Source organism: Aotus nancymaae, unplaced genomic scaffold (genome assembly GCF_030222135.1).
Source record: "Aotus nancymaae isolate 86718 unplaced genomic scaffold, 86718_ANA_hifiasm-v0.15.2.pri h1tg000014l, whole genome shotgun sequence".
Classification (NCBI taxonomy): Eukaryota; Metazoa; Chordata; class Mammalia; order Primates; family Aotidae; genus Aotus; species Aotus nancymaae.
In genome coordinates this window covers 122,205,127-122,327,022 of record NW_026988425.1, presented here as the reverse complement: position 1 = coordinate 122,327,022, position 121,896 = coordinate 122,205,127, and the positions used below count along the sequence as shown (strand labels likewise).

General features: G+C 44.0%; 2 protein-coding genes and 1 non-coding gene across 3 annotated transcripts; all 3 read left to right on the top strand.

Annotated features, from left to right (window-relative positions):
- Nucleotides 1-562: 562 nt before the first annotated feature.
- SELENOS (selenoprotein S) lies at nucleotides 563-7,136 on the top strand. The gene is made up of 6 exons (XM_012463888.3): nucleotides 563-679; nucleotides 1,348-1,482; nucleotides 3,661-3,767; nucleotides 4,336-4,425; nucleotides 4,524-4,602; nucleotides 6,475-7,136. The coding sequence occupies exons 1-6, from the start codon at nucleotides 604-606 to the stop codon at nucleotides 6,552-6,554; spliced, it is 567 nt and encodes a 188-aa protein (XP_012319311.1). The 5' UTR covers nucleotides 563-603; the 3' UTR covers nucleotides 6,555-7,136.
- A 21,408-nt stretch (nucleotides 7,137-28,544) lies between these two features.
- Nucleotides 28,545-101,945, top strand: CHSY1 (chondroitin sulfate synthase 1). Its single transcript, XM_012463887.3, has 3 exons — nucleotides 28,545-28,864; nucleotides 45,577-46,072; nucleotides 98,629-101,945. The coding sequence occupies exons 1-3, from the start codon at nucleotides 28,545-28,547 to the stop codon at nucleotides 100,222-100,224; spliced, it is 2,412 nt and encodes an 803-aa protein (XP_012319310.2). The 3' UTR covers nucleotides 100,225-101,945.
- Nucleotides 67,374-67,436, top strand: LOC135275004 (U7 small nuclear RNA). The gene has a single exon (XR_010342730.1). It is a non-coding gene; the product is annotated as a U7 small nuclear RNA (small nuclear RNA).
- Nucleotides 101,946-121,896: the final 19,951 nt, after the last annotated feature.

Below are 121,896 nucleotides of genomic sequence, written 5' to 3'. Positions count from 1 at the left end.
GTGTCTTGTGTTACAGTATAATTCAACATAGGTTAGAGCCGTTACTATGATCGTTTTTTCCTAAGAGGTTTTGATTTTGGAGAAAAGAATCTTGAGGATCAGTGGGGACTTTCTTGGTCTGAAAGGTATCACCGGCAGCAGGAGCAGGAGGCTGTCCACATTTCGTGTTTTCACTTGTGGGAGTGGACGCTGGCTGCAACCCTCAAATGTTGGGGGGAGTCAACGTACTGAGCCGTCGTCCAATGTGCCCAGGGCAAGGATGTGGGTGCAAATCCAGCCTCCGGGCGGCCCTGACCTCCTTGGCTTCGGTGTCCAATTAGGAAAAAGAAGGGAGAAATTCGGTAAGAAATCCGTGAAAGAGGTTGGTCCTCAGCCCCAACTCAGGCCAGGAGCTGGCACAGTCCCAGAGAAGATGGTCGGGATTCCCCCCACACCACGCCCCTTGGCCACGCCCCCCCTGCGTTTGGCCCACGTCAGGGCGGGGTCGACCTGCGATTGGCCGGGACCGTAATCGCGTCCCGGCGCGCCACGTGTGCGTAGAAGCGCACCGGAAGCGCCCTGCTGGAGGCGCAGCAGCCGGGCTCAGCGGCGGTGGCGACCGTCATGGAGCGGGAAGAGGAGCCTTTGTCCACGCGGCCGGCCCTGGAGACCGAGGGGCTGCGCTTCCTACACGTCACCGGTGAGTCGCTGCGGGGCAGTAGGGCGCTCGCCGCCACCTCTCCGGCGCGCCGCCATGATCGGTGGGTCGTCCTCCGCTGCTTGCGGCGCCGGGGCCTGGGAGCCCTGGGAACTGTCGGGCGTTGTCGCTGACGCGGACTCTGGGCAGCAGGCCCGGACCTTGCGCGGTGGCCTCTCGGGAGCCGCACTTCCCTTGGCGGCTCGGCTGGCCCTTGTTTGCGCAAGTCTTTTTTGCGAACCAGGCTCTTCCTGTTGCAGTTACTGGAGTCGCTCGGCCCTTGGCGTTTGCCTCTGGGACCTGCCCCACACAGCCCCATACACACTCCTAACTCCCCGCACTGTCACCCCATTTATATGTGGTTCCTTAGGTCTGAAAGGCCTTTGCCTTCCTGGTTCAGATTAGTTGCTCTTCATTTTTCAAAACCCAGTTGCTGTGCCCTCCACCCCCTAACTGCCCCCGACTCCCCAATTGGTTAAGAAGTCTCGCTTCTCGGAGATCCCTGAATTGTTGCACTTCTTGTTCATGTTTTAACGATCTACTTAGGAGGCTTTTTCCTCAGCTAGACCATGAAGGCTTTGAGGGCAGGAATTACACTTTGTTGAGTCTTACGGAAAAGTCAACTAGTAGTGCCATTTTTAGTTTTTTGAAAATTTTTTTTTTCTTTTCAGTGGGCTCCCTGCTGGCCACCTACGGCTGGTACATCGTCTTCAGCTGCATCCTTCTCTACGTGGTCTTTCAGAAGCTTTCCGCCCGGCTAAGAGCCTTGAGGCAGAGGCAGCTGGACGGAGCTGCGGCTGCTGTGGGTTAGTGCCTGATAACCGAAATGAAAGCGGTGGTTCTGCACCTCCTTCTTTTATTGTTAGTCTCTTACTAAAAGTAAGATGGGCCGCATAGCGAGACCCTGTCCCTCTTAAAAAAATAAAATAGCCAGGAGTGGCGTCATAAACCTGTAGTCGCAGCTGCTCAGGAGGCTGAGGCAGGAGAATCATTTCAGTCCAGGAAGTCAAAGCTGCGGTGAGCTATGATTGGGCCACACTACATCCAGCGTGGGCAATTGACTGAGACCCTGCCTTTAAAAAATAAGAAGAAGAAGTATATGGTTCTCGACTGGGCTCCGTATCTCACGCCTGTAATCCCAGCACTTTTGGGAGGCCAAAGCCAGCACATTGCCTGAGATCAAGAGTTCAAGACCAGCCTGGCTAACATGGTGAAACCCCACCTCTACTAAAAATACAAAAATCAATGGAGCGTGATGGTGGGCACCTGTAATCCCAGCTATTGGGGAGGCTGAGGCTGGAGAAATCACTTGAACCCAGGAGACGGAGGGTGCAGTGAGCTGAGATCCTGCCACTGCACCCTAGCCTGGGCAACAGAGTAAGGCTTTGTCTTTTTTTTTTTTTGAGACGGAGTCTCGCCCTGTTGCCCAGATTGGAATGCAGTGGCGTGATCTCAGCTCACTGCAACCTCCTCCTCCCAGGTTCAAACGATTCTCCTGCCTCAGCCTTCCAAGTAGCTGGGATTACAGGCGCATGCCACCACACCCAGTTTTTGTATTTTTAGTAGAGATGGCGTTTTACCATGTTGGTCAGGCTGGCCTCAAACTCCTAACCTTGTAATCTGCCCGCCTTGACCTCCCAAAAAAAAAGGGCTGGGTGCTGTGGCTCACACCTGTAATCCCAACACTTTGGGAGGCTGAGGCGGGCTGATCACCTGAGGTCAGGAGTTTGAGACCATCCTGGCTAACATGGTGAAATGCCATCTCTAGTAAAAATACAAAAATTAGCTGGGCGTGGTGGCGTGTGCCTGTAGTCCCAGCTACTCAGGAGGCTGAGGCAGGAAAATCGCTTGAACTCGGGAGGCAAAGGTTGCAGTGAGCTGAGATCGAGCCACTGCACTCCAGCCTGGGTGACAGAGCAAGACTCTGTCTCTGAAAAAAAAATTTTTTAAAAGTAGTAGTATATGGTTCTCATGTGTATAGGAGAAAAAAGAACATTTTTCTGCTTCTGAAGCTGATTTTGGTGCACGTGTAACGTTTTTTTTTGTTTCAGAGAGTTAATGAAATGGAGAACCTGCCTGATGGTGCACTGAGTGCATGTCTTGTTGGATGGCTTTTCATTTATAGGCTGGTTTAAAATGAAAACATATTTTCTCTGTACTTGTAGGTCTGCCTACTAACTCTGAGTTATCTCTAGAACATTTTGAGAGAATTAACAGGCAGCCTTATTTCTTCATGTCCACCTCATTTTGATTTTCACAAACTTATCCATCAGACCTGATTTCCAGTTACATTTACCTGTCTAAAAAACTCATTCTCTTTGAAAGGTAGCCTTTTCACTAGTTAGAAGATACAGTTTCTGTGGACATACCCGAAAGAAATGCTACATGTTTTTAGAATAGTGAAATAGTATAAATTGTCATTCATCTGAGTCACTGGTAATGAGATTGAGATGGTAAGCTTTGTTTTACAAACCAGATAAAAATACAGGTTAAGCTGGGGAGTTCATTTCTATTCATAATGCTATTTAGAAGGATTTTTCTTTCTTTTCTGTAGAAACAAATACCTAAGAATCTTACTCCTGGGCTAATTAATGGATGGATGATTTAGAAAACTTGATATTTTCTTGGTAGTCTTCCGGGATTCTGGTCAACCTAGAGACCGTGGGTGTCATTGAGGTACCCAAAATGTGCTCTGTGTGGCCACCATCCCAGGCTTTATGAATTGGTATTGCTCAGGAGAATTCAGAAATTGACATTTCTAACAGGTTTCTGGTGATGCAGATATTTGGAACTAAAATCCATGGCTCAGCAACAGACCCCTGCCCCTTGAAGCAGTAAAATATTTGCAGAGGGGTCAGGATTACTCATGTAAAAACATGTTTCATTGTCTGATGTCGATACCTCTTTGTACTTCTAATAATGCGGACACTCAGAAGTTTCTATTGTACAAAGTGCTTGATCTCAATTTTTTTCTGATGTTTTAGAACCTGATGTTGTTGTTAAACGACAAGAAGCTTTAGCAGCTGCTCGATTGAAAATGCAAGAAGAGCTAAATGCTCAAGTGGAAAAGCATAAAGAGAAACTAAAACAGGTAGCACCTAGTTTCAGTTTGAATATGTACGTAGAAATTGGCTGAGGCTCTGGATTACAGTGGCTGTCTGTGTTGTCTATAAGCTTCTAGGACCAGGTCCGATCCCATTAGATTTAATAAATATTTCAGTTCCTGCCATGTCAATATTGGCGATAGCAAGAAAATACACTATTGTTAGGCAACAGTAGATGTGTGAATATTTTACAATGAAAGATACAGAGCACAGGAGGAGGGACAGGTTGGAGCAGGGTACATGTGAGTGTGTATGCACATGCCTGTGTCTTCCACATTACCAAAAATGTCCTGATAGACATGAGTTTCAGAAGAACGTGGAGTCAGTCATTTTTTTCATGAAACATTTTGCTTTCTTTAATAGTGTACAAAAACCAAAGCTTCTCTTTGTGAGTTAAACTCATTCCACCAGATCACAACAGTTACATTAAGCAAAGAAAATGAGAGTGGCGTTTGTTCTGAAAGACATTTAAATTAGGAATTGTCAGAGTTACCGTTGTCTTTGAGAGCAGTGGCAGTCTCTGAATTCTTTCTGTACAATGTGATTGTTTCTCAGCTTGAAGAAGAAAAAAGGAGACAGAAGATTGAAATGTGGGACAGCATGCAAGAAGGAAAAAGTTACAAAGGAAATGCAAAGAAGCCTCAGGTGACTGGAGACTTCGGCCAGCTGGCATTTTGCAGTAGATGAAGATTGCCAAGTAGAATGTTTTCATTGTTTCTTAACACGTGTGTGTATTCAAACAGGAGGAAGACAGTCCTGGGCCTTCCACTTCATCTGCCATCCCAAAACGGAAATCGGACAGAAAGCCTTTGCGGGGAGGTGGTAAGCACCACTGATATCAAATGTTAACAAATTTTCAACACTTACAGAATATAGTTACCTTTTATAAACAAGACTGTTTCTTTGTGCGTAAATTAAGACTAATTCTTTAGGATTGTGAAGATTCAATAAAGGAAACAGATGCAAACCACCTCCTAGGCCCTCACTAAGTACTTGGAAGGATTGTACTTGTATTACAGTATTCGCACTTGATCCCTCTGCAGTCCCGTAGAGGGAGAGCTAATTAGGACGAGGAATTCTCTGCCAGTCTTCAGATGAATGTCAAGGAGCTGGAACACAGTGGTTTTGGCCTTTCTAGCCAGGACCACCATGTTTCTTGCAAATAACAAGGAGTGGCAGATATGCTCATTCAAAGCTTTTTCCTGTGTGCAACACTGCCCTGGGGACTCTGGGTGGTGCCGTAGCAGTCTGTCTTCATCCCATCCCCAAGAATTTCAAGTCTGGGAAGATGGGACTCACAAACAAAAATAAGCAATCTTTTGTGATTCTGGCTAAGAGTTGCAAGTTACTGCTGAGGAATGAGAGAGCAAAGACACTAGAACACTATAGAACACTTCCAGGGCGGAAGAGTGTATTCTCTATAGGAGGAGAGGGGGCACAGCAGAGGCCTGGAGACCTGATGGGTCTGTGAGGACTGAAGAAAGACTGGGACATGGGCCACAAACTTGGCTGACCTTAAATGCTGAGCTGTAATCTCCTTTATGTCAGGAGACTAACCTGGCTTGCTGTAGAGAAGGTGATACATCTGGAAAGAAAATGCTATTTTTAGATGGTCCTGCTAGAAGCTTATTTTTAGACACATAGAGGTGATATTTAGGATAGGAATGGAAATCGTAGAAGATGGAATGCGTGCATGGCCTCTTTCAGTGTCCCCAGCATTCCTGAGCTGGGGCTTTGACTAGCCTGGTTTTACAAATAGGGAAACCGAGGCACAGGATTTTATTGCCCAAAGATTCCACTGCAAGTAAGGAGTAAAACCAACATATTTAAGTTCTGGCTGACCCTAGAACCTGAGCACTCAACCAGGTCCCCAGTTGTCCATTGACTTTGGGAAGCTCACGAGGGAGTGGGGCAAGGGAAGCGGGGAAGCACACAGATGACCTGGCTCTGACTGGTAGAAGTGGCAAGTTTAATTCTGTTCTGATTTTTTTAAATCCATTTTCTGTAGCTTCAACAGCCCTTATTTGAATGTTTGAGTTTCAGTAATACATTCTCTGTGATAGGAGGCTTTATATACTTAAATCAGGCCATCTTGAGGAAGTTTTTGGTGACTCTTTTGCATGTGTTTTGGAGATTAGGACAAAGAAGTTGAATGACCTCGGCCGGGCCCGGTGGCTCACGCCTATAATCCCAGCACTTTGGGAGGCTGAGGCGGGTGGATCATGAGGTCAAGAGATCGAGACCATCCTGGTCAACATGGTGAAAACCCATCTCTACTAAAAATATAAAAAAAATTAGCTGGGCATGGTGGCGTGCCCCTGTAGTCCCAGCTACTCGGGAGGCTGAGGCAAGAGAATTGCTTGAACCCAGGAGGCGGAGGTTGCGGTGAGCCGAGATCGCGCCATTGCACTCCAGCCTAGGTAACAAGAGCGAAACTCCGACTCAAAAAAAAAAAAAGAAATAAGAAGTTGAATGACTTCTTTTTTCTCCACCAGAAAATCAATTCAAATGGCAATCACAATATAAAGGTTTTCTTTTTTTTAAATAGTAGCTAAAATTTTTTAAAATGTACCTTAGAATCCATATCTTTGCAGTGCTTAGCATGTCAGTCACATAATTTTATTTTGGATATAGAATGTTCCCAGATTTTCAGATTTTTATCCATACTGTTTTGCTTCCTTTCTGTCATCCCAGGTTATAACCCTTTGTCTGGTGAAGGAGGTGGATCCTGCTCCTGGAGACCTGGACGCAGAGGCCCATCATCTGGCGGATGAGGCTAAGAATCTTGTTAGTGTAGCTTTTGACATTAGCAAGATGAATCTTTAACCCTCGATTCAATTGCCTTACGCACACTTTTCACAGTGACTAGCCAGGGGGAGGTGGGGTTTGTTTCTGTTCATAACTACACCTGCATATGTAAGGGCTCCAGGCAGCAAAGGGTATAGATGTTGCCACTAGGCATTAGGTCACTGGTCATGTTCCATTTGGAGACAGTGATTGCGTTCATTGATTTCATGGTTAATTGCTAGTTGGTAGGTAAAGGCCTCTAGATGATTAGCAATCTTGATAAAAGAGTAATGATATTTTGAAGTTAGAAATCTTGCTGCCAGGACAGTCTCTGTGACAGGTTGCGTTGAATGATGTCTTCCTTAGCAATGGTGAGCCCACCAGTGAGGATTACTGATGCAGACAGTTGATGGGGTTTGTTTCTGTATATTTATTTTTATGTACAGAACTTTGTAAAAATGAAACTGTAAATTTAATTTAAAAAACGAGAACATTTTTAGCATCTTTCAAGGAAATTTATGGACTTGAATTTGTCTATCAAACATTAAATAGCTTTTTATTTCTCACAACCTCCAACTATTATTACTTATTTCTCCATTTATTACTGCTTACCCAAAATAAGTCTGGCAAGTGGCAGACAGCTGTGTTGATTTCAAAAGTTGACAGGCTCCTTGGGGTTCATCCAGAAAATCAGATGCTTCTAGTCGAGTCGCTGAATTACTGGGATGAAGAAGCATCACACCTCGAGGTTCCTCATAGGCTGCCCGGGTTTCTACCCATCCTCTCAGTTAGTCCCTTTTGCCACGACTCATCTGTTATGCCCTTGTCCAGAGGCACTATCAGGGGTTTTGGATAAAGAGCCAGATAGTAAATATCTTAGACTCCACAGGCCACATATGCTCTCTCTTAGGTTTTTATGTTTTTAAGGGAGTGTTTTTAAAATGATTATTTTGCTGATGGGCTGGATTTGGGCTTCATGTGGTAGTTTGTAGACCCTGCCATAGAGGCTAAATCATCAGAAGGAAAAACGTTAACCTTCAGAATAGGGGCAGTTCACTACAAAAGTATTCTAGAATGGTCTTATATACATAAATTATTCAACAAGTATTATCTCCTGCAGGTAGAATACTCTGTGATTGCTTCTTGACAAAGGGAAATACAGTCTGGCTGTGTGAGACTTAAAATCTCTTGGGGAGAGCTCCCGAGAGGGTTGAAAGAGAGGAAGCAGGATCCTTGAGCAGTATAATTACAAACCAATAGGTTGGCATAGTCAAGACTTAGTCTTTGAGTCTAGAGAGATTTGAGTTTCATTTTGCCTTTGGAGGAAATTGGGGGTTTCAGGCCAAAGAAAGGGTCAGTGGAAACAAGGGTGGGCCTTGTGAGGTGTGGGGAAGCCCTTGGACGCTCATTCCCCTTCAGGCATGTTAACTGGATTGGCTCCCCACCAGCACAGATTTACAATGTGGGAAATGGTATACTTGGATTACAATATTTCATCCAGATTTATTTACATCTAGAGAGAACCCCTTGTAGGATACAAGAAAACTTTTTAACATTCTTCCTTGAATATGTTTTCTGTAGCTGAAATGTCTGTGAAGTAGCTGTCAACTACACATTTCACAAGTAGAGGGGCTCTGGCTCAGGGTTTCGTATGCAGCAGAGTGGCTCCCTTACTGCAGTCGGTCAAGAGCCCTCAACACAAGAGTTTGTTATAAATATGAAAAGTAGAGGGGCATGTTTTAGTATATAGTATACTATTAGATGTGACTGACTACCTTGAAACCTGATTTTTTTTTTTCATAAATTGAGAAATTATCAAGTTATGAGCACATGGGAAGAAACAGTGCTTGAATTCCGCATTCCTCTGTTATATCTAGCACCTTTTGGTGCAGGGGGAGGGAGGGTGTCATGGAGAATTGATGAGATGATGGAAGGGAGAGGGAAACTTGCGTTTGTTTAATAGCATTTGAAGAGCGCTTACTGTGTGGCAGGACTGTCCATTTCTATTTGGTCCCCATAGAATCCTGTGAAGTGGATATGTTATTAACCTCAGTTTTCAGGAACTGAAGCTTAAATGGATTTTGTAACAGGTCCACAACCCTACTCACTATAGTCCTATTTGTCCTTGCATTCCTCTTAGCCAGAGGCCTCAGGTCATCAAGGTGTGGGGAGCTTCTTGTAGCTAATGAAACAGTTACAGGGCCGGGCACGGTGACTCACGCCTGTAATCCCACTAGGTGAGGTGGGTGGATCACCTGAGGTCAGGAGTTCGAGACCAGCCTGACCAACATAAGAGAAACCCCGTCTCTACTAAAAATACAAAAAATTAGCTGGGCATGGTGGTACATGCCTGTAATCCCAGCTACTCAGGAGGCTGAGGCAGGAGAATCGCTTGAACTCGGGAAGTTAAGGTTGCAGTGAGCCAAGGTCTCCTGATTGCACTCCAGCCTGGGCAACGAGCAAAACTCCAATCCAAAAAAAAAAAACAGTTATGAATAATTCAGTGAAGATCATGTTACAGATCTAGGGCATTAAGCATTTCAGAAAGGTAGACTGAGCTTGCTGGGGAAAGTGGGTCTTGGCCGTTTCTTGAAAAAATGAGAAATTGGGGGCAGAAGTGCAAATGCCAAAAGCTGAGGCCCCTGGGGCAGAAGGGACTGGGCCAGAGCCATAAAAACCATGTTTGAAACCTAAGTGATGCTCTTGCCTTGTCCAGCAGAGGCTGCTGCGGGGCTCGAGGTGTGTCCTGGCAATATGCGGGAGTTTGGGACTGATGTGGCAGACGCTGGGAGCTGTCAAGTTTTAGATGATGTGTAGCACACCCCATCCTAATCATGGAGCAATATGAACACACGTGAGTCTTGAACTGGAATGCTTAGGAGATAGAGTTGTGCCCTTGGCCACGTGTGAGGAGAAAAGACTTGAGCGGCCGTTTGGATCCCATTCCCACCCCGTACTCCACTCTGCACCCGCTTCCTTTCCTCTCCTTCATGCCATCTCCACTGGCTGCTCCTCATCAGACAGGTAACATGCCAAGTCTGTCTCTTCTTGGAAAGAGCAAGGCCCTGTCAAATGCACAGCCCCAGGTGCCTCGGTGGGCATTCCTCGCCCTACCCCTTACGAATGTGGAAGGTGCTCTTACTGGGTTTATCCCATTTCAAATGCCAGTGGAATTTGGTTTCGCTTTATTTGACTTGGTAGCACATTTTCTACATGCTCCTCCTTGCATCCCTCCCTTCTTCCTTCTAGAACACTACACACTGGGTTTTAGCCGCCATGATGGCCCATACCTCTCTCCTTTGCCAATTGTGCCATGGTCTCTAGTCTTGAAGAAGTGTTCGTAATTTCTCTTCCTGCATTTGCCATAAAATCCATTCTGCTGAAGCTGCACTTCTGGTTACCTGTGGTGGGGAGTGATGGGTCGCCTCGGTTCAAGCTGCACTTGAGGTCACCTGTGGCAGGGAGTGATGGGTCGCCTTGATTCAGGCTGCACTTGAGGTCACCTGTGGCAGGGAGTGACGGGTCGCCTCGGTTCTCACAGGTTAGCATCCTTTGCAATCATGGAGCACCCCTTAAGAAACACCTCACTTGGCTTCCCATACGCCGAGCTGGCCTGGTTTTCTCCTATGTTTCTGGCCGCTCCTCGTTCTCTTTTGCTGCTTTTTCTCACCTTCCTGAAATCCCTGGGGTGCCCAGAGTTGCCTTTGGACCTGTTATCTTGGCCACATTTGTCCCCAGTCTCATACAGTGGCTGAGGGGACCCCCCTCCCTCCACCTTTCTCCCCTGACTCTAAGGGAAGAAGGTCAGGTTGCGGTGACTGCTGGAGCATCCAGTCTTTCTCTGGTACAACTGCCGCATTTTGTTGTAATTGTTTCTTTTCTTCAGTCCAAGACAAAAGGAGTTATCTCTTTGGTGTGCGGATGCATCCCTGGCAACTAAAACAAGGCCTGATACAAGCGCCCACCTCATGGAGTTAGAAAAGGCAAGAAGGAAGCCATCACTCTAATACCACGTGGCAAATGTGGCATTGTGGATACCACATATGTACAAACGCATCTTCTAGTGATAGTGCAGTTGGGTAATTGTGGCTTACGATAGATAGCAGTGTTTCATACCCCAGTTGAAATGTCTGGTCACGAAGAACTCATGGAAAGTGATGATGGCTTTGGGAAACCAAAGGCTCAGAATGGGTTGGGGGTGCCGAGGATGCTGTGGACAGTGTAGACACTGGCCCTGCCCTGAGGGCCTTGAGATCTGTGGGGGACAGTGAGCACTGCCGATCATGAAAGTAGATGATGATAGCTGATGAAGGTCACAGATAGGAAATACACATTCCAGTAAGAAACGATCTGACTGTGAGAGACCTAACTTGAGGTTTATTTTGTAGCCGCAGATTCCACTTCTATGGAAGTAGGGATTGGAAGTTGTAGGAAATAATTTGGAGATGAAACAACCTTTTCCTCTGTCTTAGCTGCTGTAACAGTACCACAGACTGGGTGGTTTATAAACAGCAGGCATTTATTTCTGGAGGCTGGAATACAGGATCAGGGTGCAGGCTTGGCCATGTTCTGGTGAGGCCTTCTTCCAGGCTGCAGATGGCCAACTTTTCATTGTGTCTTCATGTGGTGGAGAGAGCTCTGGGGGCCCCGTTACAGGAGGACTAATTCCATCATGACCTAGTTATCTCCAAAGGCACCCCCTGAATACCATCACCTTGGGGGTAAGGATTTCAACATGCTAATTTGTGGGGGGACACATACATTCAATCCATAACAACCACAAACCGGGAGACGTGTTCAATATTAGTACCTGTTCCTAACACTCCTCAGTAGATGTGTCTGTCTTGGGGTCTGCATGGTCGTTGGCAGATTCCTCCAGCAAAGCCTGGAGGAAGGCACTGCCTCCTGGTGGGAGGAGCCGTTGAGTCACATTGCAAAGGCGTAGGCACAGGGAGGGGAAGCAACTGGCCATCTGCAATAGAACTGAGTCTTCCGGGTCGTACAGCCTTGATATACATCTTTCCACCTGTGAAACTTCTCCCTATCTGAGTCAAGACTGCCCCAACTTGATCTTTGAGGACTGTTCCCAAAATTGATAACCAAGAGAATTACCCAGCAAATGTGAAGACTCCTGCTCTGACCAATACACAACACCTCAATCCCAAAAGAGCGTAGAAAATGGCCTGTATCAGTCAGGGTCAGCTGGAAATGGCATGCCCACATGGGCTAGCTGAGGAGCATTCAGTAAAGGAGCTGTTTGCCAGGGTGCAAACAGGATTAGGCATAATAAATCAGGGCGACTAGCAATATTGGGGAGACTTTAATGCCCTCAAACCTGAGAGCAGTTACCAGAACATGGGGAGAGGGCTGCCTGACAGAGACCAGCCTTCAATAGAGACAGCCAGCTCCCAGTGACACAGCAAGAAGGACCATGACAAATGCCCTTAGTCTCCTCCCACCCACCAGCCTTCTGCCTATGCCTCCTGTTGGCTGTGCGCAGCTGAAGGCGTGAGCCTCTGAGGATGGCATTAATGTCTTTTTTTTTTTTTCGAGATGGAGTCCCGCTTTGTGTCCCAGGCTGGCATGCAGTGGTGCGGTCTCTGCTCACAGCAACCTCCACGTCCTGGATTCAAGCGATTCTCCTGCCTCAGCCTCCTGAGTAGCTGGGATTACAGGTGCACATCACCACACCTAGCTCATTTTTGTGTTTTATTTTTTAGACAGAGTCTCACACTCTTGCCTGGGCTAGAGTGCAGTGGCGTGATCTCAGCTCACTGCAACCTCAGCCTCCCAGGTTTTCAAGTGATTCTTGTGCCTCAGCCTCCCTAGTAGCTGAGATTACAAGCACCCACCACCACATCTGGCTAATTTTTTGTATTTTTAGTAGAGACAGGGTTTCACCTTGTTGGCCAGGCTGGTCTCAAACTCCTGACTTCAGGTGATCTGTCCGCCTCGGCCTCCCAAAGTGCTGGGATTACAGGCATGAGCCACTGCGCCTGGCCTTAATATCTGCTAAGCTAATTAACTGTTGCTTGCACTCAAGGTGACTATCAGGGGTTGAGTTGTGTTCCCCAAAAAGATGTGCTGAGGTCTTGCCCCCCCATACCTGTGAATATGCTCTTATTTGGAACTAGACTCCTAGCAGATGTAATCCAGTTAAGATGAGATCTACTGAGTTAAGGTGGGCTCTGAGCCAACGCATTAGTATATGAGAAAATGCCACAGACTGGGTGGCTTCAGCCATAGACATTTGTTCCCTCACAGTCCTGGAGGCTGGAAGCTGGAGCAGGTGCCTCAGGGCTTTCCTCCAAGGCCTCTCTTCTTGGCTTGCAGATGGCCACCCTCCAAAGTGCTGCCTCGTCACAGCGTCTTTTCTCTGTCACGACGGCCCCTCCTGCCTCTCTGTGTCCCGATCTCTTCTTTCAAGTACATCAGTCATATCAGATTAGGGCCCACCCTAATAGCCACTCCTTAATTACTTCTTTAAAGACTATCACCAAATATAGTCATATTCTGGGATACTGAGGGTTAAGGCTTCAGCATATGAATTTTAGGGGGGACAATTCAGCTCGTAACAATTGGTGTCCTTATAAAAGAAGAGAAGAAGCCAGGTGTGGTGGCTTAAGCCTGTAATTGCAGCAATTTGGGAGGCTGAGGCAGGCAGATCACGAGCTTAGGAGTTCAAGACCACCCTGACCAAAATGACAAAACCCTGTCTCTACTAAAAATACAAAAATTAGCCAGATGTGGTAGTGAGTACCTGTAATCCCAGTTACAGTCCCAGCCTCCCAACTGGGAGGCTGAGACAGGAGAATCACTTGAACCCAGGAGGTGGAGGTTGCAGTGAGCCGAGATCCTGCCACTGCACTCCAGCCTGGGTGACAGAGCAAGATTCTGTCTCAAAATAAATTAGTAAGTAAACAGGCCAGGCGTGGTGGCTCACGCCTGTAATCCCAGCACTATGAGAGGCTGAGGCGGGCAGATCACAAGGTCAGATGATTGAGACCATCCTGGCCAACATGGTGAAACCCCGTATCCACTAAAAATACAAAAATTAACTGGGCGTGGTGGTGCGTGCCTGTAATCCCAGGGCGTGGTGGTGCGTGCCTGTAATCCCAGCTACTTGGGAGGCTGAGGGAGGAGAATCACTTGAACCCAGGAGGTGGAGGTTGCAGCGAGCCGAGATTGTGCCACTGCACTCCAGCCTGGTGACAATGAGACTCCATCAAATAAATAAGACACAGACACTAAAAGAAAGTGACCACATGAAGCCCACGGCAGAGACTAGAGTGACACAGCCACAAGTCAAGGAGAGCCTGGGGCCACCAGAAGCTGAAAGAGGCAAGGAAGCATCCTCCCTTCGAGGCCAGGAGAGAGCATGGCCCTGCTGACACCTTAAGTTTGGCCTAAAAACTGTGAGAGAAGCAATGCCACCGAGTTTGTGGTCATTTGTTCTAGCAGCCACAGGAAGTGAATACAGCAGCCTCCGGCAAACACAGTTGAACTGTCGGAATTTCCCTCCCCTGTGACGAGGGATGTGGTCCTAAGGCTCAGGACACATGTAAGTTGCATGGATGTGCCACGTGTAGCTTGCTCAGCACCCCTCCCCAACCATACTCCCCAGAGATGGCCCAGAGGACACTCCTTCATCAGAGCGTAAAGCAAGTGCTGGTGGGGGAACCAGGATGCTTGAGCAGCACGGGAAGAAGGCTGGCTGGAGGGCAGTGGGGATGCGCCCTGCTGGATGAGGTCTGTTGCCCCTCCACATCTACTCCCCACCCGGTTCCCGCCCCGGGAGGCTGACCCATATGAGCTGCAGGGATCCCTTTTATGCAGCCTTTCAGGCCCGCTCCCGGGGTTCTGCCCTGAGGCCGCCTTGACTGCAGGCATAGGTAACTTGCTCAGTGGATAGGAGCACCACCCTATGTGCTCCGGCCAGCACAGTAAACTCTGATTTCCTTTTCCTGAAGTTGGGCTCCAGCAAGCTATAGGATCCATCCTCCTCCTGACACCCTTGGAGTCCGCAGCTGTGATTCTTCCCAGACTCCTGCCACAGGGACGGATGAAGTCATGCCACAGCGATGGCTGTGTACAGTGAGCCTTGTACTCTTCCATCTCGGATTTTCCGCAATCAGGCTCTTCCCATTGCCTGGAGGTTGTGAGGGGGGATGAGAGCGAGCCTGCAGGATCGACAGCAGGTAGAGAGACAATTGTCCCAGTGCCTTAAGTGAAAGCTGTTTCTGCAGGAAGCAGGCAGAGGGGCTGAGTTGAAGGGATGTGGAGACTGAGCGTTCTCAATTCTCAGCCTCCTTTGTGTCCACCCATATTTCAGGGTCCCTCTCCTTTCCCATCAAAGCGCTTGGCATTAGACACCTGTCAGGGGTCAGCATCTCATTGGCAATGCTGCTCTGGAGCCCTTAAAGCCAGGCCTGGGCTTGGCTTCAGCCATTTCTCTTCTGCAGCTACAGGGGATGGGGAAATTCCAGCAGGGCTGGAATTCACTGTATTCACTTCCTAACGCTGCTAGAACCAATGACCACAAACTGGGTGGCTTCTAACTAGACGTTGTTTCTCTCCAAGTTTTTGAAGCCAAACTTAAGGTGTCAGCAGGGCCATGCTCCCTCCTGGCCTCGAGGGGAGGATCCTTCCTTGCCTCTTTGAGCTTCTGGTGGCCCCAGGCTCTCCTTGACTTGTGGCTGCGTCACTCCAGTCTCTGCTGCGGGCTTCACGTAGTCACCTTTCAGTGTCCGTGTCTCTTCTCTTTTATTTATTTATTTCGAGTTGGAGTCTTGCTCTGTCACCCAGGCTGGAGTGCAGTGGTAGCATCTCAGCTCACTGCAACCTCCACTTCCTGGGTTCAAGTGATTCTCTTGCCTCAGCCTCCCACTCGGGAGGCTGGGACTGTAGCTGGGACTACAGGTGTACACCACCACGTCCGGCTAATTTTTGTATTTTAATAGAGGCAGGGTCTTGCCATGTTGGCCAGGCTGGTCTTGAACTCCTGACCTCAATTTTCTTCTGTGTTCCATGTCAGACCCTAAGTAACCTAGTAACTTGAGCTTGTCCTTTTCCCTGTACACACTCGAGACCCATCAGAAGCAGCCAGGCGACCCCACTCTCTCCATAGTCATCCTCATTGCCATTGTGCCTGCTTCACAGCTGTTTGGCCTCCACTACCTTGCTCTGCTCTCGTCCACTTTCCTAGGCCATGGCCATGGGTACTTTGAATGCCTGTGATGCCCCTGCCTGTCATAGAGTAAGTACCAGAGTTCTGTTGCTCATTCCTACATAATGATCCAGTCTCCAGTCCTGTTTTGAGAGTATGCCTCCCAGGACCACATTGTTAGTCAATAGGAAAATGCGGTGAGATACCACTACACACTTACTAGAAAGGCTAGGCTGGGCACAGTGGCTCACACCTGTAATCCCAGCACTTTGAAAGGCCGAGGTGGGCGGATCGCTTGAGGTCAGGAGTTTCTGAGACCAGCCTGGCCAACATGGCAAAACGCTGTCTTTACTAAAATTAGGGAAAAAATGAGCTGGGCATGATGGCGCCCACCTGTAATCCACTTGGGAGGCTGAGGCATGAGAATTGCTTGAACTGGAGAGGTGGAGGTTGCAATTAGCTGAGATCACGCCACTGACTCCAGCCTGAATGACGGAATAAGACTTTGTCTCAAAAAAAAAAGGCTAAAATTAGAAAGACTATTCCAAGTGTTAATGAAGTTGTGGCTGAAATAGAACTCACGTGCTCCTGGTAGCAACAGAAAATGGAAAACAGTGTGGAAGTACCATAAAAAGTGACATTACACCTGCCATATGATCCAGCCATTCCACCCATAAATACCTAAGGGAAGTAAAAACGTGTCCATACCAAGACTGGCACATACATGTTCCCAGCTACTTTACATGTAGTAGCCCAATCTGTAGGAGCAAACACCCACCAACAGGTGAATGGATGGATACGTTGTGGTAGGTTCATAGAATGGAGCGCTATTAAGCAACAAAATGAAATGAACAAAATAGAATGGAATGGATGCATGGCACGTGGATGGATTCCAAAATAGTTATGACATGTGAAAAAAGCCAGGCCAAAAAAAAAAAAAAAACCAAAACACATACCATATGATTCCATTTCTACAAAAATCTAGAAAACGCACATTCATCTATAGTGATGGAGTCCAGAACCGTGGTTGCCTGAGGTGGAGGTGGGGACAGGGAGGGAAGAATGAGAAGGTGGTTCCAGCAAACTTTTTGGGGCAGTAGACAAGTCTGCTGTCTTGGTGGTGATGGTGTCTGTGATACTGTGAAACATATTTGGTTTTCAAGTCTGCTGGGATACAACTCCTAGAATCTTCAAGTGATGTCCTCTCCTATGCTCATGAGTTGGCTAGTGGCTGGCAGCCCCATAGATAGCTTTTGGATGGGGCTGGTACCTGAAAGACCAAGACAGGATCACAGGGTTGAGACTTTCACTCGATTCCCCAGCCTCGAGGAGAGAGAGGCTGAAGGTTGAGTTAATCACCAATGGCCAACGTAATGAAGCTCCCATAAAAACCCAAGAGGACTGGATTTTGGGAGATTTCAGACAGCTGAACATGCGGAGGCTTATGGGGTCCTGAACAACACCTCATACATGTGCCAGGAGGGCGGTGCACCCCAATTCCACCAGGACAGAGGCTTCTGCACTCAAAACCCTTGCAGACCTCTCCCTATGTATCTCTTTATCTGGCTGTTCATCTGAGTCCTTCAAAAGAACCGGTAAACACAAATGTTTCCCTGAGTACTATGAGCCACTCTAGCAAATTAACTGAACCAAAAGGGGGATTATGGGAACCCCAGTTCAGAGTCAGTCACAAGGTCCAAAGGCCCAGACTTACACGTGCCTGAGTGGGGACAGGAGCCACCTTGGGCACTGAGCCCTCAACCTGTATCTGATGCTATTTCCAGGTAGATGGTATCAGAATTGAATTGGAGGACACCTAGCTGAGGCTGGCTGCAGAATTGACTGCTTGCTTCTTGGCGGGGAAAACACAACCCCCCAACACACTGGATCACAGAAGCCTTCTGTGTTGATTGTTGTGTGAAAGCAGAGGAAAAACACAGATGAGTTGCTTTTTTCACACATGGCATCACAGGTGTATATGTCAACACTTAAATTGTACGTTTTAAACATGAGCAGTTTATTGTATATCAATTATACTTTACAACAGGTTTTTTTTGTTTTTTTGTTTTTTGTTTTTTGTTTTTTTTGAGATGGAGTCTCGCTCTGTCTCCAGGCTGGAGTGCAGTGGCACGATCTCAGCTCACTGCAACTGTCACTTCCTGCATTCAAGCAATTCTCCTGCCTCGCCTCCTGAGTAGCTGGGACTACAGGCACACACCACCACGCCCAGCTAATTTTTGTATTTTTAGTAGAGACAGGGTTTCACCATATTGGCCAGGATGGTCTCGATCTCTTGACCTTGTGATCTGTTCACCTTGGACTCCCACAGTGCTGGGATTACAGGTGTGAGCCACCACACATGGCCAATTAAACCATTTTAAAAAAATCATCTCTGTTCAAATAAGTGGCAAGGTTTCTGTACCCTCGTGACACAGGTGGTTCTGGTTCAGGGTCAGAGCTCTCTGTACGATCTTGGAGTCTCTGTGAGCTTTGCTTTCTTTGACATCAAAGAAGTTGACCAAGAGTGAAGCAGAGGTGGTTTGGCCTGGAATACGTTTCAGGCAAGTGTCACGAGCGGTTCCAGTGCTCTAGCTGAAGTGACACAGTTTCTTACCCTTGTTTCTGATGTTTGCTGTCTCACAGGTGAGGCAGTTGGCCTTACCACTACTAAATAGTTTAAAATTTCATGTGTTTGTCAGTGGCACAAATTTTCGTTTCTGATTTAACAAATGTTAAGTGGCATACGTGTTTGTTTTTTAACCAAGCAAAGCATTGATTCAAAAATTTTCCATCTCTACAAAAAATTTTGCCGGGTGTGGTAGCTCAGGACTGTAATCCTAGCACTTTGGGAGGCCGAAGTGGGTGGATCACGAGGTCAGGAGTTTGAGACCAGCCTGGCCAATATGGTGAAACTCAGTCTCTGCTAAAAATACCAAAATTAGTTGGGTGTGGTGGCACGTGCCTATAATCCCAGCTGCTCAGGAGGCTGAGGCAGGAGAATTGCTTGAACCTGGGAGGCGGAGGTTGCAGTGAGCTGAGATTGCACCACTGCACTGCAGCCTGGTTGACAGAGCAAGACTCCGTCTCAAAAAAAAAAAATTCATGAAATCAAGAAAGTATAGAGAAGAAAACAAATTATGCCAGCCTAGTAGAATTTCCTCCTGTTGATTTCCACATCACTGAAGTGACATTGAACCACTCTTCCAGCAGCAGCTGAATACCAATGCTAATTGTTTCTTTTTTTTTTTTTTTTTTGAGACGGAGTCTTGCTCTGTCCCCAGGCTGGAGTGCAGTGGCACAATCTCAGCTCACTGAAACCTTCACTTTCCAGGTTCAAGTGATTCTCCTGCCTTAGCCTCCCGAGTAGCTGGGACTACAGGCGCACAACACCACACTCAGCTAATTTTTGTATTTTTAGTAGAGACGGGGTTTCACCGTGTTGGTCAGGATGGTCTCCATCTCTTGACTTCGTGATCCACTCACCTCGACCTCCCATAGTGCTGGGATTACAGACGAGAGCCACCGCGCCTGGCCCGCTAATTGTATCTTAATGCCACTTCTGGTTTATGATCATGAGACTTCCCTTCGATTCACTAGGCAGGAGGACACCTTTTCAGAGTACCCCTGAGTTCAGGTTTTGGTGGGGTCTAGGGCCTTTCCTGGGGGACATTAGCAAGGTAAACTGTGCAGAAGCCCATACCACCACCAGTTCATGTGTGGCATTTTCAGACTGGGTATCCATATGCAGAAGAATGAAGCTAGACCCCCATCTCTCACCATATACAAACATAAAATAAAAACGGATTAAAAACTTGAAGACTTGAAACTATGAGACAACTAGAAGAAAACACTGGGGAAACACTCCAGCACATTGGTCTGGACAAAGACTTCTTGAGCAAGACCTCAGAAGCTCAGGCAACCAAAGCAGACGTGAACGAGCGGGAGCACATTAAGCTCAAAAGCTTCTGCACAGCAAAAGAAACAACCAACAAAGTGAAGAGACAACCCACAGAATGGGAGAAAATCCTTGCAAACAATTCAACTGACAAGGAATTAATACCAGAGCATACAACGAGCTCAAACAACTCGACAACAACGGCAACAAAACCCAAGGAATCCAATTAAAAAATGGAAAAGATCTGAATAGACGCTTCTCAAATACCCAACAGGTATATGAAAAAAATGCTCAACGTTGGTGGGGCACAGTGGTTCACGCCTATAATCCCAGCACTTTGGGAGGCTGAGGCAGGCGGATCACTTGAGGTCGGGAGTTCGAAACCAGCCTGGCCAACATGGTGAAACCCTGTCTCTACTAAAAATACAAAAATTAGTTGGACTTGGTGGTGCACGCCTGTTGTCCCACTTACTCAGGAGGCTGAGGCAGGAGAATCACTTGAACCCGGGAGGCAGAGGTTACAGTGAGCCGAGATTGCACCACTGCACTCTAGCCTGGCAACAAAGTGAGACTCTGTCTCAAAAAAAAAAAAAAAAAAAAAAAGAAATGAAATCTCTACTAAAAATATAAAAATTAGCCAGATGTTGTGATGGGCATCTGTAATCTCAGCTACTCAGGAGGCTGAGGCGTGAGAATCGCTTGAACCTGGAAGGCAGAAGTTGCAGTGAGCTGAAATTGTACCACTGCACTCCAGCCTGGGTGACAGAGTGAGACCTTCTCAAAAATAAATAAATGAATAAATAAGTAAAAATAAAAAAAGAAAAGAAACGTGCCCTTCAATGGATGGATGGATTTTAAAATGTGGTACATATTCACAATCAAATATTATTCAGCCATAGAAAGAATAAAATCTTGTCATTTTCAATATAAATGTAACTGAAGGACAGTTTAAGTGAAATAAGTCTGGCACAGAAAGACAAATACTGCACTCATCTGTAGGACCTTTTTTCTCATGGAGATAGAGAATAGAATGGTGGTTGCCAGGGGGTCTGAAGAGGGAGTGATTAGTGGGTGCAAAGGTAGAGCTGGATTCGAAGGCATATGATGTAATGTTTAGTAGCACAATAGCGTGACTTTAGTTAATAATATATTGTGTATTTCAAAGTAACTAGAAGAGTAGAATTGGAGTGTTTGTAACACAAAGAAATGATAAATGCTTGATGTGACCAGTTACCATGATTTGATCATTACACATTGTAGGCTTGTATCAAATGATCACATGTACCCATAAATAAATATGACTATTATGTATCCACAAAAATTTTCAAAAAACAGAAAAAAAGGTGGCAGTTTTGGGAGAATTGCAAAGAAAAGAGAAGTCTCAAAGAGGTTGGCAGCCCCTCTGGGGAGGAAGAGGGGTTGACTCCCTTTGCACTGGTGTTGCGGGGCTGATGAAAGTCTGATGATATAAGCAACCTCTCTGACCTTTAACCCTGGCCCTTCCTCCCACCGCCCCCGGACTCCATGCCCAGCAGCCCCGAGGGGACATGAGGATTTTCCAGGCTTGAGGTAGCCACTTAGATGACCTTTTGCATCATGAGCATGTTGGATGCTGTTGGAGGCAGTGTGGCCAAGAGCGTCCCGGGCAACTCCGGATTTTGTACAGCCATGTAGTGCTTATTTAGCTCAGACTTCAGCAGCAAGGGCCTGCAGAAAAGCTGTCCTGGGTGACCTCCTCTGCAGCTTGAGATACCGGGCAGATGCAGGAAGACGAAAGCCTCTCGGCTAGCATCTATGACCATGTACTATAACTTAGGCTGGCTGATAGTTTGCATCCGTTGGGGGATAACTGGCTCATTTCTCACGTGAAAGCAGGGACCTGTGGCTGTCATACCACTCTGGTGTCAGAATCATCTAGGGTGCTTGCCGAACCTACCTACTTCTCTCAGAGTTGAGGGGGAGTTTCCAGGTGGCAGCTTTTAGTTCAGCTCCTCTCTTTTTACAGTGTCACAAGCTGGTGAACCACAAATCCAGAACCAGGATATCACCTTGGAAAATGCTAGAATCGGTGATAATTAGAAGTAGGTTATTATTAACCATAAAGTAAAATATCTGACCATTGTTTGCTAAATCCAAGATTAAAGAAATCCTCGCTTTGCAGGAATTAGCTGTATACCACAAGAGGGTGCCATTGTCCCAAAGTTGCAGCGCCGCCTTGACCCAGCCCTTTGTATTCAATACAATATCCAAGGAAATTTTGAAAAATTATTTTTCTGTGTTAAAAAGTTAAAAAAAAAAGACATGACACAAGGCTCTAATATTATGGAAGGTCTAAGAATAAAGTACAAGGAGGAACACATGAAAAACAGGTGAAATAAGGCTGGGTGCTGTGGCTCACAACTTTAATTCCAACACTCCGGGAGGCCAAGGCAGGAAGATCACTTGACCCAGCCTGGGCAACATAGTGAGACCCCGACTCAAAAAAAAAAAAATTAGGCTGTAGTCCTACCTACTTGGGAGGCTCAGGTGAGAGGATGGCTTGAGCCTGCTAGGTCAAGGTTGCAGTGAGCCAAGATTACCCCACTGCACTCCAGCCTGGGTGACAGAGTGAGACCCTGTCTTAAGAAAAAAAAAAAAAATTAATGCCCGGGCACAGTAGCTCATGCCTGTAGTCCTAGCACTGTGGGAAGCCAAGGTGGGTGGATCACCTGAGGTCAGAAGTTTGAGACGGTCCTGGACAACATGGTGATACCCCGTCTCTACTAAAAATACAAAATTTGGTGGGCATGGTGGCAGGCGCCTGTAATCCCAGCTACTTGGAAGGCTGAAGCAGGAGAATCGCTTGAATCCAGGAGGTGGAGGTTGCAGTGAGCTGAGATCACGTCTTTGCACTCCAGCCTGGGCAACAAGAGTGAAACTTAATCTCGAAAAAAAAAAAAAGGGGCTGGGCATGGTGGCTCATGCCTGTAAACCCAGCACGTTGGGAGGCTGAGGCAGGTGGATCACGAGGTAAGGAGATTGAGACCATCCTGGCCAACAGGGGGAAACCCCCGTCTCTATAAAAATACAAAAATTAGCCAGGTGTGGTGCTATGCACCTGTAGTCCCAGCTACTCGGGAGGCTGAGGCAGGAGGATCGCTTCAACATGGGAGGCAGTGGTTACAGTGAGCCAAGATTGAGCCACTGCACTCTAGCCTAGCAACAGAGCAAGACTCTGTCTCAAAAAAAAAAAATATATATATATATATATATCAGTGGTATCAATGATATTTATCAGTGCCCGATTGGGAAATCTCGTGCACACACTTCAACTGCCCTCATTTTCCCCATTCCCCATCAGGCTATCGCTTTTATTTCTTGTGCATCACTCTAGTTTTGTTATAAAAACACTAGCAAACTTCTTACTCTTTCTGCCTTCTGTCTTGTGCCATGTGGAGCTGTTTCCATTTCCGTAGAGAGAGCACCTCCTTGCTGTGGTTTACAGATGCGCAATAGTTCACCCTCTGACGGATGAGCCTTTGTGTCTTTATCCATTCCCCTATCCATGAACACTTGGGTCTCATCTTTTACTATCACAAACAATGTCACAAAGAATAACCTCATTCAAGTGTCATTTTGTACTGGTATGGTTGGAGGACAAATTCTCAGATGTAGGACTGCGGAGTCAAAAGTAAATGCACTTGTAATTTGGAACGTTGACAGTGAGCCACGATCACTCCACTGCACTCCAGCCTGGGTGACAGAGTGAGACCCTGTCTTTAAAAATTAAAAATTCACACTGATATTCAGACAAAAGTGCCCCCTCAATGGATTTCTATGACTTTGCTCTCCCACCAGCAAGTTGGGAAATCCTCTGTTTCCACAGACTCCTCCAAGAAAGACAAAAGCTTCTCCACTAGCATCTATGACCATGCACATTAACTTAGGCTGGCCGACAGTTTGCATCTGTTGGGGGATAACTGGCCCATTTGTCACATGAAAGCAGAGATCTGTAGCTCTCAAACCACTCTGGGTATCAGAATCATCTTGGGTGCTTGCTAAACCTACCTACTTCCCTCAGAGTTTAGGGGGAGTGATTATTCCTAGAGAGGCCTTAATTGCCAAGTTTGGATAACAGCATTGAGGCGTGCCTTAGGAGTATATATGACTTAGCACTGGATTTGATAGCATAACAACAGGGTGTGTAAAGGATCAATGACCTGGGGCCACTTAGCCACGGGTCTTATGGTAACTGTTTTCTCTTGCATTGCACTTTCAGATGTTTGTAGATCCCTATTTCTCCTGCGTCCATTTGTAGCTTAAACCTTCTTCTGCAGCTTGAATGTTTTTCCCAAGCAATTTTATGCTTCGTTAGGCCTTCAGAAGGAATAGAGTCTGAGCCGCACATCTGGCCCCAGCTGTGCGGAGCCCTCAGGTGGCCATGCTGCTGCCCAGCTGTCCAATGCCTGGGTCCGGACAGGAGTTTCCCTCCTGTGGATGGAAGCTTTGTCTTTGTGCAAACTCCCCAGCTGTGAAAACTCTGGCACTGCTTTTAAAGATAATGCATTTCTTGGCAAGGGATAGGAAAGGCAAATGTCTCCACCACACAAGGATTAATTCTTATACCAGCAGCCAACTGTCCTCAGTCTCTGCCGTGAGGTTATCTCCCAAAGGACATTCAGGCTGTTTCCCTATAGTGCCTGTACTGGCGGCACCCAACATGTTCTAGTTAGGAAGATCATATCCCATCCGGCCAGCCCACAGAGTTGTACTAAATTTAAATTTCTTCTGAGTCTTCTGTCACACACTCACACTCACACAGACACATACTTGTGTGAGAAGTACTCACACTGACTCAACGTCTGACGGAAACAGAGTACACTACTGATAAGCAGAATCTGGCAGCGCGAGGCACTGCAGGACATTCCAGAACACCCAGGGCTGGACAGGCCAGTGTCTGAAGCCCGCACATAAGCCCTGCTCACTTGCCCTTTCCTGCATCTGACTGGAAATGCTGCAAGCAGAAGAAAATATTGAGCGAAATTAATAACCTAATGAGGATCTTGCTTGTAAGTTAGTTTAATAGCAGCATTAATAATGGAGCAGCATTTTATTGGTTAACAGAGGTTAAGTGGCAATGTTAGTAAAGTGGTCACGGTAGATTTTCTTCTTTGCAGGCAGTGAGCAGAACCTTCTGAAAGGGTGGATTCTTAGAACTCCTCAGCATTCACTGTTTCTTAAAACAGGCATTTCTAAAAGTTTTTTTCAATAAAAATTACCACTTCTCCAAGGTCCCCTGTAAGGCGTGAGCGCAGAAGCCCTTACAGGGAACTCTGTCCGTTGTTTGAGGCTTGCTGCCAACAAATGATTGAGGTATTTACCGAGGGTTTCCAAGAAATTGCTGCAAATTATAAGAAATGTTATACTGGTAACAGGCCTTCAATGTATTAGCAGCAGAAAAAAATGTAAAGTGTGTGGGAAGAAAGTTGCGATCTGTGAGAAAATGTTCAGTAAGGTAGGTATCGATGAATTTTGATGATGTGTCATAAAGAGTCACACTCATGAATACAGAAGGGAAGTTAGGTGAGCTGGGATTTTTGAACACATTTCTAAATACTGGTATGGAATCACTACGGAGGACCCTTTAACGTGATCCAGCAGAAAAACTCATTTAGAGACAGAGCCAGCGTCCCAGAGCCCCTCTCAGTGGAACTCACTCCATGTGGAGCTCAGACTCGGTCCCACACTCCTGATCCCCGACACATCACAGTCCACCTCTTGGGCCAGTTGTGTGCCACTGGGAGTTTCATGGAATAACTACAGTCCAGGGCTTCCCTTAAAGTGTTCCTGATAACAGTTAACACCTCCTCTTCTCTTACGATGAGAAAAATGATCAATGACTTCCTCAACAGAGAAGGACATAGCACAGTGAAATCAAGAAGCCCGGAATCATGAAAAGTCTCTCCTCAGCTCACTGCAGTGAAATGCCTATAACTTTGATTCACCCTGCCTTCTCCTTACCTTTAAAAACAAATTAGGGTGAGGGGGGCTACGTAGGATGAGGAGCAGCCTTGGCCCCTAGGGCTTCGGGAAAGGAAGCATGTGTGTGCATTGGGGGCAGATGTTCCACACCCTCCTTGTCCTCCCTGGCTCCTTGCTGGTATTGACTAGTCGGGGTGTGCTTTGGACAGGCCTTCATACTGGGGGCACGGTCCTGTGCAACTATTTAGGCCTCTGGCCATCACTGAAGTTCTTGATTCCAGGTATTTGCTACTGGCTGTGAAATCCCCACTTAGGATGTCTCCTGATCCAGGCCCCCTGCTGGGACACTTTTGGATTCCTCCCCAGGAGAACGGCCTCAGCTCAACAATCCAGCTGCTCCTTCAAGCTGTGCAAAAGCTTCCCTCCCCTGCTCCTAGGCTGCAGGCCAAAATTGGTCCCTTGCCCTGGCAGACTTCTACAGGACCTCAGTTTGTCTCTTCTCCTTCCAACCCTGGCCTGGCCTGGCATTCCCCTCTTTTCCCAGAGGGGCGCCCCTTACGTGTTACTCTCCTTCTCCAGGAAACTGTAAGCCTTCAGGCTCAGCCTTTACGAAGAAAATGGTATCCTTTCCACATTATGAAAGACCCCCATTGAGCCTGCAGGTGAGACAGGTGAGGCTGTTGACCTAGGAAATGAGGGATAACTAGGAACCAGGATACTGAGGAGGACAAAATATTTGGCATCCTCAAAATATCATCCCCATCACATATTTATATACGTTTCATTGGATTCTAGTTTAGAAGAAAACTAGTAAGTCTAAAGCAGGTTAGAAAATAATGAAATCATTGAGTATGCCACAAAATTGAACATCTGCACCTTGCCAGATTTGTGCTTTATGTAAATCGCTGTGAATGACGGGGCTGCTGCTGAATGTGGGGGATCTGGTGACTCCTCAGCATTTGTGGTTTATGTCTTACTGGAAACCTCTTTCGATGGTTTTCGAGCCTGTAATTCATGGTTGTATGTTCTGTATTTTTCCCAAGACCACTGCTGGAATCCTGTATTCAAGGCATAATGAGTATTTTATTTTTAGATGTGGATCACCTCTTAGGGAGGGAGTCTGTGGGAAGGTGGGTAATGAACTATTTTTAACATAAATCACAAGTGTCAAAGAAAGTGGTACTATCCAAAGAATAAACAAGAGTGACCACCATTCAGGTGCCTATCTGAAGCTCCCACAGCTCGGCAATTTAAACTGCGTGATACTACTTCAACCATTTGGTCAACAATGAAGAAAAGGTCCAAGGATTGCCCCAAGCATGCTTACTTTCTGTCCTAATTCCTGTGTTTATTTGATTAAATGAAGACAACTTCTCAGGCCCAGGGAAATACTTTGTTCTTCAAAAGTTTCATTAGAAACCCCCAATATACTGGTGACTAAGTAACAAGACTGAAACTCTACACAAGCTTTTGTTACATGGATACCTCTGCTTTTGTTGCCTTAGCTGAAGTATTGTGGAGGAAAATGTATAAAACTTAAAATCCGTTTGCGCCCAGGGATGAGGTTTAAAAGAAAAAAAAAAACAAAAAAACTTAAAATCCGGAGTAGAGGATCTGGGACCCAAAATCTGTCTTTAGAAATCCACGGCACTTTTGCAGATAGACTATATTAAAATACTGACAAAGTCCCAGGCTAGGGGTACTAGCCGGCTATGCCCACACAGTATGCAAATAAAAGTAAGGTTTACCATGCAGCGCATTAACATCATTTTCCACGTCTAAAAAATCCATTAAATGCTAGTACTGTATGAGAAGCGTGGACCTTAAATATTAAAGATGCCTTTTTAAAATTTTTCTTATTTTGCGTAGAAACTAGAGACAGGAAACAAGGTAACTGAATTCACGGTCCACTCGCAGGCGCGCTCGTCCCCAGGGCTCCGGAACCGCTGATCCCTGCGTGCGGCCGCCGCCGGACGGCAGACAAAGCTGCAGTGTGGTCGGGAGCGCGGGGCCGGGAGCGGGAGGCCGGCCCGGCGGCAGGAAGGGCGTGGCCGTGGGGTGCAGCGAGGACGGTCTGTGCGGGACGAACGTGCGCAGCCTGGAGTCTGGGGGCCGAGAAGCCCCCGCTGCAAGGCTGGCTGCTGAGATTCGCGCCGCGGCGCCGCGGTGCAGGAACCGGCCGCCCTCGCGCCGAGTGCCGGGCGCCGAGCGCAGATAACAGGCAGCTCCGGCCCCGCGGGCGCCGAGCCGGAGCCCACGCCCCCTCCGCCCGGCCGCCCCCATCACAGACCGCGCGGGCGGGGCGTCCTAGAGGATTTTTTTTTTTTTTGGTCAAACTTCGGCCACGTGAACCGCCCCTCATTCACTTTTGCGCCAATCGCGCGGCGCGGACGGATCCCGAGAGGGGCCACGACGCGCCGCCGGCGGGGCCGCTTCATAACGCGCTGTGCGTGACGTGAGGGGCTCCTGTTGCAATGGCGAGCTAAGCCGGAGGATGTGCAGCTGCGGCGGCGGCGCCGGCCACGAAGAGGACGGGGGCAGGCGCCACGCGAGCCGAGCTGAGCCAGCCGGGGGACGCGGGCAGGGCGGGACGGGGGCTCGGACGCGGCTGCCACTGCCGTCGCGGTCGTGCCGGTCCCGCGCCTCCGCGCGCGAGCGGGAGGAGCCGCCGCCGCCTCGCGCCCGAGCCACCGCCGGCGCGCGTCGGGCATGGTCCCCTCTTAAAGGCGCAGGCCGCGGCGGCGGGGGCGGGCGTGCGGAACAAAGCGCCGGCGCGGGGCCTGCGGGCGGCTCGGGGGCCGCGATGGGCGCGGCGGGCCCGCGGCGGCCGCTGCGCTGCCCGGGCCGGGCCTCGCGGCGCTAGGGCGGGCTGGCCTCCGCGGGCGGGGGCGGCGGGCTGAGGGCGCGCGGAGCCTGCGGCGGCGGCGGCGGCCCGGCGGGCGGAGCGGCGCGGGCATGGCCGCGCGCGGCCGGCGCGCCTGGCTCAGTGTGCTGCTCGGGCTCGTCCTGGGCTTCGTGCTGGCCTCGCGGCTCGTCCTGCCCCGCGCCTCCGAGCTGAAGCGAGCGGGCCCACGGCGCCGTGCCAGCCCCGAGGGCTGCCGGTCCGGGCAGGCGGCGGCTTCTCAGGCCGGCGGGGCGCGCGGCGATGCGCGCGGGGCGCAGCTCTGGCCGCCCGGCTCTGCTCCAGATGGCGGCCAGCGCGACAGGAACTTTCTCTTCGTGGGAGTCATGACCGCCCAGAAATACCTGCAGACCCGCGCCGTGGCCGCCTACAGGTGAGCCCCTGCTCCCCGGGCGCCGCCTCCTGCGTTCGGCATCCGGCGGCTGGCTTTGCGGGTCCTCTCCTGGCTCTCGCCTCCGCCCGCTTCCTAGGCCCTTCCTGGGCTTCCGGCGGGAGCGGAGTACCTCTCGGGAGATGCCGGGCCGGGGGAGAAAAGATCAGAGGCGGGATGGCGAGCGCAACGCTCTAGAACGAGGTCTTTGGGGTCAAATTGACTAGTGTGACCTTATTGTGTGTGCCTCTCTCCCTGATTAAGGCACTTTAGCCTTTCCAAATCCAAGCCCCTCTTGTTAAAAGAGCCTGACAGATCGGGCCTCCCTCAATATTGGGAAACTCATAGTACAGTACCTATGATAGTGGAGGCAATTGAGTTATTGTTGGATTCCCTAAAATGAGTACCTTTGTCCTTGAAAACCTAGAGCCCTTGTAGATTAGTTCTAAAACGTTTCTACATCCTACTTTTACATTTCGCAGTTGGAGGCACTCGTATAAATGAAAGAGAATGCCCGCAGCACACTGGACCACACCAGTCTGATGAGTAAAGAGAGAGAACCTTGGGGAAAAGCAGTTCTTGGCCCTTGGTAGATTCAGTGGAAAATTGCATTCTGGTGTTAATTAGTTCAGCTTAGTGGTGCATGCCTGTTATCCAGTAACTGGGCCCTATTTGGCCAAATGAGTCATAAAAGCAGCTGGAATCGTGTTCAGGTTTAACAAAGGGATTGGCCAGTGTAGGCTTTAGAAGGGAGATGATTTTGGAATGGCTGGCATGGTTAGAATCAGATTTGTATTGGAGTGAATTTGAAGTTGGAGAGGATTGTAGACTCAATAAAGGGATTTGATGGAAACCCTGTATGTGTGAAGTATAGAAACACTTACTGTATGGATAAAGTTTGGGTCTTATCCAGCCACAGAACAAACCAATGTGGGGAATGGTTTTAGAGCATGAATGGTGTGGGAATGAAATTTCAGAGCAGCCAGTGCTGAGCCTGGCTAAGCTGGAGGCTGGCGCAATCTCAGCTCACTGTCACTTCCAACTCCCGGGTTCAAGCTATTCTCCTGCCTCAGCCTCCCCAGTAGCCCAGTAGCTGGGATTACAGGCATGCGCCACCACGCCTGGCTCATTTTGTATTTTTAGTAAAGACAGGGTTTCTCCATACTGGTCAGGCTGGCCTCAAACTCCTGACCTCAGGCAATCCGCCCGCCTCGGCCTCCCAAAGTGCTGGGATTACAGGCGTGAGCCACCGTTCCCGGCCGCTGTTTGTTCTTATAAACAGTACCTTTACGCTTCAGTTTTTAATGCAGTCTTGGTCAGATTTTTCAGGCAGTAGATGTTGTGAGGGGAAAAGCATATATGATCTCCCTTGCCTTTAAGGCAGGAAGTGAAGGACTGTGAAGGAAGGTGAAAGCGGTCTTCAGTGACTGCCCCTTGAATGGCTTGATCTCCGTTCCTGCACATTTCCATTAGGGTCCTCCTTAAATCCAGAGTCCACATCCCTCCATGAAGGGTCCTGAGCGGCTGAAAAGCTTAGAATGCAAGTAGCGTAAACATAGACTAATGCAGCAATTTGGGAACCGGACTATCAGGACTGTCTCCCGGATTTATCATGCATTACCTGAGGTTTTATGGGAATCATATTTTTTGACCAGAGAAACAGCTACATCAGTAATCGAGGATGAACCGTATAAATGATTTACAGCATGGTTTTTTTTTTTTTTTTTTTTTTTGGTGAGAGAAATGAATCTAGTTTCTTTTTTTAAAAAGGAAGAAAGAAAGAAAAAAAAATGAAGAAGAGGAAGGAAAAGGAAGAGAAAGAGGGAGAGAGAACAGGAATATTGCTTTATTGCCCAGGCTAGAATGCAGTCTAAAAATGGGAATTGAAAACCTCTTTTATGCCAATAATTGTGCTTAACAATGGAGACAGGAAGGAATAAGGGAAGAAAATAACAAACAAGCAGCCAACCAATATTTCATTTAAACCTATGAAATGCTATAAAATTATTGAGGAGTGATTTACTTGCAATTATGTAGTCACTTTTGAAATAGGTGTGATGTGGTACTGATAAGAATGTATGTTTTGTGTATTTGAAGTGGAGAGTTCTATAAATGTTTATTAAGTTTACTTGTTCCGGGTCTGAATTCAAGTCCTGGATATCCTTGTTAATTTTCTATCTCGTTGATCAGTCTAATATTGACAATGTGATGTTACAGTCTCCTACTATTATTGTGTGGGAGGCTAAGTCTCTTTATAAGTCATTAAGAACTTGTCTTATGTATCTGGGTGCTCCTGTATTGGGTGCGTGTATATATAGGATCGTCAGCTCTTCTTGTTGCATTGATCCTTTTACCATTATGTAATGTCCTTCTTTGCCTCTTTTGATCTTTGTGGCTTTAAGGTCTATTTTATCAGAGGTGAGAATTGCAACTCCTGCTTTTTATTTATTTATTTATGTTTGCTCTCTGTTTGGTTGGTAAATCTTCCTCTGTCCCTTTGAGTCTTTGTGTATCGTTGCATGTGAGATGGGTCTGGATACAGCGTACCGATGGGTTTTGGCTTTTTATCCAGTTAATAATATATATGAGTTTAATACTGCCATTTGATGCTAGCTGGATATATTTTTGGAAAGGCTGATACTGGTTGTTCGTTTATATGTGTAGTGCTTCTTTTAGAAACTTCTGCAAAGCAGGCCTGGTGATGGTAAAATCTCTAAGTACTTGCTTGTTTGCAAAAGATTTTATTTTTCCTTCGCTTTTGAAGCTCAGTTTGGCTGGATATGAAATTCTGGGTTGAAAGTTCTTTTCTTTAAGGATGTTGAATATCGGCCCCCACTCTTTTCTGGCTTGTAGGGTTTCTGCTGAGAGATCTGCTGTAAGTCTGATAGGCTTCCCTTTGTGGGTAACCTGACCTTTCTCTCTGGCTGCTCTTAGTATTTTATCCTTCATTTCAACCCTAATAAATCTGACAATTATGTGCCTTGGGGTTGGTCTTGAGGAATACCTTTGTGGTGTTCTCTGTATTACCTGGAGTTGAATATTGTCCTGTCTTACTAGGTTGGGAAAGTTTTCCTGAATAATCTCCCGAAGAGTATTTTCCAACTTGGATTCATTCTCTTCGTCACATTCAGGTACACCTATCAAATGTAGATTAGGTCTTTTCACATAGTCCCGTATTTCTTGGAGACTTTGCTCATTCTTTTTTATCCTTTTTTCTCTAATCTTGACTTCTCGTTTTATTTCATTAAGTTGGTCTTCGAACTCTGATACCCTTTTTTCTGCTTGATCAATTTGACTGTTAAAACTTGTGCATTCTTCGCGAAGTTCTCGTGTTGTGTTTTTCAGCTCCATTAATTCACGTATATTCCTCTCCAAATTGTCTATTCTTGTTAGCATTTCGTCAAACCTTTTTTTCAAAGTTCTTAGTTTCTTTGCATTGGGTTAGAACAAGTTCTTTTAATTCACAGAAGTTTCTTATCATCCACCTTCTGAAGCCTACTGCTGTTAATGGAACACACTTGTTCTCCATCAGGGCTTGTTCCATTGCTGATGAGGAACTGTGATCACCTGTAGAGGGAGAGGCATTCTGATTTTGGGTATTCTCAGCCTTTTTACGCTGGTTTCTTCCCATCATTGTAAATTTATCCACCTGTCGTCTTTGTGATTTCCGACTTTCAAATTAGGTTTCTCAGTGGACGTTGAACTTGTTGATTCCCAGCGCTGAAATCTGAGCAATCCACTGCGCCGGCTGAAACAGGGGTGTTAAGATTGATGGTGCTTTTCTGCCCGGGAATCGGCCAAAAGGGGACCCAGTCCCGCTCACTCTGCACCAAGAACTGCTGCGCCGGCCACAAGAATCGTGCTAGCGACCTGTGGGGCTCCTCCGCTGGGAATCTCCTGGTCCGTGAGCAACAAAAATTCGTCTGAAAGTGTGGCGTCCTCTCGTTCTCTGCACTTTAACTAGGAGCTACTATCCCGAGCTGCTAGTGGTCAGCCATCTTGGATCTCTCTCCAATTATGTGACTCCTTTATCTCCCCCCTGCCCTCTGAACAAATGCATTTTCATGGTTACAGTATCATCATATTCAAATCAGCGGGGAGCCTAAGGCACTATCAATATATTCAAATCCATGGGGGGCCTAATGCACCAGCAATACTCAGAAAATGTAATGCAAACTAGAACTACTATTTCACACTTGGAGATGATATCCCAATCTCGGGCTTGAGGCTCTTACTTTTGACCTCCTTTCCACATCTCCTCCCTCATCTTTTTTTGAAGGGAAGATTTAATCTCATTGTTTATTTTTTTTCCAGGTAGTTAGGGGAAAGCAGAAACGGTTTGCCCCTAGGCTGTGTTCTTCTTAGTAACACCTCTGCCTTTCTGAGAAAGGAAGACTCCTATCAGGAAGTGCTATGTCATGCCACTACAGCTTTCTCACATAAATTTCCATTTGTTTCTCAGATCTTAGGAAGTCAGAGTACTTGGAGCCTGGAGGTGGACTTGCCTTGCCAGTTAGGGTCCTTTGCCTCTCACCTGCCAACCCTCTGTTTAGACTGACGGCAGGAGATGGCACAAGATGATTTTAGCCTTAAGGCTAAAAGTTAAGGAACTTTTGGGGAAGGCCTTAATTGGGATGGAGGTTATAGGCTATAACATATGATTACAGTTTTACTGTGCTCTGCAGCCCAGGCGAAAAGTCCACACTGAGCCCTTAAATTGGAAATTCCATGCACAGTTCAGGATAAAAGCAAGCTTGACTCTTGCAGCACAAGATAGAACTCTAGTTAGGAAATGGATGTGCTGAGTTTTACATTTCTCCTGAAAGGTGAATTCATTCTTTATCTTAGAGAAAACTCTAGTTTGGGGTTTGTTTATTTTTAATAAAAAACAGCTGTTGTTTGGCTTGTGGATGAAGGAGATGCCAGCACTTTCAGTAAGATGGTACTGTGGTGTAGAATATGGACAATGTCAGAATTTAGGTCTAGGGACTAGTAGTTAGCAAGCTCTTCTTTCCAACAACTGTCTGAGATCCAGAAAGGATTTTGAAAATCCAAGGAGATAATGCCCGTCCACACTAAAGGCACTGCACTTTGATGATAGAACATCTCCGTCATTACACATTTTTACTTTCTAGACCTGCCATCTGCTTGAGGGGTGGATGGAGACCACGAAGACATAGTAGGGCAGTGACAGCTGACAGGAGACAAGAAACAGATTTTTCAAAGCAGGCAAGATAAAACTCAAAAGTGTAGCAGATGAGAGACCAGCCAGGGCTGACCTTTGGAGGCCCTGAGTGACACCATAGCGGTTAAGTTCATAGGAGTGATCCTGATTCATTACTTAGGATCCATTTCTTTGTAAAGCACATGTACGTGTGGTTCTTAGACCCTCAGTCCTGGGGGACACTATGGTACACGGAGACTTGCTCTCATGTTCTTTGGTCAGAGAAATGACAATAAAAAGAGAGTTTCTGCTTAGGTGCTGTAGAGAAAACAGAAGAGGGTTGGGACAGGGCAGGTGTGTCCTCTCTGTGTTAGGTGATTAGGGAAGGCTGCAGAGGAAGTGGCATTTGGGCTAAGGTCTAATCATGAAGAGCCAGTTGCGTGAATATCACTGATGAGCATCAAGGTCAAGGAAGCGCTGGGAACTCCCAAGGCAGGGACCAGCTTGGAAAGGAACACCAAGAAGGCCAATAAAAGAAATGGAAGGGGCTTGCTAGTGTTCAGTCTTGTGAAGCTTCATTCCAAATGAATTAGAAAGCCACTGGAGAGTTTATGCAGGAAAGGAGGTGGGTAGCTGGGGTTCTATAAATAAACATAAAATAATTTATTTTGATTCATCTGCAAATTATTTGTGTTCTAGGTAATTTCACTTTAAAATGGTACTGTGATTCCTCTGAAGTCATTTATTATGTGAATTAAGGACAGCTTGTCTGGACCTCTGGGTTTCTTGTGTCTTGCATTACTAGCTGCAATTCGTATTTTTTCCCATATTTAAAAATGTTCTTCTTAGTTATGTTCTGTGATATATGGGAGGTTAATGTTTATGTAGTTCAGTCTATGTTGTTCCCTTTCTGATTTTAGGTTCCCCTATCCCAGGTTCACAGTTACTGCCCTGGAGAGATTTTTAAAGGTAACATGTCTTTCCTAATTCTAGAAAGGATAGAAATCATCTCAACTTTATTTTTTCCCCAAATAGTATGTGGTCGCAGCACCACATACTGTTGACAAAGTTCTCATTTCCCTACCGATTTGAAATGCCATCTTCATCATACTCAGCATTCTTGGGTATGTTTCTGGACTTCATGTTTTGTTCCATTGATCTTTGTCTGTTCTTGTGCCAGTACCACCCAGTGAAATTATTGGAGGTTGAATAAGATTTTAATATCCGGTGGACAAGTTCCCCTTTGTTATTCATCTGCTTCAGACATTTCTTGGCTACACTTACCTGTTCTTGCTGAGCGAGTTTTTATGCTGTTAGATTTTTTTAATCAACATTTTGATAAAAAGAAAGAGGCACACGTATTTTGCTTGTTTGTCCATTTTTATGCCCACAATCTTGAGCTAATCCAGCACCTTTTATTTGTTTTGGTTCTTACTCTCTCTGGGCTGAAGATAGGGAATGATTTTATTCTTTTTTTAATGTGATCAGAAGAAAGAGGTGGATGGTTTCCCTTTGCCCCAGGAGTGATCAAGGGCACCATTAAAGATTAGCATCAGTCTGTAGGGGGCTGTGGGAAGAAAGTTTGAGAAGCATTAGCTTGAGATACATTAATCTTATTTCAAGATAATGTTATCAGTTAGTGATCTCTTCCTAATGCTTTAAAGGAAGGTGGACTGTTACTTTTACCAACCTTAATGAGATCCTCCTACCTTATAATTCTGAATTCATTTCCTTATTTCTTGAGCTAATAAATCATGTTTATCTTGAAGCTTTTCAGAGCAGTCTTCACTTTCTTAGATGGAACTGAATTTGGCAAATATTTATACAAAAGACTTTTGCATATAAAATGCAAAGTGAACTTTTGGAGCACCAAGTCATTTCAGATTATGGATTTCCTGTAGAAGACTAGTGAACGATGTGGCCCTGAAAATGAGTGTAGTTTTTTATGTCATGGTTCAAGATCTTGATGCCCCCAAACAGAATGTTCGAGGGATAGCTATGGTTGTCAATGGAGGATTGTACAGGACTGTTTCCATTGTACCGGGAGCTTCACTTTTCCCTGTCCATTAACTAAGCTGCTGTTTATTGAAAGTAGGTTGCTAATACTGGGCCCAGTCTCTGCAGAGTTCATAGTCTCATAAGGAAATGAGTGACGGTATTGGTTGATGAGGACGGTCAAGGTGCCTGAACTCACTGTGGGAGAACAGAAGAAAGAGGCTTACACTCGATGTCTGAATGGATCAAGAAATGTCTCGCCCACACTCCCACATTTTTTTTTTTTTGCCCCTACCTGAGTCTTGGAAGATGAAGAAGTGTTTTTGAAGCAGACAACTACAGGTTTCCTGAAACATGAAATGGCAGGAATTAGTGAAGGACCAATGAGAAAGGACAGCTGCTTGGGGCTGGGTGTAAGCTGCGGGTGGCAGACTGGTGGACAGGGCCATGGAGGGAAGGTCTGTGCGCCAGGCTTAGGAATTTAGGCCTTGTGTGATTGGTGTCCAGAGCTGTTGGTGACATTTCAGCAGGACAGTAGCCTGATGGGATGTGTGTTTTGGAAGATGAGCCCAGCAGTGTTGCTGCTGCAGAGGGTGTCTAGAGTTGGATAGGACCGGTACCTGTTGAGGGGTGCTTGGGTAGTATTTATGAAAAACTCTAAAATGCAGCTTTCCTGAGGTCTAGGAGTTCTAGAATTTTTTCCAAAGGAATTTTAAAGGTGTGCATATGAAGTGGAAATGTCAGATATCTTAGGCGTCCTGCTTTAGGAGATAAGGACCAAAAGTGACTTAACTGATTCATCCATACTGTGGTCTGCGTCTCTAACAAGTAAAACTGGTGTGACTGAAACATTTTTATTGACATGAAGAGAGGTTCAGAATATACTTAAGTGAAAGTAAGCTGTAAAACAGTATGGCCAGTCCAAGGCCCTTTGTGTTTAAAGTAAAACAAAGCATATGTTTGTGTAGCCTAGAAAAGGAAACATAAAAGAATGTACTCACTGTGATGCCAGATGATTGTTTAGATTCTTCTTAGCACTTTTCTATATATTCTAGTTTTTCTACAGTGAGCAGTTATTTTGTAATAAAGCTACAGTAAAACCACAAAAGATGCAGCTCTGAGAGGAACTGAGAGGAACTGTGCATTCTGTTTTGGGCATGTTAGGCTGTTGGCATGGAGGTCCACTAGGCACAGGGCTGCAGGCCATTCTTGTTTCAGTCAGTTACCATTAATTCTATCCTGAAGTGACAGGACAGGATTATTTTAGCACACATTTACTTGGTTAGTATAACGACTGTTTTCCTCTGTGACTGTAACTTCACGCTTGCAGGTGATACTGGGGAGGATCTGGTGGCAGCATTTTCAATGCAGGGGCCCCAGCTTTTGTGTCTTCAGTATACAGTGCTTCCATCTGTTGTTGATGCCTTTTTGGTTTCTGGTTCAGGATGGAATTGTGTGAACAAGAAAACCTAATTACAGTTTAGAAGCGTAAAAGCTGTCCATCTTCTCACCTGAATTCAGTGTCATTTCTGAAGCATTTATAGCTACAGCATTTATTCTGTAGACAAACACATTTTCTGGATGATTAAAAATAAGGTACAGTCTGCTCTGATTTGGTGTCAAGTTGGTGTTTGTAAACCAAACACCTGAGGTTTATTGACAGTGTAGTTGAGGCCCTTGCAGTTGTGGTTTTGTAGATGGACTGTAGGCACAGAGGCTGACTGTTAAACTTGGCTGTCGGTGTGTTTCCGATGGTAATGTCCGCAGATAATTGGGCAGGATTTAGAGTAGCACATGGATCCAGGCACAGAATGTGGCCTCAGAAGCTAACGTTGGAATCGAGTTTTCTGGCCTTCAGTTAAATCCAGCCCAGGGATTGCAAAGGTGTCCTTGACCGGCAGGTTCTGCCCAGGTTTTCATGTCGCCAGGCCATGCACACTGAGAGCGGGTCTGAGAGTGGTTGAAGTGTGTGGAAGGCTGTTCTCCTTACCCGTGATGACCGTTTCCCCAGCCTTATCAGTGTCCACGAGACTGGAAAAGGGATGTGGGGGATCACCTGGGAGTCGTGTGTGTGGGATGGAAAACCCAACGGGCTGGCCCGTAGAGGCTGTAGAGCCAGGGTGGCTGGTGACTGTTAGGTGGGCTTCATACAGGGTTAGTGCCTCAGTCCAGGAAGATGATGATTTGCAAAGTGGTCGGCCAGAATAAGTTCAGGGTGTTTTAATTGTTTGTGTTAAACAATACTCATTTTTGGCTCATGCAGATTATTAAGTATTGGTTGCATATTTATACTTTCAACTGTACAGCAGCGATATGCAAATTATATAAAGTAGCTCTGCAACTCTTTCAAGCTTTGGAAATGTCTCATGAGATCAGAATTTGCCTTCTGTTATTTATACTCCCAATTTTAATTCTTAGTTTCAAAAATGGCCTATTTGTGGTCTCTGTTCGCATTGTTTGCTGTGAACCTGGGCTCAAAGGGCACGGTCCTCTTAGCTCTTAATACCTTGGAATGCCCCCTGGACTTGTGCCCAGGCCACTATTGAGGTGGGGACCTGTAATCCACCCTGCCAACAGCTTAATTAAGAAGAAAAAAGGCTCTTTAATGCTTGCTTTCCCCTTAAGTCTATTTTTTAGGATGGACAGTACAGTATAATTTGGTTTTTCTTTTAAAATAATTTTCTCACCATTCACAACCTCTGTTGTGTTTTCCCACCTCCTTTTAAAACGAATTTGAGATTGTGCAGGTCATAAGGATGTGCATGATGAGACAGTTAAAGGTTTTGAAAGAGGAAACCACATACCCGGAAACCACATATACGGAAATGGGAAACTGCAACTGAATGTCTTTGCTGCAGAGCTCTTGGGACCAAGGCAGAAGATGCAGATGAGGGACTGAGCAGTATTGGCAGCATCCTGCCAGCGGGGATTCCTTTCAGCTGAAGAGAGGCCCGTGGCATCACTTGGTAGCCTTGAAAGACCTCTGCCTTTTCTCAAGGCGCATGGCTCTGACTGGCAGCATAGAGCCCTCCATGTACTTTTTTGGGAGGATGAACTTGGACTGCTGCTCCATCACACTGTGCTTCCTGTAAGGAAACGTATCGTGTTTGACCTGCTTTCTCCATCATTGACCTAGGGAGAAGTTTCCCTCAGGCATTGGTATCTGAAAGAGTTTTTACACTTAACCCTGAACAGTAGGACACAATCTTGTGACTTCTCGTGGCTGCCTGCTGGAAAGTTTGTAGCTGAATTTGGGCCCACCACTAGCAAATCCACAGGGCGCATGATGGCGGATAGGTCTCAGCACAGGAGCGCAGTGCAATTGGAGTGGTTACTCCTGAGAGTGCTCTCACTGATGATTCAGGGTTTCCTCTGGGCAGGGCAGCCCCAACCAGAATTTGCCTTTTGTTCCTTGCTTAGAGTTTTCTACTCTTATTTTTCATTGGCGTCATTTTCTTGCTGATTTTTCTCATCCTGTATACATTTTGGTTAAGATGTCTTAAATCTCTTCTGTAATGGGGAAGAATGTAAATACAGCTGGCCTTGCATATCTGCTACATCTGTGGATTCTACCATCCATGGATCGAAAAGATTTGGGGGGGAAAACAATAAAAAACAACAATATAATAATAATACAAATAAAGACAATATTTACATAGCATTTACATTGTATTGGATATTATAAATAATCTAGAGATGATTTAAAGTATATAGGAGGATATGTGAAGGTCTAAGCAAATACCGCACCATTTTATATCAGGAACTTTAGCATCTGTGGATTTTGGGGTCCAAAGATAATTTCCCCTTGGATACTAAGGAACAACTGTATGTACACGTAATTCCTATTATCCATCAGTTCTACAAAGGGAAAAACCCATATTCTCCCTTTTTTAACTTCCGAGATGATTTTTATCATGAGTACTTTCAAACTGACTGCTGTGTAACCATCAGACAGCACGTGTAATAGTGATTTTGGGAAACTCACAGAAAATCTTTCCACCTTTTTAATGGTAAATAATAGGATAACTATTAAAGTTTAAAAATTGCAATAGAAACTACTCAGTCTTACTCCATTTTTCTTTCAGTTTTTCCTGTTGGATAAAAAAATGTGGCTGGGTGCAGTGGCTCACGTCTGTAATCCCAGCACTTTGGGAGGCTGAGGTGGGTGGATCATGAGGTCAAGAGATCGAGACCATCCTGGCCAACATGGTGAAACCCTGTCTGTACTAAAAGTACAAAAATTACCTGGGCGTGGTGGTGCATGCCTGTAGTCCCAGCTACTCAGGAGGCTGAGGCAGGAGAATCTCTTGAACCTGGGAGGCGAAGGTTGCTGTGAACCGAGATCAGGCCACTGCATTCCAGCCTGGCAACACAGCAAGACGCAGTCTCAAAAAAAGTTTTTATTACAAAAGTAAAAATTCTCTGTTGTCACGTTTTTATTTCTTTGGTTGCTTGTTAGTTTCAAAGCTTTTGCCCAGTTAAAACTTTTTTTATAACTCTAAATATACCTGTTGCAGAAACTTAGAAAATGTAGAAAACTTAAAAAAGACTATTGGCTGGGTGTGGTGGCTCATGCCTGTAATCCCAGCACTTTGGGAGGCCGAGGTGGGTGGTCATATCATGAGGTCAGGAGTTCGAGACCAGCCTGACTTAGTGAAACGCTGTCTGTACTAAACATACAAAAATTTGCTGGGCGTGGTGGTGGGCACTTGTAATCCCAGCTACTCAGGAGGCTAAGGCAGGAGAATTATTTGAACCCAGGAGGCGGAAGTTGCAGTGAGCCGAGATTGCCCCATTGTACTCCAACCTGAGTGACAGGATGAGACTCCGTCTCAAAAAAAAAAAAAAAAAAAAAAAAAAATCATTAAATCCTTTCTGGTTTTCCCATCCAAAGATAACCACAGTGAATACTTTGGGGTGGAGTTGTACTATTTTATTTTTGTATATGTACTTTTGTTCCCTTGGTAAACCACATCACAAGTATATACTGTTGCCTGCTTTTTAAACTTACCCATATATTATGAATATTTACCGAGGACAAGTGTCATGCTATAGATTCAGTTTTGTATAGAAGTATATTTTATGTAGTTTTTCTTGACAACACTGAATAGAAATGGAGACTATGGTATTAACCCATTTATGCCTGGTGTTCCATTATTGGAATGCTAAGTTTGCAGGAGTTATTTATACCCTACTGCTCAAGGTCATCACCAAGGTCTGATTTTCCACACAAAAAAATTACAACCTCTGGTATAAATGGGTTAGGTCCTAACCAGCAAAGGCATTCCTTAGCTATTGGTCCAGCTGAATTACTTAACTGTGACTTAACTCAGTATAGGAATAGCGTTTAGAAACCTAGAGCAATGGAAGATTCACTTGGCACTCTCAAATTTCAGCTGTCTTATCTGGGCTTGAGCAAGAGTTGGATGTCAGTTCATTGAAAATGAGCTTTCTGGCAAGGCCTCTGCAAACGTTTTGTCGTTTTAATTAAGTGAGAGTTCTTTGCTCCCGGTAACAAATGTGTTGATGGCAAAGCTGATGTTTGCTTATGAAAATAAAGGAGCTGGACCTGTTGATATTGCAGAAGAGTGGCGCCTTTGCTTCTTCAGCAGCATTTCCTTCAGTTCTTTGAAATTATTAATGCATCCCTTCCTCCTTCCTCAGGATGGTGAGGAATCACGATTTATGTTCCAGACCTCGTTCACTTTGTGGAGCAAGCTAAAGGACCCTAATTGAAAAGATCATAATTTCTTAAGATTGGAGGGTTTACAGAGACTTGACATCGAGCGATTTCCCTCAAACCACCAGTCATTTAGAACAGAAAAGGACAACATGAGGTTTTTTTCCCCTGGGTTACCTAAAAAGGAACAGATAATAATTGGGTGGAGTTACCATAAAACTGTAGGGTTGAGGTTAGACTGTCTGTTTTTAAAATTAATTGGTTTCTCTTCTTGGGCAAATTACACCATTTCAAGTCATAGTTGAGCCATTAATTGCATACGTGCTGGTTGTACTACCAGGGCCTCCTTCACTGGATTCTGTCTGGTGGGGCACACGGGAAGCAGGGCCAAACTAAGATGAAGTTTCATCCTCAGTCTAATAGGAAAGTTTCTGGTGTTCTAAAGCAAAAACACATGTGAAATTTAAAGTCTTAGACTTCTATCCTGTAGCGTTGTCTAAAGTTGATAGTAAGAAAGGGTTTCAATACATAGCATGAGGCTCAGGTTTTTAGCCAGAAATGTAAGAAGCATTTTCCACATTACCTTTGCTCCATATACCCCTGAGACGGACTAGTCCATGTGGAGCCCACACTTTCCTGTCTTCCTTTTCTTTCACTACCTTATTGGATTTGCAAACTCTTGTCTTCACTAATAGTAAGTCATACTTATCTTGTGCCAGGCAGGCTTCTAAGCACTTTACAGAGAACTCATTTAACTATCACAGCAACCCCAGTTTACAGATAAGGAAACTGAGGCACAGAGTAACTCAGCCAAAGTGGAGCTGGGATTCTCACCCCCATGGCCTGATTCCAGAGCCAGCTCTTGACCATGATGCTGTAGATTGCCTCCTTAGTATGTTGTTCTTTGAAGGCAAGAATTTCTTACCCACCCCATCTCCCAAATAACATCATGGTGTTTTAGTATCTTCATGGCTTCCTAGCTTGAAAATTTCTCAAAGATACAAGATAGAAATGATTTCTGATCTTTTGAAACACATGTGGCACCATTAAGTCGCTTATTGTACACCAGTGGGCAGTATTCAGTCCACACATTTATTGACCTCTATTACGTGCCAAGCACTGAAATTATTTACATCTTCAAAGAATTGTTATGACTGCCAAATGAAAAACATTTCTCCATAAAGAGAGCATTATCAGGGGCTCCTTGATTGGAATGGGGGGTCATTGCCGTATAATTTGGTCCTTGCTGACTTCCCAAAGCTGAAGAAGTTCTGAGAAGTTCTCTCTCCTCCAGATGTCACTGCATCAGAAGACTGTGTAGCTTGTCACATTCTGTGCAGGTTGCAGTTCAGTCTCATTTGCAAAAGGACTTGTCCCTTTATAGGTGGGGTTGGCTTTTCTTTAAATTAATTGCCACATCTTTATCCTTTTTCTTCAGGAGCATATCCTTTGTGAAAATGAAGTGCAGTACCTAGTACAGTATCTCTCAATACCAGGGAATGAATGTATGGGCTGAATTTGTTTTTTTGTTCTTTGTTAATGAGTTCTTTAAGTGGCATAAGAATATGGGTCCATTTTAAATCCACTAACGAAGAGAAAACACTAACACCACCATTTTATGTCCACTCTGTGACTTTGACATCTCAGAAATTAGGATGCATTTTATCGTTACTGGCATCATGGGATTATGATTGGCAGTATTTTTAAAATTTGTTGTTGATAGATAAAACAATGCTGCATCTTGCAATCAACATCCTAAATTTGATGAAAAATGGCATATATTTCATCCTTGCACTTTCTGAGAGGCGTGTTGGCGGAAAGTTGAATTCCATTGAATTTTGCCTGTACTTGAAAGAGATACATTTGAAGTTGTTTTTATTTTTCATATTTGGGTTTGGAAGAGAAAAGCCAGTCATTTGTTTTCCAAGTACTTCATTGTAAGTTGTTTTCAAAGTTACAAAAGTAGTATCATGTTTAGAATCTCAGTTTCTAAGAAGATGAAAAAGTTCTGGAAATGGATGGTGGTGATGGCTGCACAACACTGAGTGCCGCTGAACTTCACATTTAGAAATGGTTACGATGATTCATTTTACGTTATGTATATTTTATCACAGTAATTTTTTTTCAAAAACAAGTAATACGATACTTACGCAGTGGTCCTTCGATAGAGAGATGCATAGAATAAAAAGTGAAAGTTGCCTTTGTCCATACGCATTCCACCTCCTCCCAGTTTCCCTCCTTGTGTACTTCTTCCCAGAGGTTTGCTGTGCATCTTTTCAGATATTTCTCTCCTAAGACTTTCCCTTAAAGATGTCTGTGGGTTTCATTAATCCTTCAAGTCATTTTTCGCTATAATAAATAGACTTGTGACAGTTAGGTAAAATAAAATTTGAGAGAACATCATCTGGTAACTATGCTCTTTTGATCTTAGGATTAAATTTACTATTTTATTCTCCATGATGTTTTTCTTGGAAGTAGTCTGTATAAATGAATTATTTTAGCTAAACAACTTTAGCTCTTAATACACAGTGAAAAGAAAGTATGAGGAAAAGCGTGACATGATAGCCTTAAATTAGCTGCCCAGCAGCAGCAGCCTTTACGTGGTTTCCTTGCAGTTGACCACTCATCTTCGCTCTGTTGGTGGGCAGCTGTTGTCTCTTAAACCCAGGTCTGGGCTGCTGCAGTGGTTTACTCAGTGGTCTTCCTGTGTCCGTTCTGGCTTCCTTCGGCCCTCTTCTCTCTTCCTGGGAGTTCAGAATGTGTGGGCCTTCATCTTGTCTTCTGCCACATTCCCTTAAGAGGCTTCCTGTGGCCGTTGCAACACAGAGGCCTGCATCTCTGGTGCACTCTGCCGGGCCCTGCACATTTGCCTGTGTATTACTCCATTCTCACACTGCTGATAAAGACATACCCAAAATAGGTAATTTATAAAGAAGCAGAGGTTTAATAGACTCATAGTTCTATGTAGCTGAGGAGGCGTCACAATCATGGTGGAAAGTGAAAGGCACGTCTTACATGGTGGCAGACGAGAGAATGAGAACCAAGCCAAAAGGGAAACTCCTTGTAAAACCATGAGATCTCATGAGACTTATTCACTACCATGAGAACATATGGGGAAACTGCCCCCATGATTCACTTATCTCCCACTGGGTCCCTCCCACAACCTGTGGGAATCATGGGATGTGTAATTCAAGAGGAGATTTGGGTGGGGACACAGCCAAACTGTATCAGCCTCCTTCCTCGCCTCACAACAGCCCTTTTGTGCCCTGAATTCCTTGATGTTTACCCTGTTTCAGGGGAAGTCTCCCTGTTCTGTTGGTCTAGCTAATGTCCTGTGCTCTGCCCTTTGGGAGAACTTCTCTTAGTTCATAGTAATGAATTAAGTCCCATTATTCTCATTTGTCTCATTATTCTGATAAGTGTCTTTCCTGATGTCCTCTCCATGAGATGGGGACCATGTTTTTGTTTACCACTGCATCCCTTTAGCTTAGTACATACTTGGCACTTGGTTCAAAGAAAAGTTTTTGAGTGAACCAGCTGATTTTTGTATTTTGTTTTACAGAACTGAGAAGTTTGTAGGTAGGGAGTTGATAATATCACAGAATTAATCTGTATACCTAGACCTTGGTGCCCTGGCAGTTTGGTTTTCAGCCATAACTAAACAGTTTTAACACTCATCATTTTTTGTTGGGGTTTTTTTGAAAATTAGACTTTGCAATACCCAGTAACCGGAGCTTTCATTAAGAGGAAGCAAGCAGGCTAAGTAGCCTTTTATCATCCCATTGAACATGGTGATAAAAAGTGAGCAGATACGTGAATTCCTGAAAATCAGCTTGGAATAAACTGTTCTCTAACTGATACTTATTTTAATTGCAGAACGTGGTCGAAGACAATTCCTGGGAAAGTTGAATTCTTCTCGAGTGAGGGTTCCGACACATCTGTACCAATTCCAGTAGTGCCACTACGGGGTGTGGACGACTCCTACCCACCCCAGAAGAAGTCTTTCATGATGCTCAAGTACATGCATGACCACTACTTAGACAAGTATGAATGGTTTATGAGAGCAGATGATGATGTGTACATCAAAGGAGATCGTCTGGAGAATTTCCTGAGGAGTTTGAATAGCAGCGAGCCCCTCTTCCTTGGGCAGACAGGCCTGGGCACCACGGAAGAAATGGGAAAACTGGCCCTGGAGCCTGGTGAGAACTTCTGCATGGGGGGGCCTGGCGTGATCATGAGCCGGGAGGTGCTTCGGAGAATGGTGCCGCACATTGGCAAGTGTCTCCGGGAAATGTACACCACCCATGAGGACGTGGAGGTGGGAAGATGTGTCCGCAGGTTCGCAGGGGTGCAGTGTGTCTGGTCTTATGAGGTAAGAACAGAATTCTTTACCATGGGAAAAACTTAATTTTGTCAACTTTGTCATTAGTTCTGAGTGTGTCATAGGAAACTAGAGATGATACTCTTTTCTAGGGTTAAAGTTGGTATTATTCTACATTTTTATCCTTAGATTTAAAAAAAAAAAAAAGGCATTTGGGGCATAAAGAAAAGATAATAGCTTGCTGATGGTCATAGTGATATTTTCTTGATTATCCAGAAAATCATCTTGTCTAACTTTTGCTGATTCCACAGACGTAATTGCTAGAGTGTAGGGTATCTCCCTGTTTGTTTTCCCAAAGGCCTGGCTGTTCTCTTCTGGTCATAATGACCTACATAGTTTAGAAACTTAACGTGTTTTGAATTTATAAAAGGAATCATGATGTAAAAAAGCCATTAGCATTTGGCTTTGCATTTGTTGTGTACCTTGAGTCTTCAGATAGTTAATTATGGTCTGTGAGTTTACAAATAGTTGTTGCTTTCAGAATAGGTGTCATATCAGCTTCTGAGTTACCGTGACACATACATGAAATTTGCCGAAGGAAGTCTGCTTGTAGATGTTTTCTCTGTCGCTGTTCTAGAGAAGATGAGTTGGCTTTGGACTTGCCTCTGTTGTGATTGGCAATGTGCACCCTTTGCCTGCACTTTGCAGGATCTGATATCAGTTAGGGTGAAAAAAGTTATGTAGGTTGTGTTGTCTTTAGATTAATAAACTGCTGGCAGTTGTGAGGATCAGAAGGAATTGCTAAATCTTTTGCCTAAGAAAAAGAATCCACTTGCTGATATGAACTGTTAGCTTTTCTCTGAACTAACTTTCTAAAGCATATACTTGAGTGAAAGAATAATATTCTTGCCTGTACTTGTCTACCCCTTGACTTGCTTTTAGATGTCTGCTAATCACTCTTATTTATTTTTTTGTTTGAACTTTAGGGAAGTGGACATTTTCCAGTATGCAGGGTGTGGTCATGTAATTTTTAATTATAAAGTCACAAAGATACATTTTAAATTCTAAATGGGATCTTGAGTGAACTCTTTAATCCCTGCTTGCCTTACATTATCCCCCCAAACCCAGCACATAGGGGATGGCATACTAGGCCTACGGGATCTCTGTATTGTCACGGATTTTTGCAGTGAGGAAAGCTGTTTGAGGATTTCACGGTGCTTTAAGCAGAATACAGCTGGCAATATTTCTGCATTTTCCCCATCCTAATTAAGTAGTTATAGCCTTGACACATTTCATTATGGTTAAAATATGTAATACGTTGTATACTTTGGAACACTTTCCCCTGATCATCATTTCTGAGAAGCCAGCTTTCTTGCTGGAATCATAAAAGATAGACCTTCTTTTGGGAGAGAATTTTTAAAAGTATGTCTTAGGGTGGTCTTGTTGTTATATACTGCTGGACAGACACCAACAGAGCCAGTATCTTCAGTTTGATCAAGAACTTGGTTTTAGCATTAGTGCCAAGATGTAGTTAGAAAGTGTCATCCTGGGGTTGTGGGGGTGGGAAGCCGTTACAGGGATGGTTTTCCTCTGATATAATGTAATCAGAAAAGGTTTCTGATGGCCTATGAAGGGGTGCCTGGAATTATCCTGTCTGGACAATTGGAGCCTCTTCTTAGGCTTGATGCCACCGTGCCTGGTTAATTTTTGTATTTTTAGTAGAGACAGGGTTTCACCATGCTGGCCAGGCTGGTCTTGAACTCCTGACCTCAGGTGAATCCTACCTGCCTTGGCCTCCGAAAGTGCTGGGATTACAGGTGTGAGCCACCGAGCCTGTCCAGCCGCTCTGCACTTCTTTAAATGCTGTGTGGTGACAGAGCTTTGACTCAGTGTTGCGGGCTTCTCCTCGGGGGCTTGTGCCACAGGGCCCTCCCACCTGCAGTACCCAGAGCTCTCTCTTTCTCTTCTGTGAGCTGCCTTGCCTGTGTCTTGGCCCATACTTCTGCTGAAATGTTGTCTGTCTTATGGTTTTGTTGAAGTGCTTTATTACGGATAGAGTATCTCTTCTCAGAGTAGAACTTACCTTTTCACCTTAATTGTGGAATTTTTATTGTCCACGAATTGTGAATCTTAAGTGCAGTCTAATGCATCGTTGTTTGCCTTTACAGTTTATGCTTTTGTGCCTTGTTTAAGAAGCTCTTCCCTTCCTTAGGTCACAAAAATTTTTTCTCCAATATATTTTCTTATATGTTTAAAGTGTTGCCTTTGACGTGTAGTTCTTTATTATAAGAGTTACATCTATTGGAATACTTACCATCTTACTAGACCTTTGATTTCTTTTTTTTTTTTCTTTTTGTAAGGCTTTAAGTGCTTCTAACCGAAGTTGTTATTAGGGTTTATCATTGTGTTCACCACTCAGGTAAGATTAATCCTTCGTGTGGATGAGGAAGTTTTACTTAACTTCCTGTAAATCTTGTTTCCCCATTAAGGCTCACATTATGGGAAATTATTGAGGTGGAGTCTTACGTTAAAGACGATTATGTTAAGCTTTGGGACTTGGAAGGCACTTGTTCTGTCCTTTTATAAACCTAGCCAGAAGGTAGAATTTTTTTTTGGCAAGTAGAAATAACACCTTAGGATAACACTTAGGTAATTAAAATGACTTGTGAGGAACAACTGTCAAAATCAAAGTCCAGCTTCATTTCTAAACTTGTTTTGATAATTATTGGTGGTTATTAATAAAAAACACTGAGAACTTTGTTTGGAAATAGTGTTAAATTCATTGAAAAGTCACAGGAGGGTGAGAGCGTAGGCCTTGAGGGTGGAGAACAGCTGAGAGGAGCTCAGCTCCTGGTCCCCCTAGCCACGGGGTGTCAGCAATATTGACTCAACTCAGGTGAAGTTTTTTTGAGAATTATTATTGAAAAATTTGAAATAGGAATTCATTTTATCTAGGCAAATATATGAAATACTATACTATTAATAAGAGGGAACAAAAAGTTGACTTAGGTAACCTGTTCATTCTGTCTTTAACTTTTGAGTTGATGTGTATTATACCTGTGGAAAAGTGCACAGGTCGTAAGTGTAGAACTCAGTAGATTTTCAGAGACTGCATGCAGGCAACCGGTACCCAGATCTATCTTTCTTTTATTTTCACATGTTTGACTAGGGGTAAAGGTGTAGACAGTAATCATTATTAATGACATTTGGAGATACTCAGAGGTAGATTTGACAGCTTTAATATGTTAATTGTTTTTAATAGCAAATCCTGTCATGTGACTCAAAATTCAGAAGTGCAAAGGGCTTACAGGAATACATCTTTTTACGTCTGCCTCCAACCCCTGGGCTTCCATTGTGAGTCAGCCACCACTATGCCTCCTTATGGAGGTATCCTATGTGTCATATCATATACAAGCAATTAAGTTTCTGCTTCTCTCCCTATTTATATGAATGGTAGCATAATACCTACTATCTGCATCTTGGAAGATTTCCCATTTGGTAAATAAAAGAACTTTGTCTTTTTGATGGACATTCAGGCTATTTCTAGTTCTTCCAGCAGTGTTTCTAGTCAGCCATTTAGCCCAAGGCTCCCCAACCTTTTTTCCCTCATGACATTGACTCAATTCACTCACACTGAGGAGCCTGCCTCCAAGGGCTGCTATTACCCCAATCCCTAGCTGCTGCCCAACCACTGCCCTGCCACCACTAACCCCCCAACAGCCTCATACCACCCTAGGCCTGGAAGGATTGTTCTCTGGGCACACGTGGAACTTCTTCATGTTACACCCGCACGCCAAAATAAACCAGTTTTGAAGCTCTGAGTTAGCCATCAAGTACTTGTTAAGGGCTCATTAATGAGCCTAGAACTGCCCTCTGAATTGGAGGAAAACTGCAAAAGATTGAAACATGAATGGCCGTCTTTTTCTCCCTCAAGGACTTTAGAGTAGTTGAGGAGACAAAGACCATATGTTCATGAAACAGTTGAAGAGAAATTAAAGATATGAAACCCAGTGATACTGATTTTAAATATAAAACAGTGCAGGGAAGGGTGAAATGGTAACGTTCTTTTTATAGGGAGGCACATCATCAGGGGAAACGAGTTTACAGCAAAATGTGTAAAAAGATAAAGTCTTCCTTGTTGGTCTGACTGTCTTATAAAGGAATGTTGAACATCCACATACCAGAAGCCTGTATATTTTTCCCTTTACTAATAGAAGAAATAAGTTTTTTTTAAATTGACACATTATAATTGTACATATTTGTGGGGGTATAGTTTAATATATACATGTATATGTTGTATAATGATCAAATCAGGAAGGTTAACACATCCATCACCTCATGAGAGGTTTTTGAATGTTCTCACCACAAAGAAATAATTTTTCTTGACTGTTAGTTGTCATGGAGATGGTTTGTGTTACAGTATTTCCTTCTTCACTCATTTAGGCTGCCCATTAACCTCGCAGGCCTGAGGACCAGGCAGACCCTCAGTGGCTAGAATAGATGTTCCAAAGGCTGAGCACTAATGCTGCATGTTCTATCCATTATCAAAAGTGGGGGATTGAAATCTGTAACATTATTATTATTATTATTATTATTTTGAGATAGAGTCTCTCTCTGTCACCCAGGCTGGAGTGCATTGGCATGACCTCAGCTCACTGCAACCTCTGCCTCCTGGTTTCAAGCGATTCTCGGGCCTCAATTTCCTGAGTACCTGGGATTACAGGAGTGCACAACCATGCCCAGCTAATATTTGTATTTTTATTAGGGACAGAGTTTCACCATGTTGACAGACGGGTCTTGAACTCCTGGCCTCAAGTGATCTGTCTGCTTCAGCTTCCCAAAGTGCTGGGATCACAGGTGTGAGCCACTGCACCTGGTCTGAAGTCTCTAACATTATTGTTGAATTGTCTATTTCTTCCTTCAATTCTGTCAGGTTTTTCTCCTTTTATTTCAGGGCTGTGTTTTGGGATGTGTATATGTTTATATTTGTTATATCTGCTTGATGGATAGACACTTACTGTAAAATTTCTTCTTTGTCTTCAGTAACAATTTTTGTCTTAAGTCTGTTTTGTCTGATATTATAATGACTCCAGTCTTTTCGTTACCACTTGCATGGTATATCTTTTTTCATTCTTTTACTTTCAACTTGCTTGTGTCATTGAATATGAAGTGTGTCTCTCATGAAGACAGCATATAGTTGGATCATTTAAAAAATTCATTCTGCCAATTTTGCCTAATAATTGGAGTGCTTAATTAATTTGCATTTACTATAATTACTGATAGAGGAGGACTTGTGTCTGCCATTTTGCTATTCTCTGTATGTCATATCTTCTTTGTTCTTTTGTTACTCCAATATTGCCTTTTTTCTGTGTTAAATAGGTATTATCTAGTGTACCATTGTAATTCCCTTGTCATTTCTTTTACAGCATTTTTTAAAGTTTTCTTAGTAGTTGCCCTAGAGATGAACACCTTACCTGATAATTTAGTTCAGATTAATACCAACTTAACAATAGTAAACACAAGATTTGCTCATGGGTAGCTCAGTTCTCTCCTCTCTTTGTGCTGTTGTTGTCAAACAAATTACATCTTTATACGTTGTATGCCAGTCAACACAGATTTATAATAATTGCTTTATGTACTTGTCTTTTCAGTCAGATCAGAGGAAAAAGTAATTACAAATAAAAAATACATTTATACCCTCTTTTACCTATGTAGTTACCCTTATTGGACTTTTTATTCATGTCAGTTTGAGTTACTATATAATGTTCTTTCATTTAAACTTGAAAGACTTCCTTTAATACTTTTCATAGAAGAAGTTTACTAGAGATGAATTCTCTTTGTTTCTCTTGGAATGTCCTGATTTCCCCTTCACTTTTTTCCTAATTTCTCCTTCACTTTTTGAAGGACATCTTTGTTGGATATAGAATTCTTGGTTGCTAATCTTTTTCTTTTAGCACTTTGAATGGAGGGTTTCTGGTGTTCATGGTTTCTGGTAAGAAATCAGTTGTTAATCTTATTGAGGACCTTTTGTATGTCATGAATTGCTTTTCTTGCTACTCTTAAGGTTCTCTTTGTCTTTCAACAGTTTGATTAGGATGTGTCTAGGTGATCCCTTTGAATTTATCATACTTGGAGTTTGTTGAGTCTCTTGGGTATGTGGCTTGTTTTTCATCAAATTTGGGGATTTTTCAGTTATTATTTCTTGAGTATTTCTGCCCCTTTCTCTCTCTCTCTTTTCCTTTGGAACTCCTATCATGCTGTGTTCTACTCATTTTTACTCCTGTTTTCTTTCTCTTTCTTGGAGTAGATAATTTCAGTGGCCTACTTTCAGATTCATGGATTCTTTCTTCTGCCTGTTCAAATCTGTTGTGATGTTCTCATTTCAGATATTGTACTTTTCAACTCCATAATTTCTATTTGGCTCTTGAAAAATACAAATAATTTCTGTCTCTGTATTGGCTGCTCTTTCCCCCTTGGTATGGGCCATACTTTCTGGTTTCTTCGCATAGCTAATAATTTTCTTTGGAAACTGGACATTTACTTACTGTTATTTAAATGTGGCAACTCTTGAAATCACATTCTATGCCTTCTTTAGGGATGTTATTGCTGGTTTTTGTTGTTTGTTTGGTGTATTTTCAGAACCAGTTCTGTATAGTGTGTTCTTTTTTGTATGTGGCCACTGAAGTCTCTACATGATTTTCTTAGTGCTTAGCTAATGACTGGACAGAGATTTCCTTAGATGCCTGGAACTAAAAAGTTTCCAACTTTTTGCTGAGGGGCTATGTGTACATGTTGGTGTTTGCCCTGAACACTCACCAGGCAGTTGACAACTCTGCCTTAACCTGCACTTAACTTGCTTGTGCAGAGAGCTTAGGGCCTTCTTGGATCTTTGCTGAACCTGTTCACGCACCGCCTCCCCAACACCCATGCATGTGGCCTTGTGGATTCCCAAGAATAATAAATAATATAGTGAAGTTTTTCAAAACCTCATATGACATCTTATTCCCTGCTTTTCTTTTTAAGCTTTTTTTTTTTTTTTTTTTTTGCCTTGATGGTTAGTCATCTGCTTGGGCAGTGCAGTGTTCAGCAATTGCCTGTGATTGTTTTTGACCAGCCTGCTTTCCCCTTCCAAGAGGCTGTTTGTAATAGGAGAATTCTGAGTCAGGTCAAACGAAGACAACATTGCAAGGTCTTCCAGGGAACTACCAGACAGGTCAGAGATAATGGCAGTTCCTTGGGAATGGGACTTTGAAGGAGCTCCAGCCCCTCTTTGACCCCTCTAGTGGCTTCCAGGCTGCTGGATTTTGCTATAATTGTAGACTGTTGTTTTTCAAGGCTAGGGTAGAAAACAGGCTGGAAATAGGGCAAATTAAAATGCCATAAAGCTTACTGTTACCAAAATTTTCATCTTTTTCTTCTACAAATGTTGTCTGGATTACTGCAGATCTTTAATATCCAGAGTCCTTAAAAGGTTGCCTCTGCCCATTTTTGCCAGTGTTCTCTTGACTTTTAGGGCAGACAGAATTTTTGGAGGTCTTCACTCTGCCATTTTCACTGATGTCACCTGAGAGCATCCATTATGGAGCTTTAGCTCCACAGCTTAAATTTGGCTTTTTATAATTAGATGAATTATGCTGAGTGTCCCCTTATACGCTGTTTAAGAAGTCAGGGTATCATGCCCTAAAAATTAGAAAGACCTTCAACCACTTAGTTACAATATTCACATACATTCATTTCAAAAATAAATTTTGGATATCTGTTAGCAAGAAACTGTGCTAACTAGGGACACAGCAGTGCAGAAAGCCAAGACCTTGGTTTTCTATATGCTGGCGGAGCAAGGTGGGGTGCCGTGAGACAGACAGTGCAGAGGAGTATGTGTGGTATTTTAGGACATAGCATGGTGGCCAGCATGACTGGTATGGAATGACAAGGCAGAGCAGGGTGAAGGGTGAGGCTAGGCAGCAGCAGAGTTGAGGGGAGGCAGGGAATACTGAGGACTTTGGTTTGGGCACAAATAGGCATGGCTTGAATCACGTGGCTTCATTCAGCTTAGTTCTTCATTAGCTGTGTGGTCTTGGGCAGCGAGTTACCTGACTCCCCTGAACCTTAAGTTCCTTAAAAATGAAATTATCAGTTTATCCTTGGGTGGTTCCAAGGATAAATTGAGATGCTGCGTATTACCTATTATCATAGCTCATGTTTGGGACAGATGAGTGCTTGTGAAATGTGAGGGCTACCGGAAACTATCCTCAAGTATCTGAAAAGCAAATCCTTTCAGAACCCATTCCCTGAGACCGCCGGATAGATTCTGACCTTTATAAACAAATACTTGAGTATGATTTGTAGTAATGTTGTCGTCTTGGAATCCCATGTTTTTGTTTTTACAATTTAGGGAAGACTATTTTGACAGAACCAATCATAGTTTACCTAAAATGGATGCGTTAGTTGCTTTAGATCTGTGTTTTTTTCTTTTTTAGCAAAACGAACCTTCTCCAAGTACTTGAACATCTCTGAAATGATTTCACCATTTGGTATATCAGAGTCCTGTGATTGTGAGGCCTGTTAGCACGTTCTCAGGAGGTGGGATCAATGGATCATTTTTTTTATCTTAAGGCATAGCACAGTGGCATTTCCTGTATACAGTTGAAGACATTGAGATCACAGCTCTTACCACGTCAGTTCCCAAAATAGAACTGATGAGTTAGCCTGTTCTCACACTGCTATAAGGAAATACCGGAGACTGGGTAATTTATAAAGAAAAGAAGTTTAATTGGCTCATCCTTCCGTAGGCTGTACAGCAAGCATAGCACAGGTATCTGCTTGGCTCCTGGGGAGGCTTCAGGGAGCTTTTACTCATGGTGGAAGGCAAAGAGGGAGCAGGCATCTTTTTTTCTTCTTTCTTTCTTTCTTTCTTTCTTCTTCTTTTTTAATTTAAATTTCCTGGCAACTTTCATTTAAAGCAGGCATCTCACATGGCAAGAATGGGAGCAAGGGAGTCAGGGTGGCACACATGTTTAACCAACCAGGTCTTGTAAAGCACTCACTGTTAGGAGGACAGTAACAAAGTCTAAACCATTCATGAGGGATCCGCCCCCATGATCCAGTCGCCTCCCACCAGCCCCCACCTCCAATACTGGGGATTACATTTCAGCATGAGATTTGAGTGGGGACAAATATCCAACTATATCACCTGGTAATCTGCCTTTTAAAAAGTACATCAATATTCAAAGCATTTTGAGATAAGAATAAAACAAGGCTCGACAGTGGTTCACTCCTGTAATTGCAGCACCAAGGTGGGAGAATCACTTGAGCCCAGGAGTTCAAGACCAGCCTAGGCAACAAAGTAAGACCCTGTCTCTGCCAAAAAAAAAAAAAAAAAAAAAATTAGCTGGGCATTTTGTTGCACGCCTGTGGTCCTAGCTACTTGGGAGGTGAGGCGGGAAGATGGCTTGAGCCTGGGAGGTTGAGGATGCAGGGAGTTGTGCTTGTGCCACTGCACACCAAGGCAGAATACTGTAAGCTACACGGGAAAGCACAGGGTGGGTGCCTGGAACAATTAGGGCAGGCAGGATGAGTTGGGGAGCTGTAGGGGCACTCTGATTGCCTGGGCCACACCCTTCTGTAAAGGCGGCTGGGTTTCTGGACTGTTCCAATCATGAAGGATCCTTGCACATTTTTTTTTCTTTCTCAGGTATGTCTTTATTAGTAGGAAAACATCCTTGCGCATTTTTAAGAGGTCTTAAGATGGCAGCAGTAGAGCTTTTGAGTCTTTAGTTCTAATATTTAATCATCTTTATTGAACTAATAAGACTATCTGGTGTTTAAAGAGGATCAGGTGAGGGAACAAAGGCAAAGCTGGCTCTGGTGGTGGCAGCGTTGTTTGGCTAAGCCAGTGTCACCTGGGATAGGACAATTGGAGGTAAAGCGTGAGATTTAGAGGTATGTGGACATCAACTATTAGCATTGCCAGTGGGTCTTAGACCAGGTGGGAGTTTTTCAGGGGTAGACTGTCTGCAAGAGAGTCACTTGAGGTGATTGTTAATGGACAAATTTCTGGACCTCAGACTTGGCAGGTGGAGTCCAGTGATCTGCACCGTTTACAGGCCTCTCTGGTGAATCTGTTTAATAACCATCATTGCCATTTATGCTTCTAAAACATGTCTTATGATTTAGTGATGTTATGGATGTGTGAAAACTGAAGTTAGGTTTTTGTGAATTGACATCATCCCATTTAGCCCTGAGTCCTAGAGAAAAGAAAAGGAATTGGACTTTGGTCTTTCCAATAAGTAACTTGTATAAAGTCAGGTTGGTGAGAAGCCAGACTTGGCTCACAAATGCCCCCAGTCATATGTTTGATAGGTTAATTCTTTTCCCTTCTTTTCTCCTCTGAGCCATGCTACTGGCAATGAGTTGTGTAACCGGATGCAGTCACGTCTTACTTAATGACAGGGATACATTCTGAGAAGTATGTCCTCAGGTGGTTTTGTTGTGTAAACATCATGAGGGCACTTACACAAGCATAGATGGTACAGCCTCCAACATGCCTAGGGTGTATGGTGTAGCCTGCTGCTCCTAGGCCACAAACCTGGACAGCATGTTACTGTGCTGAATGCTGTAGGCAACTGGAACACAGTGGTAAGGGTTTGCATATTTAAACATATTTCAGCATATGAAAGGCACAGTAAAAATGAGGTGTTGGCATCTTACAGGACCACAGTATAAAGGGTCTGTTGTTGACTGCAGCATCTTTACAGGGGCCATGACCGTAAAAGTGAGTGGATGAATGGTCAGCAGTGAATCCCGAGTCACAGTGTGGAAATACTCTGTATTAGATGAGATGATGAAAACAAAGAACTTTTGGCCAGGGATTAAACTGACAAACACCTTAAAGCTAAAACTAAATGATACTTTAAAACATCTTTTGTTTCTGCAGTTGATTTCACAAATGTCCTGTGGTTTGGTTATAAACCTTCTTAAGCCTCAGCTTTTGTTAGTCACCATGAAGTGTAACTCTAAATTTATTTATCAAACAAATTATAGTTTAAAGAAAGTAGTTGGCTGAGTGTGGTGGCTCACCCCCTGTAATCCTAGCACCTTGGGAGGCCAAGGCGGGTAGATCACCAGAGGTCAGGAGATGGATACCAGCCTGGCCAACATGATGAAACCCGGTCTCTACTAAAAGTACACAAAATTGGCCCAGCGTGGTAGTGAGCGGCTATAATCCCAGCTGCTCAGGAGGCTGAGGTAGGAGAATCACTTGAACCTGGGGGCAGAGATTGAAGTGAGCTGAGATTGCACCACTTCACTCCAGCCTGGACAAAGAGCAAAGCTTCATCTAAAAAAAATTAAAAGTAGTTAACAAAGTATTTGTTAATCACTGTGGTGGTTTTAATGCTTGTTTTGAAGTCTGATAATCTTCCTCCTGGAAGTGGAGAGCTTAATTTCCCTCCTCTTGACTGTGGGGGGACATAGTGACTCAGTTCTGCTGAATGGAGTGGAGAATGGGAATCTGCTAGACATCACCATGACATCACAGGAGTGAGTCACATTTGTATCAGTTACTCTCTAGCCTGATGGCATGAGAAGGACACTTTACCTCTGCAGTCTTCCCAAAATCCACAACCCTAGTTTAGTCAGGAGAAAACTTCAAACAAACCCAAGGTGTGGGACTTTCCACAAAATACCTGACCATTGTTCTTCAAAAGTGTCTAGGTTGGCTGGGTGCGGTGGCTCACACCTGTAATCCCAGCACTTTGGAAGGCTGAGGCGGGTGGATCATGAGGTCAGGAATTTAAGACCAGCCTGACCAATATGGTGAAACCCCGTCTCTACCAAAAATATGAAAATTAGTCGGGTGTGGTGGCACGTGCCTACAGTCCCAGCTACTCAGGAGGCTGAGGCAGGAGAATCGCTTGAACCCAGGAGGCGGAGGTTGCAGTGAGCCAAGATTGTGCCACTGCACTCCAGCCTGGGTGACAGAGCAAGACTCTATCTCAAAACAAAACAAGAAAAGTGTCAGGGTCACAAAAAGCAAGGAAAGACTGGGAAACTGTCACAGATTAGCGGTGACCAAGGAGATGGGATTACTAAATGTGCTGTGGGGCCCTAGGTTGGAAGACAAAAGGGACATTAGGGGGAAAACTGGTGAAATCTGAATAAAGTCTACACTTTAGGTAATAGTGTGTACATATATCAGTTTCTTAGTTTTGTTCTATGTAGCATAGTTAAGTGAGATGTTAACATTAGAATAAGTGGGGCAAAGCTGTGGGAACTCTCTCTGTCGTCTTTACAATTCTCCTTTAAATCTAAAATCATCTTGAAGTACAAAGTGGCTAGAACCAAGAGATGATCTAATTGGTCACAAAAGTGATGTCGCTGTCTCTGCATCTGTATCCTGATGGCTTCTCTGTGCCAAGGGGAAACTGGGCAAAGCAGTAGAAGACTAGATCCTCTGTGACTCTAAGTGGATATTGTGCAGGATGTGATTTTTAGCTTATTGACTTCTAGGAACTCTCAGACAGAAAGGTCTTTGTGTGTGAGGGCTGCAGACTTCTATCCCTTACAAAGAGCTTATCAGTTGAGCAAGCTTATAATGTGCTGTGTTATTACTGTAAAAAATTTGTAATGGTACCATAACAGCAAAATGTTTCCCTGGCTAAAAAGACCTTTCAGCATTCACTCAGCAATTTAACACTCAGGCTTGGTGACATCATCTTGGTTAACCCTCTAGTATTTGGCTTCTGTGTTTTCTCTCATTGAACCCTTGTAGGGATTAATAAAAAAAAAAGAAAGAAAAAAACAGTACGAAGTTATTTTCTTTGATGTCTAGCACTTATTTCCACAGCCTTTTCTTTAAAAAACAAAACAAAAAGTTCCCTACAACAGAAAAATACTATAGGTGCTAGTTTTCCTTTCACATATATTAACACGTTTGTGTGTTTCTCCTGCAACAGATACACTGGTTTTAAAGCAAAAATTTTTATTTTAAATGATGTGGTTTATTTAAGGCAGAAAGTTGAGTATGGTTTCATTTATTGTTACCACTTGAGGAATGCCTGTTTGTTTTTTAGGTGTTTATATATTCTGTAATAATTTAGAATTCTAGTTACTTTATTAGGGTAAGATGAGCATGGATATTGAAATAGCCCAGATAATACAAACATACTTAATTTTTAAAATTTTATATATATATATATTTGTAGAGAGAGAGAGAGAGACTCAGTCTGTCACCCAGAGTAGCATGCAGTAGGGCAATCTCAGTTCACTGCAGCCTCCACCTCCTGGGTTCAAGAGATTCTCGTGCCTCAGCATCCCGAGTAGTTGGAATTACAGGCATGTGCCAGCACACCTGGCTAATTTTTTTTTTTTTTAGTAGAGAGGATTTTGCCGTGCTGGCCAGGCAGTTCTCTAACTCCTGATGCCAAGTGATCTGCCCACCTCGGCCTCCCCAAGTGCTGGGATTACAGGCCTGAGCCACCACCCCCGGCTTGTTAATACAATATTTTTAAAAAACTGTGTACCTGTTGTATGACGTAGGGGCTGCTGCATTGAACATAGCAAAGCTGTTCTCACAATGCATTTGTTTCTCTATGGAGATGTCAGAAAATAAGGAGACAAATAAATAATGGCAGGTGGCACTGAGTCCGAAGCAATACAAGCATGACAAGGCAGTAGACTCATGGAGGGACAGGGGCTGCTTGTCCAGCTGGGAGAGTGATAGGCAAACCCTGGTCATACCTGGGAAAGGACCTTTTGAGCAGTTCAGACGGAAGGGAATGGGGTGTGTAGCGGCCCTGAGGCAGTGGAATGTGTCCATAACTAAGAAAACACGGAAGCTGAGTTGTTAGAGCATGTGAGTGAGAGGGGCAGTGCCCTGTGAGGCCTGTCCCCTTCTGTGATAAGAATATTGGGTGTCAGAGTCATTGAGCTGAGAGGGCCCCGAGGGTTGGGGCAGAGGAGCCTCCATTTCCAGAGGGCCCTGCAGCTCGGTGCATGGAGAAGCAGCTGCAGAGTTGGAGCAGGGAGGTTGGTTGGCAAACATGCTGATAGCTCTCAGGAGAGGCAAGGGGAAGTGGCTGGAACCAGGTGAGTGGTGAGAAGTGGTTGGAAGGTAGAATTTTACAGGTAGAGCTGATAGGATGTGGGGGGAGAGACAAGTTGCCTGAGCAGTTGAATTCCCAGTGAACTCACAGGGATAGAGTTCCTGGTGAAGGGGAAGACTGCGGAAGTTGAGGCTTGATATTCAAATACCATTGTCAGCATATCGATGGTGTTTAAGACCAGAGGACAAATGACAGCACATGGCAGGTTAGGGAGATAGAGGCAGGGTCTGAAGCTGAGCCTAGAGGCTCCCATGGGTTAGAGGTCAGAGACGAGGGGGCACCAGCTGAGGAGACTGAGCAGGTGAAGCCAATTAAATAGGAGGAAACTTTGATTTATATTTGCTTAGTTTGCACTTGGAATGCTTGAACACCTCACCATTTGAGTACTTATTACATTAATAGTTCGCTTGGAAAGTGGGTATGTGGGAGATTCTTCTCAAAAGTGAGTATTATGTTTAAAAAGAATCCTCTGGTACGGGTGGACAAGAATGGGAGACGTGCCGGCATAACAGTGGGAAAAGTTTTTCTCTGCTGATGACTGGTGTACCAGACGTTACTTGAAAATAATAAACCTCAATGGCAGCCCGAGAACTAGTGGACCACAGACAGTGGGCGGTCAGCACCTGGGCAGAGCTGAGTGGTGTGTGTTTGGAGAAGTAAGCTGTGGAGCATGGGCTCCGTGGTTATAGAGGTTTTATTTACCATGACATTTGATGTTTGCTTATATTGATTTAAAAATGTATGGTTTGTTTATTTTTAAAAAGATAATCCACTCCTCCCTGCCGGGGAACTGGATGCATCCTCCTGAAGCTGCTTCATATCTTTACCAGCTGCATAGAAATGTACCAGGGCCTCAGCCTTTGTTTTGCAGTCTTCAGCCTATCAACTTTTAAGAGACTGAATGCTGTTGATCGCTTGGGGATCTAAGCCTTTGTAATACTTACAGTAGATCAATATGATTTCTAAGCAGACACATAACTTGGAAAGCAGAAATCACTATTAATTTTAGGGGACAGTTATAATTGAACATTGATTCAGTTAAGCCTTTGTAATAACTAGATTTTTTGGAGGTGGATGAGGTTTAAGGGTATCTTATACTTTGGGTATAGAGAGAAACCCCATTTGAACAAACCCCATTTAAACTGCGTTCTTCTAAGCCTCTGCTTCGTCTTCTGTAAAACAGGGCTACTTAACTTATCAAAGGTCGTACTGCTTGTAAAGAGATAGATTGAGAGTTTTAATCCCGGTGGGCTGACTTTAGAGCCTGCAGGTTGAACTCTAATGATCACATTTTCTTTTTCTGTATGATACTGCACTGTACCTTTTTATTGTAAATATCACCAATATATTTTTTTAAAAGAACCAATAAAGTTGAAATGTTGAGAATTTTTGACGAAGGGAAAATGTTCATGGTTCTTACATTTCTTTACTTGGTGGGATACTTTTAGTATACTCATATGTTTAAGAATAAGAATATATTCAAGTAATAGCTGTTGGACCTCATAGAGATGTTTGTTTTTGAGACAGAGTCTTGCTCTGTCACCCTGACTGGCATGACTGTAGCTCAGTGCAGCCTCAAACTCTTGGGCTCAGACAGTCCTCTCACCTCAGGCTTCTGTTGGCCTGAGCCATCATGCCTGGCCTGTTTTAACATAAATTTAACTTTAGGAGAGTTTCATTTTTTATGTATGTATTTATTTATTTATTTTTGAGACAGAGTCTTGCTCTGTCGCCTAGGCCAGAGTGCAGTGATGCGTTCTCAGCTCACTGCAACCTCTGCCTTCCGGGTTCAAGCGATTCTCCCACCTCAGCCTCCCTAGAAGCTGGGATTATAGGCGCCCTCCACCACACCAGGCTAATTTTTTGTATTTTGAATAGACAGGGTTTACCATGTTGACTAGGCTGGTCTCAAACTTTTGACCTCAGGAGATCCACCTGCCTCAGTGTTCCAAAGTGCTGGAATTACAGGCATGAGCCACCGTGTCCAGCCAGAGTTTTAGATTTACAGAAAAATTATAAAGATAAAAATCTATGCTTTATTTAGATGTCCTTAGCTTTGACCTGTTGTCTTTTTCTCTCTTGTTATATCTCCAGGCTCCTCCTGCCTGTGCCAGTTTCTTAGGCATTCCCTGTTTTTGGTGACCTTGACAGTTTTGAGGAGTGCTAGTCAGGTATTTTGTAAAATTTTCCTTTTTTGGGATTTGTCTGATTTTTTTCTCATGACTAGGTTGGTGTTATGGATTTCTGAGGGGAAGACTGTAGAGATAAAATGCCATTTCCATCATATATCAAGGGTACATGTTGTCAACATGATTTATCATTGTTGATGTTGACCTTGATCACCTAGCTGAATGGACTGTTTGTCAAGTTTCTTCACTGCAGAGTTAGTCTTTCCCCTCCTTTACATACTGTGCTCTTCAGGAGAAAGTCACCAATAAGCAGCTCACACTTATGGATGGGGAGTTACGCTGTACTTCCTTGAGGTTGGAGTAGCTATGTAATTTCTTCTGTTCAGGAGGGAGATTTGTCTCTTCTTCCTCATTTATTTGTTCAGTTACATATGTATGCCAATATGACCTCATACATATTTATATTTTGGATTATATAAACCTTTATTTTGTTGTTAAACTTGTTCCAGCTTTGTCTACTGTTGGTTGGTCCTTCCTCCCTCCTTCCCGCCCTTCTGCACTACTACACCTCTTTTCTTTCTGGCACTAGATGATGCTCCAGGCTCATCTTATATATTTCCTGCCCAAGGCCTGGAATCAGCTGTTTCCTCAAGGAATCCAGGCTCTTCTCCTGGAGAATGATAGTAGGAAGCAAGATTTGGGTGCCAGGTATGCTCACTGCTGTTGGGGTGTCACTTGCTTCTAGGTCCCCTCAGATGACAGAGCATGGAAATATCTGTGTGTATACTAACCCATGAGTATACACATATCTATAAATATTTCTGAATATGACGATCTGTATTTATATTAAGCTAAACATGAATTGATGGTGATGTCTCCAGCTCTAATTATTACCATGTGGATCGTTCTAGCCTCCTTCTTTGCTTAATTGTAACTTCCCAAACATTAAGAAACCTGGCGTTCACCACCTGCCATCCATTTACTTAATTCTTTAATTTCAGCGTACAAGTATAGTGGTTTCAGAATTGTTAACACATCTCCCTTTGGGAAACAGCTTTAGCAAATAGAGTACAGTGCTTATTTCTTTTGCCTTTAGTCTTACAGTCTTCGTTCATTTTCAGTTACTTAGGTCAGCATCTTCTGCCCTGCCCACTTCAGCGAGGTAGTCTCATACATTTGTAATACAGTTAGTTTTTTTGTCACACTCTGCATTCCATCCCGGGACCCCTGCTCCTGACCTCCTAAATGATTTCGTAAAAATTTGTACACATGCAGGTTAGCGCTTTGTGCTGTAAAGTTCATGGGTTTTGACAAACGCTGTGTTTATATATCCACCATTACAGCATTATGCAGAATGGTTTCACTACCTTAAAAATCCCCGCGTTTCACCTGTTCAGTGCTTCTCCCCCCTTCCCAGCTGCTAAGTCCTTGGGACCACTGATATCTTTTTACTGCCTCCATAGTTTTGCTTTTTCCAGCGTGTCGTATAATTGGAATCATACCTACGTAGCATCTTCAGACTGGATTCTTTCACCTAGGAATATGCATCTAAGATTCATCCGTGCCTCTTTGTGGCTTGACAGCTCATTTCTCTTTTAGTCACTGAATATTATTCCATTGTGTGGGTGTCCCGTATCTCTTCAACCACTGAAAGACATTTGGTTGTCTCCAGTTTGGGACAATTGGGAATAAAGCTGCTGTAAACATTCATGTGCATGTTTTTATGGCGACATACATTTTTAAATCAGTTGGGTAAATATCTAGGAGTATGATTGCTGGATTGTATATAAGACTTTTTATCTTTGTAAGAAACTGCCAAAGCGTCTTCCAGTGTGTCCGTAGCATTTTGCATTCCCAGCTGCAATGAATGAGAGCTCCATTTTCCGTCCTCTCCAGCACTGAGCATTATTCAGTGTTTTGGATTTTAGCCATTCTAATAGTTACGTAGCGGTGTCTCATTTTGGTTTTAGGAAGAGGTTTTTGATGCCTTCTTAATGGCTTAGTTCAGGCTGAGGTGCTTTTATTTGGTATTGTGTTTCTAGCTATTTATAATTTGGGCAAGTTGCTCTTCCGTTTTTGTATTTTAGTAATATTAAAGTTGGACATGTTTATGCCTGACTATAATGAGCATATGGAAAATTGTTGAACTGATTTTTCTCTGAGGTTGGGTTTGATTTTTTTTATGTTCTTTTTATGATTGTTCATGTGCCTTCGGCATCTAGAATATTAATAATACGGAGTACTTAACCTTAATGGGAATGGCAAAAGTTTTTAAGACAAGTCTGAACAACTTATAGAAGATTGTCACATTCCATGTTTGCTACCTAGATGAATATTAACAAGCTGAAAAAGATCTGGAAGAGATGTACACGAGTTGCTCATTCATTTGTTCTTCAACAAGTAATTATTAAATGCCTACTATGTGATAGTGGTGCTGTGTGGCAGGGTAGTAAGGTAAGCAAACATATACCCGTCCTTGCTGTTGTGAAATGTATCTAATGGGAGAGACAGATGATACCTGTATTTCTGTGTTTCATTCAGCACTCAACAGAATCAACGTTCAGCAGATACTTGTGTGCCTGCTCTGTGCTGGGCACTGTGGCCTGGCCCTAGGGAAGTCAGAGGGGACAACAGACTAGGTATTTGCCTCTCTGGAATTGATGTCCTTATAGGGGATTGTTTCATTAATTTCAGCTTTGGTACTCCTATGAAGACAAAGTGCAAAGAGCTGTGAGCATATGAATGCAGTTGTCTTGGGCTACACAGGCAGGCCGGCCTCCAAGAGCAACTGGTCTGGAGGACGGGAGCAGTGAGACAGGTTGAGGTTGAGAGGGGGAGGCGTGGAGAGGAGGAGCATGACACTGGAAGGTGGCTTGCTTGGTGGGGTAAGAAAGAAATGAGGATAATAAATGTAGGCGGTGGTGGTCTGATGGCAGGGCCTGTGGATTTTATGTTATCAGCTTGCTTTAGTTTGGAGAAAATAGTCCTCCCCCAGCAAGAACTGTTTTTGTGCTTCCTATCCCAGTCCCTTCCTTTCATAGGTAAATAAAGTACAGTTGATACAAGTCAGTGTACTCTTGTAGAGAATGGAGTTTTTTGAGACTACCTTTTTAATGTCATAAAATAGAAGCAGAACAGACAAATATAGAATAAAAAGCATTCCCTTTCTTTTAGCCAAAATGGATTATAGATTAACAAGACAACCCGACTTTCAAGTAGCTTGTCCCATAGGAGAGAAATCACGTATAATAAGACATTTCAGCGAGAAATGCTAACAGGGCTAGATACAGAGTTCGGGAAACTGAAGACAGATTGCTTGGAGTGGCACAGAGAGGTCCATGTGTGTGGTGGCTTACTCAGCTGTGTGGAAGATCAGACCAGCCTTCCAAGGGAAGAAGAAGACAGGGCCAAGGTCATGGGGCAACCACTTTAGAAGCATGTAATAAAAATGCTGGCATAAGAATGCTGTATTTATAATATAAAATTATTTTGGTTAAAATATTATTTTAGAAGAATTTATTTTTCTCTATGTTTATTTATTTATTTTTGAGACAGTCTTGCTGCGTTGCCCAGGCTGGAATGCAGTGATGTAGTCTCGGCTCACTGCAACCTTCACCTCTCAGGTTCAGGCACTTCTGCCTCAGCCTCCTGAGTTGCCAGGACTACAGGCATGCCCCACCACACCTGGCTAATTTTTGTATTTTTAGTAGAGATGAGGTTTCACCATGTTGGCCAGGCTGGTCTTGAACTCCTGACCTCAGATGATCCACCCACCTTGGCCTCCCCAGATGCTGGGATTACAGGCGTGAGCCACCAGCCTATATTTAAAACTTAGAGAAGATTTCTGTACCATAGCAACTCTGTGAAGGTCTTACTCAGTAGCTGTTAAACTTTGTATCCTACCCCTTCATCTTTTTATGGCCTTGAAAACTTAAGTTTGCTGTATCTGATGATGTAGGCTCATACTGATAATATACTCTGGAAAATGTTTTAAGGTTTTAAGCTCTGTAATTTGTAGTCTTTATTTAGTATTCTCAGATCTTTACACATTGTGTTAGTTCTCGCGTTGCCATAAAGAAATGCCTGAAACAGGATAATTTGTAAAGAAAAGAGGTTTAATTGGCTTATGGTTCTGCAGACTGTACAAGAAGCATGATCCTGGCATCTGCTTGGCTTCTAGGGAAGACTCAGGAAACTTCCAATCATGGTGGAAGGCAAAGGAGGGGCGAGGTATCTCATAGTGGGAGCAGAAGCAAGAGAGAGCGAAGGGAGGAGGTGGAGATGCCGCACACTTTTAAAAAACCAGATCTTGCGAGAACTCACTATCACGAGAACAGTACCAAGGCGAGGGTGCTAACTAAACCTTATCCATGAGAAATCCACCTCCATGGTCCAGTTGCCTCCCACCAGGTCCCACCTCCAACATTAGGGACTACAATTTGACATGAGATTTTGTGGAAACACAGATCCAAACCACATCACACAGCATTCATATACCAAACTATATAAGCATCTATTACAGTTATAGAGGATGTACACAATTGAAAATTCAGTTATTATTTTAAGATGGCAGATGGAGACATAGCTTGTGGGGTAAGTTTGATGCAGGTCCTACTATAGTCCATGTCTCCCTGAAAAAAGGACGTACAGTGCTTTCATGATATAAACTGTAGTGAAATGGGTATCCTTGTGTCCTATACAATCCCTGGTAAGTGTGTATTCAGGGTATGTGAGGTACAGGGCTGGTGGGTGGTGAGATGTGCTGCACCCAGTGGCGCGAAGCTGCTGTGTCTTTACCAAACGCAGGATGAGGCTGGGGTTGGCACATAGAGGGCGTAAGTTCTGCACGTACACGCTCTGATATCTGTACACAGCACAGAAACAGTTTGTGTAATGGGGTCTCTCTGCATGAGGCCAGATGCCATTTCACAGGGTTTTGCCCTACCAGCCCCACAGGTGATGGATCCTGGTCACTTGGGACTGGCCCAGATTTTACCAATTTGGGACTGGCCCAGATTTTACCAATTTTCCATACCTGGGCTCTCTGTTTAAGGTTGAAGGAGTCAGTTTTCATTGGAGGGAAAATGAGACAGTGGCTAGTCTGCCACATTCTTGTATTTGTGCTTTTTACAACTCTTTTAGAATTTGTCTAGCAGGCTTTCCGGTTTTTGCCGGAAAGCCCAAAAAAATAAAAAACAAAAAGAAAAGTAAAGGCCTCGTGATTTTTAAGGTACAATTGAGTAAGACTTAAACACCAAGTCTAGGAAATTACACACAGTAGCAACTATGTAAATATTTAATGTGGGAGTTTGCTTTTCTTTGTTCCTCTATCATCTGTTTCTTTTCACCTTGCTTCAAGGTCTGATTAATCTGGAAGACATATTTTGTGCTGCTGTAGTGTTTTGGAATAGTTGTGTGACTTTAGTATACTTTTTTCATTTATACCATCCTAGTTGTTTTTCTATTTTAGGACTTTATATTAGCTGTTGTGTGGAATACATTTGATAAACAGGATTTATCTGGTTTCAGCACTATTTTGTCAGGTAGCACACTTCCTTTTTTTAAAATTTGAGAATAGTCTTGCAGAATATTGAGTCTGTTTACTTTTAGTGTAAAAACTAACACTTGGGTTTAATTATACCATATTTATTCTTTGTTTTTCACTGGTCAGCCTCTTCTAATTTTTTTTTTTCCAGTTTAGATGCTTTTTATTTCATTTTTTTCCTTTCTCTACCATTTGTCTGGTGGTAAGCTCTAGAGATTACATCATGCAGTTTTGACTGACTAAAGACTATAGTATCACTTCCCAGAAAATGTAAGGATTTTAGAACACTGTAGCTCGATGAAGTCCTCCTCCTTTTGGGATATAGTTGTTAAGTGTGTGTGTTTCCTTTAAGACATCATTATTACTGTTCTATACAGTTGATTTATATTTAGATTTATATTCATGGTTGCCCTTCCTCCTACTGTTTTCCTAACTGCGTTTCTGTTCTTCCATCTGGATTTTTTTCCTCCTTTCCGAAGAATTAACTCTTTCAGATTTCCTTAATACAGGTTTTCTATTGATGAATTCTTCATTTTTGTTTGTCAAGTATTAATTTTACCTTCCTATTTTTTCAATGTTTATGAAAATTTTAAAATTGAAATTGTTTTCAGTCAGCATTTATATACTTACCATCTGGATTCTACCAGTAATATTTTATTATACTTGCTTTATTACGTATCTATCCATCCATTTTATTTTTTGATGCATTTCAAAGTTTATTGGTACACTTCCCTTCAAGTGTTTTCAACATGTTTATTATTACCTAGAGTTGCATAATGACTTAAAGTTTGTTATTCTTTTAGATCATGTTTACATTCAACAAAATGTATATCTTAAGCTTGCATTCACCTAGCTTTGATAAGTGCATACACAAGTGTAACCCAAACTCCTTGTAAGATATATATTACTGTTACTTCAGAAAGTTCTTCCTGTCCTTCCCAATGAATCTCCCAGCTCAGGGCAACCACTGTTCTGATTTTCTTCTACCAAAGATTGATTCTGTCCTCTAACTTGATTTAAATAAAATCATATGTATGTACTCTTAAATGCTTCTCTCACTTGAGCATATTTCTGAGGCTCATTCATAAGGTCATGTGTATCAGTTGCTCATGCCTTTTTATTGCTTACTAAACTTCACCTGGAGTATTTCTAGGTTTTTACTGTTATGAACAAAGTTGCTTTGACTATTCTTGAACAAGATTTTGTTTGTGGACATTTTTAAATATTTCCTCTGAGTAAATATCTAGGAGTGAAATTGCTGGGTCAGAGGATAGATATATACTTAATTTTATAAGAAACTGCCATGTGTTTTTTCCCCAAAGTAGCTGTATCTCATATTAACTTCCAATAGCACTGTATGAGAGTTCCGGTTATTTCATGTCCTCATCGGTGTTTGGCATTCTCAGTCTTTTATAGTTTTAGACTTTCTGATGGATGTGTGGTGCATTTACTTCATTGTGATTTCAATTTGCATTTTTCTGATGACTAGTGATACCAAGTACATTTCCATGTGCTTATTGATCATGTGTGTATCTTTTATGCAATGGCTGTTCACACCTTTTGTCCATGAGTTTTGCCTACCCCCAAGTCTTGAAGTTACTCTCCTATCCTTAAGCCACCCCCGCCTTTTTTTTTTTTTTAATTGGATTGATGTATTTTCTAGGTATAGAATTCCAGATTGGCAGGGTTTCTTTTTGTTTGTTCGTTTTGCTGTTCTTGAGCACTTTGAATATATCATTCCATTACCTTCTGATTTCAGTTATTTTCTGATGAAATCACCTCTCAAGTCATTTTTTTTCTCTGAAAGTATTATACCTTTTCTCTGTATTTAGGATTATTCCTACCTTGGTAGTCAAATAATAAATTTTTTTTTCTCTTCAATTTTGAGTAGTCCTATTATGTGTCCAGTTATACTCTGTGTATTCAGCCGTGATTCACTGAACTTTTTTAACCTGTGGTTTTATATCTTTCATCAGTATTAGACATTTCTCAGTCATTATTTCTATAAATATTGCTTCTGTCCCATTTTTCCATTTGTTTCTGGGTCTCTAGTTACATATATACTACACATTTTCACTGAGTCCTGTATGTGTTTTATGTTATTTTCAGTATTGCTTTTTTTTTTTTTTTTTTGCTGGGAATCTCCTGGTCCATGAGCAACAAATATTAGTCTGAAAGTGTCCAGTATTGCTTTTTACTCTAACTTTAAAATCTCTGGATTTTTTTCCCCCTGACAAACCTTTCATTATACTAATATCTCTTCAGTTGTATCTAATCTGCCTTTACACCTATTGTGTTTTGTTTGTTTTTTGAGACTGAGTCTTGCTTTGTGACCCAGGCTGGAGTGCAGTGGCACAATCTCAGCTCACTGCAACCTCTGCCTTCCGGGTTCAAGTGATTCTCCTGTCTCTGCCTCCGTAGCTGGGGTTACAGGCACCCACCACCACACCCAGCTAATTTTTGTATTTTTAGTAGAGATGGGGTTTCATCATGTTGGCCAGGCTGGTCATGAACTCCTGACCTCAAGTGATCTGCCGCCCTGGCCTCCCAAAGTGCTAGGATTACAGGCACGAGCCACTGTGCCTGGCCTAAACCTACTGTGTTTTAACTTTTAGTTGTATATTTTAATCTTAGACATTTAATTTGATATTTTTAGTAATGTTGTCTGCTAAACTTCAACATCTTATCTGTTTCTTAGACATATTAATCACATTATTTCAGAGCCCACATCTGACAAGTATGGGTTTCTCTTGTCTGTTTTTCTTGGTTTTTAGTCACTTGGTCTTAAACAGCTGGCATGTTTAGTAGCTTTTGAGTAAATCACAAACATTGTATTTTAAAAAACTGGAAGGTCTTTTGGATATGAATACTGTCCTAGTGAGGATATAATTTTGCTTCTGGCAGACAGTTAAGGTTGGACCACGTCACCTTAGTCCAATCAGTAATTGAGCTGAGTTTTGAATCAGCTGCTTCATTTTTCTAAGACTTGGTCGATTTCTGGTCCACCCTACTCTTAAGATGCAGTTCTCCTTTTCTCCCTCTACTTTCCTCCATTTTGCAGTCTTCTTAATTATGATTTATTTAAAATCACAACTTAGATTCTAGTTTCCTTTGACTCAAAAAACTATTTGTAATATTAAAACTCAAGAAAATAGGATTTGAGATTCAAAGCATTACTTTTCTAATATCCATCTAGGTATCTCTGCATCTCTTCTAGATGTTATTTAAATGGGGGTTAGTTTTTCTATCAAATGTAGTGTTTTTGCAATGACATATATAAAGTCTCAAGAGGTTTATATTTAATGTTTGACAGTGCCTTCAGCCTCTTTTTCTGCTAAGCACTTTTGCTTTGCACATTATGCAAAATTGTGGCTATAATTTGCCTTACTAACTCCCTGTGGCCAAGTATTTTTAAAACCCAACAGTAAAAGGTACTGGCTAATCTCCAACTGTTTAATGGTAATCAAATTGTATACCAAGGTTACAGATCTGATTTTTGAGCTGTTTTTTTTTTTCTTTTCCCTGCTTTTTTCTGGAAACATTCAGAAAGTTTTACCAAGGTTAGTAGGCAGGAAGAGAAATTTAAGAAACTTATTCAGTATTTTAGCAGCACTGACTTGTAGTAACCTCAAAGTCGTCATTACATAATTGAAGGCACTTGTATACTTTCTATGCTAACTTGCTATTTCAGTTGTCATTCAGTACAAATCAGTCACATACCAGTAGATGTCTTTTTAGCATTATAGTGTTGTCTTCACATCCTCCACACTAAGAAACTGAAGAATGCCACTACATATCTTCTAAGAAAATACCTGTCTATTGGAACAGTTTCCAATTGACTATTTATAACCTGCCCTGAGCATTTAACATAGAAAATATAGAAAGATACATTTTTACTGCCTTTTCTCCTCCTTTGTTGACTTCATGCAAACATGTCTTATTGTTGCATAGCAACTGATCCTGTATGTTATTTTTGTTTAGCAGGTTTTTTTTTTTCCCCTGGAATATTGCATTTGTATCACAATTTCCAGTCTCAGTGATGAAGGCTTTTACTTAACCCTTTTTCCTTAAAACAGAAAAAGCTTCATGGCATACAGGTATATATCGCTTTGTTATTCTTATTTAAGTCTGTGTGTAAGTTGAAGTTTTATAAAATGGAGGGCATTTTACATGCACTGAGTACTGTCTTTAGTCACTTTCAGTCTGAAACAGGTCTCCAGTCTTATCTTGGTTTCTATGACCTTGACACTTCTGGAGATTACAGGCCAGTGGAATGTTCATCAGTTTGGATTTATTTTCTCATGATTAGATTCAAGTATGCAGATCTTACAGAAGAGATGCTGTGTGCTCTTTATATCCTAACAGTTTGTGATTTGGGTTTGCTCTGTTATTGGTAGTATTAACTTTTATCCCTTAACTGAGGTAGAGTGATTAGGAAAACCTGGCCAGAATTTGCCATTGTAAAGTCCATTTATTTATAATTAGTGAATGTCATTGTGGAGAGACCGTAAATATCTTGTTCCTCATCTAATTCGAACCTAGTAGTTTTAGCATTAATTCATGTTTCTTGGCAGAATAAGTTAATACTGTGATGGTTGTTAAATGGTGATTTTTCTAATCTGGTTATTCCTTCTACTTTTATTAGCTGAAAGTGAGGAAGAACTTGTTTCTTTTCCCCTTTATTTATGTGTGGGCTGGTATGAGTATAGACTCTTGTATTTCTGTCTTATTTAATGGGTTATAATCTCTTAGCATTATTATACAGTTCCATGTTTAAATCACCTCAGACTTGTCCAGTGGCTGCTATTTCTTGCAGGCTTCTGTCTTTTTTTTCTTTTTTTTGAGATGGAGTCTCACTCTGTTGCCCAGGCTGGAGTGCAGTGGCACAATCTCGGCTCACTGCAACCTCCGCCTCCTCCCAGGTTCAAGCACTTCTTGTGCCTCAACCTCCTGAGGAGTTGGGATTATAGTCACCACCCACCACCATGCCTGGCTAATTTTTGTATTTTTAATAGAGATGGTATTTCACCATGTTGGCCAGGCTGGTCTCGAACTTCTCACCTCAAGTGATCTGCCTACCTCGGCCTCCCAAAGTGTTGTGATTACAGGCGTGAGCCACCACACCCAGCCTTCTGTATCTTTTTGATATGCCTTTGTCATCATTGAAGCAATTTCTTTCTGGCATACTAAGATATCTCTGCCCTGGCCCTGCAGTCTGCCATTTCTCCAAGAGTCTCTGGTTCCTTTTAGTGGAAAAAATTTAGAAGCCAAGATCTAGACTGTGGGTGTGCTCATTGCTGTGGGTGTTTGCTGGGCCAGTCCTGGGCAGTGGGCTGACTGAGGGAAAATATGCGTGTCTGTGTGTGTGTCCTTGGGTATCCTCCTGATACTTCAGATCCCATTTCAACACCAAAGGGTTCTTTCTCTTCTCTACCTTTCCGTATCTGTAATTGCTTTATTTGACAGTTGAGAAATGTAGCTCCCGTTGGACTCAGCTACATTTACTTATTGCGTCAATTTCCACTGTAAGTGAGCAATCCTCCGTAGCTGCAGTGCTTCCTTCCCAGTGCTTTCCCTTTGTGACTCAACTCAAGGGTTGGCAGCCTAGCTGATGCCGCAGGCTGGGCCAGTACGCCAGCCCACCCTCACCCCATTTGGGGACCCTGTCTTGCTTGACCCCACTATGGCTTTTTACTTCAGGAAAATGGGTGGGGCGGGGGGCAAGAAGCCTAAATCCATCTTGAAATAAGCTATTTACTTTCTGTTACTAGAGTCCAGGTGCTACAATCACTGTGTCACATGGCAGCGTAGCGCTCATTTTAAGAGTATTTAAAAAACCTATTGGCAAATTTAGCAAGACCGAATATTTGTTTGAATCATATATTCTTGAAAATCTATTTTCTTTGAGTGTTTATTTGTGCCAAACATTCAACTTTGTCTATTTTTTATGGTAGATTGGGTCTTGTCTTAATTATTTCTGTATTCCTCTTAGAGGTTAACATATAAGGCACTTGAATGATAAATTAGCAGATACAGAGCATATGAGAGAGGTACCTGGAAATTTAAGAAAAATGTTCTGTTAACATTGAAATGAAATTATATTATATAAAGTACTAGAAAGTATTGTTATTCACAGATAACCAGCATCATGAGTTGGCTCTAAAAATGGGAATGAACAGTTGTTAAATACTGTTGTTCATTGGCAGATTTGAGGAGCACTTGGTGATGCTAATTCTTCCCATTCTGAAGGTTTATATGGGTGTAACTCTTTCCTTTGCTTTCAGCCAAAGGCTTTTTATTTCCAAAAATGAGGTATAGAAGAAAAGCCTTTTATTCCCATTTTGGGTAGTGAGTGGCTTATTTTTCTTTTGACTTCAAGTGCTGTGTTAATATAAAAAACATTTGTCAAGAGTAGACCCTTTCTAAGAAATGTATTAGACAAGATTTGTTTCTGTTATCTTAGTAGGATTTTTCTCTTTTAGGTTTTGTTTTGTATCCTTTTGGCTTTGTTTTATTTGGTCTTGTTTCTCTTAAATGAAACTAATTTGGGAGTGTGCTGACTCACGAGGGTGGTACTGGGTAGCCAGCGGAAATCCATGGCATAGTTCCTAGAACATTAATTTTACCTGAAATTGGGGAGAGAGACTTATTTTATAATGAGAGAAACATGGGTGTCCTAGAGTATCATGCAAATTAGTGTGATTTTCTTTTTTTAAATCCTGTGGCCTTTTGGAATCAAATTAGTGTGGATTTTTAAGATTAAAAATGAGAAAATAAATTTAGTAGTTGTTTTTTTTTTTTTGAGATGGAGTTTCGCTCTTGTTGCCCAGGTTGGAGTGTAGTGGCATGAAGTCGGCTCACTGCAACCTCTGCCTCCTGGGTTCAAGTGATTGTCCTGCCTCAGCCCCCGAGTAGCTGGCATTACAGGTGTGTGCCGCCATGCTCAGCTATTTTTTTGTATTTTTAGCAGAGGTGGGGTTTCTCCATGTTGGTCAGGCTGGTCTTGAACTCCTGACCTCAGGTGATCTGTCCACCTCGGCCTCCCAAAGTGCTGGGATGACAGGTGTGAGCCACCGTGCCTGGCCAGAAATTTAGTATTTTGTTGGAGGACTGTTTTAGGCTGTGGCCCAAAACCCTGGGAATATTTGTTCACTCTCTCTGTCATTACCCTGTGTAGGGAAAATAAAATGACAAACCTACATGTTTTCTCACAGATGATAAATGTATTTCTTCTTCTCTCTAGCCTATTAATTAATGTCTATCACTGCTGTCTCTTCTAGCTTCTAGTTTACTTTCTTGCAGTGAATAATTTGATGAGTGTTCGTTTTATTTTCTGAAGTGTTATTTGTATTAAGTCAGCCCACATAAAAGCTTCTTTCCAAACTGTTTTCATGGGAAATGGACCTTGGTGGTGATCTATCACTTGGCATGCCACTGCCTTCAGAGCCCCAGCTGATGACTAACCCAACACTGAGAGCCACTGCCCCTGCCTGGGGATAGTGTGTGATGTCCTCCCATGCTACCACCCCCACCCCTGCCTCTGTGACTCAGTGGCTCTCTTTAGTGGATCATATGACCCCCTTTTTTTTTTTTTTTTTGAGACAGAATCTTGCCGTGTACCCAGGCTGGAGTGCAGTGCCGTAATCTCGGCTCACTGCAACCTCTGCCTCCCAGCTTCAAGCGATTCTCCTGCCCCAGCCTCCCTGGTAGCTGGGACTACAGGCCCCTGCCATTACACTCAGCTAATTTTTTTGTATTTTTAGTAGAGATGGGGTTTTGCCGTGTTAGCCAGGATGGTCTCAATCTCCTGACCTTGTGATCTGCCTGCCTTAGCCTCCCAAAGTGCTGGGATTACAGGTGTGAGTCACTGCATGCGACTGGATCATATGACTCTTTAAAAACAAATACCTGGTCATTGGTTCTCCTGTGGACTTGAGACCTGGTAGGTTTCCCCTTGTCTGTCTAGTCTCTCACTCCATGGCCTGTGAGGCACACCATGCCTGTGCGCCTTAATTCTATTTCCTGAATCAAACCTCTTGCCTTAAAGGTTCACCCAGCGGGAGAGAAAAGATAGCAGTCATAGATTGGAGTTTGAAATTAAACTTCTCATTTAGTATTGAAAACATTATGAAATGTATATCAAAAATCAGTTATCCTTGAATCCTCCTGCTTTAAGGATGGAGCATATTGCTATCAATAGGAATTTGAAATAGAAAATGCTACCATATCAGGATCATGAGGTAGAGCAAATTAATAAACAGTCCTCAAAATTAAAGTTCTTCATTTAGAGCAGAATAGCATGTGTGGGTTTGTGTGTTTTAAATGTCAGGCTGCTAAGACTAATAGTCATCAGTAGAAATGTCAGGCTCAGTTTTGTGATCACAATACTCTTCCAGTTTGGGTATGTGTCTTTTAACAAGTAGCCATAAACATCTGGTAGACCTGTTGTTTTTCTCTAGTTATCAGGAAACATGGTGGAGTCTATGTAGATTGATGACTAGTTTATTTATATAAAAGGGGAAATACAAAGACTAGGCTTTTTCTTAAACAACTGAAGAGTATGCTGGTTCTAGTTTCTTTTCTCTGAATCATGTGTATATGGTGGTAATTTAGTGACTGGGAGGCACTGTAAATTATTGGTTATAATAAATTGATGTCATGCCCGCAGCACAGCAAGCAAAAAGGATGAATTAGAGACAGAAATAGTAATAGGTTTTTGTCCAGGAAACCTCAAGCATATGATGAGGTCTGCCATGTTGATTACTTAAAAAAAAAAGTGAGGGGGAATGGAAATAAAAGATAAATATTAGAACTTTAAGCTTAATAAAACAGATTACAGAGGAAAAAACTTCTTGTTTTTTACTTTTGGAAATCTGAGTAGTTAAAGAACTGTTTAGAAATCTCTTAACCATAATTTCATGATTTACTAGTGGATGGAGTATGTAGTATTGTGAAAAATTGCTGTGATGTTCACAAAGTAGCAGTATTCTTAACTCTGCCAGATGGCCTCTCTTTGGGATGGAGTCTCACTCTGTCACCCAGGCTGGAGTGCAGTGGCGTGACCTTGGCTCACTGCGACCTTCACCTCCTGAGTTCAAGCAATTCTTGTGCCTCAGACTCCCGAATAGCTGGGATTATAGATGTGTACCACCATGCCGAGCTAATTTTTTGTATTTTTAGTAGAAATGGGGTTTCACTATGTTGGCCAGGCTGGTCTTGAACTCTTGTCCTCAAGTAATCTGCCTGCCTTGGCCTCCCAAAGTGCTGGGATTACGCATGAGCCACCATGCCCAGCTGGATGGTTATTTTTAACCACAATTTTTTTGGGGGATAATTTTTATTTTGAAAAAATTTAACTTAATAGAAAACTCCTATAAGTCTTATACCCAGATTCCTTTATTATTAATATTTACCACATCAGCTTTACTATTTTCTCTATGAATGTACATTATTATTTCTTTTTTTCTGCCTTTTTTTTTGAGACGGAGTTTCACTCTTATTGCCCAGGCTGGAGTGCAGTGGCGTGATGTCAACTCATTGTAGCCTCCATCTCCCAAGTACAAGCTATCCTCCTGCCTCAGCCTCCCGAGTAGCTGGGATTACAGGGGAACGCCACCACGCCCAGCTAATTTTTTGTATTTTTTATGGAGACGGGGGTTTCACTGTGTTGGCCAGGCTGGTCTCGAACTCCTGACCTCAGGTGATCCACCCACCTTGGCCTCCCAAAAGTGCTGGGATTACAAGTGTAAGCCACTGTGCCCGACCTACATTATTTTTTTTCTGAACCATTGGAAGTTGCAAATATAATGTTCCTTTTACCCTTAAATAAACATTGTGTGTGTCCTAAAAACAAGGACATCCGCTTACATTAACACAATGCGGTAATTAAAATCGGGGAAATTAATGTTGATATAGCACAGTTATATAATCTACAGACATTATTCACATTCTACCAATTGTCCCACTAAGTCCTTCGTTGCAAAGTAAACAGAAACTTTCTGGTGTTCCAGGGTGCAGTGTGGGATCACATGCAGCATTTATGTGGTATATCTCTTTAAGTGTCCTTTAACCTTGACCTTGTCTTTGCTGTTCATGACCTTGACATTGTTGAAAAGTGCAGACGAGTTATTTTATAGTTAATTTGCCCTTCAATCCGGGTTTATCTGGCATTTCCCCAGGCTAAATAATATGTCCTCAGTGCCTCACATCAGGAGCACATGATTTCGGTATGATCCACACAGGCAGTGTTAACTTCGCCCTCTTGCTACAATTCTCCCCTGTAAAATCACTACTTTTCCCTTTGTTATTAATAAATGTCTTATAGAGAAGTATTTTGAGACCATGAGATATCCTATTCCTCCTCTAACCGTCAGCCACTCATTTTGGCATCCATTGATGATTTTACTTGAGTTAATGATATTGTTTGTCGAATGACGATATTCTTTTTTTTTTTTTTTTTTTTTTTTTTTTTTTTTTTTTTTTTTTTTTTTTGAGACGGAGTTTCGCTCTTGATACCCAGGCTGGAGCGCAATGGCGCGATCTCGGCTCACCGCAATCTCCGCCTCCTGGGTTCAGGCAATTCTCCTGCCTCAGCCTCCTGAGTAGCTGGGATTACAGGCACGCGCCACCGTGCCCAGCTAATTTTTTGCATTAGTAGAGACGGGGTTTCACCATGTTGACCAGGATGGTCTCGATCTCTTGACCTCGTGATCCACCCGCCTCGGCCTCCCAAAGTGCTGGGATTACAGGCTTGAGCCACCGCGCCCGGCCGAATGACGATATTCTTAACTGAACCAGATGGTAATTTTTATACTGAGCAGCCATATATGGGGGCTTTTGGTAATTCTTAGAAGAATTCTGTTTCTCCTTTCTTAGAAGTATTTTGAATGACTGTAGTTGTGGGATACCTTTGTATTGAAATTAGTGTGTTTCTTGCCCTCTGTCCTCCTGTACACTTGGATGTATGGCCTTGACCTGTGGAATGGGCAGCCCAAAGGGAGAAGGTACATGGCCTGTCAGAACTATGCACAGGGTCTACTGGCTGTGCTGTGGGTGCCCACGCTGCCTTTATACTCTCTCACTCTCCTGCTTCAGGGGCTTGTGGTTTCTGCAACCCAGTACATTTCTACTTTAAAGCTTGGTTTTAGGTGTAACCAGATATTAATAAAATTGATCTGTGGTTTTCTTGTTTGTTTACTTGAAAATAGCTGTTACTGAATTCTGTTGTCACATTTTTATTTTTAGATGCTAACCAGCGCTAGTAATGTTTTTCTCTGGAAACAAGTGACCTCTCTATAGCAGTGCAAAATGGATTTTAAGAAATACAGAATCTAGGTCTACATCCAGTATAAAACCTAAAGACTGTGATATACTCCCCAAATTATAGCTGGTTCATGATGCTAAAATATTTTGGATATTTTTTGTTTGATTGCCATTAAATAATGTCTTTTATTAGTCCTCATTTTATAATCTTCTTTTAGTCTTAACCACCTCTCCCCCGCAAAATCCCTAAATTTCCAAACTACAATTTATCTATTAATCTTTTAAAGAAGTTTAAAAAAAAAAATCCTAAATGAGAGTCACCTTATTCCATCTTTACCAGTGAGTACTGCAAGGGGTCAGAAATGTCCTCCATCCTCCCCTTCAGCCTCTGCTGTGTCTGAGATCCCACCGCCCCTCCTGCAGCTCTGGGCTTCCTCCCTGGCAAGCTGGGTAGGACCAGGCTTGTCATCAGCAGCTTCTGAAGTTGCTAAAGCTCGTGGAATGCAGTCTGACCCATAAATTAGCCCTGATTGAAAGCTGAAGTGTGTTGAGGGCTGAGGGTTGTCCTCCTAAGCTGCTGTAGTGGGCCCTTCCCTGGCTTGCTTGCGGCAGGCCTGAGATTCCTTCTAACCCCTCCTGGACACCTACTGGGAGAACATGAAGGCAGCATCCAGTTCTCTGTTGAGCACAGTTCAGGAAAAGTGGAAGGTAACAGCATTCTTTCCATCTGGTTATGCTGATCTCTCTAAGAATACATCAGCTGGAATGAAAAGAGAAGGGCAGCCCCTACCAGCCCAGGGCCACCTGAGCTGCCAGGGAACGCCTGTCTGCATTTCTTCCCTGCTGCTAGTACTTCCAACCTCTGTCATCTCTCCATCCAGTGACTCACAGCCGCAACCCTAGCTAAGATTTAACTCCTTCGACTTAGGGTCTTCCTGTCCCCTCTCCTCCCACCCGCTGCCCAGCTGCCTGCTGCTCCACCAATCAGATGGATCAGATTAGCCCCCAGGGGCTAGAGGTGTTAGGCTGTCTTTGCTCATCAGCCTCCTCCTTGTTCTTAGGTCTTTCTTATGTGAGCCTTTCTCTTCTGCTCACTTGTCCCCACCTTGTTCTGTAGGATTCTTGGTGGCTCCTCCAGCCAGGGTGCCTTAATGTTGATGTTCACAGAAGGCTGGGTGTCGGGGAGTAATAGGCAACTCCTCCTTTAACCACCAACCTCATTATTCATTTTTTTTAAAATCTAGTGGATTTTTGCCACGTATGCATTACAATCTCAGATGATTCTACTGTATACCTATTTGTTGAGAATCACTGTTCTTTAAGAGAAAGTAAAGCAGATTTTATATTCTCTCTCTCTGTCTCCTCCCGCCCGCCCATAGGCACACTCTGGGATGCCCTGGGAGGGCAGTGGGCAGTGGGATATTGTGTTTCAGAAGGTACACAGGCTCCCACAGACCCTGGCTGAGGCAGAGAAGGTGGATAGGATTTACCCAGCGTGGCTAACTTTGCACGCATGGTCAGGGAGAACCTACTGCCTCAGCCACAGAACTGTAGCCTGGCAACATCAGGCCTCGAGAGGGGAGGAGGGGTGGCCGGAATCTGAGGATACCTAGGGGTTATGCAGAGCAGTTGGGGTGGATTGAATTATTCTCAGCAAGCAACATGACCAGGGTTCCATATTGAAAGACTACCCTGACAGGTTCAGAACAAGGTGAGGCTGGGGCAGGGAAGAGATTTCTGCAACAGCCAGGTGAGGAATGAAGAGAATCGTAGCTGAGAGGCTTGCTTGTGGGCTACAGAAGAGTGGGCACATTGGAGAGACTTGTGAGCTGCATCTGCCAGTTTGGTCCCTGACCGATCTGGGGGTGTGGGGGCTGGCAGGGAGCAGCCAGGTGTTCTTATCAGTGTACCTTTTAATGGTTCGGTGTACCTTTTAATGGTTCTTAAGAACAGCTCTTGAACAGTTATCCTAACCTGTTCCTGTTATCACTTTGCCCTGCATTGTAACCCCAGAAAAGATTTTTGTGTCTCTTCTGGGCCAAATCAGGCAGGAGACAACCTGGGACCAAATTAGTGAGGAGACTTGCTGCAGGACGCAGAGCCTGTGAGAAGCAGGGCAGGCTCCAGCCCGTGTCTTCTTGCATTGTGTTTACCAGTCATGTTCAATGCAGTAGCACTGCAAACCTGAATAATTTTGTTTATAGCTAGCATTTTTGCATAAAGGCGTCTCTTATTTTTTACCTTGATACTCTTTAAAGTGAAAATCACAAAAGTTATTCTAGAAGTAACCCCCTGGCTCATGAAATGATGACATATGGTGACAACATCTTGCCTCATTCAACCTAGAGTGTCATCTTAGTTCCTGGATGATAAGGGATATTTGGAATGAAATATTTATTTTATGCTATAGAATACTGGATAACTGTGCCACTGCACCAGATATATAGTGAGTATTCACAAAATATTTGTTGTGTGAAACTAATTGTGTGAAAGAAGTCACTTTTTCTTGTACGTTATTCAGAATGATGCTTCGGAGGGATTTTGCGACTCACTTAGCTTCACTTGCTGATGCAGCTGTAATGCTGGTTAGACAGTGGGATAAAATGAACGTACTCTGCTGCTCGTGGTCTTTGGGGGTTCTATTTTGAGGCGTGCTATGTCTGTTTTTAGTTTCTTGAAACTGCCTTTTATGCACGAAACCAAAGTAGACTGAATGTAAAACCACAAAGCCGTGCAGAATCTGATGTGTCGTGTTTCCTGCTCCAGCGCTGCCACTTCCAGGTTTTTCATCTAACTTGAATCAAGTGTGTTTATTTTTTACAGAGCTTACACAAAAAATTTTATTTTTGAAATTACTTTTCAGAAAATCTATTTTTAACTGGTAAAATACATGTCACATCTAAATGTACAGTTCAGTCGTTTAAGTATGTAAGTTGTGCAATCAGTCTCCAGAACTGTTTCATCTGAAATGATGTGTTTTGAAGGAGTTCTGTTAGAATTGAAAAGGTAGGACGGTGAGGCGCGGCACCCACAGATGTAACAAAGTGTCTTGGTGTCAGGAAGACACAGCCTGGCACCAGTCAGGCCTGGTGATTTGGGCAGCAGGAGTGGGAGTGGGGAGCAGCTGTGTGGTGGATGGAAAGGCACACTGCTTAGGAGGACGCTGCACTTAGGAATGAGTTTCTTTAGGCAAAGTCCGCACATACCTGGCTTACCTCCAGGAAGTGGGGCGCCAACATAAAGGTGAAGGCTCTAGATCAGGGTCAGCAGACTCTTCATGTAAAGGGCTGGCTAGTAGATATTTTAGGGTTTTTGCAGGCTGTGGGGTCTTGCTCCCAACTACTCAGCTCAGCCACTGTAATGCAGGAACAGCTGTAGACAGTAACGAAAGTGAGCGTAACTGTGTCCAGTAAAAATTTTAATGGGGGATTTTGGCCAGTGGGCTGTAGTGTGCCGACTCCTGCTCTGAATTACACATCTGAGTGTTTTTTGTCTTGGGCCTGGTACTACTGGGTGCTGTTTCCTGTCTAGTTACCTGGTTTTTTAAAGTACGCTTTCCTTGCTGTAAGATGGGAGCAATACCTATAAAACCTGTGCCTGGCGTGTGATGACATGAAATAATATGTAAAATGCCACTCTGAAAGTAGAAGTTACTAATGTGTTTTTCTGTGAGATATGATTCTGAAAAGTGGCATTTAAATTATAGTTTGTTAATGGGCTCCTGTGTTTAATAGAGTAGTCAACTTAGGACTTAGGAGAGGGCTAAACCACTGCAACAGATGCCTGAGAGGATGCAGCAGAGAGATGTTAATTTCTCTTTCCAGTAACAGGATGGCTGTTCCAGGTGTTCCAGGACGTTGGGAGACTCTGTTCCTTGTGGTCATTGAGGGGTCCAGGGTCTTCCGTTTTGCTTTACTGCCAGCTCCTGTGGCATTGTCCTTGATCGATCAGTAGCATGGATACTGTGCTCAGCAGACAGACAGCTACAGGTGGGGAAAGAGGGCCTAGGGACACAGAGCTCAAGCCAGGTCTTAAGCAGGAGCTGAAAGGGGAGCAGATCACTCACTCACACTCTGCTGGGGAGGTTTTGGGTCACACTTAACTGGAAAGAAGGCCCGGTAGCCAGAGCCAGACCATGCAGACAAAAAGTCAGGGTTTGTGATTTAACTTAGAAATAGAGGCAAGATAGAATATGGATTTGTGTCGAGACTTGGAGATCACGTACCATGCAGTACATCTGTTCTGGGAGGAGTAGGAAGCTATGGTTGTGAGTGATGAAGGCCACTGCACTGGGTGTTCAGAAGCAGCTGTCACATCCTCTTCCATTCAGAACTTGATTATTATGTAGCTTTATTTAATAGTGCAAAATACCACAGAGAGAAGAAGGAATATAAGGGCAAAACTAATGGCTGGATAGCTGTTGTGGCTTGTAATTCTGACCTAAAATTAGTTTAGAAATTACAGTTGAAAATGCAATTGTGAAGTATTTTGAAATATGTTAAAATGTTGCCTAGCCTGCTGAAATGTTTCTCAGTTGAGGTACCCATGTAAAATGTGTGTGTACCGATCAACAGGCTAAGAAAGAAACAGAGGAGTCAAAATATTTGATTATTTGAGACATTTACCTCCAATTAACTTTTTAATTCTTTTCTTTCAGTTTGTAGCACTTGGTGGTGCATGTGTTAACGTTCATAATAAAACAAAAGTTAACTATTCTTAGATTACTTTATTATAGTGATGGCTTTCTTGCTGAAGGTGCTTCGTAGCTCCATGAAGAGGACACAGAGAAAGTTACTTGATGCCTTTGAGTCACTTTCACTTTAAAAGATGCTGGTGGCCTTTGGATCCCACTTTGCCCTCGTGCTTGGCCAAGGCCAGGGCATCTGACTGCCTCTAAGCACACTGAGGAAGCAGGTGGTAGAGGGAGGTTTGATCCATGCTGATGGCCCTACCCTTGCTGGTGCCCTCTGTTGCTGGGACTTGGTGCCCCACCTGCTCACCAAGCAGAAGTGATCTGAGAGTGGTCTCCATGGCCAAGAGAGTGGATTTTGTCAGGCAAGGAAGGATCCTGAAGATGCACACCCTCCCGGTGTGGAACATGATGCTATACCCAGCTCATCTCCCTTGGTACCAGGAGTGTTGGTGTATACACACTAACTAGAGGACTTTCCCACTCTTCAGTTTGTTCTTAGGCATTATCTGACCCAAATTTGGTTCCATGGGAGTAAACATACTTGGTCAGAAAGTGTGAATAGTCATTTCCAGCATTTAAACCTTTCTTGCTGATGATGCTATTAAAATATGCACATGTGCATGTGCACAGTGTGACCGCAGCTGGAGAGGAAGGAGCATACACCTGCTCCCCGGCAGCTGGTCATGCGGGTGGCCCAGCCGTCGTGCCTGCTCCTTGCCCAGGGGAAGAAGTTGATGTTCTGAAGGTGTCTGCTGAAGAAGTGAATGTTCTGAAGGAGCACAGCATATTCAGTCTGCTCCAGAGTTGGTTCTCTCTGGAAAGCTTCCCTGGCACCCTCACTGCTGTCTGGTCTCCCTCAGGTTTCCCCTGCTGGAGAGGCCTTCCCTGACCCCAGGATGTGACGCTGTAGCCCTGCCCTCGCTGCTCTCTCCCCAGCTTCATGGTTCTCCAAAGCTCTCATCACTGTCCGACACATTGCTTGTTTATTGCCTACTTGCCAGGCAAGCATTTCTAGTTGTCTTAGCCAAAGAGATGATAACTTGAGAGTCAGCCTGAACTTTGCTGTGTGGAGTGGCTGTGGGTCGTCAGCAAGTTGCTGAATACACAGACTAGAGTATCCCTAAATGTAAAACGTGGATAGTAAGAGCTGCCTCATCAGATTTTATCAGTGCATATAGGCTAGGTCCTTGGGATAGCTTCTGAGAGATGTTATTATATTAAATCACATAAATTATTTCACTTCAATGGGAGAGGAGTGGTAATAAGCATTTTTTACAATATGGTGCCTCTGAAGGGTTAAAGGGCTGGCTGTCAGTTTAAACATGTTGCCTAGTGTTTAGCTAAAAGGATAGTTGAATGATTGTGCAGGGAAGTAGGTTATTTTGTAAATACATGTAGGATGATTACTGTCAGCTATTACATCTTACTCTTTGGGTAAATGCTTATTAAGGTAATATATTAATGCTGGGCTCTGCTGTGTGCTAGAGCTGTGGAAAGAATCTGTGAGACTTTCAGGGAATCTCTGTGGAGCCACCAGGGATGCGTTTCGAACTCTGAATTCTGAGAATTCTAGTTCATCGTCCTTGAAGGATGCTTTTCCTCTTCTATTTCTGAAGATATTGATGTCCTGTATTTGAAAGTCCCCTTGGCAACAATATGGCTCTTGTTGCCATATTGGTTGGGAGTGAGGCGAATTGGGGTGGAGGCTGGCTGTCTTGCCTTGGCTGGTCTGCCCCTAGACCCTTGCCTAGCTGTCTGGGAATCTGAGGGGTAGGGGTTGGGGTGGGCATAGGGATGTCTTTTCTGAGCAGGCAAAGGCCCTGGGCGGAGTGTGTGTTCTCGTAGTGTGGTGCATCTCTTCTGTTGTGATGTTTAAGTATTGACTGGAGCCACTTACGTTGTTATCTGTGATCAATCTTTTTGTCCTCACCTATGAATGAGAGAGATAATATCTACTCATTCATTTATTCAGCAAGTACTTAGAGGGCAATTACTGGTTCTTGGCACCTAGAACAAAATTAGTTTTGCCTTCAAGGAGTTTAAGATTGTGAGGATTAAATCAACAGAGAGAGAGAAAAGTATGGTATCTCATAGGAGATACTTAAAAATATTTCTCTCTTATTTTTAGGGCTTTTTAGTTTAGAATATTGTCTTAAAGAGAAAAGATCTTATTGTGAATTATTAATTACTTGCATTTTATATTCACCTACCTCTTTCCAGAAATGATCTGAAGTTTAGTGTATTTTATTTATTTCTGTAAAGTTTTTTTTTTGCTTAGAGTAGTGAGTAGATGGATGAAGGAAAATGAATAATTTTATTATAAATAAGCCAGAGAAAAAGTACTACCAGTTTCTCCCTAGAATCTACTTAACATAGATAATTTGAGGACTTTTTTCCCTAATAGGTTGCTTTAAAAAAAAAATTAAATTTTTGAAGCAGCTTTAGATTCACAGCGAAACTGAATGGAATGTGCAGAGATTTCCCAAGTGCCCCCTGGCCCTGCGCATACAGTCTCCCCCAATATGGATACCTCGTACCAGAGTGGTACCTTTGTTACCATCAGTGAACCTACAATGACATTATCATCACCCAAAGTCCACAGTTTACAACAGGAGTCACTCTTGGTGTTGAACATTCTGTGGGTTTAAACAAGTTTATAACAAATACTCTCACATATGTATCATACAGAACAGTTCACTACCCTGAAAATCCTCTGTGCTCTGCCTGTTCATCCCTCCTTCCCTTCAACCCCTGGCAGCCACTCCTTTTTACTGTCTTCATAGTTTTGCCTTGTTTTGTTTTACAGTGTTACATGGTTGGAATCCTACAGTAGCCTTTTCAGTTTGGCTTCTTTTACTTAAAATGTGCATTTAAATTTCTTCCATGTCTTCTCATGATTTGATAGCTCATTTTTAGAAAAATGCTGAATAGTATTCCGTTTTCTGAATGTGCCAAACTTTATTCATTCACCAGCTGAAGGATATCTATCTTGGTTGCTTCTGAGTTTGGCAATTATGAATAAAAGTGCTGGAAATACCCATATGCAGATTTTTGTGTGGACATTAACTTTTCAGCTCTTTTGGGTAAATACCGAGGAGCTCACTTATTGGATCCTGTGATAAGAATATGTTTAGTGTTGTAGAAAACTGCCAGCTGTCTTCCCAGGTGATGTGCCATTTTGCATTCTCGCCTGCAGTGAAGGAGAGTTCCTCTTGCTCCATGTCCTCACCAGCATTTCCCGTCAGTCCTCTCAGCCATTCTAATACGTGTATGGTGGCATCTCATTGTTTCAATTTGCATTTCCCTGATGACAACGATGACTTTTCACATGCTCTTTTGGGCCGTCCGTTTAACTTTGGCGAGGTGCTTGTTAAAGTCTTTGGCTACTTTTTAATTGGGCTGTTTTCGTATTTTTGAGTTTAGAAGTTCTTTGTATATTTTAGATAAGTCTTATAAGTCTGTGACTATTCTGTCTTGTGACTTGTCTTCTCATTTTCTTGGCAGTGTCTTTTGCAGAGCAGAAGTTTTTAACTTTAATGAAGTCAGTTTATCAGTTCTTACATGGAGTGTGTCTTTGGTGTCGTGTCTAGAAAGTCATCACCAAACCCAAGGTCATCTAGATTTTCCCCTCTGTTTTCTTGTAGGAGTTTAGTAGTTTTGCCCTTTGCATTTAGGCCTGGGATCCTCTAAAGGGTAAGGTCTGTGTCTCATCTCATTTTCCTGCATCTGGATGTCCAGTCGTTCCAGCTCCATTGGTTGAAAAGCCTGTCTCTTCTCTGTGGGATTGCCTTTGCTGGTGGCCTGTGCTTTGAAAACTGTCCGCATTGCATCCCTGGGAATTTGGCCCTTGGAATTGAAAGCTTACCTAGCTTCCCTTCCCCACCCACCTTTCCCCCAAAAAAACAAACCCACTCCCTTCCCTCAGTCCCCTCTCCAGTGTTTTTCTTATCCTCTTTTGTGAAAGAAAACTTTAAGAATGATGCCTTTGTGAGGTAGATGTGAAGTGAGAGTCCCCTGCAGACTTCATATGAACTGCAGGTGGCAGACATGGAGTCTTCAGCCTCACAGCTGTCACGCTTAAAACCTAGGGTCCACACCTGTGGCATGTAACCCCCACCCCCACTCAACACTGTGTGAATGACAGAAACAGTGACAGTTCTGCATATAATGCGTTACCCAAAGCTGGGTTAGGCACCCAGAGCTTTTGAGAGCAGGTGCTCTACTTTGGAGGACTCGAGTGGCAGAGCCGGGCTGCAGTTGCCTTTGCTACCTGCGCTGGCATGCCCCCTGCCCACAGTGCCACGGTGCTGTCCCCACTTATCAGCTTCCGCCATCCCAGTGCTGCTTCGGTCTTTTAAGTGGTTTTTTTTTTTTTAAGACTTCAAAAGTCTTAGACTGCTGTAAGTTAACATGGTGTTGAATGTCTTTATGTCAAATACAATTATACAGAAAATCAGGTGTAGATGAAAAAATATCCCAGCAGGACATGAATCTATAGGTCGTATTTGACTCACAGATATATTTTGGCCCGTATTTCTTTTAACGGAAGTCTCCAGCATTTCAGTTAGACTTGACATAGAACAGCCGGATTTCTAGGTTCCCTTTAAATCTGGCTGCGCTGGGCCTGGGTGGCATGTCCTGGTCCTGCCAGCTCTATCCCTTCTGGCTTAAATCCACCTTGCCCCTGTAAGTTTGTTTTGATTTTTATTTTGGATTCATTTTGTTTTTTGGCAATCCCCTAGACTAGAGCTTACATCATGTTCTCACATAGAGATATGTTGGGTCCTGTGTGACACTGGCATGTGGTCCGTGTTGACTGGAGTGGAGAGGGCGCTAAGAGGGACACAGGCGTGGAGGTCAGAGGGCCGGACCTGGTACCTGGGTGAGCTAGGTTTTAGAAACGCCTTTGGAGAGAGGCCCTGGTAGCCGCTTCGTGGCAGGCCTGGGCTGGGACTAACGCCACACTTGCCTGCTTTATCTTAAGTTCACGTTTGTTTCTTCTTTGTACGTGGCATTTGGGCTTTCACTGTCTGGTACAGCACCCTTCACATGAGTGTTCAGTAAATACTGTGCACTACATATGCATGGGACTTTGTTCATTTAAGGATAGTTCTGCATGTTTTCATTCTACAGAATGCTGCCACGTTTGCCACTTTATTTTTTTAAGGTGATACCTGCTGCACTCAACAACTGATTACCGCAGATGAGATGTTTGTGAAGGGAAGACTGAGAGTTTAGATAGTTTTCTGACTGCAGAGAAGGGTCTCCTGCCCCAGTCTCTGCTGCTTATTTAGACTACAGAATGTTCACTTGCAACATCTATTGTTTCAGCTTCATCCCTTTACTTATGCAGAAGCCTTAAATTACTATCGACAGCTTTTGTTTTACTTTGCTAAGCTTAATTCTCAATTATTTTGAAATGAGTCAGGCTTCTCTAAAGGTGTTTAGGTTTCGGAGTTAGTCACTAAACATTCAGGACTCATTCATATAATTCTTTTTTTTTTTTAAACCACTGAAGTCCCAGCTTAATTTCCATGACAGTTTTAGTTTTTTGAATGGAGTGTTTAAAATACAAAGAACCTAATACTTGAACTTAATTAGATGAAAATTGGCAAAGCCTACACAAAACTAATTAGGAAAGACCTAATAGGGTAAACCATATATCCTGAGAGTCTGGGACAGGCCCAGTTTATGCTGGTGGTCTTGGTCTAATTATTAACAGACCCACTCTGTCATCTCAAAAGATCCTGCTTGGTACAGTAAATTACCTGTAAAGCCTACCTACAGGCACATGAGAATGTAATTTGAATATTAAAAAACTTGTGACTCTGGCTACCAGCAGTTACAGTCTCTCGACATTTAGACAATGCTTATTTTCTTTGAACCACTTTTCAGGACAAAAGGGTAAGAAAACTAGTTCTCTATAATAAATTGAAACATTGCCTGAGTCTGAATGGGAAGCTGTTGCTTTTCAGTGGTGATGGTCTGTAGCGGAGGCTGAACTGTGTATGTGATGAAGGACAGTCATGTAAACAGTTAAGAGGAAAGAACCAGGACCTAATGAGAATGTTGGCTTTCCTTGCCGAGGACAAGAAGGACATTTGCTAATGAAGACCGTGGAAGGTATTTGTTAACCGAAGATTAGATATGGGTAGTTGATGGTTATTCTCAGCTGGGCTAGAAGTTCCTGGGAATAGCGTGACCTTGGTATAGCCCCTCTCAGATTTGCTGGAAAATGACGCAGAGCCCTGAAGCATCTCACAGGAAGGGAGGTGGCTTTGCTGGAGTTGAAGGATATGGACACACACACTTTTTGTAACAAAGATTAACGGTTGTTTGGTGGACAGTGGAAATTAAATGAAGTCATCAGTGCCACTATGTGCATCTTAAGAAGGTTTCTTTACTGAGTTTTTTTAAGCAAGGAATACTGTTGTGATTATTAACCTGTCTGTATTGATTTGTGTTTTCTTCTGCAGTACTTCGTTTTATAATACTTTTTTGAGTGATGTGCCAAATTATAGATTGAAAATACCTTATGATTATAAAATTCTTAAATTTTTAATTTTGGTACTATTCAAAAAAAAATATATATATATATATATATATATTTTTTTTTTTTTGAGATGGAGTCTCGTTCTGTTGCCCAGGCTGGAGTGCAGTGGCGTGATCTTGGCTAACTGCAGCCTCCACTTCCCAGATTCAAGTGATTCTCCCACCTCAGCCTCCTGAGTAGCTGGGACTACAGGCACATGCCACCACGCTCGGCTAATTTTTGTATTTTTAGTAGAAACAGAGTTTCACCATGTTGGCGAGGCTGGTCTCAAACTCCTGACCTCAAGTGATCTGCCTCCGTCAGCCTCCCAAAGTGTTGGGATTACAGGCACGAACCACCAGCCCGGCCCAAAATATTCTTTATAACAAAAATGTCATTACATATTTGTTATTCCTGGAGTTACTAAAATGAACTGTTAACAATCTCATATTCTGGAGGGGGCACCAGGCCCCCACCATGGGGAGTGTGGGGACAGCAGCAGCCAGACCAGCACAGCATGGGCTTCCTGGGGTCTGTGCTTTCTGCTCAGGAACTGTCTGCTCAGGAACTGGATGGGAAGAGTAGCAGATGCGCCTCCTTTTCCCCAGCAGAAAAAGAAGAATCCAGTGAGTAAGGAAAAGCATGGAGAGAGTCCCAACCAGCGACTCTTGACTAATCACTCAACTGCCCTATGCTTTTGTGTCCCTATCACCAAAATGGGATGGTGGGGGTGACAGACCTTCTGCTTTTCTGACTCAGTGGAACACAGTCAATAACAAAAGGAAAATACAGAAAAAAAATCTCATTATTAACTAATTTTATAGAAGAGTTGGAGATCTATTTTCATAGGATAGAAACAGTTAATAGGGATGTGTTATTACCCTTTAATGCTTCAAATACAGTTTGAGTCAATGAAGATAATGCTGCAGCTTCAGCCATGTCAGGAGTAGGTGGGTGGAAGAACGTAAGAGCAGAGCTTTAGAGAATTTGTGGCTGGTTCTGACATGATCCCATAACATCTCTGAATTCTTTACCTTGATGGATAAAGAATTTTTTGGGGGGGGGGGTTTGAGACAGGGTCTCACTCTGTCACCAAGGCTGGAGTGCAGTGGGATTACAGGTGTGATCATAGTTCACTACAGCCTCAACCTCCCAGGCTCGTGATCCTCCTGCCTCAGCCTCCTGAGTAAATGGGACCACAGGCATGTGCCACCACGTCTGGCTAATTTTTAAATTATTTGTAGAGACAGGATTTCGCTATGTTGCCCATGCTCATCTTGAATTCCTGGGCTCAAGCAATCCTCCCACCTCAGTCCCCCAAAGTGCTAAGGTTACAGGCGTGAGCCACCCTGCCCAGCCCGTTCATTTTATAAATGAGAAAACTTGAGACTCGACCTATTCAAGTAGCTTGTCCAAGGTCTTACAACTGTATTCTTGAAATTGTTATATTCTAAACTCTCTCCCAGAGAAATAGTTTTATTTCTGTTACAAGAAAATTGCTAAAATGACTATACTTTTTTTTCTTTCTGAGACAGAGTCTCACTCTGTCATCCAGGCTGGAGTGTAGTGGCACGATGTGGGCTCCCAGCACCCACCACCTCCCAGACTCAAGTGATCTCCCACCTCAGCCTCCCAAGTAGCTGGGACCACAGGCATGCGCCACCACCCCTGGCTAATTTTTGGTTTTTTTTTTTTTTTTTTTGGTAGCGACGTTTCGCCATGTTGCCCAGGCTGGTCTGGAACTCCTGAGCTGAAGTGTTCCGCCTTGGCCTCCCAAATTACTGGGATTACAGGCGTGGGCCACTGTGCCTGGCATAACTATACTACTTAAGGGTCAGGGACTTCAACAATTTCCTGCTGAGTGGAAGAAATTACCTGGAGCTTAGTAATTAAATGTTACCCGCATCTTTGCTACTTAATGGGGTTCCTGTGGTGAGCAGTGAAGTAGCCATAATATGAGGGAAAGAGGGAAGATAGTTAGAGATGTAGACATTGTGCTTAATGACCACCATTTCTCCTTGATGTGCCTAAAGGTAAAATGATTCCCTTTTATCTCACCCACAGCATGCCACTTCAATAGGCATCCTCAGAGAAAAGTAAAAGGTAGGAGTTAGGGAAAACCCAAGCCACAGCAGAGAATACTAGAAACTTATCGAGGTAAAAACAAAAGATAATTTGAGGAGAACATTGCAGGGGATTCCAGAGCTCAGTACAAATGGCTGCGGTGCTACAGAGGCAAAGATGACAGCCAGAAGCACTGAGAGCTCCTGACGTGGTCATGTGGGAGGTGCGCCTGGGATGACAGGGCAGGGGGATCGAGGGTGCTCCATGGAGGGTGTTTGCACTCAGAGCAAGGGCTGGCCTGGAGGCACTGTGGCCCCGGAGTCTGGCGGGTCGGGTCAGGGCTTCTCTAGGTTTTCCTTCCTGCTCCATTCAGAAATCACAGATGATTTATGGATTTCTTTCCTAAACTGGCTTTAATATTTTATGGACATTTTTGCTTTGAATTGAGCTCTAAAGAGAGCATATTTGATTTCTGCCTCTCCTTCCCATTCCACACACTGAGAGTAACAAGAAAATGTTTCCCTAACTTCTACACCAACCTGCATCAACCTTTCTTTCAGAAAGGGAGCTATTTCCTTGACGTCAGTTTAGATTTTCGTATAGATCACTAAGGTGTGTGTTCCACCCAGTCTGTCAGCTAGGAGCTTCTCTGAGTTGTTTATATACCTTAGCAACATTAATCAATGTAATAAATTAATAAAAACAAATCCTCTGGGACAGGGCAGGGGCCACCAGCCAGTCTGGGCATAGACTTGGCTTTAAGTTCACTTTCTCTCGGGTGCTCCCTCCACCCACATATGTGCATGTGCACCACTCACACACACCTTTTAATCTTACAGTAGATTTCTTCATTAAAAAAAAAATGGCCGGGTTCAGTGGCTCATGTCTGTAATCCCAGGGCTTTGGAAGCTGAGGCAAGCAGATTGGTTGAACCCAGGAGTTCAAGACCAGCCTGGGCAACCTGGTGAAACCCCATCTCTACAAAAAAAATATTTAAAAATTAGCCGTGTGTGGTGGTGCATGCCTGTACTTCCAGCTACCTGGGAGGTGGAGATTGCAGTGAGCCAAGATCACTCCACTGCACTCCAGCCTGGGTGACAGGAGACCCTGTCTAAAAAAAAAGAATGTAACACATTTATTTTCAAACTTGTAGAGTTTAACCAGAAGGTATGTTCAGCAACCACTATAGTTTAGTTTAAAACCCTCAGTCTGTTTTACAGTTTCTGTCAGCCTGTCAATACTTTTCTCCATGTTTATGCCCTTAGCACACACACTCTGTGAAAGTAACGACCCTAGGCAGCTTCTAAAACATTTTGAGAAACAGATTCCTGAAAATGTTTGGGGATGTGATGTCCTATGGGTCTGTGAGAAGTCATCAGTCATGCAGAGGCCTCCCACTAGGGCCTGCCCTACCTGTGTGGGGTGTGGGACAGCCAGGAATAAAGTATGCAGTCATATTTGGTCTAGGGAGTAAAAAAAGGTGACCACTACATCATCTCTCCAGGGTATTACATGTTTTTTCTTTGAATATGCTACTGATTTTTGTATTTTAAAACACATCCTGGTCAGAGGAGCCCAGCCTTGTGCTTGTATGCTGTTTACCATGTATAAGGTATCATGTCTGTCCTTATCAGCTGTTTCCTTCTGTGTTGGTGTCATTCAGCAATTTCTCCATACTTGCTCTGCTTACAGGCCTCACTTGTTACGAATTTGATGTATCAAGCACTGAGCTGGACTCTGGGGACCAGGCTGAGCACCCACACCCTCTCCGCTTTGCACAAGTTCCCACAGTTGCTGCAGAGCTGTCTGTGTGGCTCTTCCTTTCACGATCATTCTGGGCTGTTCATCTTGTTTCCTGGATCCTGCCATCTTTTCAGGTTTCTTTCCTCACTTTAGAGGAGCTCATCCTTTAATAGCTTCCTGGGAAGGAATGAAGGCAAAGTAAAATTGAGTCCTAAACAATTTTCTCCTCATTGATAGTTTGGACAGAGAATTCTACGTTGAGAACAATTTTCCACTCCTCACACTATTGAAGGCATTGTTCCTCAGTTTCCAGTAGTGTTATCTGTGTCCAGTGTCATTTTGATTTCTGATTATTATATGTGCCCTTTTTCCTCCTCTTTGGAAATTTTTAGATCGCTTTATCCTATGGTTTTTGAACCTGTACTTTTATACTGGATACTTAAGAGTGTAACCCAGGCACCTGAGTCCCTTAATTCTGGATCCATTTTTTTATATTGTTTTCTCTATGTGTTTTTTGTTCCTAGAATGAATACTCTTCTCTCCTGTTGTCTGTTTTTTTATCGTTATCTTCTAGGAAATTCTCTATTTTCAGACTCCTTTGTTTTACTGTTTTGTGTTTGCTTTTGAGGGTTTTTCCTGATGTTCTTGTGTATAGTATTGTTTTTGTTGCATGGATGCAGTATCTTCCCTTTGATGACTGTATTTTGTGGCTTTTTGTTTTTGTTGTGTTTTTCTTCTGTTCACTGCATTGTTTCTGTTCCTCCAAGGTTTTTGCTTTGGCTTTGTTTCCCTTGTTCCTATTTGGAATGTTCTCTTTTTCAACTGCCTGATGATCCTTAACTGTTGATTCTCATGAAAGAGTGAAGCATTGAAAAGCTGACCAGAAGCTATGTACCTTTGCTGTAATGATCCAGCTTTTTGATGTTTTTGTTGGCACACTCTAGGAATCTATGGGACTGTTTAGTTGATCCAGAAAAGAGTCTTCCGGTTTCCTGCTTGGGGGTGGGAAGTAGGGTGTTTTCTGGGAGGCAGGTGGGATATGAGGGCAGGATTCTGCTCAAGTCCCCCAATTTCCATCTCCCCATTATCAGACTTGTGCCTCACTTCCTTGTGCTTGGGTATAATTTCTGGAAAAACTGGACTTGAGAGTTATGTATTTATCAAGGAAGTAAACCCAGAGGACTAAGATGCAGTATTCAGTCAGAACTGCATAAAATAACTAGTCCATACTGTACTCCTGTAGTGACTTCATAGCTACCTCGTGTTGCTAGTGTAGTGAGCTCAAGTGTTGCCAATATAGGCTCGAAATAGCTGGATGACACTAATCCTCTCCTCCTGGAGAGCAGTTCATTTCTCCAGAAATTTGCATATGGCAGTAAAGAGTGATCTCTTGGAGTTCTTGTATTTTTCATAAGGTTTAGTGCAATACCATAAACCCCAAATAACACCATGGGACCTATATGAAGTACCACTAATGATGCTGAAGTGCTCCCAAGAAGCAGAGAAAAATCATGGCATTACAAGAATAAGTTGAGTCGCTTGCTGGGTACTGTAGACGGAGGCCTGCAGCCTCTACCCATTTCAGATACAGATGATTGATCTTGTATAAACAGACAATATACACTCACAGTATCAATAAATACAGTGCTGTCAGTGATTTTACTCTTCCTTCCATGCCATTTTCTTTTCTCTAGCTTCCTTATTGAAAGAATACAGTATATAATTCATCCACCATGCAAAAGATGTGTTATTGTTATCAGTAAGACTTCCAGTCAACAGTAGGCTATTAGTAGTTAAGTTTTTAGTGAGTCAAAACTCATACATGGGTTTTCGACTGCACAAGGGCTTGGCACTCTTAACCTCCATGTTGTTCAAGTATCCACTGCATTTGGGAAGACAGGAGAAAATCATGTGAGGTCTACCACCTGTGTAGCCATAAGTCTCCAGTGTGTGCTCTAAGAATACCTCTGTGCTACTGTCTTGAAACAAGGTTGAGGGAGGAACAGAATTCTGCAAGCAGAGCCACAGGGAAGCTGTGGCATGACCCAGTGGGGCTGGAGAGAGAAGGGTTTGAGATACATGGGGAGATGGGATTGGCAGCACCTGCCTCAGACTGTTCTCACCTCACTGTAGAAGACAGCTCGGAAGGCCAAATTGATGGCTTGGTGTGTTTACACTCTTGGAATGGAGAGACCTTTCACAAACAAACAGTATTATGGTTCTTCACGTTCCTTGCTAAGAATTTGGAAATTATATACTTTAAACAAATATATGTGAAATCTCTGCCAAAATTGCCATCTAGCCTTTTGTCGTATGGCAGACAGTCATGGTTGTGCTAGCTCCCAGTTAGGGAGCACGTAGGTTTGAGGGTTCTCTGCCATGTTAGAGCTTTCCTTACCATGGGGTCCTCAGGTGGAGTCAGTGGTGGGGTCTGGTGGCATGCACAGTAACATAAGACACGTTACAAATGCTGGCCTTGGTGAAACGGAAAGCATGGCTTCCCAGAGCCTGGGAGCATGTTCCGAGGTCCCGCAGCAGCTGCTTGTAACTGCTGTGCCCCCAAGTGCCCGACAGGATTATAGAAGGACTACATTTGCTTCAAGTTTTTAGAGCCTGCAAATAATCTTTCTAAACCTTTCTCCATCTCTTTGAGTTCTTATTACATTTCCTACCTTGTAGCCCTGCCGTTTGTATCCAAGAATCAGCCCACTAGAAAGTGAACAGTAAAGATGCTTTGGGCAGGAAGTTCCTGAGACTTCTTAAGGAGCAAAGTAAAACGAGAGAGAAGTTAGTGCGGCCATCGAGCCTGGCGGCAGGGCCTTTATCTCCATGTTGTGTTTATGTGGCCTGCCCACCAGGGCTTGAAGGAGTTGTGGCGCCGGTGGCTCATGGCCTTCTCTCAGCAAGCCCCAGGTTACTTCTTTGCCTCTGGTTATTTAAAACAAGAGTCTGAGATTTGCTTTCCTGTAGTTTATAGTAGGTAGCAGAAGAGGCATGTAAAATTCCACATAACAAGTGTGCCCTGTGTGCTGCGTAGGGGTCAGAGTCGGAGTTTCTCCTCCTAGCCTAGGGAGGCTTTGCTCCCCAACACATAGAACACCTGACCACCTTTTCTAATTAATTGTACAGTGTACCAGTAATTTCAGTGTATGCCCATGTGACACACAAGTGGTGTGGGAAGCAAAGTTGGAAACAGCGGCGACACTTTGGAGGACCTGTAATTCTGCCCTAATTCCTGCTCTAAGACCGGACTCATGGGTGCCCAGGAGGTAAAGGTCAGCACTGGTCAGACGCCAGCTCCACACGGGGCATGGCAGGCGTGCCAGCTCCCTGTTTTCTTTTTCATTTATGAGAAAAGGAAATAAGATACAAAAGTGCCAATTTATATTTCTCTACTATTATAGTGGTTGCAGTGGCTCAGGAAAAAGTCAGAATATGATTATCTAGAGGCAGATAAGCCAGTCAGCCAGAATCTGTATCATCCCTTATCAAGAGTTAGTATTTAACAATATGAAAAAACCACCATGAACTTGAAAGAAACAGGACTAATTTCACAGAAACCAACCTCAAATACTTTCATTGAAAATTTTTTTTGCTATTATTCTACATGCCAACAGACTTTGTAAAAACGTTCATCTTCTTGTCCGGATGTACTGAGGCATTAGGCACATTCCCTTCCTAACCTGATGGAACCCATTTTGGCTGATAGCCATAAGCTTATGCTGTCCCAAAATCTGTGCCACAGGGCGGAGGGAGAGTTGGTGGAGTGGTGAGCCCTGTGCATCCTGCACCTTTCCCATCTGCCAGTATTTTCTGAGCCCCTAGGCACCAACCTCTGCATTGGTGCCAGAGACCCCATGCTGAGCAAGCAGGCCCGCTCCTGCCTCCACAGAACCCCTAGGGGCGGGCACCTTCCTAGTCCCCAGGGAGGCCAGCATCGTGAAGGGGGTTTTCAGCATGTGCTTGCTTCCAGAGACTTCGTAGAGCCTTGTTTCACCCCAGCAGCGTCCTTGCAGGGCCTTTGATTGGCTTTCCTTTCCCTTAGCTCCCTGGAAGCAGGTAATCCTTTGCTCAGGTTGTCCTCCTAGAGTTCTCCTTCTGGCTCTGAGTAGGAAGTTTATTCCCATAGGTAGAAGCCACAGGGTCTGCTATTCAGGTCTTCAGCCAGGGACACCTGAGTCTTTGGGTCCCTTTCACAGGTATAGTGGGACAAGGGGTGGCATTATCTTTCAGGCATGCTCACATGGTGCACTGTGATCTCAATTTTAAACCTTTTCATTAGGGGAAAACTTTTTCATAATTCTGTTTGCCTGTAAAATTGTATTGGCCAACTTTGGTTATTAATGAAGCCTTATTAAGCAGTTTTTATCTATTAATTCTTCTAACCACATTGGACTGCTGTTGATTGGGCCTTCTCTGGGCCTTTTGTTTGCTGTGACCCATTCAGAAACATTTCTGATATTTGGATTTTCTCTAGCATGTGCTGGCACTCAGTCATACAATACTAAAATTGTGATCCTTTTTTTTTCCTTAATAGATGCAGCAGCTTTTTTATGAGAATTATGAACAGAACAAAAAGGGGTACATTAGAGATCTCCATAACAGTAAAATTCACCAAGCTATCACATTACACCCCAACAAAAACCCACCCTACCAGTACAGGCTCCACAGCTACATGCTCAGCCGCAAAATAGCCGAGCTCCGCCACCGCACCATACAGCTGCACCGTGAAATTGTCCTGATGAGCAAATACAGCAACACAGAAATTCATAAAGAGGACCTGCAGCTGGGAATCCCTCCCTCCTTCATGAGGTTTCAGCCGCGCCAGCGAGAGGAGATTCTGGAATGGGAGTTTCTGACTGGAAAATACTTGTATTCAGCAGCTGACGGCCAGCCCCCTCGAAGAGGAATGGACTCTGCTCAGAGGGAAGCCTTGGACGACATTGTCATGCAGGTCATGGAGATGATCAACGCCAACGCCAAGACCAGAGGGCGCATCATTGACTTCAAGGAGATCCAGTACGGCTACCGGCGGGTGAACCCCATGTATGGGGCCGAGTACATCTTGGACCTGCTGCTTCTATATAAAAAGCACAAAGGGAAGAAAATGACGGTCCCCGTGAGGAGGCACGCGTATTTACAGCAGACTTTCAGCAAGATCCAGTTTGTGGAACATGAGGAGCTGGATGCACAGGAGTTGGCCACCAGAATCAATCAGGAATCTGGATCGTTGTCCTTCCTCTCAAACTCCCTGAAGAAGCTTGTCCCCTTTCAGCTCCCTGGGTCGAAGAGCGAGCACAAAGAACCCAAAGATGATAAAAAGATAAACATACTGATCCCTTTGTCTGGGCGTTTTGACATGTTTGTGAGATTTATGGGCAACTTTGAGAAGACGTGTCTTATCCCCAATCAGAACGTCAAGCTTGTGGTTCTGCTTTTCAATTCTGACTCCAACCCCGACAAGGCCAAACAAGTTGAACTGATGAGAGATTACCGCATTAAGTACCCTAAAGCCGACATGCAGATTTTGCCTGTGTCTGGAGAGTTTTCAAGAGCACTGGCCCTGGAAGTAGGATCTTCCCAGTTTAACAATGAATCTCTGCTCTTCTTCTGCGATGTTGACCTCGTGTTTACTGCAGAATTCCTTCAGCGATGTCGAGCAAATACAGTTCTGGGCCAACAGATATATTTTCCAATCATCTTCAGCCAGTATGACCCAAAGATTGTTTATAGTGGGAAAGTTCCCAGTGACAACCATTTTGCCTTTACTCAGAAAACTGGCTTCTGGAGAAACTATGGGTTTGGCATCACATGTATTTATAAGGGAGATCTTGTCCGAGTGGGTGGCTTTGATGTTTCCATCCAAGGCTGGGGGCTGGAGGATGTGGACCTTTTCAACAAGGTTGTCCAGGCAGGTTTGAAGACGTTTAGAAGCCAAGAAGTAGGAGTAGTCCACGTCCACCATCCTGTCTTCTGTGATCCCAATCTTGACCCCAAACAGTACAAAATGTGCTTGGGGTCCAAAGCATCGACCTATGGGTCCACACAGCAGCTGGCCGAAATGTGGCTAGAAAAAAATGATCCAAGTTACAGTAAAAGCGGCAATAATAATGGCTCAGTAAGAACAGCCTAATATCCAGCTTTGCTGGAAAAGACGTTTTTAATTATCTAATTTATTTTTCAAAAATTTTTTGTATGATCCAGTTTTTGAAGTCCGTATACAAGGATATATTTTACAAGTGGTTTTCTTACATAGGACTCCTTTAAGATTGAGCTTCCTGAAGAAGAATGTGGTCAATGTTTGCCTTTGAACACATCTTCTTGCTGAACATTATGTAGCAGACCTGCTTAACTTTGACTTGAAATGTACCTGATGAACAAAACTTAAAAAAAAAGTTTTCTTTTGAGACCCTTTGCTACAGTCCTATGGCAGAAAACGTGAACATTCCTGCAAAGTATTATTGTAACAAAACACTGTAACTCTGGTAAATGTTCTGTTGTGATTGTTAACATTGCACAGATTCTACCTTTTGTCTTTTGTTTTCCAAGTGTTTTAAAGCCATTTCCTGTCCAGTTGTAAGATGAGGAAATGTGGTAATAGCTGTTGTTTCATCATTGTCTTCAGGAGAGCTTTCCAGAGTTAGCATTGGTACTGTGCTCAGCATGGCCATGTAGGTGTTTTTTGGTGTGTGTTTGTTTGTTTTTTGAGACAGGAAGAGTCTTGCTCTGTCACCCAGGCTGGAGTGCAGTGGCTCAATCTTGGCCCACTGCAACCTCCACCTCCCTGGTTCAAGCAATTCCTCTGCCTCCACCTCCCAAGTAGCTGGGATTACAGGTGCAAGCCACCATGCCCAGCTAATTTTTTTTATATTTTTAGTATAGATGGGGCTTCACCCTGTTGGCCATGCTGGTCACAAACTCCTGACCTCAGGCAGTCTGCCCTCCTCAGCCTCCCAAAGTGCTAGGATTACAGGCGTGAACCACTGTGTCCAGCCGGCCATGTAGGTTTTAAAGCAAGGGGCATGAGGAAAGCCCAGTGAGAGATAGGGCCGTTCTTGTGGTAGTTCATTCGGCCTAAATGGACCTGGCATTAAATTTCAAAGACAATTTGGCATTTTCTCTTCTTGACCCTTTTTAAAGGGTAAAATATTAATGTTTAGAATGACAAAAATATTATCAGATTATAATAAATCTGATGTACACAAACACACATACCCTAGTGAAAACATTGGGGGAAAACATACTTGGTTTTGTTCCTTTCCTCCTGTCTCTGTTATGTGGGTGGAGATAGTTTTCATGCTCTCATTACTGTTTTGTTTTATCCTTTGTATCTGGAATACCTTTAATTTATTTAATATCCATTGTTCAGAGCTCTGCCATTTCTTGAGTACCTGTTAGTATTATTTATGTGTATCAGGAGTGTGTTTAGTATGTTTTATTTGCAGTAAACCGTTCTCCAAAGATTTCCTTTTGGAAACTTTTTCCCCTCCTTAATTTTTACATTCCTGTTTTACTAAATATTAAGTGTTCTTTGACAATTTTGGTGCTCATATATTTTGGGGACAAAAGTGAAATGAATCTGTCATTATACCAGGAAGTTAGTTTTTTAAATTCTCGGATCAGATGTGCCTTAATAAATTTTTTTTCATTTAGATTTCAAACAGTGATGATAGACTTGCCATTTTAATACAATCATTGGAGATCTGCGCATTTGTAAATAGCCTGTTGCTCATTTGGAAAAATAAACCAGTGAACAATATTTTTCTATTGTACTTTTCAGAACCATTTTGTCTCATTATTCGTGTTTTAGCTGAAGAATTGTATTACATTTGGAGAGTAAAAAACTTAAACACAGTTCATAATGTTTTTCAAGTTATTGGAAGGCAATACTCCTCTGGACTGCAGTTTGGGAGTGAAACGAAACCCAGTTTCAAGTGCTTGCTTCTGTTTTTTCCTCCAACAAGCTCATCCCTTGTTTGCTCCTCATCAACTCACTGACTCCATGTTCTCCAAATCAAAGGTCTTCAAACCAGGCCCAGGCCCCCATCTGGCTCTTTGATAGAAATGTGCCCTCCTAGGCCCCATAGAACTTGCATTTTAACAAGTGCCACGCATGGGGCTGTGGCACAACTCAGGGTTCCAGATCAATCTAGCTAGAAGAGAAATCACACACAGTTGCAATATAACCCAAGAATCAAAAGAAGTGAGATCTTTGATGCCAAGGTAGCAAGCTTGAGTGGACCAGCACTGCCCCCCAGGATAGGTATTTACAGTGTAATGACAGTTAAGTCCCAGCATAATGACATTGCACTCACAGAAAGAATTGCCGTATTTCAGCCTAATTGCTGTTTACTCTGTGGGAGTGTTTAGTTTTTTCTTGGAGAAAAAGCAGACATTTTTATTCTTCAGTAAAGAAAAGCATAACGCCTTGATAACAAAGTAATATAAATTCTCTCCTGTTTACCATAGTAGCAAACCGTAGGGATTTGGGATGTGGTTTAAGTGACAGCTCTGTCACGTTTGAGTGTCCGTCCAGCATTTTGGTGACCCTTGGTTAAACCTGCCATTTCCTTCCCTGCTCCCACTCCTGATCAAGTCTGTCCCTCTTCCTCATAGTGCTGCTGGGTGTTCATGGAAGTACTGCCTCCCTCCCAGGCTTGGTTTCCAGAAACACAGTGGGCCCCTCCTCTGGCTCCCCACCCTGGCAGTGGCATGCCTGCACTCCATATGCTGGCCTCCAGGTTCCACTCCCCTCTCGGTCACCTGGTGCTGTTCTTCTGCCCAGAGGGTAGGCTCAGCAGTTCCACTGGCACCCGGGTCTTCCTCAGCCCGGCTACTGTACCCCCATCTGTCATCCCCCATTCCACAGGGCACCTCCTCCAGCTACTGGGCCCTGAGTCATGGGGGCATCCATGTCTGTGGCCCAGGCACAGACTTTCCTTCCATCTGGACAACCTGACTTATTCCCTGACGCAGCTGAAACACCCCACACGGTGTTCACTCTGCTGCCACCCTGGACCTTTCTGTGGGATGTGACGCAACTGGACCTCATTCTGTGACCATGTGGCAGTATCTCCCTCACTAGAGCCCCTCAAGGAGGCCTGGGGCTCTTGTTCCTGGCAGTCCCCAAGCGGGTTGAGAACCACACTGCCCTACTCCCTCCAGCTCCCTCTCCAACTGTGCCTCCTGCCAAAGGCATGTCCTGTCCACACTGAGTCCTCCTGCCACTGCACAGGCTGAGATCTGCAGCCCCTACTGGGCCTGGAAATAATCCCTTCCCCCTGAAACTCGGGAATCTTCCTACTTAACCCTTCCACTTTTTGCTTCCTGCTTTATGACTCCTGTGAACAGTATTTCAAAATTGTAGCATGTAAGTATGTCTGAAGAAGGGCGCAATCACAAAAGCACGAGTGGGAACCTCCCTCCTCCTTCCCAGTGCCGGCTCAGGCCTTCCCACAACCACCCACCAGGTTCGTGTGTCCTGGCCAGGAAGGCAGAAGTATGTCAGTTCTGCATAGATGCATAGACAACATTTTTAAACTTCGCACACCAATGAGGGAACTCCTTGGGCATGTGGACCCTGGCGGGGAGCCTCAGGGCAGAAGTACAACACTTAGCTTATGGGAACCATCAGCTTTCAGAGGCGTTCGCCCTGCTACTAGAGTCTCGCTTCTCAAGACCCATTCTCCAGGGAGGTGACACCCCTGCAGGGCCACCTGCCTATGGCACTGAGGGGCTCCTGCCCAGGCCCCAGGAGGCTCAGGTTTCCTCTTGTGCCCTCATCATGGAGGAAGCCAAGGGTCAACCCTCCCTGTGCCTGCACAGACGCCTGCCCTGGGGAATTAGACTGCATTACTGTGGTATAACTTGCTATAATCTCTGCTGCAAAGGAGCTTATGTGCTTCAGCTGGGGGGTTTCTGTCGGCTCACACAGCTGCAAGGGCCCCTACCTACCTCAGTGGGTCCTGCTGTGCTTGCCAAACCCTTGAAAGATGACCCCTTCTGTTCTGCTTGGAAGGAAAATGCTCGCACCAAATCTGCTTGTCTAACTTGTTATAAACTCGATGGAAATGTAAAGGTTACAATGCAATGGATTGAATTACAGTAACTCATTTTGAATGGCTTCCAGTAGAAAGCAGATGCTTCAGTTTGGTTTGGTGTTCTGCAGGGGTGTGGGGGCGAGGGAGGGGGTGTACATCTTCACAGGAAACCATCGCGTCAACCAGATTAGGGCCTGGCTTGTCATCAGTGCAGTTAAACCACTTAAATGTCTTTTGTCAGATATTTCTTAATACGTTTAACTTACTATTCATTATATTTCAGTTATGAGGGTCGTCATTTCTTACTAATACAGACAAAAATGAAATGTCCTTTAAAGAGCATTCTAGCTACATTTCCTTTAAAACTATAGGAGTAGTCGGCTATGCCTGACTACTTTTTAATGAGAAAATATAATAAATTGATCAAATCACTTCATAGTGAAGTAGTTGGGCAAGATCTGGAAAGGCTTAAATGAAGCTGGCTTATCTGTAATGAATTTCTCTCCATCACAATTAAGTCAGCGATGCTCCCAGGCTGCCGCCGCCCCCTCCCCCTTGCCAGCTTGCCACGACTCATCCCCACAGCTCACGCCACAGCCCTCCGCATGCCTCGCCTGCTGCTCCACATGTGACCCCACTGGAGAAAAACGCTTCTAGCCAAGCCTCAAAGCCACCTTCAGATTCATTCATTCTGAATTGTTTGGATCAAGTTTTAGGAAAAGCTTAGTTCTTGTTACAGAATGAAAGGGGAATTTCATGTACAGCCTCAAAAGGCCTGGGCATATCCCAAGGTCTGAAGCTAGAAACAAATCATTTCTACGAGTGCACTTTCTCAGCTCACTGCAACCTCCACCTTCCCAGGTTCAAGCAACTCCTGACTCAGCCTCCCGAGTAGCTGGGATTACAGGCGCCTGCCACCACTCCCGGCTAATTTTTTCTTTTTTGCATTATTAGTAAAGATAGGGGTTTCTCCATGTTGATCAGGCTGATCTTGAACTCCTGACCTCAGGTGATCCGCCTGCCTTGACCTCCCAAAGTGCTGGGATTACAGGCTTGAGCTACCATGCCAGGTCTTTAAAAGTATAGTTTCAAATGATCCCATTAGTGTTGTGAAGAAAGCATTTAGGATCTTTTTTTTGAGACAGAGTCTCCCTCTGTCACCTAGGCTGGAGTGCAGTGGCGTAATCTCGGCTCACTGTAACCTCCACCTCACAGGTTCAAGGAGTTCTCGTGCCTCAGCCTCCCAAATAGCTGGGACCACAGGCATGTGCCACCACCCCCAGCTAATTTTTCATATTTTTAGTAGAGATGAGATTTCACTATGTTGGCCAGGCTGGTCTTGAACTCCTGGCCTCAAGTGATTGACACACCTCAGCCTCCCAAAGTGCTGGGATTACAAGGGTGAGCCACCATGCCCAGCCTGCAGTTTGTATTTTTGAGTGGATTCTATTTCTTCTATGGTCAGTAACAATGTAACTACAGTACACACAGGCTATCCATCTAGGGAAGCAGAGAAGGGAAAGGAAAGACCAGGCCCTGCCTCTGTGCTACGCTGCTCCCACTCTGGTGAGCTCCTGTCAGCGGCTGTGGTAGGTACTGTTTGATATAAGGGTGCATGTACCATACAATTTGGTATCTTGCTTTTTTTTCCATCCGTTTAAAACACACTGGTACAGTGAGACTGCTCGGGAAGGCTGCCTTCTCTCCTGGAATCGGGCATTTCCCTCCTGCTGGCCATCTCCTGAGTCACAGGATGCAGGGAGCATCTTTCCACATCAGCCTTTTCATTCTTTGGGTCATCCTCCTCCAGGGCTGAGGGACTGTTGGGTTTAGCCATTTCTCACATAACACTAAGTCGTCTGGCGTTCTGTTTTATTTGGTCAACATTGACATTTTGTACCTACTAGCTAGTTCTAATAAAACCTTTTTAAAAATAAGCCTGAAAAGTGAACTGACCTTCAAGAAATACTATGAGCACACAGTATCTTGGACACCTCATCCTGTGAAAATGGCAACTCCACAGACCCAACTCTGTGACTGCAAAGCTTGAGTCAGGGCAGAGTGAGACAGATTTATTGATGACTCAGGGAGCGAGAAGAGATGCACTCCAGACAGATGGCCTGTTTGGGAATGAGGTACACTCCACTCACAGGAAGCTGGCAGTCATTCCAAGAGATGGGATGGGCAGGGGTGAGGAGTGGAAGCCGCAAGCCTGAGATAAGAGCAGCCCTTTCCAGACTTGGCAAGGCGGCAGGAGCGCTGGACAGGCATGGACATGACCAGAGGCACCGGGCCTCCCTCTGGGCAGCCAGGAGCGATTTCCTGGTGGGAAAAATGTACATTTGCCAACAGATGGGAGTACATTTTGATATTCAAAGACGGAATTACTGACCACCTTTACCTATGTTCTAGGCAAGTTTTGAAGACAGTATATTTTATATGTCATATAAAAAATATATAAGATTCACTATATTTGGCTTCTGTGCTACTTGGAAGGCATGACACATTATTAGATCTGAAGAGACTGGCTGTGGGGTGGACTGGAGTCCGGGGACCAGGAACACTGTGAATGAGCACTTCTGTAGGAGGATCAGGTGATGAAGGGAAGATGCGGGGCATCTCGTGATGGAAAGGGCAGCACCAGCAGGCTGGGAAACCTGAGAGAGGGCAGTGGGCTTGGGGAGAGCTGCTGTTAACGTGTGCCTTCGCGGCTTCCCCAGGACTAGAGCAGCCCAAAGGTCTCAGGCACCTTCCCACGCAGCCCCTGGGTAATGAGCAGTTGGGATAATGATTCATGGGCCTTCTTTAAAATTAGATTTGGGGATGGGCCTTTCTACCAAGAGGATGTGCCTTCCAGCAAGAACTCAGCAGCCTGGCTTCTCGGAGGTGGATGTCAGCACACTCACCATTTGGGTCACGTGCTCAGGAGGAGGTGACATACATGTTCCATCAGCTCAGCAAGAGAGGAGGGGTCTGTATCCCCAGCTGGTTTCCCAGGGTCCACCAGGAGCTGCTGGGCAGCCTTGATGGCTCTGCCTTCCCTAAAGGATGCTTGTCTTCGACTTTACACCTGATCTGGGGCCCTGAATTAATGTCCTATGACATCATCTCACCACCTTCACCCCGAGCTGAGAGCTGCTGCAGTAGCCTTTCTCTCTGAGTCGCTGCTATTGCAGCCAACCACCCCGAATGGCTTTGAGAGGTGCGTTTGTCACAGAAGGGCTCCGTTTCACCCCTGTGCCCTGTCCCTCTTCACCCACACATGGGCCTTGTCCACAAGGCTCCACCTGCTCGCCTTTCCTGGCCTTGTGTATCTGCCTTTCTTCTGCCTCCATGGCTGTCAGTTTCAAGTCAGAAGGAAGATATCCACAGGCCTCAGGATTTGGGAGAAAATGTGACGCGTACAGACTTTCATAGGTTTGGGACTAAAACGCTGCCCATTGTCTTGAAACGAATTGTCTGAGAGGATGTCGAGTTGCCAGCTTTGAGGACAGCTGCTGTGCAAATTGAATCCATTTGCAGATTTTGGCATCAGAAACACAATTCCTATTTAGGACAAGACCTCGCTGCTTTGGGGCTCTGAATGGTGAGCAGGTAGCTGTTATGGCTCATGTCAGAGTTGTGCCAAGCTGCAGCCGCTTCAGCGAGCATGGAAACCAAATCCAAATGTGCTGCAGTGATTCTGTGAGCCTCAGTAGAATGTCCCTCTGCGGGAGGCTTGATGTTTGAATATGGCTCCGGAAGAATTAACTAAACTGTACGTCCTGAAGTAGCAGAGCAGGTTTGGGCTTGGGGACGGAGTGAGAGACAGTGATTCTGTCCTACTGTTAGGTATTTTCTTATATCCCACTATATATACCAGTCTGTATATAAAACCCATGAGAGATTAGGGTAAAGGGCAGTGAATACAAATAATAAGACCTAGGTTAATTGTGAGCTGTGTGCTTGGCACCGTGGAAGGAGAAGGGGCCTGAGAACCAGGCTGATCTGAGTTTGAGTCAGTGGGTGGTCTGAAGCCAGCTAGGGACTGGCTCATGAAAACCCATTCCCAGCTCCACGTTCACTGACATCATACTGGTCGCTGAAATTGGCTGAGGTGGGAGTATTTACACCACAGGAAATGGCACGTGCTTCAAAGCAGGCTTTTCTTTTTCTTAACTTGGACTTACCAGCATAGCACTGGTTTGGGTCAACTCCACAGACAGACGGCCAGGCCCTGTGCCAGTCTGCCTGCAGCTGTGTGACCCTGGACAAGTTACTCACACGTGCCAGAGATCAGCTTCCTCCTCTGTAAAATGGGCATAGTTACCAGTATCTCCCAAGACTGATGGGAGAATTGACAGAACCTGGCCCTCCCTCCTGTCTCTTCATTTCAGTTTGCTGTCACCTCCCACACTGTCTCCCCACCTGGAAGCATCAGCTGCTCAGAACTCCTTCCAGACCCACATCCCGTGAATCATCAGGTCCCACGAACCCTCCTGGATCAAGTCCTACGATCCCCTCCTACCCCTGCATCTCTTGACAAAGCTGCATTTACAGGTCATGCCCTGCCCATTTCCTGCTCCTCCAGTTCAGTTTCTTCCCTAAAAAAAGAAAAACAAATCTTATCTGGACTCTCTTGCTTAGACTGAACTGGTTCAGGCCCAGACTTCCTGGCTTAACCGGGCTGAGGCTCTGCTTGACCGGCCTCGCCTGTATTTATGACCTTATTTGTGCTTCATAGCGCTGACCCCATCACCACAGCCCTGACCCCAGCACTCCTATCTTCCCCTGAAGAGGAAGCCAGGCAATCACTTCTTGGAAGGGATGCTTTGCCCCTGGGACTTCCTGTGTCTGGAATGCCCAGCCCTCACTGCCCTGGGCGCACTTCCTGATTCAGTGGCAGTGTGACGTTCTCAGCTGAGTCTCTCTGGGCATGGTAGGCAGGGTTTTAGCCATGCCTCCCCACCCCCAGCCCAGGTCCCTTTCCACTTGCCATGACAGGATCTCACTCCCAGCTGGGGACTGTGTCTCGACCTGCTAGGTGCCTGCTGTCCCACCAGGCTGGCCAAGCCCATGCACACCCAGCTTTGTGGCCCCATGGGGGCCTGGTAGGTCATGGTGTGCATCCAAGATCAGTTACCCTTAACGTCATCCTAGCCTCTCAGCTGGATTATTTGCCAAAGGAAAATAACAGCTAAAATTAGGTATTTCTATAAAGACTGCCTGGGACATTCAGTTTTTAGGTAAAAACAATCAAATAGCTTTCAATGTAAGAAGAAGAACCTGACTTCACAAATATGGAATGCTTTCGCTCTTGAATCATAAAGTCAACATTTCTGGAACCGTTACTAAGTGCCAGGCACTTCATGTCAATTACTTCATTTCCTGCTCCCCCCGTCCCTGTGAGATCAATATCCTTGACCTCAGTTTACAGATGAGGAATGAAAGCCCAGGGCATTCAGGTGACATGCCCAAGGTCACAGAGTCAATAAATGGCAGATCCAAAATTCATACCAGATTAACTTATTTTTATGTATTTATTATTTTTAAGAGATGGAGTTTCACCATGTTAGCCAAGATGGTCTTGATCTCCTGACCTTGTGATCTGCCCACCTCGGCCTCCCAAAGTGCTGGGATTACAGGCATGAGCCACTGCGCCCAGCCAACAGATTAGCCTTATTACAAAATCCATGTTGGGGGGAGAGGGGGAAATGCAGTTCCAGAGATATTTAATATCCTCAATTGAGACTGCTTGCAGGATACCAGGAAATGGCAGCCCCTGGAGTGGGATGTTTTCAGAACCATGGAACTCTAAAGCTCATAGTTTGTTTACCTGTTTAATTTTTCTCTGCCTTTTAAAAGTTTGATTTTTTTTAAGATTCCATAAACCTATTCAATATAAATGCAGTAAAATAATTTTTCCTCAAAATATACAGTATTTGGGAAAATTCTAGTTTCAGGAATTTTGGAGTAGCTCCTATCAGACAACTCCTCCCACAGGTAGCAATTATAAAACATGGACAAAGTAGCAACCACAACAACAAAAAGAAACAACTACTTGAAGGCCCTGGAGAATAACGAAGTTTGGGTAGAAACAGGAGAGAATCTGGTGCTTGATAAAAAGGAACTGCATTGGGTGAGATGCATGTTACTTACACAGTCCCTTCCTGGAGGGCATTTTCTAGGCCATAGCACTCGGGAGCTAGAACTCAGAAAGTTCTATTATTATTGGTTTGAGATCTCATAGGATGGGGTTTAGATCTGCCAGAGTAGCTGGAAGTGGAGGAGGGAAATCCCAAAAAGAAGGGAGACTAAAGGTTGGGACTCCCAAGTCTACATATTAACACACTTCTCAGCCCCAACTAACTCCTAACCATGTTTGCATTGGGGAGACTCCAAGGAACCCAGAAGAAAGTAATCGCTGGAGGGCTGGAAAAAGCTAATCAGAGATTTCCCATTGCAAGAAAGTCAGAGTTTGGAGTTAGAATCCCACTAAGTTATAGGAGGCTTTATAAACACCTTTGGATTTCCAATGAAACCTCAAGAGGGTCATATATTAGGAACAAAGACTAGGTATATATTTCTCTAAGACCAACGGAAAAAACCAAACAGATCTTCCCTAATAAAGTGTGAAAACCAAGCCTCCATAAAAATCAAGATGATTGGCCGGACGCGGTGGCTCAAGTCTGTAATCCCAGCACTTTGGGAGGCTGAGGTGGGTGGATCAAGAGGTCAAGAGATCGAGACCATCCTGGTCAACATGGTGAAACCCCATCTCTACTAAAAATACAAAAAATTAGCTGGGCATAGTGGCGCATGCCTGTAATCCCAGCTACTCAGGAGGCTGAGGCAGGAGAATTGCTTGAACCCAGGAGGCAGAGGTTGCGGTGAGCTGAGATCACACCATTGCACTCCAGCCTGGGTAAGAAGAGCGAAACTCCATCTCAAAAAAAAAAAAAAAAAAAATCAAGATGTAATTATTAGTTAGGGATTTAGTCAGGAATTTAACAAAAATCAATACTCTTCAGAGGAACATAACATAATCCAGAACTTATACAACAGATCATCTATGATGCCCAGAATTCTTTCTCAGTCAAGCCTTTCTTAGTGCCTTTTTTGGGCAGAGTTTTAGTCATAGCTTCTATCCTCACTCCAGACTCTCTCTGCACCAAGCCCTGTAAATTCTAGCACTTCTTTGTTTTTTTTTTTTTTTGAGACGGAGTTTCACTCTTGTTACTCAGGCTGGAGAATTCTAGCACTTCTTGCCAAGATCTGCTGGTTGACTGGCTGCCATGCAAGACTATTAACTATTTATTAGCAGACATGTGGAGAAATGGGGAACTGTAATGTATAGTGAAGAGAAAAATTATGCAATAGAAGTAAACCTTAAGATTAACTAGGTGATCAAATTAGCAGATAAGAACTTTAAAACAGCTATTATAAAAATAGTCAAGGACTTAAAGGAAAAATGGTCATAATGAGCCATAATGGGGAATCTTAATTAAGAAATACAAAGTAGAAAAAAAGAAACCCTACATGGATATTCCAAAAAATACATCTAAAAGGAAGAACTCACTGGATGGACTTAATAACATATAGAAACAGTTATAAGGGGTTTTTTTTTTTTAGCATTAAATAAACTGAGAGCCTTACAAGACTGATTAAGAATAAAAACAAAACAAGAAAACAAGAATTGCCAATATAAGAAATAAAAAAGAAGATACTACCACAGATTCTGAAGCTATTGAAGGAGTGATAAGAGAATAGTATGATTAATTATGTCAATGAATTCAATAACATAGATGAAATGGACATTTTTTTTTTTTTGAGACTGAGTCTCACTCTGTCACCTAGGCTGGAGCACAGTGGTGTGATCTTGGCTCACTGCAACCTCCACCTCCTGGGTTCAAGCTATTCTCCTGCCTCAGCCTCCTGAGTAGCTGTGATTACAGGCACATGCCACCATGTCCAGCTAATTTTTGTATTTTTGTAGAGACAGGGTTCACCATGTTGTCCAGTCTGGTCTTGAACTCCTGACCTCAGGTAATCTGCCCACCTTGGCCTCCTGGGATTACAGGCGTGAGCCACCGTGCCTGGCCAAAATGGACATATTTCTTTAAAAACACCATTTACCAAAATTAACACAAAATGAAACAGATCATCTGAGTAACTCTCTATATAATAGGAAATTTAGTTTGTGATTAAAAAAACATGCAGACAAGCATGGCCACAGCAGTGAGGGGAAAACACAAACCTGACTACAGTAATGTGCCAGGCCCAGACAGCTTTCCTTACTGTGAATTTTACCAATATTGAATAAAGAAATAATACCAATCTCACAGAAACTCTGTTTGGAAATAGAGGAGGATAGGGGACTTCTCAATTATGTTTTTAAGGTCAGTATAACCCCAATACCCAAAGCAAGGCATCACAGGAAAAGAAGATTCCATCGCAGGAAATAACCAATATCTCTTATGAACATAAACATGAAAATCCTTTAAAAAATATTCACAAATTGAATCCAGCAACATGTGGTGATGGTGCCAGGAATTTAAGGTCACTATGACATTCAAAGATCAGTCAATAGAATTTATCATGTTACTACAGTAAGTGGAAAATCATATAATCATCTTATATATGCAGAAAAATCACTTGATAAAATTTACTACTCATCCATGTTATTAACTCAGCACACTAGGAATAGAAGGGATTTTTTTAATTCTAATAAAGGAGATATATATATGTGTATGTGTGTGCGCGCGCGCACGCGCGCGCGCACGCATGCACCTGAGAGTTAACACTGTACTAGTGAAGTACTGAACACTTTACCCTCTCACTGGAAACAAGGCAAGGCTGTCCGTTCTCACCATTTGTATTCAGCATTGGACTGGATGCCTGATGCGTGCAACACAGTATCTGCTGAGATGGGCTGGTCGCTGGACTCTTGCCATGGGCCCTACAAGTCACTGTATGTCCTTCTCTACTCCACTGCAAGGCCTCTCTGCATGGGGTATCCTTTCTCAGTTTCGGTAGTGCCACTTGCCATGCTCAAGAAACATCTGTCCCCTTCTGGGACTCTTCTGTTTCACTACTACAACACTGCCAAGCATGGAAGTAAATCTGGGGTCTGGCTAATATCTGAAATCGTACCCGTTCTCACTGCTCTTAGGTTCCAAAGAATCTGAGGAGTCAAGAGAGATGGCCCAGATATGAAAAGCCCATCCCCATGTTCTCCCCCTCACTTCTTGGTGGCTTTATTCAAGAAGTCATTGTCTCCTCTCAAGACACTAGCTTTGACTTACCTGTACTCTTTAGAAATTTAAAAGTCAACCACTTGACTATTTATCATCTAACAACCATTTCTCCAAGTAATGGATGTCTCCTAAGCCAGCTGGGAGTGACACGGGGTAGCAGGAAATAGTGAGGAGGGAGAAACACTTGTTTTCAAAACATGATCCTGCTACACTGTTCTGTGATAGGGAACTGCTTAAATAAAGCCTGGGGCAGACAGACAGGTGAATGGGACAGGTGAGTGCATTCAGAAACAGGTCTGATTGTATGTGGCCAGCAAAGGTGACAGAGGTGGCATGCAGACCTGTGGCAGAGGATTGAGTCTTCGACAAATGGTGGTGGTGTTATGGGATCTTTAGGGTGTTGCTTTTGTACTCATATGGCCTGTGGCTAGTGATTTCTTTTGCCCAAGTTTTGCTCAGTCCCACTGGGCTCATCCTGCCCACTTGGCCTGGCAGGCTGTGCTCAGCTCACACTACCAGCCTGGATCCCATGCCTCCAAGGGAGACTGTGAATCCGGCGTGGAGTAGCGAAGGGTGTGTGAGCAAACATGGTGTCTGGCCACTGTGCAGTCAGATACGCTGACTGCTGCCACAAGGTGGGCAGCTCCAGATGCCCGCATGGGTGCTGGCTCTCTGTGAGCCTGTGGCTGGACCAGGAGCACTGCAAGCAGCTGCCCAGCTGGCACTGGGGAATGCAGTGGTGCCCGGAAGACTGGAGGCATCAGGAACTGCAGGGCCCCAAAGAGGGAGTCACAGCCCTGGCTCAGGGGGCTCCCGGATCCAGGCTCCTCAAAGGGCTGCAGCTCTTCTCTCCTTTTCTTTACCTGCAATGTGGCAGGCAAAGGGCATGTTTTAGCCCTGTCTGTGCTGCAGCTTTTTTAGCCTCATCATTTGGTGGGTCTTGAGTTCTTGTCCTGCAACCAGGAGGACTGAGGTACACAGACAAGTGAAGGGTGAACAAGACAAACAGGAGCTTTACTGAGCAATAGAACAGCTCAGTCTCCCACAGCGGGAAGCTCCTTTCCACAACCAGGATGTCCCGTGGAGTGTTTAGCTCCTAGTAGAGAGGGTAAGTCTTGTCGTCTCTGCAGCTCTCAGAAGAGAGGAAGCCCTAGAATGGTTGCTCCTGTCTGCAGCTGATCATCCCGACATCTGCTCAGCTCTGGATGTGCCTGGGGCTTTTATGGGCCTCAGTGGGGAGGAAGTACACACCAATTGGTCCATGGGCAGCCATGGGTAGGCCCAGAAAAGGTACCACAAGTTCTCGCTTTGGTCTGTGGAATTGGCAGCCCAGCCCCCAGCCTTCAGGCGCTCACTGGACTGAAGCTGGGGCCTCACCAGGGACCTGCTCTCTTCTGCCCAATAACCTGTCTGCCTACTGCTGCTGTTCATGGTGCCCAGACTGTAGGTGCCAAGCAGGCCAGCATCGAGCTGCCCTCAGCCCTCCCCCCTCGGTTTCTCTCCTATGCTCGTCAGTGCCCAAAGAGCAGAGGGGGCCAAGGCTGCAAGGGGCTGGCACGTCAGCACTGCCCCAAGTGTGTGCAAACCCAGCTGGGCCATGACAGCACCCAGCCTTCGCCCCGACTTTGCTCCGAGACTGGAGCAGGTGCTGACAGCAGAGAGAAGCCAGGCAGCAGGAGCAGGCATTTCCTAGCCTGCGAGGCCAGGTGGGGCTCCCCAGACTCCCAAGAGTGCAGGGATGCCTGGGTCCACAGCTGTGGTTTGGGCAGCTGCAGATGTGCCCAGGGGAACGAGGCTCCTGCCTGGCTCCTGCTAGGTCTGCAGCTCTGCTTTGGGTGGCTTCAGCAGCACCCGGGGAGCTCCCACCCCCACTCAGAAGGGGCAGGGCTCCCACTTGTCCCCGGCTCCCTCTGCTCCATGGAGCATGTAGCCCCAGTCTCCACCTCCCTGCTGCAGCTGGCACGATGGCAGTGGCTGCTCCAGATGGCCCATTGCTGCCATCACTGGGGTCACTGGGTATAATTATGTGGTCTACAAAATAATTACAGGTGGATGAAAGACCTGGATGTGAAAGATAAGATAACAAGTTTTAGGAAGGAGCACAGTAGAATATCTAGGACCTTGAGGTAAGGAAGGGTTTCTTAAGACCCCAAAAATGTACTAACAATAAAAGACTAATAAATTCATGTATCTCAAAAGACATCATGAAGAGCACAAAAAGATAAGCTATAGATTGGGAGAGGGTATCTGCAACACATAAACTGACAATGGACTTACATCCAGAATATATAAAGCACTCCTATAAAGCCATAAGAACAATACAGCTGACCTACGGAAATCAGCAAAAGTTTTGAACAAGAATTTCACAAAGGCAATTCCACAGAGGAAATGCACACGGCTCATCAACATGAACAGATACTATTTCACTTACTAAATAGGAGCATGAAAATTAAAACCACAATGAGATACCATCACACACCACTAGACTAAAAAATGTTTAAAGTGCAATGATCCCTGGTGTTAGTGAGGCTGTGGAGGAATGGGAACTCATCCACTGTTGATGGGAGTATTGGTATAAATACACTGAAATCAGTTTGGTACTGTTTGATCAAGTTGACAACACATTACACTAGTAATTACACTCCAAAGTGAAATTACCAACAGAAATGCGTGGCAGTTGCCCTAGGATTCATATACAGTAACATTCTCAACAGACATATGTTGGAAACAACCCAAAGGTCCATGACCAACAAATGTGGATGAATAAATTACGGTGAGTATATATGTACACAATGAAAAACTGTATGTTAGCGAAAGTCACAAGCTATTGCTACATGGAGCAATAGATGAATCCTAGGGACAGCAAAAGAAGCCAAGAGGAAGACATTCCTTCCATTTACATAAAATTCAAAAACAGCCAAACTACATGATATTGTCTAGAAATGAATTCAAAGACAGTAAAACTTACTAAGAGGCCGGGCGCGGTGGCTCAAGCCTGTAATCCCAGCACTTTGGGAGGCCGAGGCGGGTGGATCACGAGGTCGAGAGATCGAGACCATCCTGGTCAACATTGTGAAACCCCGTCTCTATTAATACAAAAAAAATTAGCTGGGCACGGTGGCGCGTGCCTGTAATCCCAGCTACTCAGGAGGCTGAGGCAGGAGAATTGCCTGAACCCAGGAGGCGGAGGTTGCGGTGAGCCGAGATCGCGCCATTGCACTCCAGCCTGGGTAACAAGAGCGAGACCCCGTCTCAAAAAAAAAAAAAAAAAAAAAAAACTTACTAAGAAAAGCAAGAAAAGAATGATCATTTTCTTTCTCTGTCTTCTCCCTTCTCCTGTAAACCCGTAAGAATAACAGAACAGTGTGGCAGTATCACATTTTGAAAACAAATGTTTCCGCACCCACTATTTCCTGGTACCCCATGTTACTCCCTCATTCAGGCAGCCGGCTTAGGGGACATCATTACTTCAAGAGATGGTTGTTAGATGATAAATAGTCAAGTGTTTGACTTTTAAATTTCAAAAGAATACAGATAAGTCAGAGCTAGTATCTTGAGATGAGATTAAGTTAATTTCTTGAATAAAGCTGCTGAGAAGTGAGGGGGAGAGCTGAGGACAGGCTTCCTATATCTGGGCCACCTCTATCCCTCCCTCCCTCCTCCCTTCCTCTGTCCCTTCCTCCCTCTCTTCACTTCTTCGCTCCTTCTCTCCCTCCCTTCCCTCTCTCTCTTTCTCTCTGTCCTTCTTCCTTTCTTTTCCTTTATTTTTGACACAGGGTCTCATTTTGTCACCCAGGTTGGAGTGCAGTGGTGTGACCACAGCTCAAAGCAACCTCAAAATCCCAGGCTCAAGCACTCCTCCTATCTCAGCCTCCTGCATAACTAGAACTACAGTCACGCGCCACCATGCCTTGCTAATTTTTTTGAAAGAGCCTCCCACTGTCACCCAGGCTAGAGTGCAGTGGCATGATCTTGGCTCACTGCATCCTTCATTTCCCAGGTACAAGAGATTCTTCTGCCTCAGCCTCCCTTACAGGTGCTGGCCACCACGCCCAGTTAATTTTTGTATTTTTAGTAGGGAAGGGGTTTCACCATGTTGGCCAGGCTGGTCTCAAACTCTTGACCTCAGGTGATTCACCTGCCTGGCCTCCCAAAATGCTGGGATTACAGGCATGAGCCACCACACCCGGTCAAATTTTTAAACTGTTTTGTAGAGATAGGGTGTCACTATGTTGCCCAGGCTGGTATCAAACTCTTGGCTTCAAGCAACCCTCCTGTCTTGACCTCCCAAAGTGCTGGGATTACAGGTATGAGCCACTGTTCCTGGCCTATTCTGTTTTTTTACCTGGTGTTTATAATTATTATTTAAACTGTACATATGTTAATGGCCTCTTTTATATTTATGACATAGCTATCTCACAAAAGAAATGAGTTAAAACAAACTGAACTATGGTACAATATTCTGTATTCATTCAAACTCATCTTCTTGAAGACAATTCTACAACATGGGAAAATGCTCACATAGTAAAAAGAATAAAAAGCAAGTTATAAAACTGTATTCACATTATGATCCCAGCTTAGAAGAAAACATATATTTACAAAGATCCACAGAGAAAAGGCTAAATGGAAAAACCTCAAAAATGCTAAGTGATTATTTTCTTTTGTATACTCTTAAGTAACCCCAAATTTTTCACAACGAATAGGTGTCAATTTTTTAGTCTTAAGCAGGGAACTAACAAATGGTGTTTAAGGTCTCTGCAGAAGGTCTGAAATAAGACTTATCAAATTACTTCTATCACTCAGAATCCAGGGCAGGAAATGAAAACTGCTCCAGGCATTTCCAGCACTAAGGCATTTAATAGAGGGTATTTAGGGCTGCTGAAAACAATGCCAAGGCTGGGTACCTCTGGCTTAAACAACAGAAATATATGTCTGATAGTTCTCAGGCTGCAAGTCCAAGATCAAGGTGTCAGTAGAGTGGGTTCTTTCTGAAGCTGTGAGGGAAGGTCTGCAAGCCAGGGTCTTGCAAGCTCTGTTCCAGGCCTTTCTCCTTGGATTTCAAATGGCCATCTTCTCCCGTGTCTTCACATTGTCTTCCCTTGACTCATGTCTCTGTGTCCACATTTCCTCTTTTTATACGTGTAATCTTCCAATGGGTTCACCTTGCCCACTGCCTAGACAGAGCGAATTCATCAAGACAGGGGAATTGCAATAGAGAAAGAGCAATTCACACAGAGCCAGCTATGCAGGAGACTGGAGTTTTGTTATTAAATCAGTCTCCCTGAGCATTCAGGGAGCAGAGTTTTTAAGGACAACTTGGTGGGTTGGGGGAAGCCAGTGAGCCCAGAGTGCTGATTGGTCAGGGATGAAATCACAGGGAGTCTAAGCTGTCTTCTTGAGCTCAGTCAGTTCCTGAGTGGGGGCCACAAGATCAGTGAACCAGTTTATTGATCTGGGTGATGCCAGCTGATCCATCAAGTGCAGGATCTGCAAAATATCTCAAGCACTCATCTTAGGAGCAGTTTAGGGAGGGTCAGAAACGTGTAGCCTCTGGCTGCATGACTCCTAAACCATAATTTCTAATCTTTTGGCTTGTTAGTCTTACAAAGACAGTCTAGTCCCCAGGCAAGGAGGAGGTCTGCTTTGGGAAAAGGCTGCCATCATCTTTGTTTTAAACTATACACTATAAACTAAATTTCTCCCAAAGTTAGTTCAGCCTACGCCCAGGAATGAACAAGGACAGCTTGGAGGTTAGAAGCAAGATGGAGTCAATTAAGTGAGGCCTCTTTCACTGTCTCAGTCATAATGTTGCAAAGGCGGGTTCATAAGGACAGTTGTCATGTAGTATTAGGGCCCATTCTTCCAGCATGACCTCATCTTAGCCTACCTAACTACATCTGCAATGACCATATTTCTAAATAACGTCACATTCTGAGAGTTAGGGCTCCAACTTATGAATTGCGGAGGGGGTTGGACCCAATTTAATCCATAACAGTGCTGCTTAAGGTTTTTACAAAAAGCATGCATAATGTGAAGAGAAAAGGAAACCTGAGATTCTCTGGAGAGAGACCATGGTGGCCTAAACAGGTGCTGTGCTGGGAGGGGCCTTCTGGAGGCAGGGTCCCTCAGGGGCATGTCTGAGGCTGAAGGTTGCCCCTAAGTACACAGACATCAGCCTTCTGAAAACATACTTCCAAGTGATCACTTCATTGGCAGTGGGACGCGAGAGCCTACATAAAGTCCCATCTGCTCCCGCCACAATCAGGCACTTTCTCTGCGGCAGAGAAGTTGCCCCGTCCTGCCCCCAGCTTCTGGTCCCATTCTCTGCTTGCATCGAGCTGCCACCTGGCTGGACTCACCTGGGAGGGAGGAGGGTGCCTGTCCTTGGAACCTGGAGTTCACACACTTCTTTATCATTCTGGATAGAGCTGGTTTGGTGCCTTGGAAAGTGTTTAGAGAGCAGAGAGAGGCCCATGATAAACTAATCTCTTTATCTCTCCTGGCAAAGGCTGGGCCTCACAGCGGAGCCACAGGCCTCTTCCTTCTGCAGATGCTGCAGTGTCTCCGATCAGAACAGGGCCTCACTTCTCCAGTAGCAACGGAAATGGCTTTTGAGAGGCTGGCCTTTTGAGGGCCCCAGCTCTGCTCCTCCCCGCAGGGCCTGTCCCCTTGAATGATAAGTGGCCATCAGAGGCCGGATGGCTGGGAGCAGAGCCATGTGCTTCCCAGCGAGGGTTTCTTCTTTCCCTCCCAGCAGGTGTTGGATGAGACAGTGCAGATGCCTTTGTCCCTGGCTTGGAATCTGTCCCTGGCCAGGCCCCAGTGATGCCGGCTGGTTTCCTCCAGCGGAAGAAGCTGCTCTTTTTGTGTCTGCAGATGGTCCTGCTGCAAGACACCTCGGTCAGGGTGGTGCTGGGAGAGCCAGCTGGAAGGAGCTTGCTCCCTCAAGATGGGGCTGCTGGCTGGGCTGGCAACAGCCTTGAGGTCAGCGGGTTTCTGTTCAGTGTTGCTCTTGGGAACAGTCACTCTGCTCTGGAGATTGTTCACCCCATCCCCTTCATAAGTTGCTCCCTGCTCTTCCCCATCTTTCCCCTCTTCTCCATGTGGACAAGACAGCTTTAGAACCTCTTTCTGCAGCCAGACGTGGTGCTTCATGCTTGTAATCCCAGCACTTCGGGAGGCTGAGGCAGGTGCATTACCTGAGGTCAGGAGTTTGAGACCAGCCTGGCCAACATGGTGAAACTACATCTCTACTAAAAATACAAAAAATTAGCCAGGTGTGGTGGCGGGCACCTGTAATCCCAGCTACTCAGGGGGCTGAGGCAGGAGAATCACTTGAACCTGGAAGGCGGAGGTTGCAGTGAGCTGAGATGTGCCTCTGCACTCCAGCCTGCTGGGCAACAGAGTGAGACTCCATCTCAAAAAAAAAAAAAAAGCTTATTTCTGCACTCCACCACACTACCGTATCACCCTCCATTTGCATCCTGCCACCGCCCTGCTGAAAACCTTCCGTGGCTCCTTGGTGTTTAACGTGTGCTTCTCAAACTGTGTGGTGCCTTGGATTTGCCTGTAGCTCATAAAAGATCAGCTCCTCCCAAGTTGCAGCTAGAGCCAGTCATCAGATCACTATGATGGAACCAAAGGACCTGAATCTTAACTTGCTCCAAAAGGGATTTCTTTTTTTTAACTTGGTTTTTTTCCAATTGTGGTAAAATATGAATAACATGAAATTTACCATCATAACCATCTTTAAGTGTATAGTTCAGTGACATTAAGTACTGTCACAGACCGAGTGTCTCGCTACCAAATTCATGTTGAAGCCCTGACTCTGAATGTGATGGGTTTTGGAGGTGGGATCTTCGGAAGGGGATTAGGTTTGGTTGACATCATGGGAATGGGGCCCCCATGATGGGATCAGATTCCTTATAAGAGGAAGACAGATTTCCCCACGTGCTTGTGCTGAGGAAAGGCCATATGAGTACAAGACAGGAAGGCTGCTGTCTCAAGTCAGGAAGAGAGCCCTCATCAGCCCCTAGCCATGCCGGCACTCTGATCTTGGACTTCCAGCCTCCAGAACTGTGAGAAAGTGTCTTTTGTTTAAGCCATCGGGTCTATGGTATTTTGTCACAGCAGCCCAAGCTGACTAGACAACCGTGTTCATGTTGCTGGTGTTACCATAACCACCACCCATTCAGAGAACTGTCTCATTTAGCAAAACTGAAACTCCATACACATTAAATAAGAACTCCCCATTCTCCCCACTCCCAGCTACTGGCAACATTCTACTTCGTCCCTACAAATTTGACTATTCCAGGTACCTCATACAAGTGGAATCATATAGGATTTGTCCTTTTGTGCCTGGCTTATTTCACTTAGTATAATGTCCTCAAGGTTCATCCATGTCATAGCTTATGTCAGAATCTTCTTCCTTTTTAAGGCTGAATAATATTCTCTTATATGCATATTACTTCCACCTTTTGGCTATTGAGAATAATGCTACCATGAATATGAGTGTGCAAATAGTTTTTT

Bases quoted from the DNA above. Each gene is read 5' to 3' on its own strand.
- SELENOS (XM_012463888.3), top strand. From the start codon at position 604: ATGGAGCGGGAAGAGGAGCCTTTGTCCACGCGGCCGGCCCTGGAGACC. The intron at 3,768-4,335 runs GTAGCACCTAGT...ATTGTTTCTCAG, and splicing joins ATAAAGAGAAACTAAAACAG to CTTGAAGAAGAAAAAAGGAG. The intron at 4,426-4,523 runs GTGACTGGAGAC...GTATTCAAACAG, and splicing joins GAAATGCAAAGAAGCCTCAG to GAGGAAGACAGTCCTGGGCC.
- CHSY1 (XM_012463887.3), top strand. From the start codon at position 28,545: ATGGCCGCGCGCGGCCGGCGCGCCTGGCTCAGTGTGCTGCTCGGGCTC. The intron at 28,865-45,576 runs GTGAGCCCCTGC...TTTTAATTGCAG, and splicing joins CGCGCCGTGGCCGCCTACAG to AACGTGGTCGAAGACAATTC. The intron at 46,073-98,628 runs GTAAGAACAGAA...TTTCCTTAATAG, and splicing joins AGTGTGTCTGGTCTTATGAG to ATGCAGCAGCTTTTTTATGA.